The sequence below is a fragment of the Ammospiza nelsoni genome, chromosome 25, assembly GCF_027579445.1.
Source record: "Ammospiza nelsoni isolate bAmmNel1 chromosome 25, bAmmNel1.pri, whole genome shotgun sequence".
Classification (NCBI taxonomy): domain Eukaryota; kingdom Metazoa; phylum Chordata; class Aves; order Passeriformes; family Passerellidae; genus Ammospiza; species Ammospiza nelsoni.
The window spans coordinates 1884959-2021243 of NC_080657.1; the positions used below are offsets into that span (position 1 = coordinate 1884959).

General features: G+C 51.6%; 12 protein-coding genes across 18 annotated transcripts in view; 7 read left to right on the top strand and 5 right to left on the bottom strand.

Annotated features, from left to right (window-relative positions):
- The first annotated feature begins 216 nt into the window (after positions 1 to 216).
- Positions 217 to 13888, top strand: TXLNA (taxilin alpha). Of its 2 annotated transcripts, XM_059488878.1 has the most exons (11): positions 217 to 395; positions 1304 to 1437; positions 3310 to 3624; positions 4957 to 5048; positions 6193 to 6363; positions 7609 to 7803; positions 8981 to 9100; positions 9271 to 9345; positions 9671 to 9763; positions 9941 to 10036; positions 11795 to 13888. In XM_059488878.1, exons 2-11 carry the CDS (start codon positions 1329 to 1331, stop codon positions 12077 to 12079), a joined length of 1551 nt encoding a protein of 516 aa, XP_059344861.1. In that variant the 5' UTR covers positions 217 to 395; positions 1304 to 1328; the 3' UTR covers positions 12080 to 13888. The 2 variants fall into 2 exon arrangements, with proteins under 2 accessions (XP_059344861.1, XP_059344862.1); XM_059488879.1 differs by lacking the exon at positions 6193 to 6363.
- A 2054-nt stretch (positions 13889 to 15942) lies between these two features.
- On the top strand, positions 15943 to 17886 carry CCDC28B (coiled-coil domain containing 28B). Its single transcript, XM_059488912.1, has 5 exons — positions 15943 to 16161; positions 16246 to 16400; positions 17201 to 17355; positions 17467 to 17489; positions 17814 to 17886. Exons 1-5 carry the CDS (start codon positions 16007 to 16009, stop codon positions 17863 to 17865), a joined length of 540 nt encoding a protein of 179 aa, XP_059344895.1. The 5' UTR covers positions 15943 to 16006; the 3' UTR covers positions 17866 to 17886.
- Positions 17887 to 17953: 67 nt separating this feature from the next.
- On the top strand, positions 17954 to 23333 carry IQCC (IQ motif containing C). Its single transcript, XM_059488505.1, has 6 exons — positions 17954 to 18067; positions 18554 to 18697; positions 18783 to 18842; positions 19782 to 20031; positions 21731 to 21840; positions 23095 to 23333. Exons 1-6 carry the CDS (start codon positions 17954 to 17956, stop codon positions 23200 to 23202), a joined length of 786 nt encoding a protein of 261 aa, XP_059344488.1. The 3' UTR covers positions 23203 to 23333.
- A 1987-nt stretch (positions 23334 to 25320) lies between these two features.
- On the bottom strand, positions 25321 to 29059 carry TMEM234 (transmembrane protein 234). Its single transcript, XM_059488915.1, has 5 exons — positions 29021 to 29059; positions 27900 to 28051; positions 26366 to 26432; positions 26149 to 26241; positions 25321 to 25609 (listed from the first exon to the last, which is right to left on the bottom strand). The coding sequence occupies exons 1-5, from the start codon at positions 29031 to 29033 to the stop codon at positions 25548 to 25550; spliced, it is 387 nt and encodes a 128-aa protein (XP_059344898.1). The 5' UTR covers positions 29034 to 29059; the 3' UTR covers positions 25321 to 25547.
- A 34-nt stretch (positions 29060 to 29093) lies between these two features.
- EIF3I (eukaryotic translation initiation factor 3 subunit I) lies at positions 29094 to 37161 on the top strand. Its single transcript, XM_059488898.1, has 11 exons — positions 29094 to 29160; positions 29387 to 29479; positions 29563 to 29650; positions 30119 to 30184; positions 31751 to 31900; positions 33417 to 33544; positions 34790 to 34900; positions 35176 to 35265; positions 35679 to 35752; positions 35836 to 35928; positions 36756 to 37161. The coding sequence occupies exons 1-11, from the start codon at positions 29158 to 29160 to the stop codon at positions 36835 to 36837; spliced, it is 978 nt and encodes a 325-aa protein (XP_059344881.1). The 5' UTR covers positions 29094 to 29157; the 3' UTR covers positions 36838 to 37161.
- A 667-nt stretch (positions 37162 to 37828) lies between these two features.
- LOC132083906 (myotubularin-related protein 9-like) lies at positions 37829 to 45535 on the bottom strand. 4 transcript variants are annotated; one of them, XM_059488873.1, is made up of 11 exons: positions 45236 to 45535; positions 44540 to 44730; positions 43739 to 43847; positions 43428 to 43553; positions 43170 to 43343; positions 41999 to 42216; positions 40086 to 40247; positions 39869 to 40010; positions 38640 to 38860; positions 38378 to 38529; positions 37829 to 38069 (listed from the first exon to the last, which is right to left on the bottom strand). In XM_059488873.1, exons 2-11 carry the CDS (start codon positions 44719 to 44721, stop codon positions 37924 to 37926), a joined length of 1632 nt encoding a protein of 543 aa, XP_059344856.1. In that variant the 5' UTR covers positions 44722 to 44730; positions 45236 to 45535; the 3' UTR covers positions 37829 to 37923. The 4 variants fall into 4 exon arrangements, with proteins under 4 accessions (XP_059344856.1, XP_059344857.1, XP_059344859.1 ...); XM_059488874.1 differs by lacking the exon at positions 45236 to 45535 and having other exon boundaries at positions 44540 to 44761; XM_059488876.1 differs by lacking the exons at positions 44540 to 44730; positions 45236 to 45535 and adding an exon at positions 44320 to 44365 and having other exon boundaries at positions 43428 to 43847.
- A 925-nt stretch (positions 45536 to 46460) lies between these two features.
- Positions 46461 to 48701, top strand: FAM167B (family with sequence similarity 167 member B). Its single transcript, XM_059488911.1, has 2 exons — positions 46461 to 46823; positions 47563 to 48701. The coding sequence occupies exons 1-2, from the start codon at positions 46539 to 46541 to the stop codon at positions 47824 to 47826; spliced, it is 549 nt and encodes a 182-aa protein (XP_059344894.1). The 5' UTR covers positions 46461 to 46538; the 3' UTR covers positions 47827 to 48701.
- A 1139-nt stretch (positions 48702 to 49840) lies between these two features.
- On the top strand, positions 49841 to 66091 carry LCK (LCK proto-oncogene, Src family tyrosine kinase). Its single transcript, XM_059488880.1, has 14 exons — positions 49841 to 50032; positions 51233 to 51395; positions 57131 to 57237; positions 57357 to 57438; positions 57543 to 57633; positions 57725 to 57823; positions 58167 to 58270; positions 58345 to 58494; positions 59760 to 59912; positions 61446 to 61625; positions 62648 to 62724; positions 62825 to 62978; positions 63369 to 63500; positions 65241 to 66091. Exons 3-14 carry the CDS (start codon positions 57136 to 57138, stop codon positions 65441 to 65443), a joined length of 1527 nt encoding a protein of 508 aa, XP_059344863.1. The 5' UTR covers positions 49841 to 50032; positions 51233 to 51395; positions 57131 to 57135; the 3' UTR covers positions 65444 to 66091.
- A 564-nt stretch (positions 66092 to 66655) lies between these two features.
- Positions 66656 to 89400, top strand: HDAC1 (histone deacetylase 1). Its single transcript, XM_059488884.1, has 14 exons — positions 66656 to 66726; positions 74459 to 74571; positions 74914 to 75031; positions 76376 to 76450; positions 78460 to 78598; positions 79765 to 79906; positions 80880 to 80972; positions 81759 to 81867; positions 82756 to 82896; positions 84937 to 85045; positions 85133 to 85263; positions 86648 to 86794; positions 86996 to 87065; positions 88526 to 89400. Exons 1-14 carry the CDS (start codon positions 66678 to 66680, stop codon positions 88551 to 88553), a joined length of 1464 nt encoding a protein of 487 aa, XP_059344867.1. The 5' UTR covers positions 66656 to 66677; the 3' UTR covers positions 88554 to 89400.
- Positions 89401 to 100744: 11344 nt separating this feature from the next.
- Positions 100745 to 102542, bottom strand: MARCKSL1 (MARCKS like 1). Its single transcript, XM_059488910.1, has 2 exons — positions 102398 to 102542; positions 100745 to 101683 (listed from the first exon to the last, which is right to left on the bottom strand). Exons 1-2 carry the CDS (start codon positions 102458 to 102460, stop codon positions 101147 to 101149), a joined length of 600 nt encoding a protein of 199 aa, XP_059344893.1. The 5' UTR covers positions 102461 to 102542; the 3' UTR covers positions 100745 to 101146.
- A 15950-nt stretch (positions 102543 to 118492) lies between these two features.
- Positions 118493 to 130146, bottom strand: TMEM39B (transmembrane protein 39B). Its single transcript, XM_059488883.1, has 9 exons — positions 130109 to 130146; positions 127563 to 127747; positions 124324 to 124543; positions 123989 to 124072; positions 122861 to 123015; positions 121243 to 121579; positions 120191 to 120378; positions 119097 to 119217; positions 118493 to 118900 (listed from the first exon to the last, which is right to left on the bottom strand). The coding sequence occupies exons 2-9, from the start codon at positions 127688 to 127690 to the stop codon at positions 118664 to 118666; spliced, it is 1470 nt and encodes a 489-aa protein (XP_059344866.1). The 5' UTR covers positions 127691 to 127747; positions 130109 to 130146; the 3' UTR covers positions 118493 to 118663.
- Positions 130147 to 131036: 890 nt separating this feature from the next.
- The window catches only part of KHDRBS1 (KH RNA binding domain containing, signal transduction associated 1), a 26083-nt gene continuing 20834 nt past the window's right edge, over positions 131037 to 136285 (bottom strand). Inside the window, exons 10-11 of one of the 3 annotated variants that reach the window (XR_009420006.1) lie at positions 133792 to 133849; positions 131037 to 131122 (exon numbers count right to left, since the gene is read on the bottom strand). The gene's annotated coding sequence lies outside the window, so the exon portion shown is untranslated. Of the gene's footprint in view, positions 131123 to 133109; positions 133850 to 135385 lie in introns of those variants that run through there. The other 2 variants (XR_009420005.1, XM_059488891.1) reach the window with 2 other exon arrangements.

Consider the following 136285-nt stretch of genomic DNA (forward strand, 5'->3'; position numbering starts at 1 on the left):
CGCTGAGCATGCCGGGAGCTGTAGTTGCTGTGGGGACCCCCGCGCTGAGCATGCCGGGAGCTGTAGTTGCTGTGGGGACCCCCGCGCTGAGCATGCCGGGAGCTGTAGTCCCCTCAGCGCCTCCCGCCGCGCTTGCCGCGTCTCCCCGGTGCTTCCCGGCAGCCCCCGCGCGGCGGGCGCTGATTGGGCGGCGGCTCGGGCGGGCGCACGCGCGGCCGTTGGAGGCCCCGGGCCGAGCCGCTCCCTCAGCGCCGGTACCGCCGGAACCGCCACAACCGCCGCCACAGCGGCACCGGCCGGGCACCGGCACCCAGCGCCCCGCCGATGCGCCGGGCCCCCGTTGGCTGAGGAGCGAGGCGATACCTGCGTCAGACCGCCGGCGCTGACGTCACGGGGTGCGCGCGTGACGTCACGGCGGTTCGGGGAGGGGGCAGCGCGGGGCCGCTTTAACGGGGGGGCGGAGGCGGGAGCTGGGCCGCGCCCGGGGCTATAACGGGACTGGGGGTCGTTGGAACGCGGGCAGCGGGGGCTGGGCTAGGCTGGGGCTGCCGGTGCCGAGCGAGCCATGGGCCGGGGGCTCCCGGGGCTGCGGGGCTGGGTCACCGCCGAACCCCGTTATCCCCCCGTACCCCGGTTATTATCGCCCCCGTATCCCGGTTATCGCCCCCATATCGTGGTTATTATCACCCCTGTATCCCTGTTATTATCGGCCCCCGGTTCTCGCCCCCGTGGCCGGTTCTGGCCCCGGTGCAGCAGCAGCAGCGGAAAAGCAGCGCCCGGGGCGCGGGGCAGGTGCCGGTGAAGGCGAAGGGCGCTGCCCCGGACACCCACACGTGGGTGCTGCCCCGGGTCGGGCTCTGGCGCCGCTGTGCCCGCGGGTTTGCCTTCCCGGAGCCCCGGTAACTCCCGGTATAACCGGGGACTCTTCTCTCCCTCGGGACCGGCAGCATCAGCACCCCCAGCTCCTCATTAGGGGGATAAAGGGAAGGCTGAGAACATCCAAACCCCTCCGGGGATGAGGATGAGCTGGGATTTCAGGCAGGGAATTCAGCAGGAATTGAGCTCTGTGTTGTGCCAGCTCTGATTTCTGGGTCAGGTTTGAAATCCCAGATTTGGGAAGGACAGAAAGGGTTGAGGGGGATATTCCCAGTGGGACAATTCTGTTATCTGTGGGTTGGGAGATTCCACCAGGAATTATCCTGACACAGCTGAGAATCAAGAGATGCTTTCCTCAGCACTGAGCTGCTCCTGACTCCTAAAATCCTGCAGATGTCCTCAAAACCTCTCCCTTGTGTCTCTGCAGAGCCTGAGAGGGTGCAAAGGCTGTGATGAAGAACCAGGGAGTGGAGGCCAAGGCAGCTCCACGTCCTTCCAGAACGAGCAGCGGGATGGGGCTGGAAGAGGGAGACTCACCAGAGGCTGCAGCTCCCCCAGAAGGTGGGGAGAAAATCCTGGGGTTCCAGCCCAGAAAATCCTGGTTTTCCAGCCCAGAAAATCCTGGGTTTCCAGACCAGGAAATCTAGGTTTTCCAGGACAGAAAATCCTGGGGAAAGAAAATGTGGTTTTTCAAGGGCAGGAAATCCTGGGCTTCCAGGCCAGAAAATCCTGGATTTCCTGGGCATAAAGTTGTGGTTTTTCAAGGCCAGAAAATCCTGGTTTTCCTGGCAAAAAATCCTGGGTTTCCTGAGCAGAAAATCCTGGTTTTCCAGGCAGAAAATTATGATTTTTGAAGGGTAGGAAATACTGGTTTTCCTGGGCAGAGAATCCTGGTTTCCCTGACAAAAAAATCCTGGGCTTCCAGGCCAGAAAATCCTGGTTTTCCTGAGCAGAAAATCCTGGTTTTCTAGGCTAGAGAATCCTGATTTTCCAGGGCAAAACAAATCCAGGTTTTTCTGGCCAGAAAATCCTGGGTTTCCTGGCCAGAAAATCCTGGATTTCCAGGCCAGAAAGTCCTGGTTTTCCAGATCAGAAAATCCAGGTTTTCCTGGGCAGAAAGTCCTGGTTTCCCTGTCCAGGAAATTCTGGGTTTCCAGGCAGAAAATCTTGGTTTTCTAGGCCAGAAAATCCTGGGTTTCCAGGGCAGAAAATCCAGGTTTTCTTGAGCAGAGAATCCTGGGTTTCCAGTGCAAAAAAATCATGGTTTTCTAGGCCAGACAATCCTGGTTTTCCAAGGCAGAAAATCCTGGGCTTCCAGGCCAGAAAATCCTGGATTTCCAGGACAGAAAATCCTGGTTTTCTAGGCTAGAAAATCCCGTTTTTCCAGGCAGAAAATCCTGGTTTTCCAGGGCAGAAAAACCTTGTTTTTTCCCTATTTCTGTGTGTGTGCATCCTGGAGGAGCTCCCCTCTGCCTGCTGCCAGGATCCAGGATTCTGCCTGCTCCATCCCTGTTTGATCCCAGCTGCTCCTACCCAGGTTTCAAATCCATTCTCATGCTAAAAATCCCAGCCCTGGATCTTCCAGTTCCTATGGGGGGGAAAAGCTCACACACAACCTGCTTTCCTTCAAATAAAAAATAGGAGAGAGGGGGGAATTCTCCCTCTTGACAGATGTCAGGGGCTTGGTCATGCTCTGCTGATCAAAGGAGAGGCTGGTGGGAATGGAACAAAGCAATTTATCCAGCCAGGAAAAAGCTCCCATTCCCTGCAGGGTGAGAGGAGGGGGGAAAACCTCAATTTATAGGAATGTGTCCCCTTGATGGAGTGACAAAACTGTCTTTTTGTCCCCTTAAAAAGGAAATAAGCTCAGAAATTTCTGTCTTTAATTACATAAAAAGAAATCTCATAGGACCTAGGGGATTTCACCTCAAATTTAAGGATGGACAGTTGGACAGGAGGCAAAAATTGTCTGAGCAATTTACTAGAAAAAGAAGAGAATAAATAAAGTAATTGTTTTTGTGAGGTGTTCTGCCTGGAGCAAGAACCTCTTGCACCTGGCTGGGTTTTTCTCTGTAAAGATTTTTTTTTATTTTACCTTTTATTAAATCTGGTTTTTCCCCTATTTCTGTATCCCTGGAGGAGTTCCCTTCTGCCTGCTGCCAGGATGTTCTAGCTGCTCTTTGCCAGGTTTCAAATCCATTCTCACACTAAAAAGCCCCCCCAAAAAAAAAGAAAAAAGAGGAGAGAGGAGGGAATTCTGCCTTTTGACAGATGTCAGAGACTTGGTTTCTAACACTCCCACAGAAACCACCCCTGCTGATTTTATACCTCCAAAGGTAGCTGAACTATTTTGGGTGTGATATAAACCTCCAAGAGGAGAATAAATCAATTAATAATTTTTTTTTTGTTGTTGGTTTTTTTTTCCCCTCCCAGCTCCCCAGGAAGATCCCAAATCCTCTCGCGACGTCTCGGAGGAGCTGAGCCGGCAGCTGGAGGACATCCTGAGCACCTACTGTGTGGATGCCAGCCAGGAGAACCCAGGGGAGGATGGGGGGCACGGGGAGCCCCCCGAGGAGCCCGACAAGGGCCGCAGTGACTCCCCCAGGAACGGGGAGCAGGAGCCGGGGGGCCCCGAGATCAACGGGGACAAGGAGAACTCCAAGGGCAGCGAGGAGTTCCGGCCTGGGGAGGAGGCTGGGGACAGGGACCAGAAGAAAGCTCAGGAGAAGAAGAAGGCCAAGGGTTTAGGTGAGAGATTTTCAACTCCTGAGGGGTTTAGATGAGAGATTTCCTGCTCCCCCAAGGGTTTCGGGGGGAGATTTTCAACTCCACAGGGGTTTAGGTGAAAGACTTCCTGTTCCTCAGGGGAAAAGGAAATTTAGGGGAAGGATTCCCTGCTCCTCAAAGGTTTAGATGAAGGAGTCTCTGCTCCCCAAGGGTTTAAATAAGGGATTCCCAGATCCCTAAGGGTTTAGGGGAGGGATTCCCAGGTCCCCGAGCATTATGGGGAAGGATTCCCATCTCCCCAGGAGTTTAGGCAAAGGATTCCCAGCTCCCCAAGTGTTATGGGGAAGGATTCCCAGCTCCCCAAGGGTTTAGGTGAGAGATTTCCAACTCCCCAGGGGTTTAGGTAAAGGATTCCCAGCTCCCCAGGAGTTTAGGTAAAGGATTTCCTGCTCCCCAAGGGTTTAGGTAAAGGATTCCCAGCTCCCCAAGTGTTATGGGGAAGGATTCCCAGCTCCCCAAGGGTTTAGATAAGGAATTTCCTGCTCCCTAAGGGTTTAGATAAAGGATTCCCAGCTCCCCAAGGGTTATGGGGAAGAATTCCCAGCTCCCCAGAAGTTTAGGCAAAGGATTCCCATCTCCCCAAGGGTTATGGGGATGGATTCTCTGCTCCCCAGGGCTTTAGATAAGGGATTTCCTGCTCCACAAGGCTTTAACTGAAGGATTCCCATCTCCCCAGGGGTTATGGGGAAGGATTCCCTGCTTCCTAAGGGTTTAGCTGAAGGATTCCCAGCTCCTCATGGGTTTAGATGAAGGATTCTCTGCCCCCCCAAGGGTTTAGGTGAGGGATTTCCTGCTCCCCAGGGATTTAGGGGAAGAGTTCCCAGCTCCCCAAGGGTTTAGGTGAGAGATTTCCAACTCCCCAGGGGTTTAGGTAAAGGATTCCCAGCTCCCCAGGGGTTTAGGTGAGGAATTCCCTGCTCCAGCTGTGCCCAATGATACCAGTGCATGGATAAATGGATTTTATCCATTTAAAATGGATAAAATTTGGGATAAGTGGATTTTATCCACTGGGGGAAGTCAGAGCCTTGGATGGGTTTGGGAAGATCCTCCTGTTTTGTTCTGGACCCAGTGCAGCCTCTGAATTCTGTGGGTTTCTCTTCTGCTGGGCACAGCCCAGGGATGGTTTTCCCCTCCAAAATTTTCAACAAAATCCACCTGCTCCATGGGAGATCCTGGGGAGATCCTGGGAACCTGCTCAGCCCCTCCTTTTTCCACCTTTCCATTCCAGATCTGTGTGTAAACCCATTTTTATCCCATTTATTGCACCATTCCCATTCCATGTCCCCTTTCCAGGCAAGGAAATCACTTTGCTCATGCAGACCCTGAACACCCTGAGCACGTCAGAGGAGAAACTGGCAGCTCTGTGCAAGAAATACGCTGAGCTGGTGAGTGCTGGGGCTGGGGGAGGCAGAGGGCCCTTGGGGAGGGACATTCCAGGGTCACACTGGGGCTTTGTGGTGTCCTGGGATCCCTGCAGGGCTGGATCCCTGCCCAGGAGAGCCTGGGTGGTGCTGGCTGAAGTCTGGTGGTGTTTGTGGAAGGAATTTTGGCAAATCTGGGTGTAAGAGCTCAGTTTAACCAGAGGCAAGGTGGAATTCCAAGCATGGATGGAGGTTTGGGGCTGCCTGTGCATGTCCAAAGTGCCCCATCTGTGGCATTTCCCTGTGCTGGGGGAACGTGGAGCTCCTTCCAATTCCAGCAGGGTGGGAATTGAGGAAGGAGAAAATCCCTTGGGCTCTGTGTCACTGCTGCTCTGCCCTGAGGTGTCACAAAGCTGCTGGCCTTGGGGCACAGCCAGATGGTGTCTCCTCAGGGGGGGAAATGGTGTCCCCTCAGGAGGGTAAATGGGGTCCCTTCAGGAAGGAAGATGGTGTCCCCTCAGCAGGGAAGGTGGTGTCCCCTCAGATGTCCCCTCATGGGGGTAGATGGTGTCCCCTCATGAGGGTAAATGGTGTCCCCTCAGATGTCCCCTCATGAGGGTAGATGGTGTCCCCTTGGGAGGGCTGATGGTGTCCCCTCATGAGGGTAAATGGTGTCCCCTCAGGGGCAGATGGTGTCCCCTCAGGAAGGAAGATGGTGTCCCCTCAGGGGGGAAAATGGTGTCCCCTCAGGTGTCCCCTCAGGGCGGTGGATGGTGTCCCCTCACAGGGCAGATGGTGTCCCTTGGCGGGGAAGATGCTGTCCCCTCAGCAGGGAAGGTGGTGTCCCCTCATGGGGGCAGATGGTGTCCCCTCGGGAGGGCTGATGGTGTCCCCTCAGGTGTCCCCTCATGAGGGTTAATGGTGTCTCCTTGGGAGGGAAAATGGCGTCCCCTCAGGAAGGAAGATGGTGTCCCCTCAGGGGGGGAATTGTGTCCCCTCAGGTGTCTCCTCAGGAGGGTGGATGGTATCCCCTCACAGGGCAGATGGTGTCCCCTCAGGAGGGAAGGTGGTGTCCCCTCAGGTGTCCCCTCAGGAGGGCTGATGGTGTCCCCCTGAGGCGGGGACGCCTCTGCCCTGCTGCCCCTCAGCCTGTGCTCCCCTGTGGCAGCTGGAGGAGCACAGGACCTCGCAGAAGCAGATGAGGATGCTGCAGAAGAAGCAGAGCCAGCTGGTGCAGGAGAAGGATCACCTGCAGAGCGAGCACAGCAAGGCCATCCTGGCGCGCAGCAAACTGGAGAGCCTGTGCCGGGAGCTGCAGCGGCACAACCGCACCCTCAAGGTGCTCCATGATCCTTCCCCACCCCTGGAACCCTCCCCAGGAGCCACCTGGGCACCCTCACCCCTCTGGGACAGGGGTTGGGGTCTGGGGTTGGGCCTGCAGTGTCTGAGTTGTTTCAGGGTTTGTGCCCTGAAGGGAGGGAAGGGGGAGAACCCAGAATCCTTTCCTGAGGGATGGAAGGAGTCATGGGGGGCTGAATTCATTGGGAACATCATTTTAGGAAGTTTTCCTGATGGATATAAGGAATTATGGGAGGCTGAAGGTGTTGGGAATATCATTTTGGGAAGATTTCCTGAGGGATATAAGGACATAATTTTGGGGAATTTTTCTTATAGATATAAGGAATAATGGGAGTCTGGATAGGTTGGGAACATAACTTCGGGAAGTTTTTCTTTTGGAAATAAGGAATAATGGGAGGCTGAATGGGTTGGAAACATCATTTAGGGAAGTTTTCCTGATGGATATAAGGAATCATAGGAGGCTGAATGGGTTGGGAACATAATTTTGGGAAAATTTCCTAATGGATGTAAGAACATCATTTTGGGAAGTTTTCCTGATGGATATAAGGACATAATTTTGGGAAGTTTTCCTGAGAGATACAAGGAATAATGGAGGCTGAATGCATTGGGAACATTTAGGGAAGTTTTCCTCATGGATGTAAGAACATAATTTTGGGAAGTTTTTGTTATGGAAATAAGGAAAAATGGGAGGCTGAATTCATTTGGAACATCATTTGGGGAAGTTTTCCTGAGGGATATAAGGAATAATGAGAGGCTGAATGGGTTAGAATCATTTAGGGAAGTTTTCCTCATGGATGTAAGGAATAATGCAAGTCTGAATAAGTTGGAAACATCATTTTGGGAAGTTTTTCTGAGGGATAGAAGGAATAATGGGAGGATGGATAAATTTGGAACATAATTTTGGGAAGTTTTTCTTATGGGTATCAGGAATAACAGGAGGCTGAATGAGTTGTGAACATCATTTTGGGAAGATTTTCTGATGGCTATAAGGACATAATTTTGGGAGGTTTTTCTTATGGGTATAATGAGCAATTTTGGGAAGTTTCCCTGATGGAAATAAGGAGTAAAGGGAGGCTGAATGGGTTGGGAACACAATTTTAGGAAGGTTTGGTGGTGGACATAAGGACATCATTTTGGGATGGATATAAGGAATAATGGCAATCTGAATAAGTTGGAAACACAATTTTGGGAAGCTCCTCCCTTACCTGTCCCATCCCTGCTGCAGGAGGAGGGCGTGCAGCGTGCCAGGGAGGAGGAGGAGAAGAGGAAGGAGGTGACCTCTCACTTCCAGGTGACCCTGAACGACATCCAGCTGCAGATGGAGCAGCACAACGAGCGCAACTCGAAGCTGCGCCAGGAGAACATGGAGCTGGCCGAGAGGCTCAAGAAGCTCATCGAGCAGTACGAGCTCAGGGAGGAGGTGGGTCAGCTTCTCCCACACCTCTGCTGGCCACAGGGGCTCTGGGATACAGAAAACTTCTTTTTCTTAGCTTGGGCAGTCAGCAGAGTCAGGGTTCTTTTGTGTTTATTGCTTATTGTTTCTTATTTTTAACATTATTTTTCTGGCTCGCCCTAGGTCTGTCTGGCAGGGTTGAGGCACACTGTTTCCCTCGCTGCTTGTCTTTATACTAAAAACTACATGTTACTTAAACATGTAGTTTAAATACACTACAATATTTACAATTACTTCCCAATACCTATTACCTATGTTAGACAGTGAATTTCTACTCTAAACCAATCCAAAAGTGCCACCATCACAGCAGAAGATGGAGGCCGAGAAGAAGGAGAAAGGCTGCCCAGATTCCTCCATCTTGCCCCCTGAACCCCCATTCTAAAAACACCAAAACATCTATTTTTCACCCTGTGATAAATTCACTGTCATTCTACTTGAACTCTCTTGACTTGTAGTTCTTCGTATAAAGGTGGGAATTGTTTTTTCCAAGGGCTAAATCAAAGGCACAGGGGTCTGGGGCTCTGTGCCAAGGTCTCTGAGCCCCCTGGGCAGGGGTTGGAGCCCTTTGGGGCAGGCAGAGGAATTTCCTGCATCCTGACACTTTTGTTTTCAAGGTTACTTGTTATTTCTTGTTTATAACATTCTTTTTCTGACTTGCCCTAGTCTGTTTGCAGGTCAGGTTGAGGCACACTGGTGTTATCTTTTTATACTAAAAACTACATGTACAATATTTAAAATTACTTCCCAATACCTATCAGCTATATTAGACAGTGAGCTTCTACTCTAAACCAATCTAAAAGTGCCACCATCACAGCAGAAGATGGAGGCCAAGAAGAAGAAGGAGAAAGAAGAACCTAAGTGTGTCCAGTCTATTTTGCTTCTTGAACTCTCATTCTAAAAACTTCAAAAATCTATTTTTCACTCTGTGATTAACTATTATTCTACTTAAACTCTCTTGACTTGTAATTCTTCATATAAAGGTGGGAATTGTGCTTTTCTAAGAGCTAAAATAGAATGCACAGGTGGTTTTGACTCTGGGGCAGGGGCTGGAGCCCTTTAGGGCAGGCAGAGGAATTTCCTGGTCAGCACTGGGAGCTTTTCCTGCTGCTCTGGGTGTGCCCTGAGCTCTGCTGTCCCCCTGCAGCACATTGACAAGGTGTTCAAGCACAAGGAGCTGCAGCAGCAGCTGGTGGATGCCAAACTGCAGCAGGCCCAGGAGATGCTGAAGGAGGCAGAGGAGAGGCACCAGCGGGAGAAGGATTTTGTAAGTGTTGGAGCAGCTGATTGAGGCACTTTTGGGGTCTCAGTCTGGGTCCCTGGGTGTTATCCCAGATGTTGGCATGTCCAGGAGCCAGGCTGGAGCTCTGCTGAGCTCCTTGTGCCTCTCCTGAGCAGGAGAGCATCCCCAGATAATTCTTTGCCCTCCTTCCCCAGCTGCTGAAGGAAGCTGTGGAATCCCAGAGGATGTGTGAGCTGATGAAGCAGCAGGAGACCCACCTCAAGCAGCAGGTGAGTTCCCTGCTCAGCTTATTTTGTTTGGGGATTTCCCTCCCTCCCTCCCTGAACAACCCAAAGTTCTTTAATCTGGAAAACAGGAGCAGCATCCTTGCTGGGTTTGGTTTTATGAGCTGAGCCTTTGTTCAGGGGCTGTTTCCCAGTGCTGGGAGCAGTCATGGGATCAGCCAGGAGGAGTTTGTGGAGCTCTCTGCTCTCAGGATGTTTCCCTGGGACAGAATTTGCCTTTGGCAGAGCAGCTCCTGCTGTTTGTCCTTGTGCCAGGGCAGGGCTCTCCCCTCTCCAGCCCTGCTGCCATCAGCTCCCTGTCTCTCCACAGCTGGCTCTGTACACTGAGAAGTTTGAGGAGTTCCAGAACACCCTTTCCAAAAGCAGTGAAGTGTTCACAACGTTCAAACAGGAGATGGAGAAGGTGGGTGATGCTTTTTTCCCCCAGCTCCAAATTTCAGTTCATTTTAAGTCTACACCCAAAATGTGGGGTGCCACATGAGGACCTGTGGGATGTCACTGCACTGCTCTCCCTGGGGTTGGTTTATTTTGATTCCTGTGGGGATCAGGACATTTTGTGACTCGATTTGTGATTCTGTAGATGACCAAGAAAATCAAGAAGCTGGAGAAGGAGACCACCATGTACCGCTCCCGCTGGGAGAGCAGCAACAAGGCCCTGCTGGAGATGGCAGAGGAGGTGAGGGGAGGCTGGGGGGCAGTTGGGGAAGGTGGCTGGGGACAGGACAGGCCCTGCCTGGGTGCTCTGTGAGTGCAGAGGGAGGAGGAGGAAGCTCCTGGGTGCTGTGGGCGTTGAGGGTTTGCTTGGTTTCCCCAGAATCAGTCATGGAATGGTTTGGGTTGAAAGGGACCTTAAAGTTCATCCTATTCCAGCCCCTGCCATGGGCAAGGATACCTTAAATTATCCCAGGTTTCTCCTGGGATAAGTGTCCTGGGATAAGCCTGGCCTTGGACACTTCCAGGGATGGAGCAGCCCCAGCTTCTCTGGGCACCCTGTGCAAGGGCCTTACACCCTCACAGGGAGGAATTCCATCCCAGTATCCCACCTAACCCTGCCCTCCCTGCACTTCAAACCTGTCCCTGTTCTCTCCTATCCTCTGCCATGGGCAGAGACACCTTCAATTATCCCAGGTTTCTCCAAGCCTGGCCTTGGACACTTCCAGGGATCCACAGCTTCTCTGGACACCCTGTGCAAGGGCCTTACACCTTCACAGGCAGGAATTCCATCCCAATATCCCACCTAACCCTGCTCTCCCTGCACTTCAAACCTGTTCCTGTTCCCTCCTGTCCCTTTGGGGTTCCACATCTCCCTCTGTGCCTCTCTCCCTGCAGGACAAGGAGTGGGAGCACCCTGTGCAAGGGCCTTACACCCTCACAGGAAGGAATTCCATCCCAATATCCCACCTAACCCTGATCTCCCTGCATCCCTGTTCTCTCCTATCCCTTTGGGGTTCCATCTCTCCCTCTGTGCCTCTCTCCTGCAGAAAACCCTGCGGGACAAACAAGGAGCTGGAGCACGCTGTCCCACCCCACAGGCAGGAATTCCATGCCAATATCCCACCTAACCCTGCCCTCCCTGCACTTCAAACCTGTTCCTGTTCTCTCCTGTCCCTCTGGGGTTCCAGCTCTCCCTGCAGAAAACCCTGCAGGACAAGGAGCTGGAGCACCCTGTGCCACCCCACAGGCAGGAATTTCACCCCAATATCTCACCTAACTCCATCCTCCCTGCATTTCAAACCTGTCCCTGTTCTCTCCTATCCCTTTGGGGTTCCAGCTCTCCCTCTGTGCGTCTCTCCCTGTGGGACAAACAGCTGGAGCACCCTGTGCCACCCTCACAGGGAGGAATTCCATCCCAATATCTCACCTAACCCCACCCTCCCTGCATTTCAAACCCGTCCCTGTTCTCTCCTATCCCCCTGGGGTTCCACCTCTCTCTCTGCCTCTCTCCTGCAGAAAACCCTGCGGGACAAGGAGCTGGAGCACCCTGTGCCACCCCACTGGGAGGAATTTCACCCCAATATCCCACCTAACTCTATCCTCCCTGCATTTCAAACCCATCCCTATCCCCTCCTATCCCTCTGGGGTTCCAGCTCTCCCTCTGTGCCTCTCCCTGTGGGACAAACAGCTGGAGCACCCTGTGCCACCCTCACAGGGAGGAATTCCATCCCAATATCCCACCTAACCCTGCTCTCCCTGCATTTCAAACCCATCCCTATCCCCTCCTATCTCTCTGGGGTTCCATCTCTCTCCCTCTGTGCCTCTCCCCTGCAGAAAACCCTGCGGGACAAGGAGCTGGAGTACCCTGTGCCACCCCACTGGGAGGAATTTCACCCCAATATCCCACCTAACTCCATCCTCCCTGCATTTCAAACCCATCCCTATCCCCTCCTATCCCTCTGGGGTTCCATCTCTCTCCCTCTGTGCCTCTCCCCTGCAGAAAACCCTGCGGGACAAGGAGCTGGAGGGGCTGCAGGTGAAGATCCAGCGCCTGGAGAAGCTGTGCCGCGCGCTGCAGACGGAGCGCAACGACCTCAACAAGAAGGTGCAGGACCTGTGTGCCCACACAGAGCTGCTGGAGCCCCTGAAGGAGCCACCACGGGACAGCTCTGAGGCTGCTGCAGATCCCCCGAGCCCAGGAAAGGCCCCACAGAGCCCGGATCCCACAGGAAGCCTGGCAGAACTGAGCACGGGGCAGAGCGGGACTGAGCAGGGCACTGACTGAGCCCCAGCTGGGTGAGGGAGGGGGACCTGGGAGCTGCTTTAGATTCCACTCTCCCTGTCCTGGGCCAGCTGGGAAAGGACAGGACACAGCCCTCCTGGGCATGGGAGATTTCCTAGTTTAGGTTTTTGGAGGGATTTTTTTTAAGATTTTATATATATATATACATATATATATATATATATATATATATAAGATATATAAAAATGTGCAGGGCAACACTTTATATCTATGGAAAGAAGCAGAAGGGCCCAGCTCCCTGCCTGTGTGAATATTGAAAATCTGGAGCCTCAGCTGATTGTCCCTCTCACTAAAGGACCTGGGGACAGGCACAGGAACAAGGGACACGCCTCCACCACCACAAGGACTCCACTCTGGAGTGACAGCAGAGCTGGGAGAATTCTAGAACATTCCCAGCACTGGAATCTCCCTCTTCCCCCTGCCAGGCAGGAGGAGCTCCTGGTCTGGCCCTGCTCGTGTGTGAGCTGAGGGCACCAGAGGCCATTCCCTGCTCTCCATGGGCTCTGTGCCTGCACTGGGGACCAGGAGAAGCAGCAAAAGGAGGTGCCTGGTCCCTCCCTTGGGAATTTTTTGCTCTTGCCAGGCCCTGCCAATCTCAAAATCGCCTTATAATTCACAGTTGCCTCTTTGCTGAACGCACACGTGCACAAAGTGTATTAAACAGTTATCCCAAAGGTCTCATTCCCAAGTGTTGGCATCGTTGTGCACAGGGACTGGGGAGGTGCCCCCCAGCCCTGGAGGCATCCACAGAGCTGGGACTGCAGGAGGATCCAACCTCGGAGGTATGTGAGCCCCTGGAGCTGCTGCAGGAGGATCCAACCTCAGAGCTGTGTGAGCTCCTGGAGCTGCTGCAGGAGGATCAAACCTCGGAGCTGTGTGAGCCCCTGGAGCTGCTGCAGGAGGATCAAACCTTGGAGCTGTGTGAGCCCCTGGAGCTGTGTGAGCTCCATGAGCTGTGTGAGCCCCTGGAGCTGCTGCAGGAGGATCAAACCTCAGAGCTGTGTGAGCTCCTGGAGCTGTGTGAGCTCCATGAGCTGTGTGAGCCCCTGGAGCTGCTGCAGGAGGATCAAACCTCAGAGCTCTGTGAGCTCCTCAAGCTGCTGCTCCATCCAGGATCAGCTCCTGGGGCTGCTTCTGCTGTCCCAGCCCCATTTCCCCTTTTCCTCCCTGCTTGAAGAGCATCTCCCCAGTGCTGCCTCACCCCTGGGGCCTGCATGTGCTGGGAGGGAGTTTAGGGACAGCTGTGGCACCTGCTGGCACCGGGTTTTGGGATTTTCCTTGGTTTGTCAGGACTTTGTCTCGTCGCTGATCTTTGGAAGATCAGGCTCGCTTGGAACCTCGCTGCAGCTTCAGTTTGTGACAGACTTCACTCCCAGCATTGCCTTTGTGGTGCTGGAGCTGATCCCCACCCTGGATGCACCCAGTGGATTCTTTTGGGATTCTCTTCTGGCACCACAGCTGCTCTCACACCTCCCTCCATGAAGGACTTCCCTCCACATCTCCTTTTTCTCCAGATCTGAGGAGGGCAGCATGGACAGAGCCCTGCTGGACACGCCCTGGGACAGTCCCTGGAGCTGTGGTGGCTTTGTCTTCCAGCCCTGCTGGTTCCTCTGGGATGATCCATGAATGTAACCCAGCCAGGCTGAGCAGGGCTGCTGCTGACATCTGGACTGCAGAAAAAGCAAAACCCCTTAGAAATTCACCAAACCCCCTTTTTTTCTGTCTTTTCCCTGTTAAGGTACAGAAACCTCCTGTGTGTATCCTGTATCCAATAGAAACACTCCCAACCTCGCTGCTGCCTCCGGTGTCTCTCTGTTCTTTACCAGGGGGTGGAGATTTTGGGTGTGGGGTGGCTCTGTGGGACACAAATTCCCTATGCCCTGTCAGAGTGTCACCATGCAATTTGCAAAAGCTGTAACCCTCACAGAGTAACGCCAAACCTCTTCAGAAGGGTGCAAGCATCTGTCCTTGTTCTTTACCCACAGTTTTGTACCCCTCACATTCATGCAGGGCACCTGTGTGCCCTCTGTGCCCTTTGGTCAGCACAGCTGGGCACTCTGTGGCTCACCTGCTGCTCACAGTGGGGCTCCTTGGGGGGCAGCTCCACTGCTATCCCCACAAACTGAACCTACACACAGTCCCCAAAGCCCACAAACTGTTCCTACACACAGCCCCCAATCCCCACAAACAACCTACACACAGTCCCCAAACCCCACAAACTGTTCCTACACACAGCCCCCAATCCTTACAAGCTGTGTTCCTACACGTAGCCCCACTGCTATCCTCACAAACTGCGTACCCCACTCCCAATCCCCATAAACTGTTCCTACTCACATCTCCACTCCCAATGACCCCAAACTACCTACACACAGCTCCCAAACCCCACAAACTGTGTTCCTACACACAGCCCCACTCCCAATCCCCACAAACCGTGTACCCCAATCCCCACAAGCTCTGTTCCTACACACAGCCCTTGTCCCAAACCCCACAAACTCCCCCTGCCGTGTCCCAGAGCTCTGCTCCTCCTTTCCCCGGCAATGAGCTGGGGACAGGCAGGGAGGGATTGCACACTTCTCCTGCCGTGTGGATGGGATGTCCCTGCTCAGGTGTCCCCAGTGTCACCTGACGTGTCCCTCTCCGGGACGCTGCAGCCACCAAGAGCCACCAGCCCTGAGGGTCCCGGCTCTGGGGGCACCAACCGGGCTGGTCCCTTGTGCCCCCAGCGGCTCCAGAATGTCCAGGATGGGTTAAAAATCCTGCCGGGGTTTACAGCAGCAGCCGCGCTCGGGCTGGGAGGGGGGGACGGACGGGATTTGTTAATCCCGGCTCTGCGCCAGGGCTGGAGGCCCTTCCCGGCTGCTCCGGCAGTGACGGATCCCGCGGTGCGGCGGGGACACCGGAGGGGACTCGGGGTAAAACCCGCGGGGACACCGGAGGGGCGGGAGGGGGCGGCGGGAACGAATCGGGGGGTGGGGAGCGGATCCCGCCCCGTTCCCGATCTGCGGGATGCTGATCCCGGGGCTGATCCCGGGGCCGATCCCGGGGCCGATCCCGGGGCCGATCCCGGGGCCGATCCCGGGTCACGTCCGCGGATCCTGCGGAGGGAAAGGGAACTCCCGGAGGAAGTTCCCTTTCCCTTTAAATGCAAATCCCGGCTGTGCAATCGGTGTCCATCGGGCGGGGGGCGTCCGGTGGGCCCGGGGTGTCCGGTGGGCTCGGGGTGTCCCTCGGGGTGTCCCTCGGGGTGTCCATCGGGTCCCGGAGGCCGGAGCGGGCCTGGCTCAGGTCAGTCTCGGCCGTGGCGCTCCGGACGGCGGCCAAAGGGGACAAAGGGGACAAAGAGGCTCCGAACCGGAGCTGCCCGGTCCTGGCACCGCGCGGGGCTCGGGGGGGCCGGCGGGACAAAGGGGTGACGGTCCCCATGCGGTCCCTGTGCTCCGCTCTCCCCGGGGTGTTTCGGGGCCGAAATCCTCCTTTCCATCTCGCCGGGGCCCGGCCGGAGCTGCGGCTGCGGTTCAGGCCCCGGCCGAGCTCCTGCGGGGATGCTCCGGGCGCGGAGCCCCCCGGGAACGGGCACCGAGCTCCTGCTCCGGTCCTGCCGCCGCCAGCGAGCCCCGGGGCGGTCGGGGTGCCCGTGGGTGTCACTCCTTAACACGGGGGGTCCCGGTGCCCCTGGCCGTGTCCCCTTCTATCCTGGGTGTCCCCGACCCTCTCCGTTGTCCCCGGGGGTCCCGATGCCCCTGGATGTGTCCGCTTGTCCCGGGGCTCCCCCAGCCCCTCCGCCGTGCCCCGGGCATCCTCATCCTCTCCCCGTTATCTCCGTGCAGGGAAGGAGCCTCCACACGCCGTGTCCGCCGCACGCCCGGTCCCGGTCCTGATCGCGGTCCTGGTCCCGGTGCCATCGGCGCCATGGAGGAGCGCAGGAAGAAGCGGAGCCCGCAGAGCTGCCTGGCCCAGCCGCCGCCCGCCGGGGCCCCGCGGCCGCTGCCCCCGAGCAAGAGCGCGTCCTTCGCGCTGCCGCTGCCCGCGCTGCCCTCGCCCCGCCAGCGGCCGCGGCCCCGCCGGTCAGTGCGGCCCGGGGGCACCGGGGGCGGTGCCGGTACCGGTGCCGGTACCGATGCCGGTGCTGACGCCCCGTTCCCCGGCAGGGCCAGCAAGGAGCGGGCGCGGGCGGGCGCCGGGGGCTCCCGGGGGGCGCCGCTCCAGCACAGCTTCCTCACGGATGTGTCCGACGTGTGCGAGATGGAGCGCGGGCTGCTCAGCCTCCTCAGCGACTTCCACTCGGGAAAGCTGCAGGCGTTCGGTCAGGGACGGGGGGGGGGATCCATGGGATGGGATCCATGGGATGGGATCCATGGGATTTGATCCATGGGATGGGGTGGATGGGATCCATGGGATGGGAAGGGATAGGATGGGATGGATGAGATGGGATCCATGGGATGGTTTAGGATGGGATGGCATCCATGGGATAGGATGGGATGGGATCTATGGAATGGGATCCATGGGATGGGATGGGGTGGGATGGTTTGGGATAGGATTTGTTCCATGGGATGAGATGGGATCCATGAGATGGCATGGGATCCATGGAATGGGATGGGATCCATGGGATGGGACGAGGTGGGATGGCATCGGATGGGATCCATGAGATGGGGTCCATGGGTGAGGATGGGATGGTTTGGGATGGGATGGGATGGGATTTGATCCATGGGATGGGATCTATGGAATGGGATCCATTAGGTGGGATGGGATGGTTTTGGATGGGAGTTGATCCATGGGATGGGATCCATGAGGTGGAATAGGCATGGGGAAGGAGCAAACTGAGGAATTTTGGGGCTGGGGAATTTTGGATCCGCAGGGAAGAGGTGGCATGGGGAAAATGTTGGATCCAAGGGAAGGAATGGGATGGATGGATGGATGGATGGATGGATGGATGGATGGATGGATGATGGATGGATGGATGGATGGATGGATGGATGGATGGATGGATGGATGGATGGATGCATCAGGGGCAGGCTGGGTGCTGGGATTGGTCCACAGGGAAGGTGCTCTGGGGCTGTGCTGGACGCTCCCCAGGGATGTTCTGGAAGGTTCTGGTGCCCCCAGGGAAGGAGTGCTCCTTCGAGCAGCTGGAGCACGTGCGGGAGATGCAGGAGAAGCTGGCGCGGCTGCACTTCGGGCTGGACGTGTGCGTGGAGGAGCTCCCTGAGGAGCAGAAGAAGGCGGCGGCTGACAGGAACCTGGACCAGCTGCTGGCACACGTGAGTGGCACCTGTGACACCCTGTGACACCCCTGTCACCCCTGTCCCTTGCCAGGCCTGGCACAGCCTGGCATCCCCTCTGCTCCCTCAGCTCTGCCTTTGCTCCCACAGCTGGAAGAGCTCAGCAGCTCCATGTATCCTTGGCTGGTGACAGTGACAGTGACAGTGGCAGAGGTGACAGTGGCAGGGGTGGCAGTGATGGTGGTGATGGGTGGCAATCGCAATGGTGGCAGTGATGGTGGTGATGACAATGATGGCACTGCCCGTGATGGCACTGACAAGGGTGGCACTGGCAGCGATGACAGTGGCCGTGGTGGCAGCGACTGTGGCAGTGGTGACTGTGGCAGGGGTGGCAGTGATGGCGGTGTGGGTGACAATGGCAATGGTGGCAGTGACAGTGGTGGCAGTGACACCGGTGACAGTGACGGTGCTGGCGCTTCCCCTTGACCCGCTCTCAGACAGAAGCTGCACCTGGCCGAGAGCTCGGACCCCGAGGACGCGGGGCCCTGACCCCGGCCCTGTCCCCGTCCCCGCCGTCCCCGGGAGCCCCGCGCGGGCGCGGCGCTGTCCCCGCCATGGCGGCGGCGGTCGCGGCCCGATGACGGCAGCAGGCGGCGCCGGGGCCATGGCGGCCGCGCCGCGCCCGCGGGCCGGGGCTGAGGCTGAGACCGAGGAGCGGCGGCGGCTCCTGCGCTCCGTGACGCGGCTGCAGGTGCGGGACCGGCCCGAGGGAACGGCGGGGAGCCGGGAAGGGAAGGGGAAAGGCGGGTGGGGCCTTTGAGGGGGGCACTTCGGGATGAAACCCCGGGGAGGCACATCTGGAGAGGGCTGAGAGCGCACCCCGGGCGGGCAGGCACCTCCATGAGGGCACCTCGGGGCGGGCACCTCCATGAGGGCACCTCGGGGCGGGCACCTCCATGAGGGCACCTCGGGGCGGGCGCCTCCGTGAGGGCACCTCGGGGCGGGCGCCTCCGTGAGGGCGTCCCCGGCCGGGCAGCTCCGTGAGGGCACCCCTGGGCACGGGCGATGGGATGGTTTCGGTGCCGGTGCCGGTGCCCGGTTGGGTTCGGTGCCGGTTCCGGTTGGGTTCGGTGCCGGTGCCCGGTTGGGTTCGGTGAGGGTACCGGTGCCCGGTTGGGTTCGGTGCCGGTGCCCGGTTGGGCTCGGTCCCGCTCAGCGTTGCCCCCGGCCGTGCCAGGCCTGTGCCAGGGGGTTCCTGCTGCGGCGGCGCCTGCGGAGCGTGCGGGCGGAGTTCGAGGCCGCGGTGCTGGAGATCGAGGGCGACCTGAGGCAGCTGCGCTGGAGCGGCCGCGTCCTGCAGCGGCCGCGCTTCGGCGCCGAGGTCCGTGAGCAGCGGGGCACCGGGAGCGGTACCGGGAGCGGGGCCGTGCCCGGTGGCAGCGCTGACCCCGTGCCCCTGCCCGCAGGACGCTCCCGGCCCTGCCCCCGCAGGATTTGGCGCTCCCGGTGCAGCCCGGCCTGCCCAGGTGAGTGAGTGAGCCCAGGACAGGTTGGGATGGCTCAAACCAGAGCAGCAGAGCCGTTTTTTTTTTTTTAAATATATTTTATTTTGTGTATATTAATATTTTCTTTGATATTTCTTTGGTTTTTGATACTTTTTATATATTATACATTATATATAATATAATATATACTATATTATATATAGTATATATTATATATATATATATATATATATATATATATATACTATATTATATATACTATATTATATATAGTATATAATATATATTATCTATTATATATTATCTATTATAATCTATTATATATTATATAATATATATTATATATTGTATTATAATATTATATAGATAATATTATATATATGATATAATATATTACAATATATAATATATTATATAATATATATAATATATATATTTCCTCTTTGATATTATCTTTGGTATGTTTAAATTTATTTACCTTTTCTTTTATATATTTTCTTTTGTTTAATATTTTCTTTTACATATCTTTTAATATATTCTTTCATATTTCTTTATATTTTCTCTTATACATCTTTTATTTTAATACTTTCATTGATATTTTCTTTGATATTTTCTTTTATGTTTCTTTTATATTTCTTTATATTTTCTTTTATATTTCTTTATATTCCTTTTTTTTCTTCCTATTTTCTTCCTGTTTATTTTTTCTTAATTCTTTTTTGATATTTTATGTTTCTTTTATATTTCTTTTACATTCTCTTATATTTCTTTATGTTTTCTTTCATATTCCTTTTTTCCTTCCTATTTTCTTCCTATTCATCTTCATTTTTTCCTCCCATTCCTCTCATATATTTTTTTACGCTCTCTTGATTTTTTAAAAATATTTTCTCGTCTTTTTCACTCTCATTGTATTGGGATTTTTTTTTTTTCTCTTTTCCTTTATTTTTTTTTTTTTTTTTTCAGCACTCTCCAGGAAAACCTTTGGATCCAGGGGAGGCTGCAGAGAACAAAAAAAGAAAAAAATGGGGCAAGTTAAATCCTGGTGGAGCAGAGCGGGGTGGGAACATCCCCCCCTCAACCCCAAACCCCAAAAACCCCAAAACCACCCCAAACCCCCCAGATTTGGGGTGTGGTGCTGCTGAAAGCCCTGAGGAGGAAGAGGAGGGAGCCCTGGAGTGGGACAGTGACAGCAGCGAGCTGGGAGCCAGCACAGGTGAGGGACACGAATATTTTGGGAATATTTTGGGAATGTTGGAGAAGCCCCCTCAGGGCTGAATTTTGGGTTTTTCCCAATTTTTTGCAGGAATCCCAGAGGAGCTGCAGGGGCTGAATTTTGTTTTTTTCCCCATTTTTTTGCAGGAATCCCAGAGGAGCTGCAGGATCAGCCCTCACAGAGCTGAATTTTGATTTTTTCCCCATTTTTTTTGCAGGAATCCCAGAGGAGCTGCAGGATCAGCCCTCACAGAGCTGAATTTTGATTTTTTCCCCATTTTTTTGCAGGAATCCCAGAGGAGCTGCAGGATCAGCCCTCACAGAGCTGAATTTTGATTTTTCCCCATTTTTTTTGCAGGAATCCCAGAGGAGCTGCAGGATCAGCCCTCACAGAGCTGAATTTTGATTTTTTCCCCATTTTTTTTGCAGGAATCCCAGAGGAGCTGCAGGAGCAGCCAGCACATGACTGAATTTTGATTTTTTCCCCATTTTTTGCAGGAATCCCAGAGGAGCTGCAGGATCAGCCCTCACAGAGCTGAATTTTGATTTTTCCCCAATTTTTTTGCAGGAATCCCAGAGGAGCTGCAGGAGCTGCCCCGACATGACTGAATTTTGATTTTTTCCCTTTTTTTTTGCAGAAATCCCAGAGGAGCTGCAGGATCAGCCAGCACATGACTGAATTTTGATTTTTTCCCCATTTTTTTGCAGGAATCCCAGAGGAGCTGCAGGATCAGCCAGCACATGACTGAATTTTGATTTTTTCCCCATTTTTTTTGCAGGAATCCCAGAGGAGCTGCAGGATCAGCCCTCACAGAGCTGAATTTTGATTTTTTTCCCCATTTTTTTGCAGAAATCCCAGAGGAGCTGCAGGATCAGCCCTCACAGAGCTGAATTTTGATTTTTTCCCCATTTTTTTGCAGGAATCCCAGAGGAGCTGCAGGATCAGCCAGCACATGACTGAATTTTGATTTTTTCCCCATTTTTTTGCAGGAATCCCAGAGGAGCTGCAGGATCAGCCAGCACATGACTGAATTTTGATTTTTTCCCCATTTTTTTTGCAGGAATCCCAGAGGAGCTGCAGGATCAGCCCTCACAGAGCTGAATTTTGATTTTTTCCCCATTTTTTTGCAGAAATCCCAGAGGAGCTGCAGGATCAGCCCTCACAGAGCTGAATTTTGATTTTTTCCCCATTTTTTTGCAGAAATCCCAGAGGAGCTGCAGGAGCAGCCAGCACATGACTGAATTTTGATTTTTTCCCCATTTTTTTTGCAGGAATCCCAGAGGAGCTGCAGGAGCAGCCAGCACATGACTGAATTTTGATTTTTTCCCCATTTTTTTTGCAGGAATCCCAGAGGAGCTGCAGAGGCTGCCCCGACATGACTGAATTTTGATTTTTTCCCCATTTTTTTTGCAGGAATCCCAGAGGAGCTGCAGGATCAGCCCTCACAGAGCTGAATTTTGATTTTTCCCCATTTTTTTTGCAGGAATCCCAGAGGAGCTGCAGGATCAGCCCCTACATGACTGAATTTTGATTTTTTCCCCTTTTTTTTTTTTTGCAGGAATCCCAGAGGAGCTGCAGGATCATCCCCTACATGACTGAATTTTGATTTTTTCCCCATTTTTTTTGCAGAAATCCCAGAGGAGCTGCAGGAGCAGCCAGCACATGACTGAATTTTGATTTTTTCCCATTTTTTTTGCAGGAATCCCAGAGGAGCTGCAGGGGCTGCCCCGCTGGGAGCTGCAGGCCCTCAGGACTCGGCTGCTGCTGGAGCTGCTGTGGGTCCAACAGGCCATTGCCAGCAGGAAACAGGTGAGGAATGGGGATTTAAAAGGAAATATGGAGGAAAATCAAAGAAAATATAAAGGAAATATCAAAGAAAATATAAGGGAAAATATATAAAAAAAATTCAGAAATATCAAGGGAAGTATAAAGGAAAATATAAAAACAATAGAAAGGAATAGCATGGGAAATATAAAGGAAAATATTAAAACATAAGGAATATTAAAGAAAATATGAAGGAGGTATCAAAGAAAATATAAAGGAAAATATTAAAATATAAGGAATATTAAAGAAAATATGAAGGAGGTATCAAAGAAAATATAAAGGAAAATATTAAAACATAAGGAATATTAAAGAAAATATGAAGGAGATATCAAAGAAAATATAAAGGAAAATATTTTAAAAAGTAAAGGAATATAAAGGAAAATATTAAAATTATATAAAGCAATATAAAAGAAAATATAAAGGAAAAATAAAAGAAAGTATAAAGGAATATGATAGAAAATATAAAGAAATATCAAAGAAAATACTTTAAAAATATAAAGGAATATAAAATGTAAAAGAAAATATAAAAATAGAAATGAATATCAAATTATGAAGGAAATATCAAAGAAAATAGAAAGGAATATAAAATATAAAAGAAAATATAAAAATAGAAAGGAATATCAAAATATGAAGGAAATACAAAAGAAAATATAAAGGAATATAAAGGAAAATATTACAGAAAATATTAAAAAATTAAAAGAATATCAAAGAAAATATAAAGGAAAATATAAAATAAAATAGAAATATCAAAGAAAATATAAAAATATAAAGGAATATAAAAGAAAATAGAAAATATAAAGGAATAGAAAAGAAATATTAAGGGAATATAAAAGAAAATATAAAGAAATCTAAAAAATAAAGTATCAAATCTATATCAAAGGAATATAAAAATATAAAGGAAATATTAAGAAAATAAAATATAATGGAAATATATAAAAGAAAATATAAAGGAAATATAAATGAAAATATAAAGTATAAAATATAAATAAAAAGAAATATCAAAGAAAATAGAAAAGGAAATAGATAATAGAAAATAAAATAGAAAATAGAAAATATAAAGAAATATCAAAGGCAATAGAAAAGGAAGTAGAAAAGAAAATATAAAATAAAATAGAAAATAGAAAGAAATATCAAAGACAATAGAAAAGGAAATAGAAAATATAAAGAGATCTAAAAGAAAATATAAACAAATAGATGGGAAACACAAAGCAATGCACATCGGGCTGTGTCTCCCCGCAGTTCCTGCTGCTGAAGCAGAAGTTGGGAGTTGCTGCCCCTCCCAGCAGCATCCCCGAGTTCCTGGCCTGCTCTGGAGAGGCCCTGGGGCTGCAGCAGCCGCAGCTCTGATGGCACAGGGACAGCTGGGGGTGCCTCACCCCGGGAAATGGAGCTGAATCCTGCTGGGGGTGTTGGGTGTGAGCAGCACTGAGCAGCAGCAGCCATGGGAGTGTCCTGGAGGGATCCATCCCTTCCCTTCCCTTCCCTTCCCTTCCCTTCCCTTCCCTTCCCTTCCCTTCCCTTCCCTTCCCTTCCCTTCCCTTCCCTTCCCTTCCCTTCCCTTCCCTTCCCTTCCCTTCCCTTCCCTTCCCTTCCCTTCCCTTCCCTTCCCTTCCCTTCCCTTCCCTTCCCTTCCCTTCCCTTCCCTTCCCTTCCCACCCCATCCCATCCCATGGATCCCACCCCATCCCATGGATCCCATCCCATCCCATGGATCCCATCCCACCCCATCCCATGGATCCCACCCCATCCCAGGGGATCCTGCTGGGGCTGAGCTGGATGATCCAGGTGGGACAGGAGGGTTGGCGCTCCCAGCAGGGGCTGTGGAGGAGCTGGAGCTGCAGGAAGGAGCTCTGACCACAGAACTGGGGGGATTCCGTGTGGGAGTTGGGGTCTGGGGTGGCTCTGCACTGTCCTGGGTGTCCCAGGGGGGTTTTGGGAGTGCAGAGTGGGGAGGGAGGGCAATCCCCTGATCCTTGGGGTGAGGCTCATTCTGCCTCTGGGAATTCTCTCCTGGACAAAGGAGCTGGTGCTTTGGCAATTCCTTCAGCTCAGGGACACCCCAAATCCCTCAGAAAGGGACATCCAGGGACATCCCAGATCCCTCAGAAAGGGACATCCAGGGACATCCCAGATCCCTCAGAAAGGGACATCCCTTGGGGACATCCCAGATCCCTCAGAAAGACACATCCAGGGACATCCCAAGTCCCTCAGAAAAGGACAAAGGGACATCCCAGGGACATCCAGAGACATCCCAGGTCCCTCAGAAAGGGACATCCCAGGGGTCATCTGAGATCCCTCAGAAAGGGACATCCAGGGACATCCCAGGTCCCTCAAAGGGACATCCCAGGGACATCCCAGGTCCCTCAGAAAAGGACAAAGGGACATCCCAGGTCCATCAGAAAGGGACATCCAGGGACATCCTAGATCCCTCACAAAGGGACATCCCAGGAGACATCCCAGGGACATTCAGGGACATCCCAGGTCCCTCACAAAGGGACATCCAGGGACATCCCAGGGACATTCAGGGACATCCCAGTTCCCTCAGAAAGGGACATCCCAGGGGGACATCCAGGGACATCCCAGGTTCCCTCAGGGACTTTCCCCCACACTGGTGCTGTTCTCCCCTGCCCCGACCCCACAGCAGATGTGGATCCTTCTGCTCTGGAATTCTGGAATTCTTTTTATTTTTTGAGAATAAAAAAAATCTTTTCCTGATGCTGAAGCTGTTCCTGCCTGGCTCACTGGTTTCTCCTGGTGTCTCCATGGCTGAGGGAAGGGTGGCCAGGACAGGACAGGAGCTTTGGGACTTCCCAAATTGTGACAGGGAGGTGACAGCACCTGGACAGGGGTGGGACACGAGCTGCTGATCCAGGAATCCTGGTGGGAACCTGGATCAGATCCTGGGGGATAAATCCTGCAGGATCGGAGAGCCCTGAGGATGCACAGGAGGGTTTGGGGTGCTCAGGAGGCCGCTCAGGAGGTTTAGGGTTGTCACAAGGGTTTGGGGTGGCTGGAAAGGTTTGGGATTCTCAGAAGGGTTTGGGATTGATTGTCAGAAGGGTTTAGGGGAACTGGAAGAAGTTGGTTTGGGCTTGGCAAAAGGGTTTGGGCTCAGTGAGGGGCTGCTTGGAAGGGTTTAGGGTGGCTGGAAGGATTTGGGATCAGTGAGGTTGAAGGGTTTGGGGTGCCCAGGAGGCTTTAGGGTGCTCAGAAGGGTGTGGGGTGGGCAGAAGGGTTTAGGATAACTGGAAGAATTTGGTTTGGGCTTGGCAAAAGGGTTTGGGCTCAGTGAGGGGCTGCTTGGAAGGGTTTAGAGGTGGCCAGAAGGTTTTGGGGTGCTCAGGAGGGTTTGGGGTGGTCAGGAGGGTTTGGGATCAGTGAGTGGCTGCTTGGAAGGGTTTAGGGGTGCTCAGAAGGGTTTTGGGGTGCTCAGGAGGGTTTGGACTAATCAAAAACTCCCATCAGTGCCAGGAGGTCACACTGGATAATTTATTAACCCTTTCTTACCCCCCTTCAGTGCTGTCCAAGTTTGGTCACTGTGGCCTTCAAAGAGGCACCAAAATCCCCTTAAGGCACAAAGCTGGCTGCTGTCCCTGCAGTGGGGAGTGCAATCCATGGGATTTGTTTGGGATCCATCCCAAAACACCTTCCCAGGTGAGCCCTGGATCATCCTCTGCTGTTCTGCTGCTGCCTCAGGCCCCAGCCAGGCACAGGGACACCCCCAGCATGGTGAGCAGCATTCCTGCCACAGCTCCTGGGGGGGAACAAATCCAGGATCAGCAAATGGGGACAAACCGGGAATCTGCCCCAAACAACGACCTCCAGCTCCTGCAGTTTGAAATTCCCCAATTTCCTGCTTTTTCCTGACCACCTGAGCAGGGCACGGTGACTTTTGGGCCACTCCTTTTCCATGGTGGGCATTTTACTGAGGGAAATTTAAATTCTTTTAGCTTTAAACAGACAATTCTGGCTTTAAATTCACCAGTCCTGCCCAAAAATCTATTTCAATTCCTTTTCCCTTTTCAATGGGATAAAAAATCCCATTGAAATGGGAATTTTCCATTCTCATTTCAATTCCCTGCAGCCAAAGCTGCTCTGACCCAGTTCAAGCCTTGTGGGGTGTTTGGTGTCTTCAGGTTAGATTGTAAATTAAATTATACATTAAAATCAAATCTCCCACATGAAAAATCAAATCCCCCCACATTATAAATGAAATCCCCCATATTAGAAATTAAATTTTACATTAAAAATCAAATCATCTCAATCCAATAAAAGCTGGAAGTGGGGACTCACTTTTGCCCCCAATGTCCTCTCCCAGGATTTTCCCAGTCACCAAGGTCACAACCAAAGCCAGGGAGTTGCAGAGTGGCACTGCCAGGGACAGGTCTGAAACGTGAGATCCAAGTGCAGAAATTTGATTTGTTTGGGATTATTCCAAGGGATCTTCTTGCTGTTTGGCTGAGCCACAAAATCCCACCAAAGCACCCCAAAAAAAGCAGCAGGATCTGACCTGTGGAGGCCAAGGTGAGGTAGAAGAGCAGAGATCCAGCCTGGTTGAGCAGGAAGGGCACCAGGTACTGCAGGAGAACACAGAGCTGCCTGAGGTTCCAAACTGGTTTCAATCCTGGAGGTTTTTCCCATTCCCAGGGCTCTGGTTTTGGTGTCTCTGGTTTCCCTCCCTGCAGGTGGTGCTGGAGGAGGGCAGGAGCCCCTGGATGTGACCAAACCTCCAGCAGGACTGGCAAATTCCAGGCCAGGTTGGTTCTTTTCCCTCTGGCAGGGAAAATCCTGGCCCAGAGCAGCCCAGGGATTGATCTTCCCTTTCCTTTGGGAAGTGGCGGTGCTGGAGAAACCCTGGAGCTCTTTTTTTTCTTTTGTTTTTGAGGATTCTGTGGTGCAGGACACCTGGGAGAGGTGGGAATTCTGCAGGAATAACCCCCTGAGCATGGGGAATTGTGGATATTGGGGTTTCAGCAAGGATACCAAATTTTCAGCAGAGTTTTCTTTATCTCTTGATGTCCTGGTCCTTTTATTGTTATTTTATTATTCAGATAAGACAGTCCACAAATACATTGAATTAACAGAGCTATTTTACATTATTATCTGAGTTAGTTCCACAAATAAAATATTTAACAGCACATAGTTTGTACTTTAATAGTATGAGAAGCTCTAAGCTATATTTATCATATTATTATTTAAATAAACTACTTGGTGCATACAAAACCTGATATATTATATTATATTATATTATATTATATTATATTATATTATATTATATTATATTATATTATATTATATTATATTATATTATATTATATTATATTATATTATATTATATTATATTATATTATATTATATTATACTATATTATGTTGTTATGTCATATTATATTATATTATATTATATTATATTATATTATATTATATTTTCATTATGTTACATATAACTGCTTTACATTAATTATATAATAATATATAAATATACATTATATATTAAATTAATTAATTAATATTATTTAATATTAATAAACTATATATAATGTAATATATATACTATATACTACAAATATAATATAATATAATATAATATAATATAATATAATATAATATAATATAATATAATATAATATAATATAATATAATATAATATAATATAATATATAGACTATATATAATATATAGACTATATATAATATAGTCTATATAATATATAGACTATATATAATACAATATATAGACTATATATAATATATAATATATATTATATGTATTATATATATTATACATATACAATATATGTATAATATATATTATACATATAATATATATTATATTACATTATTATGTTACTATATTATAGTATAGTATAGTGTATTTATTATATTTATTATATTTATTGTACCAAAAAGCAGTTAAAAGGGATTACAAGCTGCACTATATCAGGATCTCTGTGATTACCAATAACTTGCAGAAGCCAACACACCAATGACAAAGAAGCCATTAATGATATTTATAATTTATAATTAATGCCAGGCGGGCTCTCACCTGCCAGTTGAGGCTGAGGAATCGCAGCTCCGCCAGCAGCTGCCGCAGGCGGCCCCGGCCCCGCTGCTCCTCCATGCCCGCGGCTGCGGCCCTCAGGAACGGGCCGGTCCCGCCCCAGAGCGCGGCCACCAGCGCCAGGGCCAGCGCCTGCCCTGCGGGGAACGGCGGGGTCAGAGCCGGCAGCCAGCCCGGCCTCAGCCCCGGGAACGGCGGGGTCAGAGCCGGCAGTCAGCCCGGCCTCAGCCCCGGGAACAGCAGGGTCAGAGCCGGGAGCCATCCCGGCCCCGGGAACAGCGGGGTCAGAGCCGGCAGCCAGCCCGGCCCCGGGAACAGCGGGGTCAGAGCCGGCAGCCAGCCCAGGGCCAGCGCCTGCCCTGCGGGGAACGGCGGGGTCAGAGCCGGCAGCCAGCCCGGCCTCAGCCCCCTTGATGCCTTCAGTTTTAGGTTTTATATTTTCCATACTCTGCAGTGCCTTAGTGTGTGACTCTGAACTTAATATGAAGTGTTTTAGCAAGGTCTCCTCACAGCTCGGTCACACAGAACAATCCTTTTCCTCTCCTCAGTCCCACAGCACAATCCTTTTCCAGCCCCAGAACCAAGGACACCGCTGCAGCCTCAGCCCCCAAAAGTGCAAACAGGGAATGGAGGGGAACAAACTGGGAGGGTGGGACTGCAGAACCTGAGCTGGAATTGGACACTGAAGCCCATATGGAAATGGACCAAAACTTATAAAAGTGTGAAAACTCGTGACTTGGGGTCTATCTTGGGTGTAGCCACAGCCGGGCTCTTGTACGGCCCAAGGTGTATCAATTAAAGGTCTTTTAACAAATGCCTGCTTTATTCTTTAACTCTGTCCAGCCTCTGTTCCAGAGAGCCTCTCCAGGCATCACCCTCAGCACCGGGCAGTGCCCGGGGCCCGGCCGGATGAGCCCGGAGCAGCCCGGGCCGGTGCCAGCTGTCCTTGCCCGCGGGACCGGCTGATCCCCAAATTCCTTCCCCATTCCACGTCCCCGTCCTGCCACAAGAGCCCGACCCTCCCTCCTCGCACCCCCTCAGCCCTCCCAGCCACGTTTCCCCTTCCCATCCAAACCCTCCCCGCGCCGCCATCGCTCCCTCCTCACCCGCGATCGCCATGGCAACGCCGTGACACTTCCTGCTTTCCCGGAAGCCCCTCTGTTACCATGGATACCGGGACGTATTTCCGGCGCGCCGCCGCCATCCCGGAAGTGCCGCCCCGTGAGGCCTCAGCGTGGCCGCCATGGTGAGAGCGGGATGGCCGCGGGCTCGGAGCCGCGAGTTTCGGTGCCACCGATGATTCACCGGCTCCGCACCCTCGGTCCGAGGCTCCTGGGCGCGGCGGCTTGGCTTGGCTTGGCTTGGCTTGGCTTGGCTTGGCCGATCCCCCGCGTCCCAGGAGCCTCGGACCGGGGGCCGCGCTCGCCCCCCCCTATCCTCACCCTCATTAATTATTTAATCATTAATTACAGAAGCCCATCTTGCTGCAAGGCCATGAGCGCTCCATCACTCAGATCAAATACAACCGCGAGGGAGACCTGCTGTTCACCGTGGCCAAGGATCCCGTGAGTGCTCCCCACCCGCGCTAATTAACCGTCCATTAATTAATCCTTAATTTTAATTAAATTTCTTCCCCCCTTCCTCGCAGATTGTCAATGTTTGGTATTCGGTGAACGGCGAGAGGTTGGGGACCTACAATGGGCACACGGGAGCTGTGTGGTGTGTGGATGCTGACTGTATCCTTTGATCCCCAAACCGGTTTTATTTCATGTTTTAGTGGCTGAATCATCGCCGGTGCTTCCTCCCGGCTGCTTCTCATCCTCCTCTCCAAGAGCAGCATTTAAATTCTTCTGCTGCCTCTTCTTTTCCTTTTTTTTTTTGGGTGTTTTCCCATTTGAAATAACATCCCAATGGATATCTGGGTTTGTCGTGCCTTTTGCTGCTTCTCTGGGTATTTGGGAAGGTTTTCCACAGGCAGCAGAGATAAAAGTGTGGAAAAATTGTTTAAATGTAAGAACCTGAACCTTTTCTTTTAAATTTCGTGAGGGAATTATGGGATTTTGCCATGGGAACACTTGGGCTCTGTGTTGCCTTCCCTGGGGGAGGTTTTGCCCCCCCAAAAAATCCCTTTTTGGGTTCAGAACCGTTCTGTGAGTGCCCTGGCAGGGGAATTTGGGGCTGATTTTCCCTTAATGGAGGCCCAGGGGACACCAGGCACGTCCTGACCGGCTCTGCAGACAACAGCTGCCGCCTGTGGGACTGTGAGACAGGTGAGAGCACCCCAAACTCCCTTTGGGGACACACCTGGGACAGTCCTGGGACATCCCTGGGCCTGGGGGCATTGCTGGGACACTGCTGGGACTCCTCCCCTCCCCTGTTAAAATCTGAGGCTGCCCCAAGCAAGGCTGGAAGTGACCCCTCAGCACAGGGTGTGGAACTGAATCCGCTCCTAAATTGCCTTCCAGAGCATTCCAGGGTTCTATTCCAGGCTGTTTTTAATGAGGGAATCACTTCCCAGCTCCCTGAAAATTCCTTTTCCCTTTTAAAATTTGAGGCTCCTCTGAGCGAGGCTGGAAGTGACACCTCAGCACAGGGTGTGGAACTGAATCCACTCCTAAATTCACTTCCCACCTAAAACATTTCAGGATTCCATTCCATGTTATTTTTAATGAGGAAGACATTTCCCAGCTCCCTGAAAATTCCTCTTCTCTTCCACTGTTAAAATCTGAGGTTCCCCCAGCAAGGCTGGAAGTGACACCTCAGTGCAGGGTGTGGAGCTGAATTCATTCTTTAATTCCCACCCAGAGCATTCCAGGATTTTATTCCATGCTCTCCCAGTTTGTTTTTAATGAGGGGATCATTTCCCCGCTCCCTGAAAATTCCTCTTCCCCTCCTCTTGTTAAAATCTGAAATTCCCCTGAGCGAGGCTGGAATTGTCACAGCACAGAGATGTGGAACTGAATCCACTCCTAAATTCCCACCCAGATCATTCCAGGTTCCATTCCAGGGTTCCATTCTATTCCAACACCTTCTCCCAACGAGGATGGGTGTTTTTAATGAGGGAATCTCTTCCCAGAACTTTGAAAATTCCTCTTCCCCTCCCATGTTAAAATTTCAGGCTTCCCCCAGCAAGGCTGGAAGTGACACCTCAGTGCAGGGATGTGGAACTGAATTCACTTCTTAATTCCCACCCAGAGCATTCCAGGATTTTATTCCATGCTCTCCAGGCTGTTTTTAATGAGGGGATCATTTCCCAGCTCACTGAAAATTCCTCTTCCCCTCCCCTTTTTAAAATTTGAGGTTCCCCTGAGCGAGGCTGGAATTGTCACAGCACAGAGATGTGGAACTGAATCCACTCCTAAATTCCCACCCAGATCATTCCAGGTTCCATTCCAGGGTTCCATTCTATTCCAGCACCTTCTCCTAATGAGCGTGGGTGTTTTGAAGGATGGAATCACTTCCCAGCTCCCTGAAAACTCATTTTCCCCATCTCTGTTAAAATCTAAGGCTCTCCTGAGTGAGGCTGGAATTGACACAGAGCAGGGATCTGTTACTGAATCCATTCCTAAATTCCCACCCAGAACATTTCAGGGTTCTATTCCATGATATTTTTAATGAGGAAAACATTTCCCAGCTCCCTGAAAATCCCTCTTTCCCTGTTGAAATCTGAGGCCGCCCTGAGCAAGTCTGGAATTGTCACAGCACAGAGACCTGGAACTGAATCCATCCCTTAATTCCCCCCCAGATCATTCCAGCTTCCATTCCAGCTTCCATTCCATGCTCTCCCAGGCTGTTTTTAATGATGAAATCCCTTTTTCCCCTGCTCTGCCCCCCAGGGAAGCAGCTGGCCCTGGTGAAGACCAGCTCAGCCGTGAGGACGTGTGGCTTCGACTTTGGAGGGAACATCATCATGTTCTCCACGGACAAGCAGATGGGCTACCAGTGCTTTGTGAGCTTCTTCGACCTCAGGGACCCCAGCCAGATTGGTGAGGGGCCAGGGGAGCCCCTCTGGGGTCCCACTGGGGCTTTTGGGGTTAAATCTCATGGGCAGGGATTCCTTTCCCCAGCCCAAGTTGCTCGAACCTGGAACATTTCCAGGGATGGAGCAGAGAAGCTTCCCTAAAAAATCTCTTTTGTGGATGGTTTGGAGTGGTTGGAGGTGATCACTTCAGCAAGGACACAATTCCTTCATCCCCTTCCTTATGGGATTTCAAAATGCTGCCCTGGAAATCTGAGCTCCATAAATAAAAATCTAACCTTGAAATGCTGGAAAGTCCCAAATCCAGCTGAGCAGGGATTCCTTCCCCTAGCCCAAGTTGCTCTAACCTGGAACATTTCCAGGGATGGAGCAGAGGGGATGATTCCCTAAAAAATCTCTTTTCTGGATGATTTGGGGTGGTTGGGGGATGATCACATCAGCAAGGACACAATTCCTTCATCCCCTTCCTTATGGGATTTCAAAATGCTGCCCTGGAAATCTGAGCTCCATAAATAAAAATCCACCTTGAAATGCTGGAAAACCCCAAATCCAGCTCAGCAGGGATTCCTTTCCCTATCCCAAGTTGCTCTAACCTGACCTGGAATATTTTCAGGGGTGGAGCAGAGAAACTTCCCTAAGAAATCTCTTTGCTGGATGATTTGGAGTTGTTGTGAGATGATCACATCAGCAAGGACACAATTCCTTCATCCCTTCCTTATGGGATTCTAAAATGCTGCCCCTGAACTCCCTGGAAATCTGAGCTCCAGAAATTAAAATCACCAAGGAATCCACCTTGAAATGCTGGAAAATCCACCCCCCTTCCCTATGGGATTTCAAAATGCTGTCCCTGGAAATCTGAGCTCCATAAATAAAAATCCACCCTTGAAATCCTGGAAAATCCCAAATCCAGCTGAGCAGGGGACATAAAAGGATAAATCTTAATTTTATAGGGGATTATAAAGCTCTCTTTTACCACAATTCCTTCATTGCCTTCCTTATGGGATTCCAAAATGCAGCCTCTGAGCCCCCTGGAAATCTGAGCTCCATAAATAAAAGCTACCAAGGAATCCACCTTGAAATGCTGGAAAATCCCAAATCCAAGCTGAGCATGGGACATAAAAGGATAAATCTTAATTTTATAGGGGATTATAAAGCTCCCTTTTACCTCAGGAGCATCAGGAACAGGGAAGAGCCAATTTGTGGGAATGCTGCAGCAGGGAGTTCATCCTGAATTCCTGCTCTTGAAAATTGAATTTCCCTAAAAAAATCTCCTTGCTGAGAGTGCTTGGGGGTGATTTTTTTCCCTAAAAAAATATCTTTGCAGGGAGGGGGGTGATCACATAAGCAAGGACACAATTCCTTCCCTCTTTGTTATGGGATTCCAAAATGCTGCCATGGAAATCTGAGCTCCATAAATAAAAATCCACCTTGAAATGCTGGAAAATCCCAAATGCAGGCGGGGCAGAGGGCACAGAGGGCTCAGAGGTGGCTCTGGGTGCCGATTTCCCCTTTCCCTCCCCCAGAGAACAACGAGCCCTACATGAAGATTCCCTGCAGTGACTCCAAGATCACCAGCGCCGTGTGGGGCCCCCTTGGGGAGTTCATCATTGCTGGCCATGAGAACGGGGAGCTCAACCAGTTCAGTGCCAAGGTAGGGCCTGGGACAGCCTGGGCAGCATTCCTGGGGGCATCAGGGCTGGGATGGGGGATTGGGGGCTCCAAACAGCAGCTCCAGCAAGGATCAGTGAGATATGGGGGTGCTCTGAGCGAGGCTGGAGTTGGCACAGAGCAGGGTGTGGAACTGAATCTGTTTCTAAATTTCCTTCCAGCCCAGAGCATTCCAGGTTTTACTCCATGAGCTCTTCTGTTCCATGTTTATTTTAATGGGTGAATCACTTCTCTGCTCCCTGAAAATCCCTCTTCCCTTCTCTTGTTAAAATCTGGGGCTCCCCTGAGCGAAGCTGGAAGTGACACCTCAGCACAGGGACATGGAAATGAATTCATTCTTAAATTCCCTTCCTACCCAAAGCATTCCAGGATTCCATTCCATGTTCTTTTAAGTTGTTTTTAATGAGGGAATCACTTCCCAGCTCCATGAAAATTCCCCTCCCCTGTTAAAATCTGAGGCTACTCCAGGTGAGGCTGGAAGTGATGCAGAGCAGGGACATGGAACTGAATCCTTTCCTAAATTCCCTCCCAGTGCATTTCTGTTCTGGGGGTTCTGTTCCTTGTTCTCCCAGGATTTTATTCCATTATCTCCCAAATTATTTTTAATGAGGAAAACATTTCCCAGCTCCCTGAAAATTCCTCTTCCTCTCCCCTGTTAAAATCTGAGGCTCCCCCAAGCAAGTCTGGAAGTGACACCTCAGCACAGGGTGTGGAACTGAATCCACTCCTAAATTCCCTCCCAAAGCATTCCAGGGTTCTATTCCATGTTCTCCCAAGATGTTTTTAATGAGGGAATCACTTCCCAGCTCACTGAAAATTCCTCTTCCCCTGCTCTGTTAAAATCTGAGGCTCCTCGGAGCGAGGCTGGAATTGACACAGAGCAGGGACCTGGAACTGAATCCATTCCTAAATTCCCACCCTGATCATTCCAGGTTCCATTCCAGGCTGTTTTTAATGAGGGAATCACTTCCAGGATTCCATTCCATGTTATTTGTAATGAGGGAATCCCTTCCCAGCTCCCTGAGAACTCCTTTTCCCCTCCTTTGTTAAAATTTGAGGCTGCCCCAAGCAAGTCTGGAAGTGACACCTCAGCACAGGGTGTGGAACTGAATCCATTCCTAAATTCCCTTACCACCCAAAGCATTCCAGGATTTTATTCCATGATCTCCCAGGCTGTTTTTAGTGAGGAATCCCTTCCCACCTCCCTGAAAACTCTTTTTCCCTCCAGTCAGGGGAGCAGCTCTCCAATATCAAGGAGCACACCAAGCAAATCAATGACATCCAGACCTCCAGGGACATGACCATGTTCATCACTGCTTCCAAGGATAACACAGCCAAGGTGAGCTTTGTCTGCACTTTTCCTGCCAGGATCTCTCCTCAGAGGGGGGTTCTGCTCCTTGAGAATGTTCAGTGAGAAAGAAAATGAACAGCCAAGCATTGAAAGTGAAATATTTTGGTATTTCCGTAGAACATTTGCAGTTCAGATTCTGGAAGGTGGAAGATTTCCCTTTTTGGGGGAATATTTTTGGGATTTGAGCTTGGAGAGGGAACATCCATGCAGGTGAGGCCCAGCAGCTGGAGATAATGAATTAATTTATCATTTTTCCCTCATAGCTCTTTGACTGCACATCCCTGGAGCACCTGAAGACGTTCAGGACGGAGCGGCCGGTGAACTCTGCTGCCCTGTCCCCCATTTTTGATCATGTAAGGATGAGCTCCCTGAGGCTCTCACTGATCCTGGCACTCCTGCAGTGTGGCTGTTCCCAGTCCAGCCCAAAACCAACACTCTGGAATAAGGAATAAACCTGGGGAATTTTTGCTGGGTCAGGCCCTGGGAGCAAAGTTTGGTGTGCTCTGATGGAAAGTGCCAGGGAGGTGGGAATTCCTCAGGGGGTTGGAGGCTGCTGGTGGATTTGTGGGATTTGTGGGATTATTGGGAAGTGCTGGAGGCTGTCACCACCTCTGGAGGTGTCCAGGGAACCTCTGGACCTGGCACTCACTGGTCTAAACTGGTTTTAAGGTGGGGATCAATGTTGGAGGTTTTTCCCAACCCCAAATCCCAGAGGGAAGCACTGAAGGGCTCTGTCTGTGATTTCTCTGGTTTCCTTCCCCTGCAGGTGGTGCTGGGAGGAGGGCAGGAGGCCATGGATGTGACCACAACCTCCACCAGGATTGGCAAATTCGAGGCCAGGTTGGTCCTTTTTTGTTGTTTTTGAGGATTCTGTGCTTTTGTCCCTCTTGGGTTTGTGACAATTTCCATCTTCCTCCTCCCAGGTTCTTCCACTTGGCTTTTGAGGAGGAGTTTGGCAGAGTCAAGGGGCACTTTGGGCCCATCAACAGCGTGGCCTTCCACCCTGATGGGAAGAGGTGAGAGCCTTGCAGTGTCCCCAGTGCCACTTTTGAACTGGGATATGACCAGACTCAGGGTGGGAGTGGAACCAGGCCCTGAATTCTCCCGTTCTGAGCCAGCCCAGGGAGTCACCCACACCCTGCCCCACACTTGGGCCACATTCCTGAATATTTTTCCACTGTGTGGTTCCTGTATCAGTTTCAGGAGTGGATGGGGAGACCAAACTTCCCATTTTTGCTGCCAGCAGCGTTCCTGACTCTGCCATTCCTGACTCTGCCATTCCTGACTGACTCTGCCATTCCTGACTGACTCTGCCATTCCTGACTCTGCCATTCCTGACTGACTCTGCCATTCCTGACTGACTCTGCCATTCCTGACTGACTCTGCCATTCCTGACTGACTCTGCCATTCCTGACTGACTCTGCCATTCCTGACTCTGCCATTCCTGACTCTGCCATTCCTGACTCTGCCATTCCTGACTCTGCCATTCCTGACTGACTCTGCCATTCCTGACTCTGCCATTCCTGACTCTGCCATTCCTTCCTGACTCTGCCATTCCTCCCTGCAGCTACAGCTCAGTGTCCCCAGTGCACCCAGTTCCACTTTTGAACTGGGATATGAGCAGACTGAGGTGATTTCTGTGCTGGGAGTGGAACCAGCCCCTGAATTCTCCCATTCCCAGCCTAGGGAGTCACTCACACCCTGCCCCACATCCCTGATATTTTTTCCCACTTTGTGATTCCTGTATCAGTTTCAGGAGTGGATGAGGAGGCCAAACTTCCTATTTTTGCTGTCAGCAGCATTCCTGAGTTTCTCATTCCTGATTTTCCCTTTCCTCCTGCAGTTACAGCAGTGGGGGTGAGGATGGCTACGTCCGCATCCACTACTTCGACCCCCAGTACTTCGAGTTCGAGTTTGAAGCCTGAAGGAGGAATTTCCTTCACTTCTCCTCTTCTTTTCCCTTCTCCAAGCCCTTGCCCAGGGCTCCAGGAAGGGCCTGAAGTTGTTTTTGGCAGCGATTTTGGGGGTTTGGGAGGTTGGGGAAGTGGGAACTCTCCAGTGGTTTTTACTGGGACAAGAGTGAGGGGAACTGGAGTTGGCTGCCTGCCCTGCTGGGCATATTTATAAACCAGGGGGAGGGGAAAAAAAGAGGAAATAAATAGAAATCTTTTCTAAACACAAAGAAAAGCACCTCTGTGGGGTTTTTTTAGGTTGATTTTTCCCTATCTGGATCAAAATTAACCCAAGGACTTTGTTTTGCCAGCTCTGTTGTCATTTCTTCCACACCCATGGAGCAGTGCTGCTCCTCCTGGGACCTCTGCCCATCCATGAACTCCTTCCCAGGGAGGCTCCACAGCCTCAGCCCTGCCCTCAAGTGTGAAAAAGCTGCAAATTCAGCAGCCAGGAATTGTTTTGCACACGCCTGGCCCCGCTGCTCTGTCTGCTGGGCTGACCCTGAGCCAGCTCCTCTCATGGAACAGACATTGCAGATATTTCCTTTTCCTGCCCTGGGAGCTCCTGTGCAGATCCTCACCCTCACACCCTCCTGGCTCTTTTATTTTTTCCTCTTTCCTTCCTCAAAACTGGGCTCAAGGGCAGAATTCCCAGACTGGCTCTGGGCCCAGAGCTGCTGGCACGACAGAGGCTGCAGCCTTGGGGATTTTAGGGGGGAGGATGTTGGTTTTGTGTGTCCTGTTGGGGCTTTTTTTTGTGATCTTTTGGGTTTTTTTTGGTGTGATGGTTGGGTTTTTTTGGTGTGATCTGCTGGGGTTTTTCTGTATGATTTGTTGGGTTTTTTCTGTGTGATCTGCTGCCCTTCATCTCCAGAACCATCCACGGGCCCTGCTGCAATCCCAATGGGAAGGAGCAGCTTCCTTATGGAAGAGCAGGACACAGGCCAAGGCTGGGAGAGAAATTTACTGAAACAAGCTCAGGGTGGGCAGCTGGAGGCTGGGACAGCTCTGCCCACGGGGTCTGTGTCCTGCACAGCCCTTCCATGGCACCATCCAGTGTCACCTTGTCCCCAGTTTCCCATTTTCTGTCCCAGCTGGGGGCTCAGGGAGGGGCTGGCTCTGCCTTTTTTCATGCACCAACCTCTGGATCTGCCCCCAGGCCTCCTCCAGGTGCTGGGAAGGACGGATCCAGCGCAGGAAAAAACCTGGGAGGGAGAAAGGGCTGAGGGTGAGTTGAGCCCTGTCAGAGAGGGAAAAACACAAAAGGAAAAAACCTGGCAGGGAGAAAGGGCTGGGAGTGAGCTCAGCTCTGTTAGAGAGGGAAAAACACAGAACTGAGGGACAAAACCTGGGAGAGAGAAAGAGCTGGAGGTGAGCTGAGCCCTATCAGAGAGGGAAAAATAGCACCAAAGGAAAAAACCTGGCAGGGAGAAAGAGCTGAGGGTGAGCTCAGCCCTGTCAGAGAGGGAAAGGCAGAACAACTGAGGGTGGGTTTTGGGAGGATCCCGCTCACCCTGCCACAGCTGGATGCTCTGAGGCTCCACAGAGGGCCAGATCACCAAGGGGTTGTGTGAGTACAGAGGGTTCAGGTACTTGTGCTTCTCCTCGGGCTGCTCCAGCCATGCCCACAGCGAGTGCGTGCTTTCCTTCACCTTACACAGGCTCCTGTGGGGACACATCGCAGTCCCCAGCGGGGTTTGGTGTCCCCTGAGCCGTGACAGGAGGGGTTTGGTGTCCCTTGAGCTGTGACAGGAGGGGTTTGTCCCCACACCCACCTCTCCCTCTCGTTATTGCACAGGAAGGTGCCGTAGGCCGAGGCGTAGGCGTTGTCAAAGAGGGTGAGCAGCAGCTGCTCCCCGAATTCCAGCGACAGGGGGAACTGCCGGCTCAGCTGCCACACGCAGTCGAGGAAGAGGAGGAAAACCGGAGCCTCCTGCTTGCCCCGGGCGTGGGAGGAGGCGGAGCGGGCGCAGCGCAGCTGGAAGGGGTGCCCGGCCTGTGGGACCGCCATGGTGACCCCGAGTGAGGCACCCGGCCTGTGGGACCGCCATGGTGACCCTGGGTGAGGCACCTGGCCTGTGGGACCCCCAGAGTGAGGCACCCGGCATGTAGGACCTCCATGGTGACCCATGGTGAGGCACCCGGCCTGTGGGACTGCCATGGTGACCCAGGGTGAGGCACCCGGCCTGTGGGACCGCCATGGTGACCCATGGTGAGGCACCTGGCCTGTGGGACCACCATGGTGAGGCACCGGGCCTGTGGGACCACCATGGTGATCCCGAGTGAGGCACCCGGCCAGGCTGGGACCGCCATGGTGAGGCACCCGGCCTGTGGGACTGCCATGGGGGCCCAGGGTGAGGCACCCAGCCAGGCTGGGACCCCCACCTGGAGCAGACCCCATGGATCTGACCAGAGCTCCATGGAGGATTGAGATTTAACTGTAGGAGCTGCTGAGTCAGGGTGAGACAGCGAAATAAGCTCCTGTCTCTGACCCCCTGCCCCTTGGCCTTATCTTTGTAACCTCACACTATCCTTAACCCTTACTATTTTATAAGTTTGGATCCCCCTATATCCTATAAAAGGGGCTGTTTTAGCCCTTTTGATAGAAGAAGAGCTCTGGAACCCTTCACAGACCGCCCAATAAACCATTGGTGTGGAACACCAGGACCTTCCTTCTCCTCTCTCCTCCTTCTCCTCTCTCACGTCTGCTGCAGCCTCAGCCAAAGGAACCCAGCAAGCAAGCAAAGACCTGAGATCCTAAGAGAGATGATGATCACTAAAGACCTGAGATCCTGGGAGAGCTGAGAATCACTAAAGAGCTGAGATCCTGGGAGAGCTGAGAATCACCAAAGAGCTGAAATCACCGAGCTTGCTCAGGGTAGGCCTGCGGCGGCTGTGAGGGCACTCTGTCTCCCTGAGGGACTGAGCTCCCGGACCTGCATTGCTCGACAGTCAGGCCAAGATCGAGGCTTTGTTGTACCCACCCTGCTCAGAAATGCCTCACCTGGATCCATTCCCGCTCCAGCAGCCCCTGGAAGCCCTGCAGGGTGCGGCAGGCGGGGTCCAGGATGAGCTGGGCCAGCGCTGTCACCAGCAGCGTGGTGTCTGTCCCCTCAGCGCCGTGCACCAGCACCGTGCAGCCCTCCCTGCGGGCCAGCCGGGGTTTGGGTCACATTGGGGACTCAGAAAGGGACAAGGTGGGCGAGGCGCTGCCCCCTCACCTGTCCAGGCACTGGGCAGCCAGGCAGGCCGTGCTCAGGGCGGCCTTGACGTGGCTGAGCCAGCGGCTGCTGTCCAGGCGGCACAGCCAGCGCTCCATGGTCACAGTGGGGTCAGCGCACAGCTCCGCCAGCCTGGAGAAACTGTCCTGCAGCACACGGCCCCTGGGGACACGGGGGACACTGTCACACACGGGGGACACTGTCACACAGGGGGGATCACTGTCACACAGGGGACACTGCACAGCTCCGCCAGCCTGGAGAAACTGTCCTGCAGCACACGGCCCCTGGGGACACGGAGGACGCTGTCACACACAGGGATCACTGTCACACACGGGGGACACTGTCACACACAGGGATCACTGTCACACGGGGGACACTGTCACACACAGGGATCACTGTCACACGGGGGACACTGTCACACACGGGGGACACTGTCACACGGGGGACACTGTCACACAGGGGGGACACTGTCACACACGGGGATCACTGTCACACAGGGGACACTGTCACACACGGGGGACACTGTCACACACAGGGATCACTGTCACACACAGGGGACACTGTCACACACAGGGATCACTGTCACACAGGGGACACTGTCACACAGGGGACAGCGCACAGCTCCGCCAGCCTGGAGAAACTGTCCTGCAGCACACGGCCCCTGGGGACACGGGGGACACTGTCACACACGGGGGACACTGTCACACACGGGGGATCACTGTCACACAGGGGGGACACTGTCACACACAGGGGACACTGTCACACACGGGACACTGTCACACACGGGGGACACTGTCACACACACGGGACACTGTCACACACACGGGACACTGCACAGCTCCACCAGCCTGCAGAAACCATCCTGCAATGGGCAGCCCCTGGGAGACACGGGGGACACGGTGGCACTGTCACACAGGGGACAGTGTCCCAGGATGAAGGAGGAATTGAGAATCTGACCCCGTGTTCTCAGAAGGCTGATTTGTTATTGTATTGTATTGTAGAATTTATATTTTATAGTATATATTTATAGTATATTTTATTTTACAGTATATTTTATATTACATTATATTTTACATTACATTACATTTTTATTTCATACTTATTTTACATGTTATATTTTATTTTATATTTTGTATCATAGTTTGTTATATTTTACGTTATATATTATATTAGGTATTACATTATGTTCGATATTATGCATTATATTTTGTATTATAGATTATAATGCATTATGTATTATTTTATTATATAATATCGTATTATGCAATATTATATAATACAATAATATTTATATTTTATATCTATATTATATATAGATATTTTATATTCCTGTTATATAGCTAGAAGATAGTTATATATTTATAAAATATAGTTGTATATTATATTATATTATATATATTATATTATATTATATTATATTATATTATATTATATTATATTATATTATATTATATTATATTATATTACATCATATAATATTATATTTATTATATTATATTTATTATATTTATTATATATTATATTATATATTAATATATTATTATATATTATTATATATTATTATATTATATTATATTATATTATATTTATTATATTATATTATATTATATTTATTATATTATATTATATTATATTATATTTATTATATTATTGTATTATATTTATTATATTTTATATATTTTATATATTATATACTGTACATTATATGAATGCTATACTAAACTATCCTAAAGAATAGAGAGAGGATACTTACAGAAGGCTTATCAAGAATGACAATGCAAGCTGGTGACTCCTCACATCCTCCACACATCTGGCCGTGATTTGCCATGAATTTAAAACCATCCCCAGCCCGTATCCCAAAGCAGCACAGCAGGAGAAGGGAATTGCCCGGAATTTGGCAGCACCGCCCTCACCTGTCCAGGGCGCGGTGCAGCCGCCTCCAGCCGGGGTAGGCGGATTTGTGCTCGGTGCCGCCGCCGCTGATCCGCGCCTGCTTGGCCGCCTGCGCCGAGCGCGTGTCCAGGACAAAACCGAGCCCGGCCCCGGCCAGGATCGCCCCCAGCAGCTGCTCGTCCTCACGGCTGCGCCGCCGGTTCGGGCCCGTCAGCGGCTGGCTGCTGCGGAGCAGGGCCTGGGCACGGGGGAGAGAGGGTGCCAGGGTGGCCTCCGAGAGCCTGAAGGGGCTCCAGGAGAGCTGCAGCAGGATTTGGGGTAAGGAATTGAGGATGGCGCAGCTGGGACTGTCCAGCCTGGAGGAGAGAGGGCTTCAGGAGAGCTGGAGAGGGATTTGGGATAACGGATTGGGGAATGGCACAGCTGGGAATGTCCAGTCTGGAGAGCAGAAGGCTCCAGGGTAACCTTAGAGAGCCTGAAGGGGCTCCAGGAGAGCTGGAGAGGGATTTGGGATAAGGGATTGAGGGACAGGACACAGGGAATGTCCACCTGGAGGAGAGAGGGCTCCAGGAGAGCTGGAGAGGGATTGGGAGACAGGACAGCTGGCAATGTCCACCTGGAGAGGAGAAGGCTCCAGGGTAACCTTAGAGAGCCTAAAGGGGTTCTAGGAGGGCTGGAGCAGGATTTGGGGTAAGGAATTGAGGATGGCGCAGCTGGGAATGTCCAGCCTGGAGGAGAGAGGGCTTCAGGAGAGCTGGAGATGGATTTGGGATAAGGGATTGCACATCTGGGAATATCCAGGCTGGAGGAGAGAGGGCTCCAGGGTGACCTTAGAGAGCCTGAAGGGGCTCCAGGATGGCTGGAGAGGGATTTGGGACAAAGGATTGAGGGACAGGATACAGGGAATGGCTTCCCACTGGCAGGGGGCAGGGCTGGATGGGATTTTGGGAAGGAATTCTTTCCTGGGAGGGGCTGGAATGGCTTTCCCAGAGCAGCTGAGGCTGGCACTGGATACCTGGCAGTGCCCAAGGCCAGGCTGGCACACCCTGGGACGGCAGAGGTGTCCCTGCCATGGCATGGCTGGCACTGGATGAGCTTTAAATCCCTTCCCACCCAATTCTGGAGCCTTCTGCCGATGGAATCCCCCTTCTGAGAGGCCGGGGGGCGGGCAGAGGGGCAGCCCGGACTCACGGTGCCGTTTTTGGGGTGGAAGTAGCTGAGGACGGGGAAGCGCCCGCCCTGGCGGAACCGCGCCGCCCTGGCCACGGTGTCATCGGGCACGGCCGCGGGCACCACCACGGCGGGCGGGTACGAGGGGCAGGCGCTGAAATCGCCGTTCACGGTGCTCAGCCGCCACCGGCTCGTCTGGGGGAGAGGCGACAGCAGCGACATCAGCCACAGAGCCAGCAGGGCCCGGGGAAGGCGGCGGGTCCGCCCGGGCGGGCTCACCTGCAATGCCACCCGCTGGAAGTGGCACTCGGGGACACGCAGGTGCCAGCCCTGCTGGAGCTGCAGGCTCGGCGGGCGGTAGAAGAACGGGTACAGCATCATCACCGAGTCCACCGAGGAGAGAGCCTGCTCGGGGACACCGGGGCTGCTCGGGGACACCGGGGCTGGCGCTGTCCCCGTGTGCCCAGCCGTGTGCCGGCGCAGTGTTTACCCAGTTAATGCCGAACCCAGAGCAAACACAGCAGCGCTTTTCGCACCCTTTCGAGGTCGGCAGCGCTTTTCCAACCCTTTCTTGCCCGGCTGGGTCTCACCTCGATGGAGCTGGCGATGTTCAGACACTGCTCCATGCCCGGGATCTCCAGCTGCAGCACCTGCAGGTCCTTGCAGCGCAGCGTGATGGTGCCCGAGGAGCCGCAGACCCTGCGGGAGGGGTCAGGGCTGGCTTGGGGACAGCCAGGGATGGCTTGGGGACAGTCAGAGCTAGTCTGGGGACAACCAGGGCTGGTTTGGGGACAGTCAGGGCTGGTTTGGGGATGGTCAGGGCTGGCCTGGGGACAGTCAGGGCTGGCTTGGGGACATTCAGAGCTGGCTTGGGGACATTCAGAGCTGGCTTGAGGACAGTCAGGGCTGGCTTGGGGACATTCAGAGCTGGTTTGGGGACATTCAGAGCTGGTTTGGGGACAGTCAGGGCTGGCTGGGGGACAGACAGGGCTGGCTTGGGGACATTCAGAGCTGGTTTGGGGACAGTCAGGGCTGGCTCGGGGACAGCCAGGGCTGGCTTGGGGACACACAGCGAGAGCACCGAGCCGTCCGAGGGCCGTGCCGGATTTGTGACTCTCATCTGCCACCGCAGCCGGGACAGAGCGAGGTGACAAAGCCAAAAAAGCCAAACCTGGTGTCCCGCAGGGAGCCGCCACTCGGAGGGGGTTGGTACCAGCCTAAATTCTGCACTCTGAGGAGGAGGAGGAGGAGAGGAGGCAACGCCCGCTCTGCCTCCCCCAGGAGGAAGAGGAAGGACGCGATGCCCGCGATGCCCGGGTGCAGCGCGGTGCCCAAAGGGACAGAGGGTGGCACGGTGGCAAGGACAGGGACAGCCTTGGGGACATGCCCACCTTTTCTCCACGGCGTCCACGTTGCGGATGAGCAGCCAGAGCTCCAGCTCGCCGCGGGGGCAGGACGAGAGCAGCAGGTGGTGGCTGGTGATGCACAGCGTGCCCCGCACCGCGGGCAGCCCCTGTCGCGACAGCAGCACGTCCTCCACTGTCGCCGTCTTGATCAGCTCCGAGAACTCCATGGGCGCCGCCTGGGCCCGGCCGGGGAGGGAGGAAAGGGAAAAGAAATTAAAAAAAAAAAAAAAAAAAAAAAAGAAAAAAAAGAAAGAAAAAAAAAAAAAGGGGAAATCCTGCGGCTCTGGGCCCGCCTGGAAACCCCTGCCCTGCGCGACACGCGGCGCGCTGTCCCCTCTCCGTGGTGGCATTGTCACCTCCAGCGCGCGGCAGTGCCATATGGCGCTGGGGAAACTGAGGCACGGCGGGCTGTGCTGGGGGGGATTTTGGGGGGGAGTTTTGGGATCGCAGGGAGCGGCTCCCGCTCCTTCCCCGCCCGCTGGGCTGGACCCGTTACTGACCCCGACACCACCCGGCTGGCAGGGTCCCCACGGGCTCTGCTGTCCCCAAAGCCACCCCCGGGGCTGGGGACAGGGCAGGAGAGGAGGAGGAGGAGGAGGAGGAGGAGGAGGAGGAGGAGGAGGAGGAGGAGGGGGGCTGGATTGGTGGCGGTGCTGCTGCCCCGGGCACCCCTCTGCTTACCTGCTCGGGCCGGGTGGCAGGTGGGGACCGGGGGGGTGACAAACAGGGACAAACCGGGACCTGGGGAGACAAGCCGGGACAAGCAGGGACTTCGGGGGACAAGCAGGGAGGGACCTGGGGGGGACAAGCCAGGACCTGGGGGGACAATCAAGGTGCGAGCAGGGGACCTCAGAGCGCCAACAGGGACCTGCCGGCCATAAGGAGAGGAGTTTTGGGGGCGCAAAGGGGAATTTTGGGGGATTTGGGGGGACAAGGAAGAGTTCAGGGAGCAGGGAGGGGATTGGGGGTGCAAGGAGGGACCCCGGGGTGGCAGCGGGGGAGCTCGGGGTGCTCGGGCGGGGGTTTGGGGGTGCGGAGGGGCAGTTGGGGCACTCGGGCTGGAACGGGGGGTGGCGATGTCCCCGCACGGCCCGGCCCGGCCCGGCCCGGCTGGCGGATGTCGGGTTTAAGGTGGCCCGGGCAGGAGGGAGGCGGCGATGCCCAGGGTGGGTTTGGGACTGGGTTTGGGGTCGGGTTTGGGGTCTCTGCGTGCGGTGCCGCAGCGAGGGGACACAGGGGGTGGCATGGGAGGGGACACGCGTGGGGACAACGGGAATGGGGAGCAGAGCGGGGGGACCACAAGGAGGATTTTGGGGATACTCTGGGGGGCTTGGAGGGGATGAGGGTGGGCAGGTGAGACCCCCGAGCCACCCGCGCTGTTCCTGGAGCCCTGCGGGCACGGGGAGGTGACACGGAACAGACCCGGACGCGGCTCCACCTTAAGGTCCCGTCCGGGTGCGGGACCCCGGCTGCCCCCCCGGGCACCCCCCCCGGTTCTTTTTTTTCCTTCCTCGGGTTTTTTTTGGGCCCCCCCAAGACGCGGGGAGGGGCGGCTGGGACCGGGGATAACTCATTAAATCATTAAATCATCATTAAATCATTGCCGCTCCTCAGCGCCCGGTGACGGCTCCGTCCGGGAACGGGGAGGCTCCTCCCGGGCGGAGACAATGATGTTAGAAAAGAAAAGAAAAGGAAAAAAAAAATAAAGCAAAGTTAAAAAAAAAAAAAACAAAACAAAACAAAAAAAAAACTAACAAAAAGAAAAACAACGCAAGAAGCCAAAAATACTCCTCTAGATAAGGAAATTCATAAGGAAATTCCTGCCCATCGGATTTGACCTCGAGGAGCGGATAAATAGCCGGGAACCGGGAGCAGCTGGGGCAGGGAGTGGGGCAGGGTGGTCGCGGGCAGGGCGGGGGCTTCATCCACCCGTGGGCGCAGAAATCAGCGCGGTTTTGGGCTCCGGCCTCTGTTTTGTCCCACCATGGCTCTGAGCCAGCTGAAATTCAAGGAACTGGGCGAGGAGGAGCCCACCTGGGAGCAGGAGAACCTGGAGAGCCTCAAGGCGCTGGCGGCCAAGCTGAAGCTGCAGACGCGCCGACCCTCGTACCTGGAGTGGGAGGCGCGGGTGAGGGGGCAGCGCTGGGGCACCCCCGGGGGCACCCCCGGGCCAGGGCAGAGCCCCCCCAACCCCCGGGAGCGGCAGCCGGGGGGCGTTTGTGGCTTTGCCACCCTGGAGGCGGCTCTGGAGTGGCTCAGGACGGAGCTGGTGAGTGGCACAGGGACAGGGAGCGGTGGGGACACCGCGGGGTGAGGGACTCTGGGTTCCTCTACCAGCCTTGCTGGGTGGGCACGGATTGGATTTTGTGGCTCTGGGGTGCCACAGCTCTGTCCCTGACCCCTCACGGCACCGGCTTTGCCACCGTGGAGGTGGCGCTGGAGTGGCACGGGGACAGGGAGTGGTGGGGACACCGGGCCCGACTGCCCGACCCCACTTGGGCACGGCTGGGTTGGGGGGTCTGGGCATCTCTGCCAACCCTGCTGGGTGTGCAGGGATTGGATTTTCCCGAGGGTTTTGTGGCTCTGGGGTGCCACAGCTCTGCCCCTGACCCCTCATGGCACCGGCTTTGCCACCGTGGAGGTGGTCCTGGAGTGGCTCAGGACGGAGCTGGTGAGTGGCACAGGGAAAAGTGGGGACACTGGGCACGACAGGGCGAGGGGGTCCGGGCATCTCTGCCAACCCTGCTGGGTGTGCAGGGATTGGATTTTCCCGAGGTTTTTGTGGCTCTGGGGTGCCACAGCTCTGCCAGGGTGGCGGCCTTGTGGCGGTCACCCCCTTGTCACCCCCTCCCGCCGCTCTGGGGGTGGCACAGAGGGCACGATCTCAGCCGTGCCCGTGCCCAGCCCGGCACCGCGGGCGCACCGCGGGGTTTGCGCCCTGGCCGAGCGCCATCCCCGCTGCCCGGGCACCGATCCCGCTGCTCCACGGCCGTTCCCTGTCCCCCCAGCGGGAGATGCAGGCCCTGGACCAGCGGCTGGCGCAGCAGCTGATGCGGCTGCGGGCGCGGCTGCACCGGCTCAAGGTGGAGCAGGCCTGCCACCAGCACAAGGAGATGCTGGACGACGCCACCTTCGGCCTCGAGGGCTGCGAGGAGGACTCGGATCTGCTGTGCACCATCCCGCCCAAGGCCGCCTTCCTGCTCTCCACGCCGCTCAAGCACATCGGGGTCACCCGCATGAACATCAACTCCCGCCGCTTCTCGCTGTGCTGAGCCCGGGCCACCCGGCGCCTTTGGGGACCGAGGGACTCGGGCAGGAGGTGACGCAGGGCGGTGGCACGGGGGTGTCACCATCCCCATGGGCATGGGAGTATCACGATCCCTGTGAGGCACCAGAGTGTCACCATCCCCATGGGTGTCACCATCTCCAGGGCATCGGGGATGTCACCATCCCCCCTGGGGTAGGGGAATCTCACCATCCCTGTGGGGCACAGGAGCGTCACCATCCCCATGGGTGTCACCATTGCCCCCAGGGTATGGCAATGTCACCATCTCCATGGGTGTCACCATCCCCACTGGCATGGGAATGTCATCATTGCCCCATGGGCATGGCAATGTCACCATCCCCAGTGGCACCAGAATGTCACCATCTCCATGGGTGTCACCATCTCCGTAGGCACGGGAATGTCACCATCGCCTCCAGGGCCTGGCAATGTCACCATCCCCACTGGCATGGTAATGTCACTATCCCCATGGATGTCACCATCCCCACGGGCACAGGAATGTCACCATCCCCACCGGTGTCACCATCACCATGGGCACAGCAATGTCACCATCACTCAGGGGCATGGGAATGTCACCATCCCCACTGGGACACGGGAATGTCACCATCCCCATGGGTGTCACCATCCTCAGGGCATTGGGGATGTCACCATCCCCTCATGGGCACAGGAGTGTCACCATCCCTGAGGGGCACGGGAATATCACCATCGCCTCTAGGGCATGGGAATGTCACCATCCCCATGGCACTGTGAGTGTCACCATCCCTACAGGCACAGGAGTGTCACCATCCCCATGGGTGTCACCATCCCCCCCAGGCATGGCAGTGTCACCATCCCCGAGGGCACAGGAGTGTCACCATCCCCCCCAGGCATGGCAGTGTCACCATCCCCGAGGGCACAGGGTGTCACCATCCCCCCGGGGCATTCTGGGGCCTGTCCCCGGGGGTGTCGGGGTTCAGGCCGGTGGGCAATGTGGGGTTCGGGCTCTGAGGTGCAATAAAAGCAGCTGAGGCTCAGAGCCGATGGCTTTTCCTTATCGGCGCCTCCAGACGTGACTGCCGCCCTTTTTCCGTGCCGGTGACACCTCCAGGCGCCACTCGGGGATGCGACATCCACAGACCGCGGGTGAACAGCGCCAGGGGAGCCTTGGGGATCATTTTGATCATTTTGGGGGCTGTTCCTCCCTGCAGGGACACGAGCAGAGCCCGAACGTGTCCCCGAGGTGCCACATCCCCCCCGCTCTGTCACCTCTGCGCTTCCTGCCTGCGCCTGCGGCTTCCCGCCCCATCAAAGCAGCCAGCACAATGTCACAATGTCGCTGTGGTTCGGAGCTGGCCCCAAAACAGCGCTGCCACCCCCCGGGGGCACCGCGGGTCCCCTCCGGTCCGGTCCTTGTCACCGCGGCTCTCAGGGCAGCCGTGGCACTGTGGTGACACGGCGGTGACACGGTGGTGACAGCCCGAGGGGGCTCTGAGCAGTGTCCCACAGCATACAGGGGACATTGAGGCATGTGGAGGAGGGTGGCAGTGCCAGGAGGGGACACTGGGGTGGGGCAGGGACGGCCAGGCTGGCACAGAGGGGACAGAATGGGGACAGAGCAGGGATAGAGGGGACGGCACAGGGACAGAGGGGACAATGCAGGGACAGAGAGGGGACAGCACAGGGACAGAGGGGACAATGCAGGGATAGAGCAGGGACAGAGGAGACAGTACAGGGACAGCTCAGGGACAGTGCAGGGATGGAGCAGGGACAGCACAGGGACAGCACAGGGACAGCACAGGGACAGCACAGGGACAGAGGGGGACAGAGGGGCGCTGGCAGCAGGTGCCACCCCCTCAGTGTGCCCTGCCGGGGGCCCGGCGGTGGCAGGAAGCCATCGGGGTTTGTCACTCGTTCTCTTGCGGTCGGGGGCGAGCTGAGAGCGGCTCCGGGCTCCTCTCGGCTCCGCTCATGCGGCGGAAGCCGGAGCGAGGCGGGGACAGCGGCGGCGCGGCCGGGCCGGGGGCGCTGCTCCCCAAAACACCCGGGGGGCTCCGAGCCCCAAAACACCCGGGGGGCTCCGAGCCCCAAAACACCCGGGCGGCTCCGCTCTGCGCCCCAAAAGGATCGAAGGACTCCGCTTTGCTCCCCACCCGGCTCCAGGGGAATCATCTCTGCACCCCAAAAGATCCGGGGGACTCCGCTCTGCACCCCACAAGGTTCGAGGGGATCCTCTCCGCATCCCAAAAGGTTCCAGGGGCTCCTCTCTGCACCCCAAAACACGCGGGGGGCTCCGCTTTGCACCCCAAAAGGCTCGGGGAACTCTGCTTTGCACCCCGCAAGGCTTGGGGGCGTCCTCTCTGCACCCCAAAAGGATCGGGGGGATCCTCTCTGCACCCCAAAAGGCTCGAAGGGATCCTCTCCGCACCCCACAACGCTTCAGGGACTCTGCTCTGCTCCCACAAGGTTCTGGGGGCTCCTCTCTACACCCCAAAAGGCTCGGGGAGATCCTCTCTGCACCCCAAAACACCCGGGGGGCTCCGCTCTGCTCCTCAAAGGGCTTGGGGGGCTCCTCTCTGCACCCCATGAAACTTGGGTGACTCCATTCTGCACCCTGTAAGGCTCGGGGCACTCCGATTTGCACCCCAAAAGGATCGGGGGGATCCTCTTTGCACCCTAAAAGGCCCGGGGGCCTCTGCTTTGCACCCCAAAAGGCTCGGGGAACTCTGCCTTTCACCCCACAAGGCTTGGGGGCATCCTCTCTGCACCCCAAAAGGATCAGGGGGGTCCTCTCTGCACCCCAAAAGGCTCGAAGGGATCCTCTCCGCACCCCACATCGCTTCAGGGACTCTGCTCTGCTCCCCACAAGGTTCTGGGGGCTCCTCTTTGTACCCCACAAAGTTCGGGAGCCTCCTCCTTGCACCCCACAAGGCTTTGGGGGATCCTCTTCGCACCCCATAAGGCTCGGGGGGGCTCCTCTCGGCACTTCACAAGGCTTGAGGGACTTCGCTTTGCACCCCGAAAGGCTCGGGAGGCTCCTCTTTGCATCCCTCCCGGCTTGGGGGGGATCCTCTCTGCACCCCAAAAGGCTCGGGGGGCTCTGCTTTGCACCCCAAAAGGACCGGGGGGCTCCGCACAAGGTTTGAAGGACTCCCCTCTGCGCTCCATACGGATCCGGGTGCTCCTCTCTGCACCCCAAAAGGATCGGGGGGCTCCCCTTTACACCCCAAAAGGATCGGGGGACTCCCCTTTACACCCCAAAAGGATCGGGGGGCTCCCCTTTACACCCCAAAAGGACTGAGGGACTCCGCTTTACACCCCAAAAGGATCGGGGGGCTCCCCTTTACACCCCAAAAGGACCGAGGGACTCCTCTTTGCACCCCAAAAGGACCGAGGGACTCCCCTTTGCACCCCAAAAGGATCGGGGGGCTCCCCTTTACACCCCAAAAGGATCGGGGGGCTCCCCTTTACACCCCAAAAGGATCGGGGGGCTCCTGCCGGGCTGCCGAGGATGAGGAGGATGTGACGGGCAGGACATGGCTCAGTGACAGCGGCCGCTCCTCGCCCGCCCCGCGGCACCAGGTGAGAGCTGGGCAGGTTTGGGGGGCACCCGGGGGGTTTGGGGGGCACCCGGGGGTGGGGGGGATGGCAATGGGGGTTCGGGTTCGCTCCGAGCCGGGCTGGGCTCTGCCTCCCTCTGGGACATCCCTGGGGACACAGCGGCGCTGTCCCCGTGTCCCCTGCCCGCCTCGGGGCCCTGCCAGGGCACGGTGCCCCCCAAAACCCCATCTCCAGTTTTATCCCCAGGGCTGTGCCCGAGGGACGGGCAGCAGCTCGGTGCCAGTGTCGCAAGGTTGGTGCCCAGTCTGGGGTTCATGTGCTCAGAAATTCCCATTTTTGGTGCCCGATTTGGGGCTTCAGGCACTCAAAAGTTCCCGTGTTTGGGGCACAATTCCCATTTTTGGGGCCAAATTTGGAGCTACAGGCTCGCAGAAATTCCCATTTTTGGTGCCCAGTTCGGGAAACTCCCATTTTTGGTGCCCAATTTTGGGCTTCAGGTGCTCAGAAATTCCCATTTTATGTCCCAAATTTGGAGTTTCAGGCTCTCAGAAGTTCCGATTTACGGTGGCCAGTTTGGGGCTTCAGGCTCTCAGAAATTCCCATTTTTGGTGCTAAATTTGGGACATTCTCATTTTTGGTGCCCAATTCCCATTTGTGGTGCCCAATAAATTTGGGGCTTCAGGCGCTCAGAAATTCCCATTTTTGGTGCCCAACTTTGGATTTCAGGCGCTGAGAAATTCCCATTTTTACTGCCCAATTCCCATTTTTACTGCCCAGTTGGGGCTTCAGGCTCTCAGAAATTCCCATTTTTGGTGTCCAATTTGGGACTTCAGGCTCTCAAAAATTCCCATTTTTGGTGCCCAATTTGGGACTTCAGATGCTCAAAAATTCCCATTTTTGGTGTCCAATTTGGGACTTCAGGCTCTCAAAAATTCCCATTTTTGGTGCCCAATTTGGGGCTTCAGGTCCTCAGAAATTCCCATTTTTGGAGCCCAATTTGGGGCTTCAGGGCTCAGCAATTCTCATTTTTGGTGCCCAATTTGTGGCTTCAGGCTCTCAGAAATTCCCATTTTTGGGACCCGGTTTGGAGCTTTGGGTGCTCAGAAATTCCCATTTTTTTTGTGCCAAATTCCCATTTCTGGTGCCCAGTTTGGAGCTTCGGGCGCTCAGAAATTCCCATTTTTGGTGCCCAATTCCCACTTTTGGTGCCCGATTTGGGTTTCAGGCGCTCAGAATTTCCCATTTTTGCTGCAGTGTCACCCTTGGGGACACGGCCCTGGTGGCCCTGCCAGGCTGTGCCATCCCTGGCTGCCCATCCAGAGGGCTCACATCTGGCTCACATCTGGCTCGGGGTGCCACCAGCCATGGGGACAGCTCAGATTTCACCTCCTCACCCTGGTGACAACGGTGACAAACCAGCAGCGCCACATGGACGGAAAGGGACAGCACAGGACAGGACAGGGACCCCAAACCCAGATTAAAAAACCCCAAAATTTGGGCGCACACCTGGCACAGCCACGCCGTGCCAGCACAAAGAAATTCAGTTGCACCAACAAAACAAAAAACCAACTTCAAACACTCTTTTTTGGGGTTTTTTTTTGGGTTTTTTTTTTCTCGTGAAACGGCTGCTGGGTGGAAATTACGCTGTGGCTTGGGGCTGGGAGAGAAAAAAAGCACAATAGCAGCACCTCCCTGCTCAGCATGGGAGGAAAAAACAGAAAAACAGCTCCTGGAGGGGTTTGAGGGGCTCTGGGCAGCTCCTCAGGGGGTGGAATTGGGAATTCTCAGCTGTTCTTTAGCTCTGGGTGAGAAATGTGGGCACTTTGATGTTGTTCTGGTCCTAAAAGCTGAGTTTAAGTTGGGTTCTGCTCAAAAAAGGCCTCAAAATGTTGGTGAATTTTGGATTTTTTTGGTCTCTTGGCTACCTGGCTGAAATGTGGGCATTTTGATGCTGTTCTGGTCCTAAAAGCTGAGTTTAAGTTGGGTTCTGCTCTGAAAAGTCCTCAAAATATTGGTGAAATTTGGATTTTTTTTTTTGCTTTTCTGGTTACCTGGATGAGATGTGGGCACTTTGCTGCTGTTTTGGTCGATAAAAGCTGAGCCTGAGCTGGGTCCTGCTCAAAAAAAAAACCTCAAAATGTTGGTGAATTTTGGATTTTTCGCTCTTCTGGCTGCCTGGCTGAGATGAGGTAGATCTTGGTGCTGCTGGGAGTGGTAAGGGAAGAGTCTGAAAAAGGGACCCCAAACCCATCTTAGGGACCCCAAACCCATCTTAGGGACCCCAAACCCTCTCTGGGGACCCCAAACACTCCTTAAGGACCCCAAACCCTTCTTAGGAACCCCAAACCCTCCTCAGGGACCCCAAACCATCCTTGGGGACCCCAAACTCTCCTTAAGGACCCCAAACCCTCTTTAAGAACCCAAACCCTTCTTGGGGAGCCCAAACCCTCCCTGGGGACCCCAAACCTTCTCTAGGGAGCCCAAACCCTCTTTAAGGACCCCAAATCCTTCTTAGGAACCCCAGACTCTCCTTAGGGAGCCCAAACCCTCCATGGGGACCCCAAACCTTCCCTGGGGAGCCCAGACTCTCCTTAGGGACCCCAAACCCTTCTTAGGAACCTTAAACCCTCTCTGGGGACCCCAAAGACTCCTTAAGGAGCCCAAACCCTTCCTGGGGACCCCAAACCCTCTATGGGCACCCCAAACCCTTCTTGGGGAGCCCAAACCATCCCTGGGGACCCCAAACCTTCTCTAGGGAGTCCAAACCCTCTTTAGGGACCCCAAACCCTTCTTGGGGACCCCAAAACCTCTCTGGGCACCCCAAACCCTTCTTGGGGAGCCCAAACCATTCCTGGGGACCCCAAACCTTCTCTAGGGAGCCCAAACCCTCTTTAGGGACCTCAAACCCTTCTTAGGAACCCCAAACCCTCCTCAGGGACCCCAAACACTCCTTAAGGACCCCAAACCCTTCTTGGGGAGCCCAAACCATCCCTGGGCACCCCAAACGCTTCTTGGGGACCCCAAACCCTCTATGGGCACCCCAAACCCTTCTTGGGGAGCCCAAACCATTCCTGGGGACCCCAAACCTTCTCTAGGGAGCCCAAACCCTCTTTAAGGACCCCAAACCCTTCTTAGGAACCCCAAACCCTGCTCAGGGACCCCAAACACTCCTTGGACCGCCCAAACCCCCCCTGGGGACCCCAAATTCTCACTGGCTGCCAGGTCAGGGGGGCACAGCGGGGGCTGTGACACACCTGGGCTGGCTGGAGGTGACAAAACCCTGCGGAAGTCCCAGCTGGGACCAATCCCGGCCCCGTGGGCGTGGGGGATTCTGCAGAAGAGACTTTTCCGGGGCCCCACGAGCCGCTGCCGGGGTTTGTGGCGCGCTCAGCGTTTTGGGAAGGCCAGAGGTGCCCAGAATTGTGCCATGCTCAGCGTTCTCACCCAGAGGTGCCCAGAATTGTGCCATGCTCAGTGTTCTCCCCCGGAGGTGCCCACGGGGTTTGTGCCACATTCAGTGTTCTCACCCAGAGGTGCCCAGAATTGTGCCATGCTCAGTGTTCTCCCCCGGAGGTGCCCACGGGGTTTGTGCCACATTCAGTGTTCTCAGGAATGGGTGCCCAGGTTTGTGCCACTCTCAGTGTTCTCACCCAGAGGTGCCCGTGGGGTTTGTGCCACGTTCAGCACTCTCAGGAATGCCAGAGGGGTTTGTGCCATGCTCAGAGCTCTCAGCAAGGCCAGAGGTGCCCACAGGGTTTGTGCCATGCTCAGTGTTCTCACCTGGAGGTGCCCACGGGGTTTGTGCCATGCTCAGTGATCTCACCCGGAGGTGCCCACGGGGTTTGTGCCGTGCTCGGGGCTCTCAGGAATCCCAGAAGTGCCCAGATTTGTGCCACTCTCAGTGTTCTCACCCAGAGGTGCCCATAGGGTTTGTGCCACGCTCAGCACTCTCAGGAATGCCAGAGGTGCCCACGGGCTTTGTGCCACGCTCAGCGTTCTCACCCAGAGGTGCCCACGGGCTTTGTGCCATGCTCAGTGTTTTTAGGAATGCCAAAGGTGCCCGGGTTTGTGCCATGCTCAGCACTCTCAGCAAGGCCAGAAGTGCCCAGATTTGTGCCACTCTCAGTGTTTTTGGGAAGGCCAAAGGTGCCCGGGTTTGTGCCACACTCAGCATTCTCAGGAAAGCCAGAAGTGCCCACGGTGTTTGTGCCACACTCAGTGTTCTCACCCAGAGGTGCCCACGGGGTTTGTGCCACTCTCAGCGTTTTTGGGAATCCCAGAGGTGCCCGTGGGGTTTGTGCCACGCTCAGCACTCTCAGGAATGCCCATGGGGTTTGTGCCATGCTCAGAGCTCTCAGCAAGGCCAGAGGTGCCCACAGGGTTTGTGCCACGCTCAGCGTTCTCACCCAGAGGTGCCCACAGGATTTGTGCCACCTCAGTGTTTTTAGGAATCCCAGAGGTGCCCAGATTTGTGCCGTGTTGAGCACTCTCAGCAAGGCCAGAGGTGCCCACGGGGTTGGTGCCATGCTCAGCATTTTTGGGAAGGCCAAAGGTGCCCATGGGGTTTGTGCCACACTCAGCACTCTCAGGAAAGCCAGAGGTGCCCATGAGGTTTGTGCCATGCTCAGTGTTCTCACCCAGAGGTGCCCACGGGGTTTGTGCCACTCTCAGCGTTTTGGGGAAGGCCAGAGGTGCCCATGGAGTTTATGCCACATTCAGTGTTTTTGGGAAGGCCAAAGGTGCCCGGGTTTGTGCCACACTCAGTGTTTTTGGGAATCCCAGAGGTGCCCATGGGGTTTGTGCCATGCTCAGCACTCTCAGCAATGCCAGAAGTGCCCACGAGGTTTGTGCCATGCTCAGTGTTTTAAGGAATGCCAAAGGTGCCCAGATTTGTGCCATGCTCAGCATTTTTGGGAAGGCCAGAGGTGCCCATGGAGTTTATGCCACACTCAGCACTCTCAGGAAAGCCAGAGGTGCCCACGGGGTTTGTGCCACTCTCAGCGTTTTTGGGAAGGCCAGAGGTGCCCGTGGGGTTTGCAGATCTTCTCACAAAGGTGCCCACACCCTGGTGGCACTGTAGGCACACCGGTGTCACCATGGCTGAGCCTCGAGGGTGCTGCAGGATTGGGGGCTCAGGAACATCCCCGGTGCAGCAGGAACGGGGCTGGGTGTGCAGAGAATGGGAATTTGTAGGAAAAGGAGTTTGGATGTGCCCACATCCACCTGTGAGGGGATTTTAGGGTCGGGGAGGTGCTTGCCCAGCCAGAGCTCGTTAAGGGAGAGCTGCAGGAGTGTGCTAATTAATTGCTAATGGGATGTTAATGAGGAGGTTGTTATGTGCAGGGAGAGCAGAGGGATCAGCCCCAGAGCAGCACGGCGGGGAGGAGCTGGCACAGAGGAGCCTCAGGCTGGGCACTAATTGCCTTCAGTGGTTTAATTAACGGAGGCAGGATAAATTAGGAGGAAATAATGGCTGGTGAGGGAGTCAGGGAATGTCCCTGGGATGGATGGATGGATGGATGGATGGATGGATGGATGGATGGATGGATGGATGGATGGATAAATGGATGGATGGATGGATGGATGGATGGATGGATGGATGGATGGATGGATGGATGGATGGATGGATGGATGATGGATGGATGGATGGATGGATGGATGGATGGATGGATGGATGGATGGATGGAATGAGGATGCACTGGATCATGAGGAGAGCCAGCAATGGAGTTGTCCTGTGTCACTCGTGTCCCCCACAGCCACCATGGGCTGCTGCTGCAGCTCGGACTATGATGAGGACTGGATCGAGAACATCGACATCTGTGAGCACTGCAACTACCCCATCGAGCCCGACAGCAAGCGCCAGGTGAGCAGGGGTGACAGACCCCAATCCCCGTGCCCAAACACCCCCAGAGGTGCCCAAACACCCCCAGAGGTGCCCAAGCCCCACAAACTGGGGGCTCACCAGCTCCTGTCCCCTGGCAGAGGCTGATCCGCAACGGCTCCGAGGTGCGAGACCCCCTGGTGTCCTACGAGTCCTCGTCACCTCCGTGCTCCCCCATGCAAGGTGAGGCATGGCTGTGGCCTGGGGAGGGCTCTGCCACCCCCAGAGTGGTCACTGCCACCCCCAGAGCGGTCACTGTCACCCTGTCCCTGCTCTTGTCCCCACAGACAAGCTGGTGGTGGCCCTGTACAACTACGAGCCCAAGCACGACGGGGACCTGGGGCTGCGCAAGGGGGAGAAGCTGCGAGTGCTGCAAGAGTGAGGAACCCCAGAGGGGCTGGGGGGGTCTCACTGAGGGCCTGGGGGGCTCATTGAGGGTCTGGGGTCTCACTGAGCTCTGTTCCTGCAGGAACGGGGAGTGGTGGAAGGCGCAGTCGCTCACCACGGGCCAGGAGGGGCTGATCCCACACAACTTCGTGGCCTTGGTGAACAGCCTGGAGCCCGAGCCGTGAGTGGGGAGGGAGAGGGTGATGGATGGATGGATGGATGGATGGATGGATGGATGGATGGATGGATGGATGGATCCATGGATGAAAGGATGGGTGGATCCATGGATGGGTGATGGATGGATAGATGGATCCATGGATGGATGGATCCAGGCATGGATAGATAGATAGATAGATGGATCCACGGATGGATGGATCCATGGAGGGATGGATGATGGATGGATCGATGCATGATGGATGGATGGATGCGTCCTGGCGGGATCTGGTCTCTGGGAAGGACCCCACAGCACCCCACAAATCCCCAGTGCTGGTTCCCCTGTGCCCTGACCCTGTCCCGTTCCCCAGGTGGTTCTTCAAGAACATCAGCCGCAAGGATGCCGAGCGGCAGCTCCTGGCCTCGGGCAACACCCACGGCTCCTTCCTCATCCGCGAGAGCGAGACCTCCAAAGGTGCCACCCGCGGGTCCCTGGGGCGCGGGGTCCACGGGAGGGCTCGGGGGTCCCACGCGTGTCCCTGTCCCCAGGCTCGTACTCGCTGTCCGTGCGGGACCTGGACGAGAGCCAGGGAGAGACGGTGAAGCACTACAAGATCCGGAACCTGGACAACGGCGGCTTCTACATCTCCCCCCGCGCCCCCTTCGGCAGCCTCAGGGAGCTGGTGCAGCACTACACACGTGGGAACGGGAACGGGATGGGATGGGATGGGATGGGATGGGATGGGATGGGATGGGATGGGATGGGATGGGATGGCAGGATGATATGGGACAAGATGAAATGGGAATGGAAGAGAATTGGATGGGGTGGGATGGAATGGAATTGGAATGGAAGAGGATGGGATAAAATGGGAATAGGAGAGAATAAGGGGGGATGGTACAGGATGGGATGGGAATGGCACCAAATAGGATGGAATGGGATAGGAAAGTTGTGGGATGGGAAGGGCGTGGGATGAGACAGGACAGGATGGGATGGGACAGGGTGTTATGGGACAAGATGAAATGGGAATGGGGCAGAATTGGATGGAGTAGAACACAATGGAATAGGAATGGGATGGAATAGGATGGCACCAAACAGGAGGGAATGATATAGGATGGGATAAGAAAGTTGTGGGATAGGACAGGACAAGATGGAATGGGACAGCATGATATGGGACAAGATGAAATGGGAATGGGACAAGATCAGATGGGATGGGATAGAGACAGGATGGGATGGGACAAGATGAAATGGGAATAGAAGAGAATTGGATGGGGTGGAACACGATGGGATAGGATGGGGTGGGGATGGGATGGGATGGGATGGGATGGAACAGTTGTGGGATGGAACAGGACAGGATGGAATGGGGCAGGGTGTTATGGGATGAAATTAAATGGGAATGGGAGAGAATTGGATGGAATAGAACATGATGAAATGGGAATGGGATGGGGTGGGGTGGGATGGGATAGGATTGGAGGGGATGGCACCAAACAGGATGGAATGGGATAAGATGGGATAGGAAAGTTGTGGGATGGGACAGGACAGGATGGAATGAGGCAGGGTGTTATGGGACAAGATGAAATGGGAATGGGATGGGATAGGGACAGGATGGGATGGGACAGGACAATATGGGACAAGATGAAATGGGAATGGAGGAGAATTGGATGGAGTGGAACACCATGGGATGGGAATGGGAATGGGATGAGGATGGGATGGGATGAGGATGGGATGGGATGCAATAGGAAAGTTGTGGGATGGGATGGGAAGGGAGTGGGATGAGACAGGACAGGATGGAATGGGGCAGGGTAATGGGACAAGATGAAATGGAAATGGAAGAGAATTGAATGGGGTGGGACGGGATGGGATGGGACAGGATGGGATGAGCAGGACCCGCTGCTCCTGGTGCCCCAGCCCAGCCCTGGCTGTGCCGGGCGCCGGCGCTGGCCCAGCTCTGCCTCCCCGTGCCCAGGCAGCTCCGACGGGCTGTGCTGCCGCCTGGGCAAGCCGTGCCAGACGCAGAAGCCGCAGAAGCCGTGGTGGCAGGACGAGTGGGAGGTGCCGCGGGAGTCGCTGAAGCTGGTGGAGAAGCTCGGAGCGGGGCAGTTCGGAGAGGTCTGGATGGGTGAGTGAGGGGGAAACTGAGGCACCAGGGTGAGAAGCGGGATCCTCCAGCCAGGATCTCCCACTCCGGACAATTCCAAGGTGTACATTTCACTTAAAATGGATTTCTACTCTAGAAAATTTTCTACTCTGCAGTTTTCAAACCACAGACTTACTCAAAGATGTACATTTTGCTTAAATCCAAATGGATTTCTACCCTAGAAAATTTCTACTCTGTAGTTTTCAAACTACAGACTTGACGTAACTCAAAGATATATATTTCACTTAAATCCAAATGGATCTCCACTCTAGAAAATTTCTGCTCTGTGGTTTTCAAACTACAGACTTAAAGATGGACATTTCACCTAAATCAAAATGGATTTCTACTCAAGAAAATTTCTAAATTTCTACTCTAGTTTTCAAACTACAGACTTCACTCAAAGATGCACATTTCACTTAAATAAAAATGGATTTCCACTCTAGAAAATCTCTACTCTGTAGTTTTCAAACTGCAGACTTAAAGATGGACATTTCACCTAAATCAAAATGAATTTTTCCTCTAGAAAATTTCTACTCTATAGTTTTCAGACTTAACTCAAAGATGTAAATTTCACTTAAATCAAAACGGATTTCTGCTCTGGAAAATTTCTAAATTTCTACTCTATAGTTTTCAAACTACAGACTTAATTCAAAGATACACATTTCACTTAAATAAAAATGGATTTCTACTCTAGAAAATTTCTACTGTGCAGTTTTCAAACTACAGGCTTAAAGATGCACATTTCACTTAAATCAAAATGGATTTCTACTCTTGAAAATTTCTAGAGTATAAATCCAATTCGAGTTTTCAAACTACAGACTTAACTCAAAGATGGACATTTCACCTAAATCAAAACGGATTTCTGCTCTGGAAAATTTCTAAATTTCTACTCTATAGTTTTCAAACTACAGACTTAATTCAAAGATACACATTTCACTTAAATAAAAATGGATTTCTACTCTAGAAAATTTCTACTGTGCAGTTTTCAAACTACAGGCTTAAAGATGCACATTTCACTTAAATCAAAATGGATTTCTACTCTTGAAAATTTCTAGAGTATAAATCCAATTCGAGTTTTCAAACTACAGACTTAACTCAAAGATGGACATTTCACCTAAATCAAAACGGATTTCTGCTCTGGAAAATTTCTAAATTTCTACTCTATAGTTTTCAAACTACAGACTTAATTCAAAGATACACATTTCACTTAAATAAAAATGGATTTCTACTCTAGAAAATTTCTACTGTGCAGTTTTCAAACTACAGGCTTAAAGATGCACATTTCACTTAAATCAAAATGGATTTCTACTCTTGAAAATTTCTAGAGTATAAATCCAATTCTAGTTTTCAAACTACAGACTTAACTCAAAGATGGACATTTCACCTAAATCAAAACGGGCCTCTACTCTAGAAAATTTCTACTGTGCAGTTTTCAAACTACAGACTTAAAGGTGTACATTTTCGTTTACATCAAAATGGATGCCTACTCTAGAAAATTCCTACTCTCCCCCCAAGGTCTGTACAACGGGCACACCAAGGTGGCAGTGAAGTGCCTCAAGGCTGGCAGCATGTCCCCCAGCGCCTTCCTGGCCAAGGCCAACCTGATGAAGAAGCTGCAGCACGTGCGGCTGGTGCGGCTCTACGCCGTGGTCACCAAGGAGCCCATCTACATCATCACCGAGTTCATGGAGAAGGGTGAGGCCACCCCGGGGGGCTCCAGGTGCTGCCTCGTCCTCGGGGATGTGGCCATGGAGGTCTGGGGGTTTAAGGTTGGGAAAGGTCTTTGGGATAAAGCTCATGCTGGGGAAAATTCCCATTTAAACTGGCAGAGTTGATGTGTGCTGGGCATTGTCCTGAGAAGGGTGACAGAGCCTGGGGTGGTCCCAGCCACCCAAAATGGGTCATGGGCATTGTCCTGGCAGGGGTGACCAATCTTAGGGAGGTCCCTGTGGCCCAAATTGGGTCCTAGGCAGTGTCCTGGCAATGGTGACAGAACCTGGGATGGTCCCTGTGGCACAAAATGGGTCATGGGCATTGTCCTGGCAGTGGTGACAGAGCCTGGGGTGGTCCCTGTGGCCCAAATTGGGTTCTGGGCATTGTCCTGACAAGGGGTGACCAATCTTAGGGGGGGGTCTTATGGCCCAAATTGGGTTCTGGGCATTGTCCTGGCAAGGGTGACCAATCTTAGGGGGACGTTGTGGCCCAAATTGGGTTCTGGGCATTGTCTTGGAAGGAATGACCAACCCCAGGGTGGTCCCTGCAACATGTGGGTGACCCAAAGTGGGTCTTGGGCATTGTCCTGGCAATGGTGACCAAGCCTAGGCTGGTCCCTAAAACCTGGGGGTGGCCCAGTTTAAGTCCTGGGCATTGTCCTGGCACGGGTGACAGAGCCTGGGGTGGTCCCTGCCACCCAAAATGGGTCTTGGGCATTGTCCTGGCTGGGATGACCAACCCAGGGTCGTCCCTACAACATGTGGGTGACTCAAAGTATGTCCTGAGCATTGTCCTGGAAGGGGTGGCCAAGCCTGGACTGGTCCCCAAAACCTGGGGTGACCCAAACTGAGTCCTGGGCATTATCCAGGAAGGAATGACCAAGACTGGGGTGGTCTCTGCCACCCAAATTGTGTTCTGGGCATTGGCCACATTCCCAGAGTTTTTTGGGGGGACAGTGTCCTTGTGACCCCCCCAGGAGCTGAGAACTGCTGCTTTCATCTCAGGCAGCCTCGTGGATTTCCTCAAGACCTCGGAAGGAGTCAAGCTCAGCATCAACAAACTCCTGGACATGGCAGCTCAGGTGAGGGGGGAGCAGAGAGCTGGGGATGGAGCTGGGAGAGCTCTGCGGGGCTGGAGCCATTAATTAACGACAGCAATTAATTAATAATCCCAAACCCCAGATCGCTGAAGGCATGGCTTTCATCGAGGCCAAGAATTACATCCACAGGGACCTGAGGGCCGCCAACATCCTGGTGTCGGACACTCTGTGCTGCAAAATCGCCGATTTCGGGCTGGCCCGGCTCATCGAGGACAACGAGTACACGGCTCGGGAGGGTGAGCCCGCCCTGCCAGGGGTCGCAGGGCTTGGGGACATCGGGACAGGGACCCTGGAGCTCCGGGGCAGCGGGACAGGGACCCTGGAGCTCCGGGGAGCTGCCACAGGGCTTGGGGACATCGGGACAGGGACCCTGGAGCTCCGGGGAGCTTGGGGACAGCGGGACGGGGACCCTGGAGTTCCGGGGAGCGGTTCAAGGATGTTTTTCCCTTTTCCATCTCGCTCCCCGCAGCTGGAGCGGGGCTCCTGCTTTGTGTGGCTGCCACCAAAGCCAGGCCGTCCCCAGGCAGCGACAGAGCCCGGCTGGGGACAGTCCCCGGGATTAACGCCGCGATTGCAGCTCAGCCAGGGCTCTTCATCCCCTCCCTTCCCTTTTCTCCGCTTTCCAGGAGCCAAATTCCCCATTAAGTGGACGGCGCCCGAGGCCATCAACTACGGCACGTTCACCATCAAGTCGGACGTGTGGTCCTTCGGCATCCTGCTCACCGAGATCGTCACCTACGGCCGCATCCCCTACCCAGGTCGGGGTCCCGGGGCGGCTGCGGGGCTGGCACGCCCTCGCTGTGTCTGTGTGTCTGTCTGTGGGTGTGTCTGTGTGTCTGTCTGTGGGTGTGGCTGTGGGTGTGTGTCTGTGTGCGAACATGCAGCGCTGCACGCACGCCGCTGCCAGCCTGGCTCGCTGCCCAAAGGGGCTGCACCGGGCACCTGGGGAGGGGTTCGGGGGGTGGGAGGTGCCCCCCATGCGGGGTTCGGGAGGGTGGGGTGGCAGCTGTGACCCAAAGTGGGTCCTGGGCATTGTCCTCGCAGGAATGACCAAGCCTGGAGTGGTCCCTGTGGCCCAAAATGGGTCCTGGGTGTTGTCCTGGCAAGGGTGGCTGAGCCTGGGGTGCTCCCTAAAACTCGGGGTGACCTAAACTGGGTCCTGGGCATTGTCCTGGCAGGGGTGACCAATCTTAGGGGGGGTCCCTGCCACCCAAACTTGGTCCTGCACATTGTCCTGGCAGGAATAACCAATCCTGGAGTGGTCCCTGTGATCCAAAATGGGTTCTGGGTGTTGTCCTGGCAAGGGTGACAGAGCCTGGGGTGGTCCCTGTGACCCAGATTGGGTCCTGGGCATTGTCCTGGCAGGAATGACCAGTCCTGGAGTGGTCCCTGTGATCCAAAATGGGTTCTGGGTGTTGTCCTGGCAAGGGTGACTGAGCCTGGAGTGGTTCTTGCCACCCAAATTGGGTCCTGGGCATTGTCCTGGCAGGAATGACCAGTCCTGGGGTGGTCCCTAAAACCTGGGGTGACCCAAACTTGGTCCTGGGCATTGTCCTGGCAGGAATAACCAATCCTGGAGTGGTCCCTGTGATCCAAAATGGGTTCTGGGTGTTGTCCTAGAAAGGGTGACTGAGCCTGGAGTGCTCCCTAAAACCTGGGATGATCCAGCTTGAGTCCTGAGCATTTTCCTGGCCAGGGTGACCAAGCCTGGGGTGCTCCCTAAAACTTGGGGTGACCCAAAATGGGTCCTGGGCATTGTCCTGGCAAGGGTGACAGACCCCAGGGTGGTCTCTGCCACCCAAAATGGGTCCTGGGTGTTGTCCTGGCAAGGGGGACAGAGCCTGGGGTGGTCCCTGTGACCCAGATTGGGTCCTGGGCATTGTCCTGGCAGGAATGACCAGTCCTGGAGTGGTCCCTGTGATCCAAAATGGGTTCTGGGTGTTGTCCTGGCAAGGGTGACTGAGCCTGGAGTGGTTCTTGCCACCCAAATTGGGTCCTGGGCATTGTCCTGGCAGGAATGACCAATCCTGGAGTGGTCCCTGTGACCCAAAATGGGTCCTGGGTGTTGTTCTGGCAAGGGTGGCTGAGCCTGGGGTTCTCCCTAAAACCTGAGGTGATCCAGCTTGAGTCCTGGGCATTATCCTGGCAGGAATGGCTGAGCCTGGGGTGGTCCCTGCCACCCAAAGTGGGTCCTGGGCATTGTCCTGACAGGAATGACCAAGCCTAGGGTGGTCCCTAAAACCTGGGGTGACCCAAAATGAGTCCTGGGCATTGTCCTGGCAAAGGTGACTGCGCCTGGGGTGGCACCCAACACCACCATGGGGGTGACCCAACCTAGGTCCTGGCAGGGGTGACCAACACCAGGGTGGTCTCTGTGACATTGAGGTGACCCAAACTGGGTCCTGGACATTGTCCTGGCAGGGATGACCAACCCCAGGATGTCACCTCCACCACGGGGGTGACCCACCCTGACCCCCACACCGTTCCCCTCCCTGCAGGCATGACGAACCCCGAGGTGATCCAGAACCTGGAGCGGGGGTACCGCATGCCGCAGCCCGAGCAGTGCCCGCCTGAGCTGTACGAGCTGATGAGGCAGTGCTGGAAGGAGAGCCCCGAGGAGCGCCCCACCTTCGACTTCCTCAGGAGCGTCCTCGAGGACTTCTTCACCGCCACCGAGGGCCAGTACCAGCAGCAGCCCTGAGCCTTGGGGGTCCCCACAGACCCCATGGACACCGCCCCGGCCTGGGGGTGAACTCTGTGAACATTTGCAGCGCTCCAGAGCTTGGGAGCAGCAGATTTGACTCTTTCAGGAGGGGCTGAGCAGACCCACAAGGGCTGAGGGATGGCACAGGGTGCCCACCCTGCTGTCCCTGCCCTTCCTGGGGCTCATGCAGGCCCCAGCCCCTCAGAGCTCCCCTCAGCCCGCTCTGTGCCCCCTTCACCCCCTGGGGATGGTCAGAGCAGACTCCACCAAATCCTAAGGAATGGCAGAGGTGCCCAGAGGGTGCCCACCCTGCTGTCCTTGCTCTTCCCAGGGGTATATCCAGGCTCTGGCCCCTCAGGGCTCCCATCACGGCCCCAGCCCCTCAGGGCTCCCCTCAGCCCGCTCTGCGCCCCCTTCACCTCCCGGTAATACCCAGAGCGGACCCCCAAGCGCTGAGGGATGGCAGAGGTGCCCAGAGGGTGCCCACCCTCCTGTCCGGAGCCCACCCTGCTGTCCCTGCCCTTCCCTGGGGCACATTCTGGCCCCAGCCCCTCAGGGCCCCCCTCACCCCTCAGTGATGGCAGGAGCCCCCCCAGCAGCGCTGCCCACTGCACCCCCCGGCTGTGGGACGCTCCCTCTCCCCCCCAAGGTGTTTGCAGCACCTCTCCCACAATAATTTTGGGGAAATAAAGGCGTTTGCAGCGGCGGGGGCCTCACAGGGCCGGGCTGCCATGGGGAGGGTGATGTGGGGTGATGCCCGCGGCGCACGGACCCCATTGGGGGTACACGGACCCCACTCGCACCAACACACCCCGAGGAGCCCCGGGGACCCCCCGGGACCCCCCTGACCCCACCGGAGCCCTGGGAGCCCCCCCAGACCCTCCCTCGCCCACCCCCTGCCCTGGGGTCCCCCCTCCCCAGGGATGGTTGAGCCCCCCTCAACCCCCCCACTCAGGGAATGGTTCCTCCCCGCCCACCTGGACCCCCCTCGGCGATGGTACATCCTCCCCCCCCTGTTCTCCGCACAGTGGTACAGCCCAAGCTCCCCCGGCGCTCAGCCTAACTTGCTAGGCGCCGCTGCGGCTTGCGATTGGTCAGCGGGCGGGAGGGGGCGGAACGGAGAGCTGCGATTGGACAGAACAGCGCGGGAGGCGGGGCCGCGGGCCCGGGGCGGGCAGGGTTGGTTGCGCGGCGCGGCGGCGGGTCGGGCGCTGTGAGGGGAGGCAGGAAAATGGCGCTGACGCAGGGCACGAAGCGCAAAGTCTGCTACTACTACGATGGTGAGGGGCTGCGGGCACCCGCCGGGGCCGCCGAGCCACGGGGGAGCCGTCCTGGAGCGGGGGGGAGCGGGGGGCTGAGGGGGCGGGGTTGAGGGGTGAGGGGAGAATGGGGGGGGTGGGTGTGAGGGGTCGCTGAGGGGGAACGGGGAGGGGGATGAGGGCAATGGGGTCACTGAGGGAGGATGGGGGTGCTGGGGGTGGGATAAGAGGGGGGGAATGGGGGATCTTTGGGGTCATGGAGGTGAGGGGGGGTTTAAAGGATGTGGGGATGGGTATTGGGGGTGTTGATGGGCAGGGGTGTGAGATCGGGGGTGTTGTGGGGTTTCTAATGGGGTTGAGGGGTGTAGGAAGCGTGTGGGGAGAACTGGGGGGGAGAATGGGGTGAGGGGGGAAGATGGGAGGTGGGATGGGGAAACTGGGAGATTTAGGGCAAGATGAGGGGATTTGGAGGAAGATCTGGGGGAAGATCAGGGGAGTGAGGAAATGTGGGGATCTGGGGGAAGATCAGGGCAATGGGATGAGGAAATGTAGGGATTTGGAGGATTGGGGAAAGTTCGGGGGATGAGGAAATGTGAGGATTTTGGGATTCGGGGGAAGATCAGGGAATGGGGAAATTGGGGAGATCTGGAGGAAGATCAAGAGGGTGGGATGGGGAAATGGAATTTGGAGGAAGATCAGGGGAATGGAGAAATGTGCGGATTTGGGGGAAGATCAGGGCAATGGGATGAGGAAATGTAGGGATTTGGAAGATTGGGGAAAGTTCAGGGGATGAGGAAATGTGAGGATTTTGGGATTTGGGGGAAGATCAGAGGAGTGGGATGGGGAAATGGGAGGATTTGGGAAATTGGGGGGAAGAACAGGCGGATGAGGGAATGTGGAGATCTGGGAATTTAGGGGCAGATCGGGGGTGGGGTGGGATGGGGAAATATTGGGATTTTGGGATTGGGGGAAGATCAGGGAATGGGGAAATTGGGGGGATCTGGAGGAAGATCAAGAGGGTGGGATGGGGAAATGGGATTTGGAGGAAAATCGGGGGAATGGAGAATTGTGGGGATTTGGGGGAAGATCAGAGGGGTGGGATGGGGAAATGGGATCTGGGGATTTGGGGGAAGATCGGGGGGATGAGGAAATGTTGGGGTTTTGGAAATTGGGGGAAGATCAGGGAGATGGGGAAATGGGATTAGGGGGGTGGGATGGGGAAATGGGATTTGGGGGAAGATCTGGGGGATGGAGAAATGTGAGGATTTGGGGATTTGGGGGAAGATCAGGGAAATGGGATTAGGGGGAAGATCAGGGGGGTGGGATGGGGAAATGGGATCTGGGGATTTGGGGGAAGATCGGGGGGATGAGGAAGTGTTGGGGTTTTGGAAATTGGGGGAAGATCAGGGAAATGGGGAAATGGGATTAGGGGGGTGGGATGGGGAAATGGGATTTGGAGGAAGATCAGGGGAATGGAGAAATGTGAGGATTTGGGGGAAGATCAAGGGGGTGAAATGGGGAAAAGGGATCTGGGGATTTGGGGGAAGATCAGGGGGATGAGGAAATGTTGGGGTTTTGGAAATTGGGGGAAGATCAGGGAGATGGGGAAATGAGATTAGGGGGAAGATCAGGGGGGTGGGATGGGGAAATGTTGGGATTTTGGGATTGGGGGAAGATCAGGGAATGGGGAAATTGGGGGGATCTGGAGGAAGATCAAGAGGGTGGGATGGGGAAATGGGATTTGGAGGAAGATCAGGGGAAGGGAGAATTGTGGGGATTTGGGGGAAGATCAGGGAGATGGGGAAGTGGGATCTGGGGGAAGATGGAGAAATGTGAGGATTTGGGGATTTGGGGGAAGATCAGAGGGGTGAGATGGGGAAATGGGATCTGGGGATTTGGGGGAAGATCAGGGGGATGAGGAAATGTTGGGGTTTTGGAAATTGGGGGAAGATCAGGGAGATGTGGAAATGGGATTACGGGGAAGATCAGGGGGGTGGGATGGGGAAATGGGATTTGGAGGAAGATGGAGAAATGTGAGGATTTGGGGATTTGGGGGAAGATCAGGGAAACGGGAGGATTTTAGAGGCTGGGGGAAGATCAGGGCGTGCTGCAGGAGATTTTGGGGAGGGCTCTGAGGAGGATCAGCCCCTCCTGGCGCAGCGTTTTGGGGTCAGGAGGGACAAAAAGGATTTGGGAGCCGGGCTGGGGGTGGGTACAGGAACCTCCTTCAGCTCTGGCTGCTTTTGGGGCTGCCTGAGCAGCAGAAAAACCCCAAACCCTTCCCCAAAGCCTTCCCTGGGTGTCCTGTGGGCTCCCAGTCCCGCCCCTCTCCCTTCCCTGCTCCCCTGTGTCCCAGCCCTTGTGCAATTCTCTGAAATCAAATAAAAACTTCTTCTTGCTGCTTCTTCCCTCTCTAAGGAAGTGCAGGAGGCTTTTCCAAATCCTATCCTATTTTTCCCCTCTAAAAATGTGATTTTCCCCTCCAAAAATGTGATTTTCCCCTCTAAAAATGTGATTTTCCCCTCTAAAAATGTGATTTTTTCCCCTCTAAAAATGTGATTTTTTTTCTCTCTAAAATATTATTTTTCCCTCTAAAAATGTAATTTTTCCCCTATAAAAATGTGATTTTCCCCTCCAAAAATGTGATTTTCCCCTCTAAAAATGTGATTTTTTTCTCTCTAAAATGTGATTTTTTTTTCTCTCTAAAATATTATTTTTTCCTCTAAAAATGTGATTTTCCCCTCTAAAATTGTGATTTTTTTTCCCATCTAAAATGTAATTTTTTTTCTTCTAAAAATGTGATTTTCCCCTCTAAAAATGTGATTTTTTCCCCTCTAAAAATGTGATTTTTTTTCTCTCTAAAATATTATTTTTTCCTCTAAAAATGTGATTTTCCCCTCTAAAATTGTGATTTTTTTTCCCATCTAAAATGTAATTTTTTTCTTCTAAAAATGTGATTTTCCCCTCTAAAAATGTGATTTTTTCCCCTCTAAAAATGTGATTTTTTTTCTCTCTAAAATATTATTTTTTCCTCTAAAAATGTGATTTCCCCCTCTAAAATTGTGATTTTTTTTTCCCATCTAAAATGTAATTTTTTTCTTCTAAAAATATGATTTTTTTCCCTCTAAAAATGTAATTTTTCCTCTCTAAAAATGTGATTTTTTCCCTCTAAAAATGTGATTTTTTCCCTCTAAAAATATTATTTTTTCCCTCTAAAAATGTGATTTTTTCCCTCTAAAAATATTATTTTTTCCCTCTAAAATGTGATTTTTTTCCCCTCAACTGTGAGATTTTCAGCCCTGCTGGTTTCTGATTTTTAAAGGCATTTAATTCCATCTGAAATCTGAAATAAGAAATAATAAGATGAATATGAAATATGAAATAAGAGCATTTGTTTTGTTTGAAATGCTGCTGCCCTGCAGGTCTTTGCTGGACAAAAATTTCAAAATTTCACAAATTTGGCTTCCACCTTTTGTGGTGAGGTTTTTTAAAAAATTTGTTAATTTTAGTGCCTTTTAAATCTTTAAATTTTATTTATTTAAAAAAAAAAAAAAATTAAGGTTTTTTGCTTTTAAATTTTTAAATGGGGATTTTTAAAAGCTTCACTTAGTTCTGTGCTTCTATTTCCTCTGCAGAGCCTCAAATATTTCTTGAAAGTTCCTCAGATTTTTGATTTTTGAGGTGGTAAAATCCATCCCTGAAAACTGGCAAAATTTCAGAGAATTGAATTCTTTTCAATGGGAAAAAAATGTATTTTTTCTAATTAATCTATTTTCTCTGCAGAGCCTCAAATATCTTCTAAAAGTTCCCCAAATTTTTGATTTTGAGGTGGAAAAATCCATCCCTGAAAGCGGCAGCGTGGATTGGCAAAATTTCAGAAAATTGAATTATTTTCAATGGGAAAAATATATTTAATTAAAAAAAATATATTTAATTTAAAAAATATATTTAATTTAAAAATATATTTAATTTAAAAAAAATCAGGGATCCACAGGGAACACGAGCTCAGGTTTAACCCATTTAAAATGGGGATTTTTAAAAGCTTCACCGAGTTCTGTTTTCTCCTCAGAGCCTCAAATGTTTCTTGAAAGTTCCTCAAATTTTTGATTTTTGAGGTGGAAAAATCCATCCCTGAAAGTGGCAGTGGATTGGCAAAATTTCAGAAAATTGAATTATTCTCAAATATCTCCTGAAAGTTCCCCAAATTTTTGATTTTGAGGTGGAAAAATCCATCCCTGAAAGTGGCAGTGGATTGGCAAAATTTCAGAAAATTGAATTATTTTCAGTGGGGAAAAAACGAATTTAATTTAAAAAAATTGTATTTATTGAAAGAACAACCAGGTAAATTCCAGCAGGTTTGCCTGGGTGGGGGATTTGCAATTCTGCCATCTTTTGAAAATAGATCCACTGAAAATCCTGAAAATTTCCAGAGGAGGAAAAAAGCTGCTTGTGCTGATGAAATATTAATTTAAATATTAATTTAAATCTTAATTTAAATATTAATTTTGCTCTCTGAGTCCCTGGCCAGCCCGGATTGGAGCAGGAGCAGCTTGCTCTGCTTGCCCAGGAAAATGAGCCTGGGGACAGAGAGATTCCTGCTCCCTGCAGCCAAATGTGGCATCTGCAAGGGAAATTTTAGGGAATTGCAGGGAAAGGAGGTGGGGTAAAAATCCCATTTTTAGTTTGGAGCAGGAAATCCATGTGGGGAGGTGGTTTTGGTCCTAGAAAAAATTGCTGGGGGATTGGGAGGGATAAAAAGGGGTGAAAAGAGGAGTGTGAGAGCAGGCACTGACCCCAAAGCTGGGGAACAGCCTGGGACTGACCCCAAATCTGGGAAAACAGCCCTGGGACTGACCCTAAATCTGGGAAAACATCCCTGGGACTGACCCCAAAGCTGGGAAAACATCCCTGGGACTGACCCCAAATCTGGGAGACATCCTTGGGACTGACCCCAAATCTGGGAAACAGCCCTGGGACTGACCCTAAATCTGGGAAACAGCCTGGGACTGACCCCAAATCTGGGAGACATCCTTGGGACTGACCCCAAAGCTGGGAAAACAGCCCTGGGACTGACCCCAAATCTGGGAGACATCCTTGGGACTGACCCCAAAGCTGGGAAACATCCCTGGGACAGACCCCAAAGCTGGGAAAACAGCCCTGGGACAGACCCCAAAGCTGGGAGACATCCTTGGCACTGAGCCTTGGGCTCCTCTGACCCCAAATCTGGGAAAACAGCCCTGGGACTGACCCCAAAGCTGGGAAAACATCCCTGGGACAGACCCCAAATCTGGGAAAACATCCCTGGGACAGACCCCAAATCTGGGAAAACAGCCCTGGGACTGACCCCAAATCTGGGAAACAGCCCTGGGACTGACCCCAAATCTGGGAAAACATCCCTGGGACTGACCCCAAATCTGGGAAAACATCCCTGGGACTGACCCCAAATCTGGGAAAACAGCCCTGGGACTGACCCCAAAGCTGGGAGACATCCTTGGGACTGACCCCAAAGCTGGGAAACATCCCTGGGACAGACCCCAAATCTGGGAAAACAGCCCTGGGACTGACCCCAAAGCTGGGAAAACATCCCTGGGACAGACCCCAAAGCTGGGAAACATCCCTGGGACTGACCCCAAATCTGGGAAAACATCCCTGGGACTGACCCCAAATCTGGGAAAACATCCCTGGGACTGACCCCAAATCTGGGAAAACAGCCCTGGGACTGACCCCAAAGCTGGGAGACATCCTTGGCACTGAGCCTTGGGCTCCTCTGACCCCAGATCTGGGAAAACAGCCCTGGGACTGACCCCAAAGCTGGGAAACAGCCCTGGGACTGACCCCAAAGCTGGGAAACAGCCCTGGGACTGACCCCAAAGCTGGAAAACAGCCTGGGACAGACCCCAAAGCTGGGAGACATCCCTGGGACTGACCCCAAAGCTGGGAAAACAGCCCTGGGACTGACCCCAAAGCTGGGAAACAGCCCTGGCACTGAGCCTTGGGCTCCTCTGACCCCAGATCTGGGAAAACAGCCCTGGGACTGACCCTGAGCTCCTCTGACCCCAAATCTGGGAGATGCCTCCTCTGCACAGCCATGGAATGGTTTGGGTTGGGACGTGATCCAGCAGCAAGGATCCAATTCCAGCCCCTTTCCAAAGGCAGGGACACCTTCCACTGGTGGCATTCCAAATTCCCTGTCTGAAATTTGAGAGTGAGCCCTGAATCCATGGATCCAGCAGCACTGATCCAATCCCAGCCCCTTTCTAAGGAAATGTCCCTTTGTGGGGACATCCAGCGTCCAACCCTTGGGCTGGAGCTTTGTGGATCCCCCAAAAACCCCAGGGAGGGGCTGGAGCTTCACCTCAGGCTCTGTCCCTGTTTTAATCTCTCTGTCCCTGTTTTAATCCCTGCTGGATTTTTGGACACCTTGCACTGGTGGCATTCCAAATTCCTGTCTCAAATTTGAGGATGGACCCTGAATCCATGGAGGTCCCTGTGCCAATCTTGGAGATCTTCCTTTGCCACAGCCATGGAATGGTTTGGGTTGGGAGATGATCCAGCAGCACTGATCCAATTCCAGCCCCTTTCCAAGGACTGGTGGCATTCCAAATTCTCTTTTCTCAAATTTGAGGATGGAATTCCAAATTTGTCTCAGATTTCTGGAGGAGCCCTGAATCCATGGATATCCCTGTGCCAATCTTGGAGATTCTTCCTCTCTACTGCCACAGCCATGGAATGGTTTGGGGTTGGGTTGGGCCATAATCCAGCCTCAAGGATCCAATTCCAGCCCCTTTCCAAGGACTGGTGGCATTGCAAATTCCTGTCTCAAATTTGAGGATGGACCCTGAATCCATGGATTTCCCTGTGCCAGTCTTGGAGATTCCTCCTCTACTCCCACATCCATGGAATAGTTTAGGCTGGGAGATGATCCAGCATCAATGATCCAAATTTCAGCCCTTTTCCAAGGGCAGGGACACCTTCCACTGGTGGCATTGCAAATTCCCTGTCTGAAATTTGAGGATGAACCCTAAATCCATGGATATCCCTGTGCCAATCCTGGAGATTCTGTGGCCATGGAATGATTTGGGTTGGGAGATGATCCAGCAGCACTGGATCCAATTCCAGCTCCTTTCCAATTCCAGCCCCTTTCCACTGGTGGCATTGCAAATTCCCTGTCTCAAGTTTGAGGGTGGCATTGCACATTCCCTGTCTCAAATTTCAGTATGAACCCTGAATCCATGGATTTCCCTGTGCCAGTCTTGGAGATCTTCCTTTGCCACAGCCATGGAATGGTTTGGGTTGGGAGCCCTGGAATGGTTTGGGTTGGGAGCCCTGGAATGGTTTGGGTTGGGAGCCCTGGAATGGTTTGGGTTGGGAGCCATGGAATGGTTTGGGTTGGGAGCCATGGAATGGTTTGGGTTGGGAGCCATGGAATGGTTTGGGTTGGGAGCCCTGGAATGGTTTGGGTTGGGAGCCATGGAATGGTTTGGGTTGGGAGCCATGGAATGGTTTGGGCTGGGAGATGATCCAGCAGCACTGACCCAATTCCAGCTCCTTTCCACTGGTGGCATTCCAAATTCCCTGTCTCAAGTTTGAGGGTGGCATCGCAAATTCCCTGTCTCAAATTTCAGTATGAACCCTAAATCCATGGGTTTCCCTGGTGGGAAATCCCAGCCACTGCTGGATGAGAAATAAATCCCAGAGGAGCTGATGGTTCCCTGTGCAGGAATTGCTGACACAAACTCCTTTCTGCTTGCAGGGGATGTTGGGAATTATTATTATGGCCAAGGACATCCCATGAAACCCCACAGGATCCGCATGACCCACAACCTGCTGCTCAACTATGGGCTCTACAGGAAGATGGAGATCTATGTAAGCTCATTATTTCATGCCATAATTGATGTTTTAGGCTTTAATTGTGGAGCTTTTCTCTGAGAGGAAAGGAATAAACCCCACTCAGTTGTTTTTATGTATTTCTGGTTTTTCTCTGTGGTGAAGTGAGGGGTTCTGTGCTTCAGAGAGGCTTTGCAGACTGCAAAACTGATTTTTATCCTTGAAATTCAATTTATTTCCACATCTCCCTATGTAACTCACCAACAATGCCATTTTTCCCTTTCGAATTCAGATTTTTCCCAGTTCCTGGGGGAAAATGTGGGACTGGAAATGGGAACTGGGGAGGGAATAAATCCCAAAGCTGTGTTGGTGTCCTTGCAGCGTCCCCACAAGGCCAATGCAGAGGAGATGACCAAGTACCACAGTGATGATTACATCAAATTCCTCAGGTCCATCCGCCCTGACAACATGTCTGAGTACAGCAAGCAGATGCAGAGATGTGAGTGAAAACCTGGGATTTTATCCCAAACTTCTATCAGCTTTCATTCTCCTGACTTTGCTTTTTTTGGGATTTTTCTGATGAATAAAGAACTCAAAACCAAGTCCCACTCTCAAGCTAAAGGAGCTGAGTGAAATCCTTTGACCTGGTTGTGTTTTGGGGTTTTTTTGTTGCCTAAATTCCTTTCCTGGCTTGGAGATGACAGAATTTTCCCATTTCTGACCTGTGTGGATTTTGTGTCAGTGCTCATCTTCAGCCAGAAGAGTTGGTTTAAAACCAGCAAAATAAAAAACCCCCAAAACCCAAATTTGTTGGTTTAAAACCAGCAAATTAAAAAAATCCCGAAACCCAAATTTGTTGGTTTAAAACCAGCAAATTTAAAACCAGAAATTAAAAAAAAACCCCAACCCCAAATTTGTTGCTTTAAAACCAGCAAATTTAAAACCAGAAATTAAAAAGCCCCAAATCCTCAATTCTACCCCAAATCTGAAGGATTTTCAGGGCAGTGGCAGCCTGGAAAGGGGCAGGGTGAGACATTCATCAATATCTGATGATTTTGTGGGTTAATTTCTTAACCTCTCCAATCCATGGAAAATCTCTTTAATGATACAAAACCCTGGATTTGGTGTCTCAGCCACTCTGAATGATGTTTTTATGGCAAAATAAATTTCTAACAACCAGTGGGGAGAGCTCAAGCTTCATTTAAAGAACATTTCACTCTTGGAAAGCCCCTGAGAGCTGAAGGGGACAGATATTTCTGCACAAGGTTTGTGATTAATACACACTGAAAGCCTTCCCCCAGCCCATGATATCCTTTAATCCACCAAATGACAGCCAGCAAAAAAGGAATTTTTACCCAAAGTGACCTGTTTACCCCTGGAGCAGCCACAGCTCATGAACACTCAGCTCTCTCTGGTGCTCAGGGTTTTCTGTGCTGGTTTTATTCCTGAAAAAGCCAAAATGTGAAAATGAAACATGCAAAGGACAGAGCTTTTCAACAAAACCTGCTGGAATGGGAATGAGCAGTCTCTAATTCCATTTTTGCATGCCAGAGCAAAATCAAAGGGCCTGAAGTTTAATTTCTTGTAATGAGTGATTATTTTTAATAGTGGAATTAATTACAGCAAGAATTGATTGAGGCTGAAACTCCAGTTGTGCTGAGAACCCAGAGCTGTGTGATGTGAAGTCAAAGGAGTGTGCAAAGTGTCAGCCACACATTTCCATTGCATCATTTGATCTCAGCATTTTGTTTAACACTTCTGGCCATTTCACAAATCCAAATGTTGCTGTAAAATTCTGATTTTATTGCTTTTATTTTAATAATTCTTTTCCATTCTCTTCTAGTTAATGTAGGGGAGGACTGCCCTGTGTTTGATGGGCTCTTTGAGTTCTGTCAGCTCTCTGCTGGAGGCTCTGTTGGTGAGATCACAAATTTTTTGTATTTTTTATTGTGTTTTATATTCTGTATCTGTTGCTGATTTAATAATGAAATCCAAGCTTTGCCTGTTGAATCCTTTTCCATTTATTAATCATTATTTTAGGTTACCTCACTGAAGGAATAAGTGGCTTTGTAACAACAGCAATGAGTTAAAACAAAAAATAAGAGTTAAAACAAAACCACAACATAAAAAAAAAAAAAAAATCCAACCTGAGCTTTACATTTAAATAAAAGTTGTAAAAGTCTCACCCTGAGCAGGCACAACCTGAAAAGGAAAAACCAGGCTGGTTTAGGTGCTGTTTTTTAAAAAACCACCAACTCTGGACATGAGGCAAAGCAGAAACTGCGAGGTTTGAGAGCTGGAACATTGAAATGTTTTTTTATTTTCTCACAGCAGAGCTGTTTGTGTGCACAGCCCGAGAGCTCTGTGGCTGCTGCTGCCACAGTGACACCTCCAGCCTGGATTTCCTGTGCCTGCAGCAGCTGCTGAGGCAGCTCTGTGCTCTCTCTGCTCCCAGGGCTGCACAATTCCACTCAATTTCTGATTTTTGGGATCCTGGCAGGTTGCAGGACGTGCAGAAAGTTGGTGGGAGGGGCTGGGGGAGGAGAATTCCTCTGGGTGCATTTTCACTCCATGAGCTGAGCATAGCTCAGCTCAAGCCTTGCTCTGTTCAGGGCTCTGAGAAAGCAGAGTGACCCCAGCTGGGTGCTGGTTTGTGGGGTTTTCCTGCTCTGAGGGAAAAGGGGGAAGGGATGAGAAATATTTCCTATTCCTTTGGTTTATGGGGGCATCCAGGATCAAACCCTTTTTTTCCCAGTCAAAACTGGGAAAAAAGATGAGAAATATTTGCCATTTCCCTTTGATTTCTGGGGACATCCAGAGTCAGACCCTGCAGCAGGAGCCCCCAAAAACCCCAGGGAGGAGCTGGAGCTTCCCCTCAGGCTCTGTTTGAGGTTTTTCCCTCCTGCTTTAACCTGTGTGGGATTTCCTCCTCAAACCTTGCTCTGTTCAGGGCTCTGAGAAACCCAGATTATTTCCAGTGTGACCCCAGCTGGGGACTGGGGATTTTCCTGCTCTGAGGCAAAAGTGGGAAGGGATGAGAAATATTCCCATTTTCCCTTGATTTGTAGGGACACCCTGGAGCGGGAACCCCCCAAAAACCCCAGGGAGGAGCTGGAGCTTCACCTCAGGCTCTGTTTGAGGTTTTTCCCTCCTGCTTTAACCTGTGTGGGATTTCCTCCTCAAACCTTGCTCTGCTCTGAGAAATCCAGATTGTCTCGAGTGATACCCCAGCTGGGTTTGTGGGATTTTCCTGCTCTGAGGGAAAAGTGGGAAGGGATAAGAAATATTTCCCATTTCTCCTTGATTTTTGGAGGCACCCTGGAGTGGGAGCCCCCAAAAACCCCAGGGAGGAGCTGGAGCTTCAGCCTCAGTCTCTGAGTTTTTTCCCTCCTGCCTTAATTTCTTGTAATTGGGATTTCCTCCTGTGTGGGATTTCCTCCTCAAACCTTGCTCTGTTCTGAGAAACTGAGATTGTCTCCAATGTGACCTCAGCTGGGGACTGGGGGTTTTCCTGCTCTGAGGCAAAAGTGGGAAGGGATGAGAAATATTCCCATTTTCCCTTGATCTGTAGGGACACCCTGGAGCGGGAACCCCCCAAAAACCCCTGGGAGGAGCTGGAGCTTCACCTCAGGCTCTGTTTGAGGTTTTTCCCTCCTGCTTTAACCTGTGTGGGATTTCCTCCTCAAACCTTGCTCTGCTCTGAGAAACCCAGATTATTTCCAGTGTGACCCCAGCTGGGTTTGTGGGATTTTCCTGCTCTGAGGCAAAAATGGGAAGGGATAAGAAATATTTCCTATTTTCTCTTTTTTTGTGGGAACACCCTGGAGCGGGAGCCCCCCAAAACCCCAGGGAGGAGCTGGAGCTTCACCCCAGGCTCTATTTGAGGTTTTCCCTCCTGCCTTAACCCGTGTGGGATTTGTCCCCCAGCCAGTGCAGTGAAGCTGAACAAGCAGCAGACAGACATTGCAGTGAACTGGGCTGGAGGGCTCCACCACGCCAAGAAATCAGAAGCTTCTGGGTTCTGCTACGTCAACGACATCGTGCTGGCCATCCTGGAGCTCCTCAAGTACGGGCAGCCCTCGGCCTCCTCTTCCTCACTGCTCATCCTCAGCATTTTTCATTTATTCTGGGGTTTTTCTGGTTTTTTGAGCTCTGATCCCCTCTTTCCCAAAGGGATTTGGGGGGAAAAAAATCCTAAATTTTTTGGGAATGTAATATGTAATATATAATATGTAATATATAATATGTAATATATAATATATAATATGTAATATATAATGTGTAATATATAATATGTAATATATAATATATAATACATATTATATAATACATATTATATAATACATAATATATAATACATATTATATAATACATAATATATAGCATATAACATATATAACATATAACACATATAATATATAATACATGGTATATATTATATACAATATAATATAATATAAGCCATGACATTATGTAATATGATCTATAATATATAATAATATATAATATATATGTTATAATGTGATATAATGTAATATATTATAATATATATAATATATACAATATAACATAATATCCTATAATATTACATAGCATAACATTTAGAAGAATATATAATAATATATATTATAATATATCATATATATTATATAATATATAATATGTAATATATAATAATTATAATACTGATTATTATATAAATATCTACTTTGTTAGAAATAATTCAAATATTTTTACTATTATTTTAAATATAGTATTTATAATAGTGTGATAGATATTATATAAATTATATTCTATTTATTGCAAACTAATTAAATTCTAAATTGGGGATTATAAATCAATCCCAACTCCTCAGGCCCCCCCTGAAATAAAAGAGGGAATTTGGAATGCCACCAGTGCAGGGGGCAGAGGATTTGTGCAGCTTTTTAGATGTCACATTTTTCTGCTGCTGTTCTTTGTCCCACCCATGGCTGTGTGACAGCTCCTGGCTGCAGGCAAACCTCACTGTGGGAGGCTTGGGCAGAAAAATGTGCATAAAAATCTGCATAAAAATGTGCATAAAAATCTGCATAAAAATGCTCTTTATTGGCTGACTCTGAAACAAACTCAGCAGCAAAAATCACTTTATTTTCTGTCCCACTGCTGTCCCTTCCCCTGTAGATCCTGACCTGAATTCCCTGCTCTGGAGTCACTTTTTCCTTAAAATAAATCCAAAATTCTGATTTTTTCCAGGTACCACCAGCGAGTGCTGTACATTGACATCGACATCCACCACGGGGATGGGGTGGAGGAGGCTTTTTACACCACAGACAGGGTCATGACCGTGTCCTTCCACAAATATGGAGAATATTTCCCAGGAACTGGGGACCTGAGGGTGAGAGCCACCAAATTCCCAGGAAATCTGGGATTTTTTTCCAGCTTTTTGGGGTTTTTTTTTCAGTTTTTTGGGGGGCTTTTCCACCCTGACACCCATTTTCTGAGGGCAAAGGTATGGATGATCATTTTTTAAAGCCAAATCTTTGCTCTCAGTCTCTCTGGTGGGGTTTTGCTCACAAAAATGACTCCAAATGTGACATTTTGGTCACTTTGCAGCCCCAACTTGGTGACACCAACTCTTGGTGAAGGTTTCTGAGGGAGTGGAGTTTTATTGGCACTTCCTGCCGTGACTCAGAGTGTCACCTGTGACTGTGACATTACCAGAACTTCTGTTCTCAGGGGTGAAAGGTTCTTTACTTATTCTTAAGGGATTTTTACAAGAATTGTGATTTTTTTAATCTAAATCTTCTCATCTTTCACTTGGGATTTGTATTTTTTCAGCCCTACTATGAGCTTGCTGCTGCACCATATATGAAATAACTATTTTTATAAACCACTTGGCTATGAGTGTGATGAAAACATTAAAATATATAATATTTTAGTGTAGAATATTTTATTTTTATTTGAAAGTAGAATTCAGTGACTGAATAAAATCTTTCACTTGGGATTTGTATTTTTTCAGCCCTACCAAGATCTTGGTGCTGCACCATAAATGAAATAATTATTTTTAATAAACCACTTGTCTCTGAGAGTGATAAAATATTAAAATATATAATATTTTAGTGCTGAATATTTTATTTTTATTTGTTTTTATTTATTTTATTTTGATTTGAAAGTAGAATTCAGTGACTGAATAAATTCAGCGACTGCTCTGCCCAGCCCAGCGCGCTGCTGTTCATGTCTGCAGTAAATGGTTAATATTTAACAATATTAATTGCTCTGGATTTGACTGGGTTCCAAGCTTCCTTTCCCAGTTTGGGGCAGGATTTTTGGGTTTTTGGTGAGCTCTGTTCTGCTCTCCCACCCCACAGGACATTGGGGCAGGCAAAGGGAAATACTACGCTGTGAATTACCCGCTGCGCGACGGCATCGACGACGAGTCCTACGAAGCCATTTTCAAACCTGTGAGTGGAACCTCCTCTGCTCAGGGATCCTCTGTGGTGCCACTTTTTCCTCAGGGCCATTTTTTAGGGGATTTTATTGAGTTTTTGTGGGATTTTTTTTTTTAATGGGACAAGATTCACCAAGGGATCTGTTCTCACTGAGCAGTCGGGCTCTGTGTGGGAGCTCCTGGGTGTGAGAGAAACCAGTGTTGGCTGGGGATGGGATTGTGGTGGAGATGGAATTGTGCTGGGGATTGTGCTGGGAATGGTGCTGGGGATGGAATTGTGGTGGGAATTGTGCTGGGAATGGTGCAGGGATTGGAATTGTGCTGGGAATTGTGGTTGAAATTGTGCTGGGGGTGGAATTGTGCTGGGGATTGTGCTGGGGGTGGAATTGTAATGGGGATGGAATTGTGATGGAGAAGGAATTGTGCTGGGAATTCTCATGGGGATGGAATTGTGCTGGGATTGGAATTGTGATGGGAATTGTGCTGAGAATGGAATTGTGCTGGGAATGGAATTTGCTGGGAATTCTGATGGGAATTGTGCTGGGGATGGAATTGTGCTGGGGATGGAATTGTGCTGGGAAAAGCCCAGAGCTGAGCAGGGTCCATGAGCTCTCCATGAGGAGCATGTAGGGTTTCAATGCAAGGATTGAGCCCCCCTGGTTTGTGGGGACATCCAGAGTCAAAGCCTTGGGGCTGGAGCTTTGTGGATCCCCCAAAAATGGCTCCATGTGCCTGGCTGTCACTGTGCTGCTGTGACAGTGGCCTGTGGGCAGGGAGGTGACAGAGCTTTTGTTTTTAGGTGATCTCCAAGGTGATGGAGACGTTCCAGCCCAGCGCTGTTGTCCTGCAGTGTGGCTCTGATTCCCTGTCTGGGGACAGGCTGGGCTGCTTCAACCTCACCATCAAAGGTAGGAGCTGAACTGCTCAGCAGGAATTCCATGGGAAAGCTGGCATGTTGGGAAGGATGAAAGTTTGACAGGAAAGTCTCACAGATATGTGTGCTTAGCAGAAAGATTGTGAAATGTAGAGTTTGATGAAGGAATAGAGATGGAAGCAAGTTTTGATCTAGAAGAAAAGAATTGCTGAGCCATTACTGGATAACCAAGGAGGCAGAGGGTGTGTTAGTGAGAAGGGGTTTTTATGGATAAACTCACCTCAAACAAGGAGATGTTTTTACCAAGCAAGAAGGTAGGGCAGGCAAACAAGCCTGCTGATGTGGCAAGTAGAAAAAAGGTCTCAGAATTTTCCACTGCAAGAAAACTGAAAAACAGCTTCTAGCTTAAACTTTTAGTGATTGGAGAACAATAACTTGAATATGGTAATTACAGTAGTTATGATAGGCTATAGATAAAAGTTAAGGTATAGATTGGTTCTGCTGTGTTGAGATGCTCAGCAAAGAAAAGTAGAGAATGCATTGTAACCAAAAGAAAAGTAAATAATGCATTGTAACCAAAAGAAAAGTAAATAATGCATTGTAACCAAAAGAAAAGTATAGAATGCACTGTAACCAAACCCAAAGGGTCTCCAGGCCTGCCTGCAGCTGAAGCTGACAGCTGTGGGCACAGCTCTGTCACCCATAAACCTGGACTGCTGTAACAGATACAATAAACTGCATTTTGGAGAGCCCTTGGAGTCCCACATCTCTCATTTGAGCTCTGACAGTGGCGCCCAACGTGGGGCAGCATTAGTAAGGGCCTGAATGAGGGATGCAGGACTCCAGGCCTGCCTGCAGTCCCTCATTTCAGCTCTTACACTGACATTTATACCATGAATGTGACCTTTTTTTTGCACTGCAGGCCATGCCAAGTGTGTGGAGTTTGTGAAGAGCTTTAACCTGCCCATGCTGATGCTGGGAGGAGGGGGGTACACAATCAGGAACGTGGCTCGCTGCTGGACCTACGAGACTGCTGTGGCTCTGGACACTGAGATCCCCAATGGTAAAACCCCCTGGGGCAGGGCTGGGTTCACTGATACCCCCTGTGTCAGTTTGGAAAGGCAGGAGGCTGCTGAGGAGGGCAGGAGCATCCCCTGAAATGGAGAAAATTAACCCCCTCCCTCCAAATTGCTATAAATTTTAAATTAAGGGGCTCTCAGCAAAAAAATATGGGAGCAGGAAATAACAGTTCTTTAATAGGGAAGAAAATAAAAAGATAAAATAAACAATTAAGTAAATTAAACCAACACTGGCAGAGTCAGAACCCAACCCGACACCCTGTGGGTCAGGCTGTTGGCAGCAGTGCCATTGGAATTGTGGCTCAGCCCTCCTGCAGTGTCAGGGCTGGTTCTGCTGGAGCAGGGATCCTGCAGAAAGGTGCAGTCTCTGCCTCTGAAGATCCAGGGGCAGAGGCAGCTGCTGTTCCTCTGGGAAATCCAGTAGTGAAAAGCCCTGCTGGTGTTCCAGAATCTCCAGGTTATATCCGGGTAGGAATGTTTGAAATCTCCAGATGCTATCCAGGTAGGAATGTTTGAAATCTCAGATTATATCCAGGTAGGAATGTTTGAAATCTCCAGATTATATCCAGGTAGGAATGTTTGAAATCTCAGATTATATCCAGGTAGGAATGTTTGAAATCTCCAGATTATATCCAGGTAGGAATGTTTGAAATCTCCAGATTATATCCAGGTGGGAATGTTTGAAATCTCCAGAGTCTATCCAGGTAGGAATGTTTGAAATCTCTAGATTATATCCGGGTAGGAATGTTTGAAATCTCCAGATTCTATCCAGGTGGGAATGTTTGAAAACTCAGATTATATCCAGGTAGGAATGTTTGAAATCTCCAGATTATATCCAGGTAGGAATGTTTGAAATCTCCAGATTATATCCGGGTAGGAATGTTTGAAATATCCAGATTATATCCAGGTAGGAATGTTTGAAATCTCAGATTATATCCTGGTAGGAATGTTTGAAATCTCCAGGTTATATCCGGGTAGGAATGTTTGAAATCTCAGATTGTATCCAGGTAGGAATGTTTGGAATCTCTAGATTATATCCAGGTGGGAATGTTTGAAATCTCCAGATTATATCCAGGTGGGAATGTTTGAAATCTCTAGATTATATCCTGGTAGGAATGTTTGAAATCTCAGATTGTATCCAGGTGGGAATGTTTGAAATCTCAGATTGTATCCAGGTAGGAATGCTTGGCTCCTCCCCCTGGGCTCACATCTCCCAATGGGATGCTGCAGTTCTTATCAGCCATGCAGTGACATTCCATAGCCTCTTATCAACAGATGTCCCCCCAGAGGGAGTAGTGATTGTGATCACTCAAAGAGAGATAAGGAAAGCTGCCCACTTGATAAAAGACAACTGCCATCCAGATGGTAACAGAATCCATTCTGCCTTTAAATCTGGAACATCTCCAAGAGCTCAGGTGTAGAATTTGCAGCCAACCCCAAGAAGGGAAGAGATGAGAAAAGATTCTCATTCTTGACTCCATGTTTCAGAACGCCGATTTATTATTTTATGATATATATTATATTAAAAGAAAATTATATGCTAAAACTATACTAAAGAATAGAAGAAAGGATTTCATGGAAAGGAAAGGAAAGGAAAGGAAAGGAAAGGAAAGGAAAGGAAAGGAAAGGAAAGGAAAGGAAAGGAAAGGAAAGGAAAGGAAAGGAAAGGAAAGGAAAGGAAAGGAAAGGAAAGGAAAGGAAAGGAAAGGAAAGGAAAGGAAAGGAAAAAGAAAGGATGATAATAAAATCTTGTGACTGACCAGCTGACTGTGATTGGCCATTAATTAGAAACAACCACAAGAGACCAATCACAGATGCACCTGTTGCATTCCACAGCAGCAGATAATGAATGTTTACATTTCATTTCTGAGGCCTCTCAGCTTCTCAGGAGAAAAAGATCCTAAGGAAAGGATTTTTTATAAAACATGTCTGTGACACTCAGGGACATGCACGATCCCTTTTGGATTCCCAGTGCTGTGTCCTGCTGATAACCTGCTGTTAATTACCATTAATTTCCCCCTCAGAACTTCCATACAACGACTACTTTGAGTACTTTGGGCCAGACTTCAAGCTGCACATCAGCCCCTCCAACATGACCAACCAGAACACCAACGAATACCTGGAGAAAATCAAGTGAGCACTGGGGGAAGGACCCTTCCAGGGGGGCTGGTGGCCTTGGTGGCCCCTGGTGACAAAGTGTCCTTCCCTGGCTGGCTCTAGGCAGAGGCTCTTTGAGAACCTGAGGATGCTCCCTCACGCTCCTGGGGTGCAGATGCAGCCGATTCCTGAGGATGCTGTGCAGGAGGACAGCGGGGATGAGGAGGAGGATGATCCTGAAAAACGCATCTCCAGTAGGTGCTGGGGTGGGATTGTGGTGGGAATTGGGCTGGGAATGGAATGGGGATGGAATTGTGATGGGGATGGAATTGTGATGGGGATGGAATGGTGCTGGGGATGGAATTGTGCTGGGAATTGTGCTGGGGATGGAATGGTGCTGGGGATGGAATTGTGATGGGAATTGGGCTGGGGATGGAATGGTGCTGGGGATGGAATTGTGATGGGAATTGGGCTGGGGATGGAATGGTGCTGGGGATGGAATTGTGATGGGAATTGGGCTGGGGATGGAATTGTGCTGGGAATGGTGCTGGGATTGTGCTGGGGATGGAATTGTGATGGGAATGGTGCTGGGGATGGAATTCTGATGGGAATTCTGATGGGAATTGTGCTGGGGATGGAATTGTGCTGGGGATGGTGCTGGAAATTCTGATGGGAATGGAATTGTGCTGGGGATTGTGCTGGGATGGGATTGTGATGGGAATTCTGATAGGGATTATGGTGGGAATGGGATTGTGCTGGGGATGGTGCTGGAAATTGTGCTAGGAATGAAATTGTGCTGGGAATGGAATTCTGATGGGAATTCTGATGGGAATTCTGCTGAAGATGGAATTGTGTTGGGAATGGAATTGTGCTGGAAATTATGGTGGGAATTGTGCTGGGGATGAAATTGTCCTGGGAATTCTGATGGGATTGGAATTGTGCTGGGGATGGAATTGTGATGGGAATTCTGATGGGGTTGGAATTGTGCTGGGGATGGAATTGTGCTGGGGATGGAATTGTGCTGGGAAAAGCCCAGAGCTGAGCAGGGTCCATGAGCTCTCCATGAGGAGCCTGTAGGGTTTCAATGCAAGGATTGAGCCCCCCTGGTTTGTGGGGACATCCAGAGTCAAAGCCTCGGGGCTGGAGCTTTGTGGGTCCCCCAAAATCCCCAGGGAGGGGCTGGAGCTTCACCTCAGGCTCTGTCCCAGGATTTGCACCCTCTCTGCTTTGAATCCATCCCCAGCTCCTGCTGGGTTTTGTAGGACAGGGCGCTGCAGGATCTCTCCTGGCTGGTGATTTCCATAGTAGGATAAACTTTGGTTTTCAAGGGAGAATTCCAGCAGTTCTGGGGGCTGGGCAGGATCCTTGGCAGAATCCTGGGTGTGAAAAATGGAATTTTCTGTCCAGCTTGGGGTCTGGCACAGAGATTTGGCAGTGTCAGCTCTGGCCATCCCACTGTGCCTAATCCCAGCTGTCCACACGATTTTGGAGCAGGTGGGAAGGGATGAGCCCACAGATTCATCAGGTACCACAAAAATCACTTTTATCACAGCCCAATCCTGATTTCTGTGAGCTCCACTCAGACAATTAATGCTGGGAACCTCCTGAGGCTTGAAAATCTGTGCTCTCCCTTTTCAGTCAGAAACTCCAACAAGAGAATCTCCTGTGATGAGGAATTCTCTGACTCCGAGGACGAGGGCGAGGGCGGCCGCAAGAACGTGGCCAACTTCAAAAAAGCCAAACGTGTGAAGGCAGAGGAGGAGAAGGAGGAGGAGGAGAAGAAAGGTGAGCCCAGGGCTACCCCCTCCTGCCTGCAATTTTACCTCCTCTGTGGCTTTTCATTAATTTTTTCCTCCTCTGTGTCTTTTAATTAATTTTTTCCTCCTCTGTGTCTTTTAATTAATTTTTTCCTCCTCTCTGGCTTTCATTGAATTTTTTCCTCCTCTGTGTGGCTTTAATTTAATTTTGATTTTTTTTTTTCTCCAGATGAGAAAGAAGAGGAAAAAGCAAAAGAGGAAAAAGCAGCAGCAGCAACAGCAGCAGCAGAACCCAAAGGGTAAACCTGGCACTGCCCCATGCCCAGGGGGTTTGGGAGCTCATCCTGGCACTGCCCATGCCCAGGGGTTTGGGGAGCTGAGCCTGGCACTGCCCCATGCCCAGGGGGTTTGGGAGCTGAGCCTGGCACTGCCCATGCCCAGGGGGTTTGGGGGCATTGAGCCTGGCACTGCCCATGCCCAGGGGACTGGGGAGCTCATCCTGGCACTGCCCCATGCCCAGGGGATTTGGGAGCTGAGCCTGGCACTGCCCATGCCCAGGGAGTTTGGGAGCTGAGCCTGGCACTGCCCATGCCCAGGGGATTTGGGAGCTGAGCCTGGCACTGCCCATGCCCAGGGGGTTTGGGGGCATTGAGCCTGGCACTGCCCATGTCCAGGGGATTGGGGAGCTCAGCCTGGCACTGCCCATGCCCAGGGGACTGGGGAGCTCATCCTGGCACTGCCCCATGCCCAGGGGGTTTGGGAGCTGAGCCTGGCACTGCCCATGCCCAGGGGGTTTGGGGGCATTGAGCCTGGCACTGCCCATGCCCAGGGGATTGGGGAGCTCAGCCTGGCACGGCCCATGCCCAGGGGGTTTGGGGGCATTGAAGAGCTGATGTGACAATTTGGGTGGCACTTGGAGTGAATTTGTCACAAATTCCTCATTGGAAGTTTGCAGGTGTTGAGAGGGCTGAAAAATCAAAATATTGCCCTTTCTTTCAGAGATACACATATATATATAAAAATATATATAAAATATATTTAATATAATTAATAATGTTTAAATTATAAATTAATATTAATGACATTAATATTCATTAAATAAATTCATTGAATTAAAATAATTAAATTCATTGAATTAAAAGTAATGAAATTAATAATACATTTAAATCATTATATAATTTAATATATTATTAATTATATTATATATTATATATTTATTATATTACGTTATATTATGTATTATATTATATTATATTATATTATATTATATACATTACATTATATTACATTATATTCTATTACATTATATTACATTATATTATTATATATAATTTATATAATTATATGAATATTTTATATATTAAGATATATTATATATTGTATGTTATAATATATAATACTATAATACAATATATAATATTATTATATCAATTGTATATATAATATATATAATAATGTAATGTAATATAATGTAATATAATATAATATAATGTAATGTAATGTAATATAATATAATATAATATAATATAATATAATATAATATAATATAATATAATATAATATAATGTAATGTAATGTAATATAATATAATATATATTATAATTTAATAGATTCTTAAAATAATCATCTTAATATATTTAAATTAAATTAAATTTTAGCTGAAAATGAACCCAATAAGCCACACTTTTAACCCTTGTTGTTACACCCAAACCCAAATTATTGATTTAATCCAAATCTTTCTCTTTTTTTGCTTCCCCAGGGTGAAGGAGGAGACAAAATCCACCTGAGAGGCTGCAGCTGCCCTGCCTGCCGTGGGTTTAACCCCAGGATTTCTATTTTATAGATGTTTTCTGTATATATTTCTATATAATTGTACAAATGACTGGAGAACTGTAAATTATTCCTTGCTGACCAGGGACTTTCACCCTTTGCCTTCCACTCCCCTCCTTGGTGTGGCTCCAAAAAACACAAAAATCACTTCCACCCCTTCCCTTCCTCTGAAATAACCTTGCAAAAAAAATAATTTAAGTAGAAGTAGTGTCTGCATTTCAGGTTAGGTGGAAAATGGCCATCAATTCTTGCTTTTTCCTTGATTTTTTCTCTTTTTTTTGGGGTGTTTTTAATGGGACAATTCCCAAATGAAGCCTGGGAGAGACTTTTGTGGTTTCCAGTTGGATTCCACCACAAGAAAAAACAAAATAACAAAATCCTGCCACTTCTCAGGGTCACAACTGTGCAGTTCTTGAACAGAGTTGGTTCCTCCTGCAGCAAAATTGGGCAAAGAGATGAAGCAGCTGAAAAGAAACCTGAAAAATCCATTTTTTTTTCTTGTATTTTTGGTTTATTTTTAAAGGAAATCAGCCCCAGATCTGGAAAATATAAAATTGTAAAATAAAAATCAGATTTCCAAGATCTGCATCCAGGGAGTGTCCAGCATTTGCATGGATGGGATTTTTTACCTGGTTTTATTCCCCTCTCTAAGTGGGGAGAAAATTCCTCCTTTTTGGCTTAATTTTCTTCTGAAATCCCAAAAATCGCCTCAAATCCAGCCCAGAGCCCAGCTGACATCTTTTCTTCAAGTGTGTCCCTAAAAAAACCAAATTTTTCCTGATTTTTTCCTGATTATTTTCCTGATTTTTCCCTCATTTTTTCCTCATTTTTCCCTGATTTTTTCCACATTTTGTCCTCATTTTTCCCCTGATTTTTTCCTGATTATTTACCTGATAATTTCCTGATTTTTCCCTGATAATTTTCCTCATTTTTTCCTCATTTTTTCCCTGATTTTTTTTCCACATTTTGTCCTCATTTTTCCCCTGATTTTTTCCTGATTATTTCCTGATTATTCCCTGATAATTTTCCTCATTTTTTCCTCATTTTTTCCCTCAATTTTTCCTGATTTTTTCCTGATTTTTTTCCTGATTTTTTTCCTAATTTTTCCTGATTTTTCCCTGATTTTTTTCCACATTTTGTCCTCATTTTTCCCCTGATTTTTTCCTGATTATTTACCTGATAATTTCCTGATTATTTTCCTGATTATTTCCTGATTTTTCCCTGATAATTTTCCTCATTTTTTCCTCATTTTTTCCCTCAATTTTTCCTGATTATTTTCCTGATTTTTCCCTCATTTTTTCCTCATTTTTCCCTGATTTTTTTTCCACATTTTGTCCTCATTTTTCCCCTGATTTTTTCCTGATTATTTCCCTGATTATTTCCTGATTATTTCCTGATTTTTCCCTGGTAATTTTCCTCATTTTTTCCCTCAATTTTTCTTGATTTTTTTCCTGATTATTTTCCTGTTTTTCCCTCATTTTTTCCTCATTTTTCCCTGATTTTTCCCTGATTTTTTCCTCATTTTTTCCTCATTTTTCCCCTGATTTTTTTCCTGATTATTTACCTGATTATTTCCTGATTATTTTCCTGATTATTTCCTGATTTTTCCCTGATAATTTTCCTCATTTTTTCCTCATTTTTTCCCCTCAATTTTTCTTGATTTTTTTCCTGATTATTTTCCTGATTTTTCCCTCATTTTTTCCTCATTTTTCCCTGATTTTTTTCCACATTTTGTCCTCATTTTTCCCCTGATTTTTTCCTGATTATTTACCTGATTATTTCCTGATTATTTCCTGATTTTTCCCTGATAATTTTCCTCATTTTTTCCTCATTTTTTCCCTCAATTTTTCTTGATTTTTTTCCTGATTATTTTCCTGATTTTCCCCTCATTTTTTCCTCATTTTTCCCTGATTTTTTTTTCCACATTTTGTCCTCATTTTTCCCCTGATTTTTTCCTGATTATTTCCTCATTTTTTCCTCATTTTTCCTGATTATTTTCCTGATTTTTCCTCATTTTTTCCTCATTTTTCCCTGATTTTTTTCCACATTTTGTCCTCATTTTTCCCCTGATTTTTTTCCTGATTATTTACCTGATTATTTCCTGATTTTTCCCTGATAATTTTCCTCATTTTTTCCTCATTTTTTTCTCATTTTTTCCTCTTTTTTTTCCCTCAATTTTTCTTGATTTTTTTCCTGATTATTTTCCTGATTTTTCCCTCATTTTTTCCTCATTTTTCCCTGATTTTTTCCACATTTTTTCCTCATTTTTCCCTGATTTTTCCCTGATTTTTTTCCACATTTTGTCCTCATTTTTCCCCTAATTTTTTCCTGATTATTTCCTGATTATTTCCTGATTTTTCCCTGATAATTTTCCTCATTTTTCCTCATTTTTTCCCTCAATTTTTCTTGATTTTTTTTTCCTGATTATTTTCCTGATTTTTCCCTCATTTTTTCCTCATTTTTCCCTGATTTTTTTTTCCACATTTTGTCCTCATTTTTCCCCTGATTTTTTCCTGATTATTTACCTGACTATTTCCTCATTTTTTCCTCATTTTTCCTGATTATTTTCCTGATTTTTCCTCATTTTTTTCCTCATTTTTCCCTGATTTTTCCCTGATTTTTTTCCACATTTTGTCCTTATTTTTCCCCTGATTTTTTCCTGATTATTTACCTGATTATTTCCTCATTTTTCCTGATTATTTTCCTGATTATTTTCCTGATTTTTCCTCATTTTTCCTGATTTTTCCCTGATTTTTTTCCACATTTTGTCCTCATTTTTCCCCTGATTTTTTCCTGATTATTTCCTGATTATTTTCCTGATTATTTCCTGATTTTTCCCTGATAATTTTCCTCATTTTTTCCCTCAATTTTTCTTGATTTTTTCCTGATTATTTTCCTGATTTTTCCCTCATTTTTTCCTCATTTTCCCGGATTTTTCCCTGATTTTTTTTTCCTCATTTTTCCCTGATTTTTCCCTGATTTTTTCCTGATTATTTACCTGATTATTTCCTGATTTTTCCCTGATAATTTTCCTCATTTTTTCCCTGATTTTTTTCCTGATTATTTTCCTGATTATTTTCCTGATTTTTCCTCATTTTTTCCTCATTTTTCCCTGATTTTTCCCTGATTTTTTTGCCACATTTTGTCCTCATTTTCCCCCTGATTTTTTCCTGATTATTTACCTGATTATTTACCTGATTATTTCCTGATTTTTCCCTGATAATTTTCCTCATTTTTTCCTCATTTTTTCCCTCAATTTTTCTTGATTTTTTTCCTGATTATTTTCCTTATTTTTTTCCTGATTTTTTCCCTCATTTTTCCTGATTTTTCCCTGATTTTTTTTCCACATTTTTCCCCTGATTTTTTCCTGATTATTTTCCTGATTATTTTCCTGATTATTTCCTGATTTTTCCCTGATAATTTTCCTCATTTTTCCTCTTTTTTTTCCCTGATTATTTTCCTGATTTTTCCCTCATTTTTTCCTCATTTTTCCCTGATTTTTTTTTCCACATTTTGTCCTCATTTTTCCCCTAATTTTTTCCTGATTATTTACCTGATTATTTCCTCATTTTTTCCTCATTTTTCCTGATTATTTTCCTGATTTTTCCTCATTTGTTCCTCATTTTTCCCTGATTTTTCCCTGATTTTTTCCACATTTTGTCCTTATTTTTCCCCTGATTTTTTCCTGATTATTTTCCTGATTATTTCCTCATTTTTTCCTCATTTTTCCTGATTATTTTCCTGATTTTTCCTCATTTTTTCCTCATTTTTCCCTGATTTTTCCCTGATTTTTTCCACATTTTGTCCTCATTTTTCCCCTGATTTTTTCCTGATTATTTACCTGATTATTTCCTGATTTTTCCCTGATAATTTTCCTCATTTTTTCCTCATTTTTTCCTCATTTTTTCCTCATTTTTTTCCCTCAATTTTTCTTGATTTTTTTCCTGATTATTTTCCTGATTTTTCCTCATTTTTTCCCTGATTTTTCCTCATTTTTCCCCTGATTTTTTTCCTGATTATTTACCTGATTATTTCCTCATTTTTTCCTCATTTTTCCTGATTATTTTCCTGATTATTTCCTGGTTTTTCCCTGATAATTTTCCTCATTTTTTCCTCATTTTTCACTGATTTTTCCCTGATTTTTTTCCACATTTTGTCCTCATTTTCCCCCTGATTTTTTCCTGATTAATTACCTGATTATTTCCTGATTATTTTCCTGATTATTTTCCTGATTTTTCCTCATTTTTTCCCTGATTTTTTCCTCATTTTTTCCTCATTTTTCCCCTGATTTTTTTCCTGATTATTTACCTGATTATTTCCTCATTTTTTCCTCATTTTTCCTGATTATTTTCCTGATTATTTCCTGGTTTTTCCCTGATAATTTTCCTCATTTTTTCCTCATTTTTCACTGATTTTTCCCTGATTTTTTTCCACATTTTGTCCTCCTTTTCCCCCTGATTTTTTCCTGATTATTTTCCTGATTATTTCCTGATTTTTCCCTGATAATTTTCCTCATTTTTTCCTCATTTTTTCCCTGATTTTTTTCCACATTTTGTCCTCATTTTTCCCCTGATTTTTTTCCTGATTATTTACCTGATTATTTCCTCATTTTTTCCTCATTTTCCCCTGATTTTTCCCTTTTTTCCACATTTTGTCGTCATTTTCCCCCTGATTTTTTCCTGATTATTTCCTGATTTTTCCCTGATAATTTTCCTCACTTTTTCCTCATTTTCTCCCTGAATTTTTCTTGATTTTTTTCCCTGATTTTTTTCCCTGATTTTTTCCTCATTTTTCCTGATTATTTTCCCGATTTTTTCCTCATTTTCACCCAAGTTTCCATCTGAATTTCCCTCCCAAAGCCAGTAAATAAATCCCAACACTTTTTTATCCTGCTGGAACAGCAGATGGGGCTCTGAGCATTTCGCAGCTCCTTCCTCCCACCATCCTCACCCTCACATCTCCTTTCTCTCCTTTCCTACAGCATGGAATTCAAAAAACCCAATTTTTATGGGGTAAAAACTCAAATTTTTGAATTTTTTTCCCTTTTTTTCACGCTGCTCTCCTTTCTCAGGGGGATCCCTGTGCAATTCTGGAATTTTACAATTCCAGAGGATTTTTTTTTTTTGCACCCTCCCACGGGAGCACTGCTGAGGTTTCAACTCCAATAATGCTGCTAAAACTTCCCCCAGCTTCTTTTGCAAAGGGTTTATTTTTTTAATTCCTCCTTTTTCTCCCTTTTTTCCCCCTTCTCACGTGGAGTTTTTTAGTCTCTTTGGGGTCTGAGTGAGGTTTTTACTCTGAATTTTCAGTGTTTTTATGTGAAACAAGAGAGAGATCAGTGTAACTTTGTGTCTGGGCAAGGTGGGAGGGAAAAAAATCTACTGTGGTTTTTTAAAGAAGCGTTTATTTTGAATTTTCAGAACCTTTGTAATAAAACTGCTCCATTTCTATGCTTGGTCTCTTTTTTCCTTAATTCATTCATTAATTTTCAGAGGGGTTTTTTTTTGGATTTCATTGTGATCCCAACAAAAAAATTAGAGGTGGAATTAAGATTTGAAAAATTAAGCATTAATAATTAATTAAGCTAAGAAAAATAAGGCATTAATAATTAATTAGATTAAAAAATAAGGCTTTCCTTTTTAATATTATATATATATCATATATAAAATATATAATATATAATATATATACTATATATACTATATTATGTATATAGTATATATAATATATAGTATATTAAATATATATTATGTTATATATAATATATATTATGATATATATAATATAATATATAATAATATATTATATATATTATATATAAAAATAATATATACAATAATATATATTATATATAATAAATATATAATATATAATATATAATATATATTAATTATATATGATAATATATTTAATAATATATATTATATATTATAATATATAATATATATAATATATATTATATATTATATTCGTATATTCTATTATATATTTTTATATTTTATATAATAACATATTTTACATTTTTATATATTTTATATATAAATACTTATTTTTATATTTATATTATATATATATATATAATATATTATTCCCTCCTCCTTTGAGGAATGTTGGTTTAATTCCATCCACCAAAATATTTCATTTACTTATTTATCCTACACTTGAAAAACTCCTGGAATCTCTTTTGGAAATTGTTATTTCCTTTATAAATTATTTGGGATTTTATTTTTAAAAAATCTCCCTCTGTCTTGAAAAATGAACTCAAAACCTGATGGATTTTGGGGATTTTTGGGTTTTTTGGGTGATTTTATTCCAAATTTCCAGCTGGGTCCTCACCCCTGACCCTTTGTGGAGCAATTTGGGAATAAAATGATGGGAAATTATGGATTTAATTCATCTTTGGGCTGAATTTAAATGGTTTTATCCACAATCCAAGGGGATAAAATTAATTTATTTAATTATGACCAGCTCCATTGTGGAGCTGAGTGTTCATCACACCTGAAATGGCCACAAAACCCCAAATTTGCTCTTTTTGGAGTAAAAAAAAAGCAGATTTTGTGTGTGCTGGAGCAGCCCCCTCCTCCCTGCCGTGAAATCCTCCCCTTTTGGGACAAAACCTCTGGAATTCCAATGGGATCTCCCTGAATTTCCTTTTCCAGCGTTCCCGAAATGGCTGCCAGGCTGCAGCTCTGCCACGCGCTCCCAAATCCTTCAAAACTGGGTAAAAATTCAATTTATTTCACACTTCTGCTCAAAGAAACGGATCCATTTGGGAAGCAGATCCTTGATTTTGGGTCCCTTGCATAAAACATGGAATTTTGGGGTATTCCCACTCACCTTGAGCCCAGATCCTCTCAAATCCCAATTTCCCTTCAGATTTTGGTTTTAAAAAACCCATTTATTGCATTCTACTCAAATAAATGAATCCCATCAGGAAGCAAATCCCTGATTTTCGTTTCCCTGCATCAAAAATGGAATTTTTTTGGTATTTCCACCTACCTCAAGCCCAGATCCTCCCAAATCCCACTTTGCTCTCAAAGTTGGGTAAGAAATCCATTTATTTGACCCCTCTGCTCAGAGGAATGAATCCATTTGGGAAACAAATCCCTGATTTTGGTTCCCTTTCATAAAAAATGGCATTTTTGGACATTCCCACCTACCGGCAGCCTGGATACTCCTAAATCCCAAATCCCCTTCAAAATGGGGTCAAAAAATCCATTTATTTCACCCTTCTGCTCAAATAAATGAATCCCTTTGGGAAGCAGATCCCTGATTTTGGCTTCCTGGCATAAAAAAATGGAATTTTTGGGTATTCCCACCCACTGTGATGCTTGGGAAGAGCCCAGAGGCTCCCAAATCCCAATTTCCCTTCAAAATTGGGTAAAAAACCCATTTATTTCACTCTTCTGCTCAAATAAATGAAACCCATGAGGAAACAAATCCTTCATTTTGGCTTTTTCTTGCACAAAAAAATGGAATTTTTGGACATTCCCACTTACCTGAAGCCCAGATCCTCCCAAATCCCACTTTGCGCTCAAAGTTGGGTAAAAAACCCATTTATTTGACCCCTCTGCTCAAATAACTGGATGCATTTGGGAAACAAATCCCTGATTTTGGTTCCCTTGCATAAAACATGGAATTTTAGGATATTCCCACCTACCTGCAGCCTGGATACTCCTAAATCCCAAATCCCCCTCAAAATGGGGTCAAAAAATCCATTTATTTCACTCTTCTGCTCAAATAAATGAAACCCATGAGGAAACAAATCCCTGATTTTCGTTTCCCTGCATCAAATATGGAATTTTTTTGGTATTTCCACCTACCTCAAGCCCGGATGCTCCCAAATCCCAATTTCCTTTCAAAATTGGGTAAAAAACCCATTTATTTCACTCTTCTACTCATAGAAATCAATCCCATTGGGAATCAGATCCCGGATTTTGGATCCCTTGCACAAAAAATGGAATTTTTATGGATATTCCCACTTACCTTGAGGCTCGAGAGGAGCCCGGATGCTCCCAAATCCCCTTCAAATCTGGGTTAAAAAAATCCATTTATTGCACCCATCTGCTCAAAGAAATGAATCCATTTGAGGAACAGATCCCTGATTTTGGTTTCCTTGAACAAAACACGAAATTTTTGGATATTCCCACCTGCCTTGAGCCAAGATGCTCCCAAATTCCGATTTCCTTTCAAAATTGGGTTAAAACCTCATTTATTTCACCCCTCTGCTGAAATAAATGAATCAATTTGAGGAGCAGATCCTTGATTTTGGTTCCCTTGCAAAAAAAAATTGGAATTTTTGGACATTCCCACCTACCTGGAGGCTTGGGAAGAGCCCAGAGGCTCCCAAATCCCAATTTCCCTTCAAAATTGGGTTAAAAAATAATTTATTTCACACTTCTACTCAAATAAATGGATGCATTTGGGAAGCAGATCCTTGATTTTGGTTCCCTTGCATTAAAAATGGAATTTTTGGACATTCCCACCTACCTGCAGCCCGGATACTCCTAAATCCCAAATCCCCCTCAAAATGGGGTCAAAAAATCCATTTATTTCAACCTTCTACTCAAATAAATGAAACCCATGAGGAAACAAATCCTTCATTTTGGTTTCCTTGCACAAAAAATGGAATTTTTGGACATTCCCACCTACCTGGAGCCTGGATACTCCCAAATCCCAATTTCCCTTCAAAATGGGGTCAAAAACCCCATTTATTTCACCCTTCTGCTCAAATAAATGAATCCCTTTGGGAAGCAGATCCCTGATTTTGGCTTCCTGGCATAAAAAAATGGAATTTTTGGGTATTCCCACCCACTGTGATGCTTGGGAAGAGCCCAGAGGCTCCCAAATCCCAATTTCCCTTCAAAATTGGGTAAAAAACCCATTTATTTCACTCTTCTGCTCAAATAAATGAAACCCATGAGGAAACAAATCCTTCATTTTGGCTTTTTCTTGCACAAAAAAATGGAATTTTTGGACATTCCCACCGACCTCAAGCCCAGATCCTCCCAAATCCCACTTTGCTCTCAAAGTTGGGTAAAAAACCCATTTATTTGACCCCTCTGCTCAAATAACTGGATGCATTTGGGAAACAAATCCCTGATTTTGGTTCCCTTTCATAAAAAATGGCATTTTTGGACATTCCCACCTACCTGCAGCCCGGATACTCCTAAATCCCAATTTCCCTTCAAAATGGGGTCAAAAAATCCATTTATTTCACTCTTCTGCTCAAATAAATGAAACCCATGAGGAAACAAATCCCTGATTTTGGTTTCCTTGCACAAAAAAAATGGAATTTTTGGACATTCCCACCTACCTGAAGCCCAGATCCTCCCAAATCCCACTTTGCGCTCAAAGTTGGGTAAAAAACCCATTTATTTGACCCCTCTGCTCAGAGGAATGAATCCATTTGGGAAACAAATCCCTGATTTTGGTTCCCTTGCATAAAACATGGAATTTTAGGATATTCCCACCTACCTCAAGCCCGGATGCTTTCAAATCCCAGTTTGCCTTCAAAATAGAGTTTAAAAACCCATTTATTTCACCCTTCTGCTCAAATAAATGAATCCCACGAGGAAACAAATCCCTGATTTTGGTTTCCTTGCACACAAAAAAATGGAATTTTTGGACATTCCCACCGACCTCAAGCCCAGCTGCTCCTTCCCTTTGCCACGGTGCAAACAACGCTTTGAAATTTATTTTATTTTTGCTTTTCTCCCACCAAACCATCAGGATCAGGGGCTGGGGCTGGGAAAATTGGGAGCAAAGGCACGAAATGGAGGAGCTGCCATGGAAAAGAATGGAAAGGAGCAGATTCCAGGGGGAAATCCAGGTGACAGCAGCAGGGACAGAGGCTCCATTGTCGCCTCCTCCTTGTCCCTTTGTTCGGGATTTTTTTTTTGCTCCCAGCCCTCGCCTTTTGTGCTCCTTTCAACCCACAGCAGCTAATCCCACTCTTTAAAAAAAAAATAAAATATAAATTAAAAGAAATCAGGATTTAAATCGGGAATTTCATGCTGAGTAAAACCCCCATAATAATAATAGTAATATAATAATAATAATAATAATAATAATAATAATAATAATAATAATAATAATAATAATAATATAATATAATAATAGTAATATAATAATAGTAATATAATAATAGTAATATACTAATAGTAATAATAATAGTAATAATAATTTAATTATTTTCATTAAGAAAATGAAATTTTTAAATTTTTTTTCCTAGGAAAATTAATTTTTAAAAAATTTATTAACAATAATTTAATTATTTTCATTAAGAAAATGAAAAAAAAAATTTTTCAATTTTTTTCTAGGAAAATTGAATTTTTAAAATTTTTTTAACGGGGACATAAAATAAAAATAGAGGGGTTGGGAGGAGGAGAGGTGCAGAGCAGGCAGCTGAGCAGGGATGGGTTGGGAAAGTCCTTTGTGGTTGCATCTGCTGCCGGTCAATTAACAGCGAGCGCTGATTAAAGGCAGCAGCTGCTGGGCTAAATCAGCAACTGCCAGGACAAGAAGGACTCGAGCTCTCCCGAAAAGGGGTCACCATTTATTCCTTTCAAACGTTACAGCTTTTGTTTGGTGGTTTGGTTGGGTTTTTTTAAAGTTTTTTTTGTCCTTTCTTTTTTTTTTTTTGTAATTTTTTTACAAGTTAGAAAATTGCAAATCAAGCGGTTTTTTTTTTTTTTTTGTTTTTTTTTTTTTTGGCCATTAAAAAAATTATTTACAGAGAAAAAAAAAAAGAAATGAAGAAATAAACAAGGTTGGCTTCACATTTTACAGCTGGTAGGGCCCCCTGTGACCACCCCACAACCTAAAATTATCCCTTAAAGCAGAATTAAACACAGCGCACTTACAAGCTTTATGGTTTTAAGCCAATAGAAGACATTATAAAAAAACTAACCAGATTAGCTTTTGGAAACCATCGATTTCTAGAGAAAAAAAAAAAAAAAAAAAAGCAAAAAAAAAAAAGCACGAAATACTCGAAATGAAAAGCCAGAACCGGGAATGTGAACTGAGGAACAAAGAGAAAAATAAAAGGGAAAAAAATAATGAAAAAATAAATGAAAAATCCCATGGAACAGTCAGTGGGAGCGGGAGGAGAGGGGACAGTCTGGAGGCTGCAGAGATCCAGGGCAGGATTTGGGTTCTCAAACTGTAACTCCAGTGGCGTCCGGGACAAATCTTCCTCCCCGCTTGGTTGATTTTGTTGTTATTGTCGGTTTTTTTCCATTTTTCAAAGAATTCAGCTCAAACTACTCCAAGTGGCGGCGGTGGAGGGAATCCAAACCAGCGTTTTCTACGGGGAAGGGGGGAGAGAGAGAAAGAGAAAAACGCAGCGAGGGTGGGTGGGGAGGGAGCGCGGGGCGTGCGGTCAGCCCGGGGTGCGGGACGGTCCCGGGGAGAACGGGGGCGGTGAGAGAGACCCCGGGGAGAACGATCAGCGATCCGGGCTGGTGTGAGAGCCCCCGGCAAGAACGGAGGGCGGTGAGAGAGCCCCCGGTGATGGAGATCCGGGACCGGGGTTGGTGTGAGAGCCCCCGGTGATGGAGATCCGGGCTGGTGTGAGAGCCCCCGGTGATGGAGATCCGGGGTTGGTGTGAGAGCCCCCGGTGATGGAGATCCGGGTTGGTGTGAGAGCCCCCGGTAAGAACGATCCAGGCTGCTCGGGGATGGTCTAAGAGCCCCCGGTGAGGACGGAGGGTGGCGTGAGAGCCCCCGGTGAGGACGCTCCGGGCTCCGGGCTGCTCGGGGGGCATCAGGGGCGATGTGAGAGCCCCCGGTGAGGGTCCTGGGCAGTGTGAGAGTCCCCGGGCTGCTCGGAGAGGCTTGGGGTCGATGTGAGAGCCCCCGGTGATGGCGATCAACGATCCGGGCTGCTCGGGGAGGGTCCTGGGCAGTGTGAGAGTCCCCGGTGAGGACGGAGGGCGGTGCTAGAGCTCCCGGTGAGGGCGATCCGGGGATCCGGGCTGCTCGGGGGGAGATCGGAGTCGGTGTGAGAGCCCCCGGTGAGGGCGATCCAGGCGGCTCGGGGAGGGTCGAGGACGGTGAGAGCCCCCGGTGAGGGCGATCAGTGATACGGGGCTGCTCAGGGAGGGTCGAGGGTGGTGTGAGAGCCCCCGGTGAGGACGACCCGGGCTGCTCGGGGATGGTTTAAGAGGCCCCGTGAGGACGGAGGGTGGCGTGAGAGCCCGCGGTGAGGGCGATCCGGGCTGCTTGGGGAGGATCGAGGGCAGTGTGAGAGTCCCCAAGCTGCTCGGAAAAGGGTCGAGGGTGATCCAGGCTGCTCAGGGAGGGTTGAGGACGGTGAGAGCGATCCGGGGATCCGGGCTGCTCGGGGAGGGTCGATGTGAGAGCCCCCGGTAAGAACGATCCAGGCTGTTCAGGGAGGGTCGAGGGTGATCCGGGCTGCTCGGGGAGGGTCAGGGCGGTGAGAGTCCCCAGTGATGACAATCCGGGGATCCGGGCTTCTCGGGGAGGGTCAGGGTCGGTGTCAGAGTCCCCGGGGATGTCCCCGCTGAGGACGATGCCCGAGCGGTCTCTACTCCTCCTTCTGCTCCTCCGGGCTCGCCGCGGGCTCCGGCCCCGCTCCTTTCGAGGGCTCCTCGGCTTTGGCGGTGTCTCCGTGGCTCTCCCCTCCCTGCTGCTGCTGTTTCTTCTCCTCCTCCTCCTCCTCCCGGCTGCCCGCGGCTTCTCCGCCCTCCTGCCCCTCCTCGGGGGGCGCCGAGGGCTGCAGCCCCCCGGGCGGGCTCTCCTCGCTGCCGCCCCGCTCCTCGGTGGGCGACGAGCCCGAGGAGTCCCCGGCCTCCTTCTTGTTCTTGCGGAAGGAGATCCCGCTCAGCTTGAAGGGTTTCTTGAAGGAGAATTTCTTCTTCTTTTTAGGGGCGTCCTCCTTGGGGGTCGCGGCCCCTTCTTCGCCCTCGGCGGCGGCCGGGGCGGGCTCGATGCTGTCGGCGCCCCCCGTTTCGCCCTCGATCTCCTCCTTGGGGGGTTCCGCCGAGCCGTTCCCGTTCTGGGGGGCAGCCTCGACCCCCGCCTTGGGCGTCATGTCCCCGTTGGAGATGACATGGCCGTTCTCCTGCGGGGGGGGAGCGCGTCAGGCACCGCCGGGACCCCCGAGCCCCCTCCCCAAATCCCCCGCACGCCACAAAGGGCGCCCCAAGGGAAAACGGGGGGCACCGAGCACGGGGGGATCCAATGGGGGCACCGAGCACGGGGGGATCCACCGAGGAAAACGAGGGGAACCGAGCGCGGGGGGATCCAATGGGGGGCACCGAGCACGGGGGGATTCACCGGGGAAAACGAGGAGAATCCACCGGGAATGGGGGGAACCGAGCATGGGGGGGAATCCCCCGGGAGAAAGGAGACGGGGACACCGAGCACGGGGACAAGCGGGGTTTGCAGCCGGTGGAAACGGGGAGCACGGGGCACAGAGCGGGGCTCCCCCGAGGAAAGGAGCCACAAAAAGGGGGTGCAAAGACCCCGGGTTGGGGTCTCACGGGGGGATCCGCTCGGTGTGGGGGGGGCCCAGCTCGCCACCACCGGGCGGCGCCCGCGCTCCACTCGCGGTACCGGGGCGCGGCGGCGGACGGGACCCGCCCGGTGCCGGGGGGAGCCCGGGGCGCGGCGCGGGCGGTGCCGCATCCCCCGGTACCCGCGGGGCTGCAGAGTCCCCCCGCGGGGCTGCAGGGATCCCCCGGCTCCATCGCCGCGCCCTCCCCGCCGCGCTTTGTCCGCGCCGCCGCCCGTCCCGGCGGAGCGCGCGCAGCCCCCCGGTGCCCCCGGTACGCACCTGCCCGTTGGCCTTGGCGGTGTCGGGGTCGCCGCCCGCCGCCTTGGAGCCCTGGCTGCCCATGGTGCGGCCTCGGGGAGCTGCCGGCCCCGCCGCGGCGGCTGCGCTGGGCGGGAGTGGGGCGAGCCCCCCGCCGGCCGCTGATAAGGCGAGGGGCGGGGGCGGGACGGGGCCGAGCCCGCCCCGGGGGCGGGGGGAGAGCGATGGAGCCGCCGCCCCGCCCGCCCCGGGGGGTTCTGGCCCGAGCCGAGCCCCCTGCCCGCGTGTGCGGCCCCGGGGGTCGGGGCGGGGGGGGGTGCGGTGGGGTGGGGGTACCCCCGTGTCTGGGCGGGGTCTCACGGCAGCTCCGTCACCCCCGCGGTGCTGCTCGCCCGTCCCTGACAGCTTTGGGGTTCAATTCACCCCATCCCTGTCACCCTCGGGGTGCTGCTCCCCCCAAGCCCGGAACCCCTGGGTGCCCCTGCCCCAATCACCAACACCCGTGCAGTGCCCGTGCCCCCAGCCCTGTCACCCTTGGGGTGCTCTCACCCCATCCCTGTCACCCCTGGGGTCCTGCTCAACCCCATCCCTGTCACCTTCGGGGTGCTCTCACCCCATCTCTGTCACACTTGGGGTGCTCTCACCCCATTCCTGTCACCTTTGGGGTGCTCTCACCCAGCCCTGTCACCTTTAGGGTCCTGTTCGCCCCGTCCTTGTTACCCTTGGGGTGCTGCTCACCCCATTCCTGTCACCTTTGGGGTGCTCTCACCCCATCCCTGTCACCCCTGGGACGGTCCCACGGTGCCACTTGGCCCCCTCCTGTCCCCCCCAGGACTGTCCTGGTGCTGTCACCCCATGGTTCTGTCACCCCAGGGTGTCTCATCCCGGGTTTTTGCTCATTCCAGGGTCCTGCTCATCCCAGCCCCATCATCCCTGGGGTGTCCTGCTGTGGAGACAGGCTGTGTCACCCTGTGTCACTGCCCTGAGCAGCCTGGCACACGCACAGCGAGGTTTTCCCCCTCTGGGAGATTCCTTCTCTCTGATTTCCCGGAATAGGAGAGCTGAGGGGAAAGGAAAATGGAATAAAACTCGCGGGCTGTTTGCACTGGATCCCTGCCAGGACCCAGCAGTGCCATTCACTCCCTGCAGCACCCAGCCCGTGCTGCATTCACTGAGAGCTCCCAAAATCCCTTTTTTCCCATTCCCATCCACCAACACTCCCTGAGGACACCCCCCAAGTTCCAAACCCCGAGCTCTGCACTTTCCCTGCACTTTCCCCTGCTCCCACCAGGGCTGGCAGCACCCCCTGTCCCCTGTCCCCAGCTGTGCCACCAGCCCCGCAGCATCCAAGGCCAGGCTGAGAGGGGAAAACAATGTCCCGCTGTGTGTGCAGCACCAACAAGGTCATGTTTTGTCTCTGGCCTCCCTCCCTCCCTCCCTGCACGCTGCTCACGCCCGGCAGAGCCAAATTGCTGTTAATTAAAACAGGCGGCATCCTCCTGATTGACTTTTGGGTGCCAGTTGATAAAGAGCCCTTGGCGGGCTGCCGGGCTGGCCCTGACGGCTCCGAGTGTCCCCACGGGAGCGGGGCAGGGTGTTCCCTGCTGGGAACAGAGCTTGGGGATGTTCCTGGCTCTGGGAGAGTGGGGCGTCGTGGGCACACGGTGTTTGTTCACAATCACAGCCCCAGGCTGGTGTTCCTGGGGGAGGGAAAAGGGCTGGGGAGAACTTGCTGGTGTACAGGAGCTGTTCAGCCTTGGGAGATACCCACGGTGAATTCACACTTCTCTTCCCACCTTTATTTCATTATGGAATGCAAACAGGCCTTGTGCTGCTGTGCCATCCCATCCCATCCCATGGTGTTCCACCCCATCCAAATCTCTTCCATTCCCATTTCATCTTGTCCCACATCATCCTGTCCATCCCATCCCATCCCTATCCCATCCCATTCCATCCTGTCCCTGTGCCATCCCCATTTCATCATGTCCCATAACACCCTGCCCCATCCCATCCCCTCCTATCCCATTCCATCGTGTCCCACCCCATCCAATTCTCTTCCATTCCCATTTCATCTTGTACCCTATTGTTCTGTCCCTATCCCATCCCATCCCATCTCCATTTCATCTTGTCCCATCCCATCCCATCCCATCCCATCCCATCCCGTGGATCCTCTCCTGTGAGGGCTGTGGTTATAAATAACCAACTCCCTGTGGATCCTCCCCTTCCAGGGCACATCTCTGTCCTTCCATGTCTGTCCTTCCAGCCCCCTCTGTCCGTCTGTCCTTCCCTGCTCCTCCCTGCCCGGATCTGCTGCCCCTGGAGCTCCGGGGCTGGCCCTGGCCGTCCCCAGGCACATCCACGGCTGCTTTCCCCGCTCCTGCCTTTTCCATCTTCCAGCTTTCTCAGTCTTCCCAGCTCCCAGCTTTCCCAACTCCCAATTTTCCCTGCTCCCAGCTTTTCCATCTTCCAGCTTTCCCAGTTTTTCCATCTCCTAATTTTTCCGTCTCCCAGATTTTCCAGCTTTCCCAGCTCCCAGTTTTCCAGTTTTCCCAGCTCCCACCTTTCCCAATTCCCAGTTTTTCCTAGGTCCCAGCTTTCCCAGCTTTTCTAGATCCCAATTTTCCCAGCTCCCAGCTTTCCTAACACCCAGTTTTTCCAGCTCCCAGTTTTCCCTGCTCACAGCTTTTCCAGCTCCCAGCTTTTCCAATTCCCAGCTTTCCCATCTCCCTGCTTTTCCCATTTTCCCAGCTCCCACCTTTCCCAATTCCCAGTTTTCCCACTTTCCCCAGCTCCCAGTTTTCCCTGCTCCCAATTTTTCTATCTCCCACCTTCTCCAGCTCCCACCTTTCCCACCTTTTCCAGCTCCCAGTTTTCCCAGCTCTCAGCTTTCCCAGCTTTCCCAGCTTTTTACAATTTTCCCAGCTTTTACAATTTTCCCAGCTCCCAGCTTTCCCAATTCCCAGTTTTCCCAGTTCCCACCTTTTCCAGCTCCCAGTTTTCCCAGCTTTCCCAGCTCCCAGCTTTTACAATGCTCCCAGCTCCCAGCTTTCCCCATTCCCAGTTTTCCCCAGTTCCCACCTTTTCCAGCTCCCAGTTTTCCCAGCTTTTACAATTTTCCCAGCTCCCAGCTTTCCCGATTCCCAGTTTTTCCCAGTTCCCACCTTTTCCAGCTCCCAATTTTCCCAGCTTTTACAATTTTCCCAGCTCCCACCTTTCCCAATTCCCAGTTTTCCCAGTTCCCACCTTTTCCAGCTCCCAATTTTCCCAGCTTTTACAATTTTCCCAGCTCCCAGCTTTCCCAATTCCCAGTTTTCCCAGTTCCCACCTTTTCCAGCTCCCAATTTTCCCAGCTTTTACAATTTTCCCAGCTCCCAGCTTTCCCCATTCCCAGTTTTTCCCTGCTCCCCCCTTTCCCCCCTCCCCGTGTCCCTGGGGACATTCGGTGACACCAGCGTGGAGCACACGGGACCCACCAGAAACCAGAAATCACCAAACTCGCCCCCAAACCAGCACCACCAACCCCTCCCAGTGCAAACCAGCGCCCACCAGTCCCACCCCGGGTCCCACCCCTGCCCCGCTGCCTCCTCCAGGCACCCGGGGATGCTCCAAACCCATGAGGAGCTTGGGAATTTGCAGACAGACAGACAGACAGACAGACAGACGGACAGATTAGGGTCTGCCTGCTCCTCCGGCAGATGGACAGGCAGACAAATCTCTGCTGCTCCTCTCGGATGTTGTTTTCCACTTTCCAGACCTACTTAGAGCGCGGCTGATCATTAATTTATGGGGCGTGGGGGAGCTGCAGGGCAGAGCTGGGAGCTCCGAGGAGGGACCGAACTTGGCCCGAATTCCCCCGTTCCTTAACGAGCAATTAGGGTAATTAATTATTCATGATCCAGGCTCATCCTCGGCGGGATTTTATCCCGAGTTAAAGGAGCCCGGCCGGGGCGAGCGGCAGCGCTGGGAATGAAAGCAGAGGGATTTCCACGTTGATTTATAAATAGCGAGGGAATTGAACTAATTAGAGAGAATTCCAGCAGGGGAGAGTCTGGGGGGGAGGGATGGGGGAGGATTCTGCCAGCAGGGCAGGGATGGGGACAGCGCTTGGGGACAGCCCAGACTTGATTTAGGGTTTGGGGGTGTTCTCCTGTAGGGTCTGGGGGCTGCAATGATGGGGACAGCCCTTGGGGACAGCCCAGAGCTGAGTTAGGGTCTGGGGGCTGCTCCTATGGGGTCTGGGGGCTGCAGGGATGGGGACAGCCCTTGGGAACAGCCCAGAGATGCTTTAGGGTCTGGGGGCTGCTCTTGTAGGGTCTGGGGGCTGCAATGATGGAGACAGCCCTTGGGGACAGCCCAGAGATGCTTTAGGGTCTGGGGGCTGCTCTTGTAGGGTCTGGGGGCTGCAATGATGGAGACAGCCCTTGGGGACAGCCCAGAGATAATTTAGGGTCTGGGGGCTGCCCCTGTAGGGTCTGGGGGTTTTCCTGTTGGATTTGGGGGCTGCAGTGATGGGGGCAGCCCTTGGAGACAGCCCAGAGCTGATTTGGGGTCTGGGGGCTGCTCCTATGGAGTCTGGGGGCTGCAATGATGGAGACAGCCCTTGGGGATAGCCCAGAGCTGGTTTAGGGTCTGGGGGCTGCCTCTGTAGGGTCTGGGGGCTGCAGTGATGGGGACAACCCTTGGAGACAGCCCAGAGCTGATTTGGGGTCTGGGGGTCACCCTTATGGGGTCTGGGGGCTGCCCCTGTGGGGTCTGAGGGTTCTCCTTTGGGGTCTGGGGGTTCCAGTGATAGGGACAGCCCTTGGGGACAACCCAGAGCTGATTTAGGGTCTGGGGGTTGCCCCTGTGGGGTCTGGGGGTTCTCCTGTAGGGTCTGGGGCCTGTCCCTTCCATCCTGCAGCACTTTGGCCTTCCCAGGACGTGGGAATTCCCCTGGGATGTTCCAGATGTGCATCCCATGGGGTTCAGCGTGAAGGGGCTGAGCTCCCTCAGCTGCAGCAGGAAAATCCTCAGGGCTGGGGGATTCCTGGTGGGAACAGCAGGAGGAGCAGGGATCTGTGACCTGAGCCATGCAGGGAATCTCTGATCTGGGCCAAGCAGAAATCTGTGATCTGAGCCAAGCAGGAATCTCTGATCTGGGCCAAGCAGAATCTCTGCCCTGGGCCAAGCAGAATCTCTGATCTGAGCCAAGCAGGGATCTCTGATCTGGGCCAAGCAGGAATCTCTGTCCTGGGCCAAGCAGGGAATCTGTGATCTGGGCCAAGCAGGGATCCCTGTCCTGGGCCAAGCAGGGAATCTCTGATCTGAGCCAAGCAGAAATCTGTGATCTGAGCCAAGCAGGAATCTCTGATCTGAGCCAAGCAGGGATCTCTGATCTGAGCCAAGCAGGATCTCTGTCCTGTTCCAAGCAGGGATCTCTGCCCTGGGCCAAGCAGGAGCTCTGGGCACAGCTCCTGAGCTCTGATTTGCACCTGGGAAAATCCTCCTGGGGCAAGCCCAGCTCTCCTGGGAATCCAGCAGGGTTCCCAAATCCTTCCTGCCCCGGGCAGGGCTCCAGCCCGGGAGGCCGTGCAGAGGCTCTGCCTTCCCATAGAAACCATGGAAGGGCCTCTTCTTGTGTTTGCCAGAGCCCCAGCCACGTCTGGCTGTGCAGATCCCACGGCAACCAGCGCCTCCTCAAACTGCCCTGCTCTTCTGGGCAGCTTCTCTCTCCTGTGGGATCGTCCCATGGGATCAGCCCTGCTGTCCTGGGCTGCTTCTGCCTCCTGTGGGATCATCCCATGGGATCTGCCCCAGCCAGGGCCTTTCCCAGCCCCTCAGCCCTGCCCCGCTCCTGCTGGAGGTGCTGGGAGTGACAGAGCAGGGAAAGAGAGAGGAATCTGCTCTGTGTCTTATCTCGGAGCCCATCTGCTCCTCCTTGGGGTCAGGAGTTGGGATCTTTGTAAACCGAGCCCATTCCCAAACTCAGAATTGGGATTTTGCAAACAGAGCCCAGTCCCAAACCCAGAATTGGGATTTTTGCAAACACAGCCAGGTCCCAAACCCAGAATTGGGATTTTTGCAAACACAGCCAGGTCCCAAACCCAGAATTGGGATTTTTGCAAACAGAGCCCAGTCCAAAACTCAGAATTGGGAATTTTGTAAATAGAGCCCAGCCCCAAACCCAGAATTGGGATTTTGGCAAACACAGCCAGGTCCCAAACTGCGAATTGGGATTTTGGCAAACACAGCCAGGTGCCAAACCCAGAACTGGGATTTTTGCCAACAGAACCAGGCCCCAAACCCAGAATTGGGATTTTTGCAAACAGCGCCCAACCCCAAACCCCTCCAGGCTCCCCCTCAGGCCAGACTGTGCACCCCAAGTGACAATGGGGACACCGTGTGACACTCTGGGGCATTTTGGGGATCAACACCCCCACACTTTCCTTTCCCAGCCCGCAGATCCCTCTGGCACAGCACAGGAACCCCCCAAGGCCCTGGCCCGGGCACTGCGCTCATCCCCCGTCCCTTATCTCCCTCTCCCGGCTGATAAGCGCCGCCTGACCCTGAGCCGCGCTCGGAGCTCTGCGGAGAGCCGGGAATGTTCACCCAGCGGGGCTGGGAGGGCTCGGCTGCCCTGAGCGGGCAGGGAGAGCGTCCCGAGCATCCTCCCTGCCCTCGGGGGAGTTGAGAACGGGAGCGAAGGCCAGGCCCGCTCCGAGTGCGGCTTTCCCCGTGCTGTTTCCTGGCTCCCGCACGCCATGGAGACACAGGGCCGGGCAGGAGGGGTGGGTGTGATTTGGGATCCCGATATCCCGATATCGCAGCCAGCCCCACAGATCCCATGGATCACACAGACCCTGCAGACCCCACAGATGTCACAGATCCCACAGACCCCATGGGTTCCATAGATCCCACAGATCCGAGAGACCCCATGGACCCCACGAGTCCCACAGACTGCACGGACCCCAGAGATCCCACAGACCCCACAGGTCCCATGGACCCCACAGATCCAGCAGACCCCACATAATCCATTGGCCCCACAAGTCCCACGGACCCCACAGGTCCAACAGATCCCAGAGATCCCACAGGTCCCACAGACCCCACATATCCCACAGACCCTATTGACCTCACAGGTCCCACAGATCCCAAAGACCCCCACTGATCCCACAGGTCCCATAGACCCCAGAGATCTCACAGACCCCAGAGATTCCACAGACCCCATGGACACTCCAGACCTCACAGGTCCCACAGGTCCCACAGGTCCAGCAGACTCCACAGGTCCCATGGATCCCAGAAACTCCCAGAGATCCCAGAGACCCCATGGACCCCCCAGACACCACAGACTCCACAGACCCCACAGGTCCTACAGATCCCACAAACCCCACAGGTCCCATGGACCGCAGAAACCCCCAGAGATCCCACAGGTTGCACAAACCCTACAGACACCACAGGTCCCACGGCCCCACAGACCACAGAGATGCCACAGGTCCCACAAACCCCACAAACTCCACAGGTCCCACAAATCCAACAAACGCCACAGGTCTCACAGACTCTACAGACCCCACAGATCCCGTGGACCCCAGAGATCCCACAGACCCCACGGACCCTCCAGACCTCACAAACTCCACAGGCCCCACAGGTCCAACAGATCCCACAAACCCCACAGACCCCATGGAGGACCCCACAGGTCCCATGGTCTCCAGAGACCCCATGAACCCCACAGACCCCACAAGTCTGACAGATCCCACAGACCCTACAATCCCCAGAGACCCCATGGGCCCCACAGACTCCGTAGGTCCCATGGATCCTACAGGTCCCACAGGCCCATGGACTCCACAGACCCCAGAAAGCCCCAGAGATCCCACAGGCCGCACAGACCCTACAGACCCCACAGGTGCCATGGACCCCAGAGACCCCATTGACCCCACAAACCCCACAGACCCCTCAGACACCCCACCGCGCCCTTCCCGCCACTTTTGCCCCGTCCCCGGTGCCGGTGGCTGCCACGGGCCGGGAGTGGGCCCGGAACCGGGCACTGAGGGACAGGGAATGGGGCAGGGACCGGGACCGGGCACTGAGGGACAGGGAACGGGCACTGAGGGACAGGGATCGGGGCAGGGACAGGGATCGGGCACTGAGGGACAGGGAACGGGCACTGAGGGACAGGGAACGGGGCAGAGACCGGGCACTGAGGGACAGGGATCGGGCACTGAGGGACAGGGAACGGGGCAGGGACCGGGCACTGAGGGACAGGGAACGGGGCAGGGACCGGGACCGGGCATTGAGGGACAGGGAACGGGGCAGGGACCGGGACCGGGCATTGAGGGACAGGGAACGGGCACTGAGGGACAGGGAACGGGGCAGGGACCGGGCACTGAGGGACAGGGAACGGGGCAGGGACCGGGACCGGGCACTGTGGGACAGGGAACGGGCACTGAGGGACGGGGAACGGGGCAGGGACAGGGAACGGGCACTGAGGGACAGGGATCGGGGCAGGGACAGGGAACGGGCACTGAGGGACGGGGAACGGGGCAGGGACCGGGACCGGGCAGGGACCGGGCCCGCTCTGCCTCCCCCGGGAGCCCCGCCGTGTGAGGGCCCCTTTCTCCCCGGTCTCAATGCGGGTTTTTGTTGCGCTGCCGGGGCCGATAGCGCCGAGCGGGGCCAGACAATAGGAGCCATTGTTCCCTTTCAGCCACATCTGACGGGCCCGGGCGCGGGGAAGAGGCCGCTGTGTGCCCGGCATGAGGGGGGAAGGGACAGCACGACGGACAGGGACGCACAGACCGACCCTGGGTGTCAGCAGAGGGATGCTGGAGCCTAAAATCACCTCGGTGTGGGTTGGAAAGGAGTTTGGGGAGTGTTCGAGTTTTGTTTGTGGTGCTGGGAAATCATCCCCGAGAGCCACGGAGTTCCCACCCCGCTCATCCTGGTGGAATATTAATTATCAAATTAAACCTGCGACATCGACGCCACCAACGCTCCCCTTGCTGCTCCCTCTCCCCCAGGTCCTGAGGGAAATCCAGGGAAAAACCTCACCCAGAAATCCCAAAAACCCCGCACGGGTGGAGTTCGGGGGCTGCAGAGGAGCCGTGAGCGGAGCCCGGGCTGGGGAATCCCGGCCGTGCCAGGGCTGGCTGCAACTTCCCACCAGAAATCCCCTCCTTCCCTCCATGCCGGGCTGTCCCCGGCCGGGATTGCTCCATCGCCGCCCTCACAATTCCCCCTTGGCCTCCGAGAGCTCGGGGGGGGCCTCCGGGGGGGTTTTGGGGAGCGCTTTGCCCTCCCAGCCGTGCCCTGGGAGCTCCATCCCCCTGCGAGGGGGCACGGAGGGGTTCCCAGCCGCCCATTCCCGCTCGGCTTTCAGGGTCGGGGGGTCCCCAGCGGTCCCCCCGGCTCTGGGCGAGCCCCCGAGGGGTCTCCAGGAGGGTTTGGGGTCTCTCGGGCCGGGCTGGGGGCAGCGGGGCCGTCCCCGCCCCCACGGCTCGCTGGGATGCAGCGGCGGATGCAGCTCGGCCGTAACCATGGCAACGGCAGCGCGGGGGGATGCGGGGGGTGGGAGGGGATGCGGGAGAGCCGGGGGGACCGGGGGGACCGGGGGGAACCGGGGGGAACCGGGGGTAACCGGGCAGAGCGGGGCGGCAGCGCTGCCATCGCACCCAGGGCCGGCTCGGCCGCCTCTGGGGTCACCCCACATCTGGATTTGCTCACATCTGGATCCGGCTTTTCCCGGGTCTGGATTCACCCATTTTTGGATTTATCCACGTCTGGTTTAACCCAGGTCTGGCTTTTCCCGGGTATGGGCTCGCCCAGGTCTGGTTTTGCTCCCCATCTGGGTTCTCCCCACATCTGGGGTCACCCTACATCAGGTTCGTCCCCCATCTGATCTTTGCCAGGTCTAGGTTCGCCCCCCAATCTGTTTTTGCCCATGTCCAGATTCACCCCACGTCTGGGTTCGCCCCCCATCTGTTTTTTTTTCCCCGTGTCTGGGCTTCACCCCACACCCGGGGTCACCCCACATCAGGATCCCCCACACATCTGGCTTCTCCCAGCTCTGGGTTCGTCCCCCTTTTGGCTCTCCCCAGCTCTGGGCTCACCCCACATTTCTGTCCCCCACAGGCCTCCCTTCACCCCACATGTGCCACCACCCCAAACCCTCCTTGTCCCCTCTCCGTGTCCCCCCGGGCGGGTTCCCCGCCCTCCGCAGCGCCCACACGGGGTTTGCCCCCATTGTGCCCCCATTGTGCCCCGTTCCGGGGTCCGGGGCGGTTCAGAGGGCACAGAGGGCACCCATGGGTGCCCCCAAAGCCGCCGCTGTTTGCTTTGGCGCGGCCGCGCTCGGGCTCCTCGCTCCCTTTGACCCGCGGCCGTTTTTCCTCCGCAGGACTCTGAACCTCGGGGTGCTGCCCTGAAAAGCGGGGTGCTGCCCCCCTTAACCCCCCCAACACCATAGGAGCTGCAGAGACCCCTCCCCACAATTTGGAACAGCATCCCCGAGGGGATCGCGCTCCTCCCCGCTTTGGGGACACCGCGGGGACGCTGCGGGTGGCATTGCCAGCCCCGCGCTGCCCACCTGCCCGCCCCCCTTGCCCGTGCCAGCCCCAGCGCCGCCAGCCCCGGCCGCGTTTGGCAGCGCAGCGGCTGAGCTGGAGAAAAGCCTGCGGCGCTGGAGTGACCCACTAACCTTCTTCTGCTGAAAAATGCATGAAATGCAGGCGGGGGCTGCACACGCAGCGCGGCGGGCACGGCAGGGTGGGCACCGGGGCGGGCACGGGCGGGCACCGGGGTTGGAACGGCAGGGTGGGCACCTGGGTGGGCACGGGAGGGTGGGCACCGGGGTTGGAACGGGAGGGGGCTCCGTGGGCACCGGGGACTCGGGTGGGCACCGGGGTTGGCACGGGGGAGCCCCTTAGGGAATGGAAGGAGGGAAAGGGGGGTGCGATGCTCTGGCTGCCCAAAATTTGCAGCAGATTTTGGGGTGAGGTTCTTTCCCTTGGGGCTGGCGGGGTTTGAGTTGAATTTGGCGGGGGTGGCACGGCGCTGCTGGCAGCACCATGTGGGCACGGCATGGCAGAGCGAAACCCCCCCCGGAACGTCAGCAGAGAGCTCCAGGGACACCCCAAAGCGCCATCCCAGCTCCTCGGTGCCAGGGAGGGTGGCACGGCAGGGTGGCACGGCCCTGGCACAGCCATCCCAGCCCTGACCTCGTTTCTCTGCGGCTCCTCCTCGCCTCCAACACGGCCGGAGCAGATGGCAGCGAGCCGGGAGGGGCAGCGGGGGGGACACCGAGCCCCCCGTGTGCCCCCCCGGGCTGGCAAGGGTTAACAGCTCCTGTCGCATGAATTGAATTCGGGTCTCTTTGCGTGGCTGATCGCGGCTGGAGACGCGCGGGGATTTTTGGCCGCTCCGGCTGCGGCCGAGCCACCCCCGGGGCTGTGTCCGACCCCGGCTGTGTCCCCTCCGAGCGGCACAAACACCCCCGGCCTCGGCTGGGAAGGGAGGAGGATTTGCAGGATTAAAGTTTCGCCTTTGTTCCTGCGGTCACAGCCCTGTCTGGAGAACGAGAAACAACCTCGGGAAGCGGCAGCAGCGCAAGCTGGATGGAGTAAACAACTCCGGATCCGTGTTTCCCATCCTTTTCCCTCCCAAATTCCCAGCCTGGCCTCCGAGTGCTGCTGCTGCCGGCGCCCGAACAGGCTCAGAAATGAGGAAATCACAGCGCGGGGGTTTCCGGGGCGTTTCGGAAATCCCGGGGGCTTCCTGCGGGGTCTCAGCCCTGGCTCAGCGCGGGGAGCTCCGCGCTCCTGCCCTGACACCCCCAGCCCCACGCGTGTCCCCCCCCCCTTCCCCAGCCAGGTGGCAGCGCCAGCAGCGTCTCCACTCCCTCCCCCCCCCACGGCTAATTAACATGAGTTGACGCTGATTAATTAACCGTCCCGCCTCATTAGAGCCCGGATGCGCATCCTGGGAGCGGCAGGCGGCCGAGCCCCGTTATCAGCTCACGGGGACCGCGTCCCACCCGTGCCAAGCACCGGGCACCGCTGTCACCCCCCCCAGCCCTGTCACTGTCCCCATCCCACGGCCCTTGCGACACTGCCAGCAGCGATAACGAGATTGGCTCCTAATCCACTTATTCCTGGCTGGAGCAGCCGCTCCCAACACCCGCAGGGCGCTGGGAGGGGGAAAACCAGAGACCAGGAGGGGTAAAAACGCGGCTGGTCCCGGTTCGGGAGGGGCCGGTGGCGCACCCGGAGCGCTGAACCCTCGGGGATGGCGCCACCATCAGCAGCGCGGCCCTGGGGAGCAGCAGGATGAGCAAATCTTGGGAGGGAGATAAGAGCCCGGCCCAGCCCTCAGGCGGGTGCAGGGGAAGGTCACCCCAAGGCGGTGACACCCAGCTCGGCGGGAGGAAGGAAAAGGAAAAAATTTTCACTTCCCTGTTCGCCGGTCCCGTCCGGGGCTGAGTCACCGCTTTGGTCACCGTGTCCCCCGCGTGTCACCGGTTTGGGGGGCTCAGCGCGGGAATGTCCTGCCCTGAGCAGCCCTGGGGGTCTCAGCTCCCCAAAATCCGCGCGCTGGGAGGGTGGGGATGCTCTGGGAAAGCTGCCGCTCGTTCCCAGCGACCTGCGAGCCATCCCCGAGCGGGGATTGGAAACTGGGGCAGCGGGGGAGCTCCAAAAATGATTGGGATTGGGAATTGCAGCTCCCTGGGGTAAACCCGGGGACAGATCCGTGCTTTTCCCGATGGGCTGGGAGGAAGCTGAGGGAGGAACGGGGACAGGTCTCACGTGGAGCTTTGGGGTTCGAGAAGGGCTCAGGGACCTGGGACAGCGTTGGGGACACACATCGAGGCCTCGCATCCCCCTGCGTGGGGCTCGGGAAGGATGGAGAAGCCGGGAACGCTGAGCCGGCGGGCAGGAAGCGGGGCCGGGGCAGGAAGGCGGCTCCGGGCTGGGCGGAAAAGCGGAGGAAGAGCGGAGGAAATGCGGAGGGGGGACCAGGGGCGGGAGGATCCATCTGGCCCCGGCCCGGAGCCGCCATCTGGTCCCCAGGAGCCATTGAGGGGAGCCGGGGCGCTGCGGGCGCTGTCCCCGCTGTCCCGCAGGGGTTTGGTGGCCTCGGGTCCCCTCCAGCTCCTGGGGCTCCTTTGAGTGAGGAGATGAGGACGTGGCTGTGATTGTTAATGAGGATGTGTGGATGCTAATTAAGGGTTTGTAATTACGGCAGGATGGGTTCGTGGCCTGCCCAGGTTTTACCCAGCCCGGCTCGGTGCAGCAGCTCCGAAATTTGGGTGTCCCAAGGGGACCCCGCGGCTCTGGGGATGCTCAGGGGTCCCCTGACAGGATCAGCTCTGGGGTATTTTCCCCTCCCTGATGCCTTTCCCCACCTTTGTCTCACCCCAAACCTGCTGCAGCGTGAGTAAATGAATCCCTAATTAACCACTTCGGGGATTTGGCTTTATTAATGTAAAATATATTTATTAGCGAGGAATGTAAGCTGCCAGTCTCTGGGTGCAGGGTGGAACCGTTCAGGTGGCATCACCTTGAGTTTTGGGGGATGTTCCTGTCCTTTCCCACCTTCTTGTCCCCATCAGGAGCTGCTGGGTGCTGGATTTGGCAGTGAAGCAGCCAGGGATGGGCTGGGGGGTTTGGGAGGACCCCAGTGAGGGGGTTGAGCTGCAGGATCCCCCAGAAATCCAGCAATCCTCCATCCGTGCCGAGCTGGGTGGAATTGGAGGCTGGAATTGGAGCTCCCAGGAATTGGGATAAGAGTGGGAACCGCGGCTTCCCAGGAATGCTGGGACGGGATTTTAGGGGAAAACAAACATTTCTCATCAGCTGCATCCGCTGCGAAGCGGGAGGGGATTCCCGGGGGCAGCAGGAGGGTGAAGCTTTCCCATTTTGGAGGGAATTTCTGCCGGGAATTTTGCTCCAGCGCGGCCGCTGCGCTTGGGGACACCCCAGGCTGGCTCCTGGCAGATGTGACCTCCCTGCTGGGAGCCCAGGCTGGGGTGGGATCGGCCGCAATTCCCGCGCTTTGATGCCACCTCCTCCTCCCCAGGGATCCTCGCTACCTGCGGCAAACCTGCCCGGGGCATCTGGCTGCTAATCCCGGGATTAGCGGGGCGGGAGCGGCAGATGGAGCCGGGACCCCCCCGTGGGGACAGCCCGCGACCCCCGGGGTGACAACGGCAGCGGAGCCGCCTCCGTGGTGTGCCGGGGGAATTCCCAGCGGGATCCCCCTCTCATCCCGGGGCATCATCCCCGCCCCGGGAAAGCCCCGGTTCACGGGAAATGAGGCGGTGACAGCCCCCGGTGACAGCTCTGCGCGGCGTTTCTGGGAAAGCCGAGAATCCCCGTGCCCAGCCAGAAATACCCGCGGCGCTCTCGGGGTGGGAAGAAGGGAAGGCGAGGAGGAAATGGCCGCGTGTCTCCATCCTGCGCCCCCTCCCCAAATCCAGCTCCTTCATTCTCGGTCAGAGAGGGGAATAAGGAGATGCCCCCAGGGTTGTGTCGGGGGGCTCTGCCCCCCAATTCCCAGCCAGGCCCCCCGTCCCGTCCTGTGCCCCACGGCTGCGTGCTAACCCCAGGGTCCCCGCTCAATGGGAGGAAGGAAATCCTCATCCTCGGGAAAGGCTGGACACGGCCGTTTCCTCCCGCCGTGCCCCGACATCACCGGGGTGGAAATCCCGGCCGGACACCGGGCTCGGTGCTGCTGGGGCCACACGGGAAACGGGGACAGGCGGGGGGCCGCTCTGCGCCCCCAAACCCGCAGCATCTGCCGGAGCCGCTCGGTGTCCCCGGGAATGGGGGATCCCGCTCGGTGCCGGTCCCGGTCCCGGTGCGGGGCGGGGGTGAGGGAAGGCGCAATCCCACGGAGGGCGAGGCCGAGTCTGGCTCCCCTCCGGCCTTCGCCGTTCCCGCTGCTCCTTCCTCCTCCTCGCCCTTTGCCCGCTGACGGCAGCGCTGAGAAACGGCGGCGGCTCCGCTCCGGTGGCCTCCGGTACCGCCCTGTCCCCGCCGCGTCCCCGCCGTCCCTCGGGGCTCTGCCGGGCACCCACACCCCCGTTCCGCTCCCCGGGCCACAGACGATGCTGCTCCCGGTCCCGGTCCCGGTTCTGCTCCCGGTCCCGGTTCCCCGGACCCGTTCCGATGCTTGTTCTCCGCTTTCAGCGGCAAAAATTCCCCCGGCGTGGTCGGGGCTGAATCGGGAGCGGTGTCGGAGGCGGGACCGGGACCAGAACCAGGATCGGGATGAGAATCGGGACCGGGACGGGAACCGGGACCGGAATCTGGGGGTGGGAATCGGGACCGGGATCAGGATCAGGACCGGGATCAGGATCAGGACCGGGATCAGGACCGGGATCAGGATCAGGACCGGGACCGGGATCAGGATCAGGACCGGGATCAGGACCGGGACACGCGCCCCTGGCGCCCCCTGGCGGCCGCGTGGCCCTGCCGGAACAAAGGCCGGAGCCGGGACCCCCCCCGAGCCCCCCGGGACCCCTTTGGGACCCCCAGAACCCCTTTAGGACCCCCGGGACCCCTTCTGGGACCCCTCGGGACCCTCCCAGGGCAGGGGGAGCCCGGAGCCCCCGCAGCGGGGACGGTCCCCGGGCCGCGGCTCTCGGGGATGCGCTGCGTCCCTTCCTCCTCATCCCCCTCCTCTTCCTCCTCCCTTCCTCCCCCTCGTCCTCTTCCTCCTCCTCCTCCTTCCCCGATCCTGACGGGCCGGAGGAGCATGGGGAGAGCACCCAAACCGCGGTAAAGGAGCAAAGGGGGCGCTGGGGGTCCCCCAAACCCCCTCAGCTCTCGCCGTGTCCCCTCACCCACAGGGGACCCCTCAAACCAAGGCACTGCAGCAGTTGGGGCTCAGCAATTTGAAAATAAACATCTCAGAGAAATTACATCACCTTTCCTTACACAGGGCATGGGGAGGGGGCACATGGGGACCCCCAAAAGGACAGGATGAGGGTTCACCCCCTCCTAAAGGAACTCATTTGGGAGCTTTAACACACCTGTAACTCTCACCTTCCTCCTCCCTCTCCACCATTAAAAAAAATCCCCTCCTCACACCCAAACAGCAGCAAACCTTCTGTCAGAGGCGAATCCAAACAACAAACACACAAACAACTTGTTGGGAGTAAAAAAATATGTTTTTTCTTTTTTCCTTTTAATTACATCAGTTATCAAAGAAAACGACAACAAAAAAAAAAGCAGTGGTAACAAAAATACAAAGCTCTGAGGGTTTCTCGTTTTTTGTTTGTTCTGTAATAGGCTGAGAGAGAGCATCAGTGCAATTGTTTTAATTTAACTTCTGCTCTGAGTCCCTGCTGGCAGCATAGGAGTAGGCTTTGCCCAGCACCAGGCGGTCCCGCAGCAGCTTGAAGAAGGCGTAGTAATTGCTGAAGAGGATCAGAGCCAGGGAGATCGTCTGGTGCCACTTCTCCGAGGAAATCAGCGAGTAGAGCTGGTAGAAGATGACAGCTCCTTCCAGCAGGATCAGGATGTTGAGGATTCGCAGTGGTTTGCTGAAAAAGAACTGTGGGGGAGCGGGGTGAGGCACCGGGCGGGAGGGGAAAGCTCTGGGTGAGGATTGCTCTGGCTCTGGATGGTGGTTGAGATGCCACCCTGGGCACTGCCACCCCCGGCTCCACCAGCCTGAGGTGGCCAGGCCAGCAGGAAGGAGCAGGGCCCTGCTGGGGGATCCCTGTGCCAGGAGGGACGGGGGGCCTTACGTGGAATCTGAAGTGCGACACGTCCGAGGGCACGGCCACGTTGTAGTGACCCACGGCCTTGTAGACGTTCTTGCTGTGCTTCACCAGCACCCCCTGAGGCCACATGCACTCCTCAGTCCACCTGCAGGGCACAAGAGATGCTTTAATCCCACCTGTAGTGACCAAGAGATGCTTTAATCCCATCTGCAGGGCACAAGAGATTGTTTAATCCCACTTGCAGGGGACAGGAGATGCCTTAATCCACCTGCAAGGGGACAAGAGATTCCTTAATCCATCTGCAGGGGAAAAGAGATTCTTTAATTCCACCTGCAAGGGACCAAGAAATTCCTTAATCCCACCTGTAGGGAATAAGAAATTCCTTAATCCACGTGCAGGGGACAAGAGATTCTTTAATCCCACCTGCAAGGGACCAAGAAATTCCTTAATTTCACCTACAGGGACCAAGAGATGCCTTAATTCACCTGCAAGGGACCAACAGATTCCTTAATCCACCTGCAGGGAACACGAGATTTTTCAATCCCACCTGCAGGGAACCAACAGATTCCTTAATCCACCTGCAAGGAGCAAGAAATTCCTTAATCCCACCTGTAGGCAACAAGAAATTCCTTAATCCCACCTGCAAGGGACCAAGAGATGCCTTCATCCCACCTGCAAGGGGACAAGAAATTCCTTAATTCCACCTGCCAAGGGACAAGAAATTCCTTAAATCCCATCTGCAGGGGGCAGGACATGCCTTAATGCCACCTGTAGGGACCAACAGATTCCTTAATCCACCTGCAGGGAACAAGAAATTCCTTAATCCCACCTGCATGGGGCTCTGCTGCCTCCCTGCCAGCAGTGAGGAGTACGGGAATTGTGCTCCCATTTGGAATTGTCACCATGGCAGTGACAACCTGCAGGCAGCTGTGGCCAGGAGCAGCAGGCACCGTGCCAGAAACCAGCCCTGCCTGGCAGGGACAGTGCCCAGAGTGTTTGTGCTGCTGGATGTGTCAGCCAACACCTCTGCTCTCACTTTTCCCTGGTTTATTTCAGGCTGAGCTCCCCACCCACCCACCCACCCAGCAAAGGGAGAACTCCAGGAGAGAATTCCTTACTGGTGCTGCAGCACGTTGGAGCAGAGGGCAGGATCCACCTTCTGCCAGCAGCCCAGGTGTGCTGCAGCCTTGTGGAGCAGGTCACAGTAGCGGGCAGGGAGCAGGTACTGCATGAGGATCACCGAGGTGCTGATGGAAACCAGCAGGAAGAGCTCGCAGGACCAGCGCTTGTCGTAGTACTGCGTGTTCTGGGGGGACAGATGGGACACTGGGGGACACTCTGGACAGCCTCAGCTGCCCAAGGTACCACCACACAAAGCACTCAGGTAGGTAAAGCATGGGCTGTGTGGAGCTGTTGATACAGCGTGGAAAGGAAGAGCCCACGTGGGATGGGGGATGGAGAATTCCTGCAAAATATTTGTGCCATCAGCACCAAAACCTGGGAGGCAGCTCCTGATGCTCAGCTGATGGAGCACCAGCACCTCAGGGCACAGGGACTCACCCCATTCACCACGAGACATTCAGAATTCAACCACCACAAGGAAGGCCTGTGACCCCTCATGGTGCCACAAGGAAGGACTCTGGCCCCTCATTGTGCCACAACCACCACAAGGAAGAACTGTGGCCCCTCATTGTCCCCCCAGTGTCACCACAAGGAAGGACTGTGACCCCTCATCGTGCCACAACCACCATAATCAAGGACTGTGACCCCTCATTGTGCCACAACCACCACAAGCAAAGACTGTGACCCCTCCTTGTGCCACAACCACCCACAAGGAAGGACTGTGGCCCCTCATTGTGCCACAGTCACCACAATCAAGCACTGTAACCCCTCATTGGCCACAATGACCACAACCAAGGACTGTGGCCCCTCACTGTGCCACAACCACCACAAGCAAGGACTGTGGCCCCTCCTTGTGCTACAATCACCACAACCAAGGACTGTGGCCCCTCCTTGTGCTACAATCACCACAACCAAGGACTGTGGCCCCTCATTGTGCCCCTGTGTCACCATAAGGAAGGACTGTGACCCCTCACTGTGCCACAACCACCACAACCAAGGACTGTGACCCCTCACTGTGCCCCAGGGTCACCTCCCAGCCAGGCCTCACCTTGACAAACCACACAGGCACGAAGGCCACGTAGTAGGCACTGAGCATGGAGCTCACCAGCACCTCCTTCATGCGCCAGTTGAAGTCCATCTTCAGGAACTCCACCTCGTTGCGGATCAGGTCCGGGGACAGGCAGCAGGCGTGGCTGGGCATGGCCTCCATGCCGTACATCTGCCTCGTGTGCTGCTTCCAGGTCTCCTTGAGCACTGTCAGGTAGTCCCTGCCCCGGGCTGTCACCTCCCCCGTGTCCCTGGGGCCAATGTTGGTGACCTGGGTGAAGAGCCCGGCCTTGCGAAAGTCACAGTTCAGCTGGAGGAAGGGGATGTACATCCCAAACCTGGAAAGCACAGAGCTCTGGGATCACCATCCTCAGTTCCCCTGTGGGGTTCTGGAAAGCACAGAGCTCAGGATCTGCATCCCATCCCATCCCACTCAGATCACCATCCCCAGTTCCCCTGTGGAGTTCTGGATGGCACAGAGCTCAGGAGCTGGAAATGTACAGAACTCAGGATGTGCCTTCCATCCCACTGGGATCCCATCCCAAATTCCTGTGGGGTTCTAAAAAGCACAGAGCTCAGGATCTGCATCCCATCCCATCCCATCCCATCCCATCCCATCCCATCCCATCCCATCCCATCCCATCCCACTGGGATCACCATCCCCAGTTCCCCTGCAGGGTTCTGGAAAGCACAGAGCTCAGAATCCGCCTCCCATCCCACTGGGATCCCATCCCAAATTCCCCTGTGAGGTTATGGAAGGCAAAGAGCTCTGGAGCTGCTTCCAATCCCACTGGGATCCCATCCCAAATCCCTGTGGGGTTCTGGAAAGGCACAGAGCTCAGGATCTGCATCCCATCCCACTGGAATCCCATCCCAAATCCCTGTGGGGTTCTGGAAAGGCACAGAGCTCAGGAGCTGCATCCCATCCCACTGGGATCCCATCCCCAATTCCCCTGTGGAGTTCTGAGCTGGATGAGTTCAAGGTTTGGAGCAACCTGGGATAGTGGAAGGTGCCCCTGCTACTGCTGAATAATCCCAAACCAGTCTGGGATTTCATAATTCCAAAGGGAAACTCCCAAAAAGAGCTCTGAGCTCAAACATAGGCAGCAAATCTCTGGGGATATTTCCCCTTCCAGCAAATCCCTGTGGATGTTTCCCCCTGCAGCAAATCTTTGGGATGTTTCCTCCTGCAGCAAATCTCTGGATGTTTCCTCCTGCATCTACCAGGGAGGAGGGATCCATTTCCACTCCCAACATTTCCTTTTGATAAGTAACAAAACCCAGGAGCTGTTTGAACCCCTCCACCTGGCAGAGGAGCCCAGGAACAAAGGGAAAACAAAGCCCTGAGTTTTGTCAGCGCCATGGGAAAATCACACAACCCTTTTAGTGAGTAATAATTAATGCTGACATCAAGCTGAAAGAGAGGTGAGTGTCACAGATGTGTCCTGCCACCAAGGAATGTGGCACAGCAGGAGGGAGAGGTGCAGGATAAACTCTGCGTCCATGGGCAGGGACACCTTCCACAAGCCCAGGCTGCTCCAAGAACCCCACATTGCTGCAGGGAGCCTCCCCCTGGATTTTTGGGGGGGATCCCCCATCCCTGAGGCAGGGATACTCACGGGTAGCACAGGAACAGGAGGTTGAGGAAGGAGTAGGTCCTGAAGAGGTGGATGATGGAGCGACACAAGCTCCAGCCCGTGCCCGTGAGCACGGCGAAGCGAGTGAGCACCAGCAAGATGGAGCGTGGCAGGGACACCTTGCCACTCTGGGAAGCCTGTGGGACACAGGGGACATCAGGGCACAGCTGGGCACTGCCTCTTCTTAAGGAGAAAATACTGTGTAAAATCATGGCTAGGAAGGAAATGGCAGTGCCCAGCTGGCACCAGGACAGGGAGGGTTTCTGTGGAATCTGGGCTCCCCAAAACCTCTCTGGAATCTGGGAGTGAGGAGAGATTCCAGGTAAGGTCTGGAGGGTTTCTGTGGAATTTGGGCTCTCCAAAACCTCTCTGGAATCTGGGAGTGAGGAGAGATTCCAGGTAAGCTCTGGAGGGTTTCTGTGGAATTTGGGCTCCCCAAAACCTCTGGAATCTGGGAGTGAGGAGAGATTCCAGGTAAGGTCTGGAGGGTTTCTGTGGAATTTGAGCTCTCCAAAACCTCTCTGGAATTTGGGAGTGAGGAGGGATTCCAGGTAAGGTCTGGAGGGTTTCTGTGGAATTTGGGCTCTTCAAAACCTCTGGAATCTGGGAGTGAGGAGAGATTCTAGGTAAGCTCTGGAGGGTTTCTGTGGAATTTGGGCTCTCCAAAACCTCTCTGGAATCTGGGAGTGAGGAGGGATTCCAGGTAAGGTCTGGAGGGTTTCTGTGGAATCTGGGTCTCCAAAACCTCTGGAATCTGGGAGTGAGGAGAGATTCCAGGTAAGGACTGGTAGTCACCAGTGTCCAGCACACTCTCCTGGCACTGCTCCACATGGGATGATTCCAGTGAGCATCCCTGGGGAAAGCTGGAGTGATGGAGAGAGCAGGAAAAGAGGCAAAAGGAAGGAGAGAATCAGTCACTACAGTCTGGCTGAGACAGAAATTCAGAGACAGACCCAGCAGGTCTGGGGAGCTCAGTTCTGTTCTCTGCTCCTCCCACTGGAAACCTCACCTGAGATTCTGACTTGGGAACACCACAGAGGTGTTTAGGGGAGGATGGAGGGGTTTGGAATGGCAAAAGGGACCCAGAGCTTTCCAAATCTCTGACTTTACCTCCTTGACGACAGCACCGATGAGGCGCCGTGCCAGGACGATGGTTGTCACCGTCAGCACGTTGAAGTCAATGAGGTGAAAGTTCTGTGGGGACAAAACCAAAATGATTCCATTTCCACCAGCACCAGGAACCCACATTCAACACAGAAATAGTCCCAAATTATTCTCTTTGGGAATCTCTCTTCCAAGAGAATGCCAAAAAGACAACAAGAGCCCAAAATGTGGGAAACGGAGTGAAGGGTCAGCTGAAGTTTTTATCAAACATTATCTCTAAAACTTTAGGTTTTGTGACCTAAAAGACAGCCTGGGAGCTCCAGCTGCCCTTTGGTGCTTACCAGGGAGGTGTGAGAAGGAGGGTGGGAGGGAGGGTACCACCACACTGTCTTGTAGATGTTGATGTAGTGGACGAAGAGGGCGACCAGGTGGCAGAAGAAGAGCTGCAGCTCGAACAGGACGCTCCTCTCCACGGGCAGCTCGGGGATCTTGCAGTGCCGCAGGGGGACGACGGTCTGGGCTGCCAGAGGGGGGCTGGACAGGCCTGTCCCCGAGCCACTCCTGCCAGGGGGAGCCAAGAGTGAGCAGGGGGATGTCCTCCAGCTCCCCCCACAGCTCTGAGACTGATGGGGAAACTGGAGCTGTCAGTGGTTGGCAGAAATTACAAATTTCAATCAGATGCGAGCAGGGGTTTGCCCACACAAAATTCCCGGATCCACGAGGGAGAAATATTTGGACCCAGGACATTTGATAACAAATCCTCTGTGATGTTCAGAGCCAGGGCTGAGCAGGGAATGTCCTCCAGCTCTGAGATTGATGGGAAAACTTGAGCTATCAGTTGCTGGCACAAATCACAGATTTCAATAATATGTGAGCAGGGATTTGCCCACACAAAGGAATATTTGGACCCAGGACATTTGATATTAATTCCCCTGTGTTGTTCAGACCCAGGGTTGAGCAGGGGAACATCCTCCAGGCTCCCTCCACAGCTCTGAGATCAGTGGGGAAACTTGAGTTATCACTGTTTGGCACAAATCACAAATTTCAATCAGATGTGAGCAGGGATTTGCCCACACAAAGCAACATTTGGACCCAGGATATTTGATATTAAATCTCCTGTGCTGTTCAGACCCAGGGTTGTGTTGTGCTACTCAGTGGCTCTCTTAATTAATTGGAAGCTTTCAGAGCTCAAGTTGGTGTTTACATATCTAAGAGTGCTTGAACATGAAAGGCAGAGCAATTACACACAAGCCCTTGTTCATTCTTCACCTTCTGTTCACCTGAGGAGGAAAAACGAGTTTAGCCAGAGGAGCCTCTTCGTGTGTGAGCAGGCACAGGATCCCAGACTGATCCTCTGCATCAAAGGGAATTAATATCTCCCAGATTGAGCTGCAATCTCTAAATAAAAACAGGCAAAGGAATCTGGGCGTGGGCCTCAAAGGAACTGCAGAGCACAAAGTGTCCCCGTAAACTCCCAGATTGAATTTGGGATCCAGGGGGATGCAGGGGGATCAGGCCATGGTTTAAAAGAGATGGAGAACATGAAACAAGGCCATGAGTGAGGGGAAAGCTGAGGAGTCTCCCTGAAATGCCCAGATTCCCAAAGTCATGGACTGATAAACCATGGAATCACAGAGTGCTTTGGGCTGGAGGGGACATCGGGGATCACCCAGGCCATGGGCAGGGACAGCTTCCCCTGTCCCTGGTGGCTCCAAGCCCCAGCCAGGTCAGAGAATGGGATGGGCTTTAGGATCAGGGAATGGGATGAGATTTATGGCTGGGGAATGGGATAAATGCTAAGGTCAGAGAATGGGACAAGCTTTAAGATCAAGAAACGGAATGAGCTTTAAAATCAAGGAATGGGATGAGCTTTAAAATCAGGGAATGGGATGAGATTTAAGGGAATGGGACAAGTTTTAAAACCAGGGAAGGGGATGAGCATTAGGGTTGGGGAATGGGATGATATTTAAGGTCAGGGAATGGGACAAGTTTTAAAATCAGGGAATGGGATGAGCTTTAAGACCATGGAATGGGATGAGTTTTAAGGGAATGGGACAAGTTTTAAAATCAGGGAATGGGATGAGCTTTAAGACCATGGAATGGGATGAGATTTAAGGCTGGGGAATGGGATGAGCTTTATGGTCAGAGAATGGAATGAGTTTTAAGGTTGGGGAATGGGACGAGCTTTAAGATTAGGGAACAGGATGAGCTTTAAGATCAGGCAACGGGATCAGTTTTAAAGTTGGGAAATGGGACAAGCTTTAAGGTCAGGGAATGGGACAAGCTTTAAGACCAAAGAATGGGAGAAGTTTTAAGATCAAGGAACGGAATGGTCAGAGAATGGGATGAGCTTTAAGATCAGGGAATGGGACGAGCTTTAAGACCAGAGAACAAGACAAGTTTTAAGATCAAGGAATGGGATGGTCAGAGAATGGGATGAGCTTTAAGCTCAAGGAACAGGATGAGCTTGAAGGTCCAAGAATGGGATGAGTTTTATGATCAGGGAATGGGATGAGCTTTAAGATGAAGAAATGGGATGAGGTTTAAGGCTGGGGAATGGGATGAGCTTTAAGCTCAAGGAATGGGACAAGCTTGAAGGTCAGAGAACAGGAAAAGCTTTAAGGTCAGAGAATGGGATGAGCTTTAAGATTAGGGAAGGGGACAAGCTTTAAGATCAAGGAATGGGGTGGTCAGAGAATGGGACAAGCTTTAAGATCAGGGAATGGGATGAGTTTTAAGGTCAGAGAACGGGACAAACTTTAAGGTCAGGGAATGGGATGAGCTCTGAGATCAGGGAGAAGGACAAGATTTAAACTCAAGGAATGGGATGAACTTTAAGGTCAGAGAATGGGATGAGCTTTAAGGTTGGGAAATGGGACAAGCATTAAGATTAGGGAATGGGACGAGGTTCAAGACCAGAGAATGGGACAAGTTTTAAGATCCAGGAATGGGATGGTCAGAGAATGGGACAAGCTTTAAGGTCAGGGAATGGGATGAGCTTTAAATACAGAGAACAGAACGGGATGAGCTTTAAGGTTGGGAAATGGGTCGAGCTATAAGGTCAGAGAACCGGACAAGCTTTAAGATCAGGGAATGGGAAGAGCTTTAAGACCAGAGAACAAGACAAGTTTTAAGATCAAGGAAGGGGATGGTCAGAGAATGGGATGAGCTTTAAGCTCAAGGAACAGGATGAGCTTTAAGGTCAGGGAATGAGATGAGTTTTAAGGCTGGGAAACGGGACAAGCTTTAAGGTCAGATAATGGGAAGAGCTTTAAGGTCGGGGAATGGGAAGAGCTTTAAGGTCGGGGAATGGGAAGAGCTTTAAGGTCAGGGAATGGGATGAGCTTTAGGCTTAGAGAATGGGACAAGCTTTAAGATCAGGGAATGCGATGAGCTTTGAGATCAGGGAGAAGGACAAGACTTAAACTCAAGGAATGGGAGGAGCTTTAAGGTCGGGGAATGGGATGAGCTTTAAGGTCAGGGAGTGGGATGAGCTTTAAGCCTGAGGAATGGGACAAGGTTTCAGAGCAAGGCCCACGAGGAGGTGCAGCCCCCACCCCAGCCCTGCCCCGTGCCGTACCTGGTGCGGGAGCGCACGCCAGTGACCGAGGAGCCCGAGGAGTGCCCGGCAGCCCCGGCAGCCCCGGGCTCGCACAGCGGGTTCCGGCAGTAGGAGCTCCTGTTGGGACCCCGGCGTCCCCCGGCCATGCCCGGGACTCAGGGGGGTCCTGGCTGCTCACTGCGGGCTGGGCTCAGCCCCCACCACTGCAGGGACACACCAGAGGGCTTAATTAGCAGGGATTCATTAGCGTTCCTTATGGAGCCTCGCTGTCACCACCCCGTCGATCCCAATTTCTCCAAATTCGATTTTCGGAGCTCGTCGCTCCACGACGATCCAAATTTCTACAAATTCAATCCTTAGAGCTCATCACTTCCATGATAATCCAAATTTCTCCAAATTCAGTTTCTGGAGCTCAATGCTCCAAGTTAATCTAAATTTCTCCGCCTATTTTTTCCCTGTCTCCCACATTTCTCCAGGTCAAGGATGCAAAATCAGGGAGCTCCGGCCTTGCTGAGGTGCTGAGATTTGTCACTTTACAGGGAATTCCATCTGCACCCCTGTGGTGGAATCATCAGGGTGTGTGGTCATCCCTGTTTTCCATATTAATGAGCATGTATTAATTAGCATTTCTTATGGAGCATTCCAGGCCTTGCTGTCACCAGGACAATCCCAATTTCTCCAAATTTCATTTCTGGAGCTTGTCACTCCAGGATAATCTAAATTTAATTCGTGGAGCCTGTCACTCCAGGATAATCCAAATTTTTCTGCCTATTTTTTCCTTTGTCTCCCACATTTTCCAGACTCAAGAAATGCTCAACAATTTGCCCCAAAAATTCAGAAATTTGGGATATTTTGGTATCATTTAGTGTTGGAACTGAAGATCACAGCTTTTTAAAATTGTTATTTTATTTTTGGCTCTTTAGGATGGGAAGCAACAACACATTTTTAGGGTATTTGTTGATTTTTGTTTTGATGGCACTGAGCTCAATGGGGTGAGCCCAAATTCAGCTTTCCCAGTCCTTGTTTGCCACACACAAAACTCATCCCAAGCTTTTCCAAACTTCCTCTGGATCCTGTTAACCTCAGGAGAATCCACAGCAGCGATAAAAAATCCCCATTTCCCAGTGAAACCTGAGCTGGGAGGGGAACTCAGGCACATTCCTGCTCCTGGTGGATCATTTCCAGCTTTGGAACTTGCAGCTGGAACCACAAAATGTGTGCTGGAAGTTTAGAAACCCATCCCAAGGGGGTTTTAAAGCTGAGTTCTCCAAAATCCCCGTCCTGGAGCTGGAGCTGGAGGGAGCTGCTGATTTTAGGAGATGCTGGGATGGATTTGGGGAGCTCTGGGAGCAGTGGAAGCTCGGAGGGCAAACAATGAGGGGAATTTGGGGTCCAGGAAGGAGCCAGGAGGCTCCAGGAGGGAAACTGGAAATGTGGGGGCTGTAAAGGGAAATTTGGGGGTAAAATTTGGGGTCTGGGGGAGCAGCTGGGGCTGTGCAAGGGAAATTTGGGGGCACAAATGGGGGTGCAGGGGAACACTGGGGGTCCCAGGAGCGGTGAGGGAGAAATTTGGGGGCTCTGAGGAGAGCACTGGGAGCTCTGGGGGAGCTGTGAGGGAGAAATTTGGGGGCACAAATGGGGGTGCAGGAGAACATTGGGAGCTCTAGGGGAGAAATTTGGGGGCACACGTGGGGCTGCAAGAGAACTTTGGGGATCCCAGAAGCTCTGAGGGAGAAATCTGGGAGCTCTAGGGGAGAAATCTGGGGGCTCTGAGGAGAGCACTGGGAGCTCTGAGGGAGAAATTTGGGGGCACAAATGGGGGTGCAGGAGAACACTGGGAGCTCTAGGGGAGAAATTTGGGGGCACAGGTAGGGCTGCACAACACTGGGAGCCACAGGAGCTCTGGGGGAGCTCTGAGAGAGAAATTTCGGGACACAAATGTGGCTGCAGGAGAACACTGAGGACCCCAGGAGCTGTGAGGGAGAAATTTGGGGGCTCTGAGGAGAGCACGGGGGAGCTGTGAGGGAGAAATCGGGGGTACAAGTGGGGCTGCAGGAGAACAATGGGGACCCCAGGAGCTCTGAGAGAGAAATCCGGGGGGACTGGTGAGGCTGCAGGAGAGCACTGGGACCTCTGGGGGAGAAATTTGGGGGCACAAATGGGGGTGCAGGAGAACTCTGGGGACCCCAGGAGCTCTGAGGGAGAAATCTGGGGGCACACGTGGGGCTGCACAAAAGCTCAGAGGGGCCCTGGCGCTCTGAGGGCACACCGGGACCCACAGCGGCTCTGAAAACCCCACCGAGCTGCTCCGGACCCGCCCGGGAGCGCCATGGAAAGCTCCGTGAGGGCTCCCTGAGCCCGCGGGGCTCTGAGGGGCTCCGGGCGAGGCCGCAGCGCGGGAGCCGCCCCCATCCCCGAGGCGGGGCGGGGCGAACCGCGGGGCTCTCCCGCGCTCCGCCCGCCGCCCGTGCCGCTCCCCGCCGGCTGCCGGGCGGGTTCCCCCCCTCAGCCCGTTCCGCCCGTTCCCTCCCCGGCCGCGCTGCCCCCGGCCCGGCCTCCCTCACCCATCGCCGGCCGCCGCTCCGCCTGCGCCGGGCACAATATGGCGGGCGGGGCGCGACGGCGGCCGGCGTGGGACAAGCTGGTGCGGGGCGCGAACGCGCGGAAAGCCACGCCCCCTTTGTGTGGCCACGCCCATCGGGCAGCGCGGTGTCACCTCCCGGTGTCGCCTCCCGGTGTCACCTCCCGGTGTCACCGATGGGAACGGCGGCAATCGCAGCCGCCAGATGTCCCGGCAACCCGTTATGGCAAGGGATGAGTAATCCTGGCACCTGCGCGGCTCCACCTCCGCTCCTGGAGGGGTTTCAGCATCTCTGCAATTTTGGGTTTTTTACCCCAATTATTTGTTGGGATTTGTGGGGTTGGTGGTTCAGCACTGATGGTTTCAGAAAGATGAGAGGCAGCCCTGCTTAAGGTGGAGGAAAATCAGCCCTGGAATGAATGGACTTGCACAAAGTTTGCTGGATTTTTGGTATTTCTTTTTTTAGCTGGAGCGCCCAGCCCTGGAGGTGTCCAAGGAATGACTGGTCACAGAGCTTGGAGGGCTCTTCCAACTTACATTGATTCTGTACAAAAGCATAAAAAATCAGGAGTGGCCACACACCTGATGTTTAAGGGAATCCTCTAAAGGTACCAGGATATCCCTAAAAACCCAGTCAGGCCAAAAAATGCATCTGGAACATGATGGATGAACCTTTTTTGCTCCAAAATCAGTGGTAAAATTCCAAATTCAGCGGTAAAATGAACACCTCCATCGGGAAACAGTTTATATTTCAGTTTTCCAACAGGCAGCTGGAGATCCAGGGGAGTTCCCAGGATCCAAGGGAGGCTCTGGTGTTCTCCAACACTCCCAAGAAAAACCTGGCAGATTCCCATTTTCCACTCACAGCAAACAGAGCTTGAACCGATCCTCTGGAATCAGCTCCCTCTTGGCAAAAGGAGCAAAAGGAGCGTGGAAAAACATTCCCATGGGAACATATGGAGGGCTCAGCTGAGCTGTGCTCACAGCAGGGAGATTCCTGAGGGGAAAAATGAGGGAAAAACATCTCCATGCCAGCTGGGAGCCCCATGGACACTGCCCAGCCCGCAGGAATTCCTCCCCCTCACCACCCACGGCTCATCTGAGGGGCTGGAGGTTGATCCATGGCGGAGAAATTCCCTGATCCATGAGGGAGGAATTCCCTGATCCATGAGGGAGGAATTCCCTGATCTATGGAGGAGAAATTTCCTGATCCATGAGGGTGAATTTCCTTATCCATGAGGGAGGAATTCCTTGATCCATGAGGGAGAAACTCCCAGATCTATGGAGGAGAAATTCCATGATCCATGAGGGAGAAATTCCCTGATCCATGGAGGAAAAATTCCCTTATCCATGGAGGAATTCCCTTATCCATGGAAGAATTTCCCTGATCCATGGAGGAGAAATTCCTTGATCTATGAGGGAGGAATTCCCTGATCCATGAGAGAGGAATTTCCTGATCCATGAGGAAGAAATTCCCTGATCCATGGAGGAGGAATTCCCTGATCCATGGAGGAGGAATTCCTTGATACATGAAGGAGAAATTCCTTGATCCATGGAGGAGGAATTCCCTGATTCATGAGGGTGAATTTCCCTGATCTGTAAGGGAGAAATTCCCAGATCCATGGAGAAGAAATTCCCTGATCCATGAGGGAAGAATTCCTTGATCCATGGGGGAATTCCCTTATCCATGGAGGAAAAATTCCCTGATCCATGAGGGAGAAATTCCCTCATCCATGCAGGAGAAATTCCCTGATTCATGGAGGAAAAATTCCCTGATCCATGAGGGAGAAATTCCCTGATTCATGAGGGAGAAATTCCCTCATTCATGGAGGAGGAATTCCTTGATCCATGAGGGAGAAATTCCCAGATCCATGAGGGAGGAATTCTCTGAATCATGAGGGAGGAATTCCCAGATCCATGAAGGAGAAATTCCCTGATCCATCAGGGAGAAATTCCCTCATCCATGGAGGAGAAATTCCCTTATCCACAGTGTAGAAATTCCCTGATTCTTGGAGGAATTCCCTGATCCATGAGGGAGAAATTCCCTGATCCATGGAGGATGAATTCCCTGAGAAATTTTCCTTCCCAAAGCTCCAGCTGGAGCCTTCCCTGCTCTCCTCCTCCTCCTCCAGGGTCTCTCCACGCTGCTGGAACCCCCCTGATCCCAAATTTTCTTTGGGAGAGCAGCAGGAGGGGTTAAGGAGGTAAAAATGCACATTTTTTCCCTTGGCTCTGCTGGTGGCAGATGCTCTCATCTAAAATTCAAATTTGTTCAGATCTGGACAGGGAATCCAGCTGTACTCTCCAGCTCTGCTGATCCAAGCTGGAATTTTGGGGGTAAAATATCAAACCACTGTGCTTTCAGTGAGGCTGGGAGATAAAAAAAAATCCCAGAAAAGCTGTGAAATTCCCATTCCTGGAGTGCTGGGATAGTGGAAGTGGCCCTGCCATGGGGACTGGAGCAGCTTTGAGGTCCCTCCCACCCCAGAGCATTCTCTAAATTCATGATTCCATAAAATAAAGCTCGGAGCCACTGGTTTTATTGAAATAATGCAAACAGAAAATGGAAGGCAGGGGTAAGGAAGGGGCAGGGGATGAGGCTCCTTCCAGGAAAAGCTGCTGGGGACACCTCTGGAATTCCAGCTGGAGCGTTTTCCTTGGATTCACTCCTCACAAAGGACAAAATGCAGCTTTGGGCCAGCTCAGAGCAAGGCCAGGCTGGGGTTTTACACCCCAGGGCTGCACTGGAGCTGTTCCCACCCAGGGAAAAGGTGAAATGAAATTTCACCATGAAATTTTCTAAAAAAATCCCTTTGCCACGATTTTTCTCCTGAGAAACTGAGAAACCTCAGAAAAAAATATAAACAATAATTATCTGATTGCTTAGAATGTAGTCTGGAGGTTACCAACAAGTGCATCTTGGATTAGTTCCATGTTAATTTTTTTTTAATTAATGATCAATCTCAGCCAGCTGTGTCAGACTCTGGTCAGTCATGAGTTTTTATTATCATTCTTGTTTAATCTTCTGATGTCTCTTTTTCTTTAGCATAGTTTTAACATATAATTTTTTAAAAAATATAATATCATAAAATAATAAATCAGCCTTCTGAAAACATGGAGTCAAATTCCAATTTCTCACCTCACAAACACCACAACAGCCTGGGAATGCTGAGCCATGGAGCAGGGGGGTGTTCCCAGCCTGACAAAACCAGGATTTTATTGGGAAACACTTCTAGAGATGTGAACAGAGCCAAGAACAATGGGGGGATTCTCTTTGGAATGGGGTCTTGCCCAAAATCCTACAAAAATAACAAGATGTGGATGGGAAAACAGGGAGAGGAAAAAAATCCCTGGCACTTGGGAGCAGAATTCCAAAAAAATCCCAAAATTTGGGAAGCACAGAACCTTCCAGATTTCTCTGTGATTCCATGAAATCCCTGCATCCCAAAGCACAAATCCCATCCCAAAAATCCCTTAAAATCCCCCAAAAACTCAGCTCAGGAGCCTCCTCCACGCTGTGACCTCAGGGAAGCAGCTTCTCCCTTTTTATTTTTTGGTGTGGATCCAAGGAAAAAAAATTGGAATTTGGCAGCTCAGATGGTGCCACCCCCACGCTGGGAACTCAACAAGGGGTTGTAAAAAAATCCCCCAAAACTCAAAACTCACCCAGCTGGTGCTGGCCCTGCTCTTCCTCCTCCTCCTGTTGAGTCACAGCCCCAAATTCCTGCAAATCAAAGGAAAAAAATTGTGAGGATCCTCGTAAAGGGATGCAAAAAATTAATTAAAAATAAAATAAAAAAAGGGAAAAGAAAGAGAGATTCCTGCATGCAATTACACATGAAGGAAAAACATGCAACTTCAGCTGAGCTATGGACATTTCACAGGAAACAGCAATTCTGGGGGGGCTAAAAATTGAGATTTTCAAACAACTGAGCAGAATTTGGGTTTGGTTTTTTTTTTGTTGTTTTGGCAGTAGCAGGACTAGCTTGGATTCATGTTCATTTTACATCTTTTATCCTTTCAAAATGCAGGATATTTAAAGATCCCTTTTGGCCCACATTCCATCCCAGTGCATCTGCCAAGGGCACATTATTAAAAGTTATTGCTAATTTATGCCACGTGGGTTGGTTTAAATCTTTATATTTAAAACATTTTTTTTTCTTTTTTCCCTTTTTTTGGTTTTTTTTCCCCTTTTACATGAAATTACCATCTGAAGGGTCGGCTGGGTAAGAAGTTTACGTCACAGGTTTATGGAAAAGAGAAATGTGCTGGATTAAAATCAGACATTTAGGGTTTTACCTTTTGGGCTTTGCGGTGCCTGTTTTACACATCCTGAATTCTCCTGCTGATAATTTTCCTTTAAAAGGGGGGGCATAGGCTGAGCTTTTCATCACATTATGCCCTGAAAGCTGACTCCAAACCAGTGTTGAAAATTCAGTTATTTGCATTTTAATAACAATCTACAAATACAACTTTTGTGTGTGGTTTTTTTTTTTTTTTTTTTTTTTTTTAATTATTTTTAAATATTCCCCTCCGTTCATGCGCTGCAGTTTTTGGTTTTTTTTGTGATTTTTTTTTTTTTCCCTAAAATTTTATTTTTCACCCCCGAGCAGTTTAATCCTCTTCCCCTTAACATTCCAAATTCATCTGCTGGATGGGAAATAACAAACCAATGAAGCATTGATTTTTTAAAAAATAGAAATATTTTTTTAATTAAATATCTCTACATGCACACCCTCTCACAAAGGATTTAAGGAGCAGCTGCAGCACTGTTCACCACCAAATATTTCATTTTTTAAGGGTCTTTTCCAAGGAAAAGCAGCAAAGGGGGGGGTTACAGAAAGGAAATTCCTTGGAATTCTCAGCATTCCTACTTAAACCAGCCTCTGGAATATTCTCTGAGGCCACCTGAAATCTGAATCATCAAGCAAAGAACCATCAAATGCTTCCCCAAATTCAGATTTCTGGCTCCAAAACTGCTTTCAGCAACTTCCAGGGGGTGAAAAACAATTTTTTTTTTGGTATTTTTCATATTTTTTAAAGTAAATTTAAGCTCGACAAGCTCGAAAAATTTTTGTTTTGTCACGAGAATTACCAAAAAACCACCATGTTTTAGAAATGCCTCCACAATTTTAAATGAATAATAATAATAACAAAATAAGAATAATAATAAAAAAAGACAAATTAAGTTTAGCATGGATTTAGAGTTGTTTGAAAAAAAAAAAAGAAAACCTCCAAAAACAAATGACAATTCATCACATTTACTTTGATTAAAAAAGGACTAAACTTTATTGACAGATTGAGACAGACATTTTGACACGTTTTGAGCTACCTAGTTAGGCAGACTTTACACAAAATGTTGCATTTTTCTCTTCCAGAACAGAGTGGGAGGACAGTGTAACAAATCCAATTAGGACTTTATCTTTATGTACAAAGTGAAATTTGGGTTGTTTTTTGTCTGGTTTTTTTTAATTTTGTTTTTTTTTTTGTTTTACAGCTGCAGTGTCCCTTTTTATGCAAAGCTCGTGCTGAGATACACTTGAAGAAGTGGCTGGGACTGCTTGAAAATGAGATTTTTTTAGAGTGAGGTTGAAATTTTCATCATTTTCTGCCTCAATGGGCTACAAAAAACCAGAATTTTACAGGTCTACACATGGAATATTCTTTTTATCAAACACTGGGTAATCAGAGCCATATTTTGGTTTTTTTCCCTCAAAAATTGTTAATTTAGAATTAAACTAAAACCCCTTTCCACTGGAAAAATATTCCCAAGCATATCTCAACACTGCAGGGGGGCTAGATTTCAAAATCCACATAAGAAAAGTCAATTTTTTACCAACCTAATTTTTCTTTTTAAGTCAATTCTCTTTAGAAAATGCTATTTAATTTGTTTGGAGGATCCTTTGGGTTAAAATTTAAACTTCAAGATTCACCAGCAATCTCCTTTTTAAAGGTTTGGCATCTGAAGTTATTTTTTGGTTTGTTTTTTTTTTTGTATTTTGTTTTTTAAATGGTGGCAGCCACTACCGTTACATTATGATTTTAATTCTTAAAAAATAACCCTGAATTTTGAAATGTAGCCTACTTTGGGATTCTGCAACTACAACCTTTATGGGTTCCTTTAAAACAAACTTTAAAAGTTTTAACAAAACCTTAATTT

Coding starts and splice junctions, on each gene's coding strand:
- TXLNA (XM_059488878.1), top strand. CDS start 1,329: ATGAAGAACCAGGGAGTGGAGGCCAAGGCAGCTCCACGTCCTTCCAGA. Junction 9,764..9,940: donor TCAAACAGGAGATGGAGAAG/GTGGGTGATGCT, acceptor GTGATTCTGTAG/ATGACCAAGAAAATCAAGAA. Junction 10,037..11,794: donor TGCTGGAGATGGCAGAGGAG/GTGAGGGGAGGC, acceptor TCTCCCCTGCAG/AAAACCCTGCGGGACAAGGA.
- CCDC28B (XM_059488912.1), top strand. CDS start 16,007: ATGGAGGAGCGCAGGAAGAAGCGGAGCCCGCAGAGCTGCCTGGCCCAG. Junction 16,401..17,200: donor GGGAAAGCTGCAGGCGTTCG/GTCAGGGACGGG, acceptor TGGTGCCCCCAG/GGAAGGAGTGCTCCTTCGAG. Junction 17,356..17,466: donor TGGACCAGCTGCTGGCACAC/GTGAGTGGCACC, acceptor TTGCTCCCACAG/CTGGAAGAGCTCAGCAGCTC.
- IQCC (XM_059488505.1), top strand. CDS start 17,954: ATGACGGCAGCAGGCGGCGCCGGGGCCATGGCGGCCGCGCCGCGCCCG. Junction 18,068..18,553: donor GCTCCGTGACGCGGCTGCAG/GTGCGGGACCGG, acceptor CGGCCGTGCCAG/GCCTGTGCCAGGGGGTTCCT. Junction 21,841..23,094: donor CCATTGCCAGCAGGAAACAG/GTGAGGAATGGG, acceptor GTCTCCCCGCAG/TTCCTGCTGCTGAAGCAGAA.
- TMEM234 (XM_059488915.1), bottom strand. Junction 26,242..26,365: donor CCTCACCTTGGCCTCCACAG/GTCAGATCCTGC, acceptor CTCACGTTTCAG/ACCTGTCCCTGGCAGTGCCA. Junction 25,610..26,148: donor AGAGGACATTGGGGGCAAAA/GTGAGTCCCCAC, acceptor GTTCCCCCCCAG/GAGCTGTGGCAGGAATGCTG.
- EIF3I (XM_059488898.1), top strand. Junction 31,901..33,416: donor CAGGGACCCCAGCCAGATTG/GTGAGGGGCCAG, acceptor TCCCTCCCCCAG/AGAACAACGAGCCCTACATG. Junction 35,266..35,678: donor TGTCCCCCATTTTTGATCAT/GTAAGGATGAGC, acceptor CTTCCCCTGCAG/GTGGTGCTGGGAGGAGGGCA.
- LOC132083906 (XM_059488873.1), bottom strand. CDS start 44,721: ATGGAGTTCTCGGAGCTGATCAAGACGGCGACAGTGGAGGACGTGCTG. Junction 43,554..43,738: donor ACATCGCCAGCTCCATCGAG/GTGAGACCCAGC, acceptor GTCCCCGAGCAG/GCTCTCTCCTCGGTGGACTC. Junction 40,011..40,085: donor GCTGCCCAGTGCCTGGACAG/GTGAGGGGGCAG, acceptor GCTGGCCCGCAG/GGAGGGCTGCACGGTGCTGG.
- FAM167B (XM_059488911.1), top strand. CDS start 46,539: ATGGCTCTGAGCCAGCTGAAATTCAAGGAACTGGGCGAGGAGGAGCCC. Junction 46,824..47,562: donor AGTGGCTCAGGACGGAGCTG/GTGAGTGGCACA, acceptor CTGTCCCCCCAG/CGGGAGATGCAGGCCCTGGA.
- LCK (XM_059488880.1), top strand. CDS start 57,136: ATGGGCTGCTGCTGCAGCTCGGACTATGATGAGGACTGGATCGAGAAC. Junction 57,634..57,724: donor AAGCTGCGAGTGCTGCAAGA/GTGAGGAACCCC, acceptor CTGTTCCTGCAG/GAACGGGGAGTGGTGGAAGG. Junction 57,824..58,166: donor AACAGCCTGGAGCCCGAGCC/GTGAGTGGGGAG, acceptor CCCGTTCCCCAG/GTGGTTCTTCAAGAACATCA.
- HDAC1 (XM_059488884.1), top strand. CDS start 66,678: ATGGCGCTGACGCAGGGCACGAAGCGCAAAGTCTGCTACTACTACGAT. Junction 74,572..74,913: donor ACAGGAAGATGGAGATCTAT/GTAAGCTCATTA, acceptor GTGTCCTTGCAG/CGTCCCCACAAGGCCAATGC. Junction 76,451..78,459: donor CTCTGCTGGAGGCTCTGTTG/GTGAGATCACAA, acceptor TTTGTCCCCCAG/CCAGTGCAGTGAAGCTGAAC.
- MARCKSL1 (XM_059488910.1), bottom strand. CDS start 102,460: ATGGGCAGCCAGGGCTCCAAGGCGGCGGGCGGCGACCCCGACACCGCC. Junction 101,684..102,397: donor CCGCCAAGGCCAACGGGCAG/GTGCGTACCGGG, acceptor CCCCCCCCGCAG/GAGAACGGCCATGTCATCTC.
- TMEM39B (XM_059488883.1), bottom strand. CDS start 127,690: ATGGCCGGGGGACGCCGGGGTCCCAACAGGAGCTCCTACTGCCGGAAC. Junction 121,580..122,860: donor CTCCTGTTCCTGTGCTACCC/GTGAGTATCCCT, acceptor TGTGCTTTCCAG/GTTTGGGATGTACATCCCCT. Junction 120,379..121,242: donor TGCCTGTGTGGTTTGTCAAG/GTGAGGCCTGGC, acceptor CTGTCCCCCCAG/AACACGCAGTACTACGACAA.